The 134628-nt window shown below is 34.5% G+C and overlaps 14 protein-coding genes, 1 non-coding gene and 4 pseudogenes across 17 annotated transcripts; 9 read left to right on the forward strand and 10 right to left on the reverse strand.

Moving 5' to 3' along the window:
* Window positions 1-14629: 14629 nt before the first annotated feature.
* MLO3 (Seven transmembrane MLO family protein) lies at window positions 14630-19665 on the reverse strand. Its single transcript, XM_089601038.1, has 15 exons — window positions 19320-19665; window positions 19171-19228; window positions 18864-19075; window positions 18568-18684; window positions 17624-17684; window positions 16877-16968; window positions 16685-16759; window positions 16464-16552; window positions 16223-16272; window positions 16099-16139; window positions 15771-15944; window positions 15570-15605; window positions 15382-15449; window positions 15241-15301; window positions 14630-15128 (listed from the first exon to the last, which is right to left on the reverse strand). Exons 1-15 carry the CDS (start codon window positions 19443-19445, stop codon window positions 14733-14735), a joined length of 1656 nt encoding a protein of 551 aa, XP_089457164.1. The 5' UTR covers window positions 19446-19665; the 3' UTR covers window positions 14630-14732.
* Window positions 19666-22740: 3075 nt separating this feature from the next.
* TRNAP-AGG (transfer RNA proline (anticodon AGG)) lies at window positions 22741-22812 on the forward strand. Its single transcript has one exon. It is a non-coding gene; the product is annotated as a tRNA-Pro (tRNA).
* An 83-nt stretch (window positions 22813-22895) lies between these two features.
* LOC149382061 (uncharacterized) lies at window positions 22896-24392 on the reverse strand. Of its 2 annotated transcripts, none has more exons than XM_089601139.1 (4): window positions 24135-24392; window positions 23932-24025; window positions 23398-23854; window positions 22896-23298 (listed from the first exon to the last, which is right to left on the reverse strand). In XM_089601139.1, exons 1-4 carry the CDS (start codon window positions 24160-24162, stop codon window positions 23074-23076), a joined length of 804 nt encoding a protein of 267 aa, XP_089457265.1. In that variant the 5' UTR covers window positions 24163-24392; the 3' UTR covers window positions 22896-23073. The 2 variants fall into 2 exon arrangements, with proteins under 2 accessions (XP_089457265.1, XP_089457266.1); XM_089601140.1 differs by having other exon boundaries at window positions 23932-24016; window positions 24135-24391.
* Window positions 24393-32847: 8455 nt separating this feature from the next.
* On the forward strand, window positions 32848-41346 carry LOC149382062 (MLO-like protein 6). The gene is made up of 15 exons (XM_089601829.1): window positions 32848-33173; window positions 33260-33317; window positions 33428-33681; window positions 34071-34187; window positions 34309-34369; window positions 34728-34816; window positions 38402-38476; window positions 38709-38803; window positions 38915-38964; window positions 39466-39506; window positions 39596-39769; window positions 39880-39915; window positions 40019-40086; window positions 40196-40256; window positions 40670-41346. Exons 1-15 carry the CDS (start codon window positions 33051-33053, stop codon window positions 41129-41131), a joined length of 1764 nt encoding a protein of 587 aa, XP_089457955.1. The 5' UTR covers window positions 32848-33050; the 3' UTR covers window positions 41132-41346.
* Window positions 41347-44367: 3021 nt separating this feature from the next.
* On the forward strand, window positions 44368-48007 carry LOC149382063 (uncharacterized). Its single transcript, XM_089601453.1, has 3 exons — window positions 44368-44491; window positions 46727-47856; window positions 47927-48007. The coding sequence occupies exons 1-3, from the start codon at window positions 44368-44370 to the stop codon at window positions 48005-48007; spliced, it is 1335 nt and encodes a 444-aa protein (XP_089457579.1).
* On the forward strand, window positions 47631-49192 carry LOC149382064 (uncharacterized). The gene is made up of 2 exons (XM_089601022.1): window positions 47631-48309; window positions 48388-49192. Exons 1-2 carry the CDS (start codon window positions 48069-48071, stop codon window positions 48840-48842), a joined length of 696 nt encoding a protein of 231 aa, XP_089457148.1. The 5' UTR covers window positions 47631-48068; the 3' UTR covers window positions 48843-49192.
* Window positions 49193-49711: 519 nt separating this feature from the next.
* LOC149382065 (Preprotein translocase Sec, Sec61-beta subunit protein) lies at window positions 49712-50593 on the forward strand. The gene is made up of 2 exons (XM_089630794.1): window positions 49712-49967; window positions 50087-50593. Exon 2 carries the CDS (start codon window positions 50096-50098, stop codon window positions 50417-50419), a length of 324 nt encoding a protein of 107 aa, XP_089486920.1. The 5' UTR covers window positions 49712-49967; window positions 50087-50095; the 3' UTR covers window positions 50420-50593.
* Window positions 50594-50852: 259 nt separating this feature from the next.
* On the forward strand, window positions 50853-53046 carry LOC149382066 (syntaxin-72-like). 2 transcript variants are annotated; one of them, XM_089630792.1, is made up of 9 exons: window positions 50853-51166; window positions 51267-51392; window positions 51592-51751; window positions 51842-51927; window positions 52004-52072; window positions 52164-52208; window positions 52284-52346; window positions 52449-52525; window positions 52628-53046. In XM_089630792.1, the coding sequence occupies exons 1-9, from the start codon at window positions 51011-51013 to the stop codon at window positions 52638-52640; spliced, it is 795 nt and encodes a 264-aa protein (XP_089486918.1). In that variant the 5' UTR covers window positions 50853-51010; the 3' UTR covers window positions 52641-53046. The 2 variants fall into 2 exon arrangements, with proteins under 2 accessions (XP_089486918.1, XP_089486919.1); XM_089630793.1 differs by lacking the exon at window positions 52628-53046 and having other exon boundaries at window positions 52449-52529.
* Window positions 53047-65399: 12353 nt separating this feature from the next.
* Window positions 65400-68468, forward strand: LOC149382067 (uncharacterized). The gene is made up of 3 exons (XM_089630584.1): window positions 65400-66131; window positions 66233-66632; window positions 66844-68468. The coding sequence occupies exons 1-3, from the start codon at window positions 65942-65944 to the stop codon at window positions 67847-67849; spliced, it is 1596 nt and encodes a 531-aa protein (XP_089486710.1). The 5' UTR covers window positions 65400-65941; the 3' UTR covers window positions 67850-68468.
* Window positions 68469-77438: 8970 nt separating this feature from the next.
* FLA12 (FASCICLIN-like arabinogalactan-protein 12) lies at window positions 77439-78455 on the reverse strand. Its single transcript, XM_089630873.1, has one exon. It carries the CDS (start codon window positions 78396-78398, stop codon window positions 77619-77621), a length of 780 nt encoding a protein of 259 aa, XP_089486999.1. The 5' UTR covers window positions 78399-78455; the 3' UTR covers window positions 77439-77618.
* A 3475-nt stretch (window positions 78456-81930) lies between these two features.
* LOC149382069 (fasciclin-like arabinogalactan protein 12 pseudogene) lies at window positions 81931-82870 on the reverse strand (annotated as a pseudogene).
* A 2447-nt stretch (window positions 82871-85317) lies between these two features.
* Window positions 85318-86603, reverse strand: LOC149382070 (fasciclin-like arabinogalactan protein 12 pseudogene; annotated as a pseudogene).
* A 1451-nt stretch (window positions 86604-88054) lies between these two features.
* On the reverse strand, window positions 88055-89507 carry LOC149382071 (fasciclin-like arabinogalactan protein 11 pseudogene; annotated as a pseudogene).
* Window positions 89508-91499: 1992 nt separating this feature from the next.
* On the reverse strand, window positions 91500-92764 carry LOC149382072 (fasciclin-like arabinogalactan protein 12 pseudogene; annotated as a pseudogene).
* A 1517-nt stretch (window positions 92765-94281) lies between these two features.
* Window positions 94282-96016, reverse strand: NF-YC10 (nuclear factor Y, subunit C10). The gene is made up of 4 exons (XM_089630204.1): window positions 95664-96016; window positions 95490-95574; window positions 94839-94880; window positions 94282-94749 (listed from the first exon to the last, which is right to left on the reverse strand). Exons 1-4 carry the CDS (start codon window positions 95994-95996, stop codon window positions 94676-94678), a joined length of 534 nt encoding a protein of 177 aa, XP_089486330.1. The 5' UTR covers window positions 95997-96016; the 3' UTR covers window positions 94282-94675.
* Window positions 96017-101610: 5594 nt separating this feature from the next.
* BGAL8 (beta-galactosidase 8) lies at window positions 101611-106097 on the forward strand. Its single transcript, XM_089630201.1, has 18 exons — window positions 101611-101821; window positions 101972-102067; window positions 102184-102296; window positions 102393-102459; window positions 102553-102645; window positions 102728-102871; window positions 102960-103048; window positions 103147-103252; window positions 103338-103425; window positions 103495-103613; window positions 103720-103881; window positions 103966-104165; window positions 104272-104378; window positions 104483-104595; window positions 104687-104800; window positions 104888-104989; window positions 105072-105617; window positions 105710-106097. Exons 1-18 carry the CDS (start codon window positions 101669-101671, stop codon window positions 105815-105817), a joined length of 2520 nt encoding a protein of 839 aa, XP_089486327.1. The 5' UTR covers window positions 101611-101668; the 3' UTR covers window positions 105818-106097.
* A 184-nt stretch (window positions 106098-106281) lies between these two features.
* LOC149382075 (uncharacterized) lies at window positions 106282-107983 on the reverse strand. The gene is made up of 2 exons (XM_089630202.1): window positions 107506-107983; window positions 106282-107172 (listed from the first exon to the last, which is right to left on the reverse strand). The coding sequence occupies exons 1-2, from the start codon at window positions 107822-107824 to the stop codon at window positions 106430-106432; spliced, it is 1062 nt and encodes a 353-aa protein (XP_089486328.1). The 5' UTR covers window positions 107825-107983; the 3' UTR covers window positions 106282-106429.
* A 3483-nt stretch (window positions 107984-111466) lies between these two features.
* Window positions 111467-114344, reverse strand: PDX2 (pyridoxine biosynthesis 2). The gene is made up of 7 exons (XM_089630203.1): window positions 114182-114344; window positions 113928-114055; window positions 113556-113643; window positions 113351-113424; window positions 112797-112988; window positions 111948-112033; window positions 111467-111865 (listed from the first exon to the last, which is right to left on the reverse strand). Exons 1-7 carry the CDS (start codon window positions 114234-114236, stop codon window positions 111730-111732), a joined length of 759 nt encoding a protein of 252 aa, XP_089486329.1. The 5' UTR covers window positions 114237-114344; the 3' UTR covers window positions 111467-111729.
* Window positions 114345-118911: 4567 nt separating this feature from the next.
* Window positions 118912-120818, forward strand: LOC149382077 (uncharacterized). Its single transcript, XM_089601454.1, has 3 exons — window positions 118912-118956; window positions 119035-119508; window positions 120459-120818. Exons 1-3 carry the CDS (start codon window positions 118912-118914, stop codon window positions 120816-120818), a joined length of 879 nt encoding a protein of 292 aa, XP_089457580.1.
* The last annotated feature ends 13810 nt before the right edge of the window (window positions 120819-134628 follow it).

The raw sequence follows: 134628 nt of genomic DNA on the forward strand, positions 1-134628 counted from the left end.
TACATCGCTGCAAACTCTATTACTCAAGATCTAACTGATTGCAAACTCTATTATAACTGACTCAAGATCAACGATGCATAGAATAAACTAACACGCCAAGAAAACATGAAATGGTTGCTCTAATTAAAAAAGCACTCGAAGAAATAATTTGCGCCAAAATAAAATATTAGTTTTTTAAAAAATAAATAGTTGTTGGAGTCGAAGTTGGAATCCTCCCGTATCAGTTTGGTTCATTATTAATTCGTCTTGGTATTCGAATTTCTAAACACATCCTGAAATTTCTCATTAAAAATTGAAATGCGACACTTTTAATGATTGTTGCTGAAAAACAGCTGAAGACTTCTTGGATAAATTTTATAAATAAAGTATTAGTTTAATTATGCAGAAAAGTATCAATTATATGAAGAAAAAGTATAACTAAATTACAAAGTATGCAAGAAAAAGTATTACTTTAGCTAAATGATTACCTTAAATTAAATTTATACTTTACCTATTTAAATATTAAATATACAGCCCAACTCATGCATAGTAGAATGCATCTTATCTTATTTTGAACTATATTATTAATTTTTGGAATATTAAACTAGAATTTGAATGCAGGGGTAAATAGGCTTTATATCTTATTCCCCTTTCAACTCTTGGTAGTATGACTTAGTTTTTATTAAATTGCTGTTATTTATTACTTTAAAGAACTATGTCTAGTCTACTCGAATTATTATGTGGGTTCCACTTTAGGCAATAATATTCATCTTAACCCAACCCTATATTGTTTTTTTTTGTAAATTACATGGTTTCAACTTTCAACAGTGAATATTATGGATTTGCAGGCATGCATGTGAACCGTAATAGATATATAATTAATTTTAAAATGATTGTTTGACACTAAAGTCCAAAATGTATCAAATAATTGCTATTCTGAATGAATTTGTGGTTCAACCTCAATCAAAATTCCAAAGGGGGCCAGTTAGGTCGGCCTTCTGAGAACACACCAAACCAAAAACTTCAATTTGGTAGATGGCATTTAGATCATATGCATAATTATTTATAAATGTCACAGAAGTATTTGCTTTTGTTTCCCTCACTTTGATCACATGGGTTATGCACAAAAAGAAGAAAATATACATATATTGTTATTTCATATTGTTTATTCTCCTAGTAAGCTCAAAAGGAATTCTTTAATCAATTTGTTTTGGACTAATTCTAGACAGGTAGGAACCTCTGATCCCCTTTTTGCAGACCATATTTTTTTTGTTTTAACCTACATTTTAGTTATTGCTTCATTTGAAAGAAACGAAATTTCCCGTTTAAATCGCGTATGCAGTTTAATTATATATCATAATTACGTACATTGAATTTGAATCGAATTATTTGAAAACGACCAATTTAAATTATTTAAACGAAATTTTTATTTATAATTTAAAATTGAGATAATGAATATATTTAAATTCATTATTATATAAATATTTTACTATTTTAAAATCAACAATAATTCAAACTCTAGTCTGAATCCGAATTATATTAAATTATGATGTGAATAAGTATCACAAAATTTAGATTCTTTACCACTTCTTACACTGAAGTTATAAACCCTTGACAGTTGACTGAACATATGTTGACTTTCTATTCTTCTAGTCAAGAACGTTTGAAATCTTTCTTTTATTGTTTTCAAATTTTCATTAATTGCTTATGTGAAATTGTATGTTATGATGAATGTGATTGAGGGGAGGACACTTTAACTGTCTCGTGTGTTTACTTACGTACAAAAGATTCTAAAACTTTTGTCAGATGCTCATACAATTTCTAACATCAATTATTTGTAGAATTATAGGCTAAACTGTCATTATTTAATTTATCAATCGTTGTATATGATATATCTGCATGTACATGTTTATCATGTAGAAGGTAATATACATAATATATATATATAATAATAATAATAATAATATCGTCTAATTATTATAAAACATGAAGTTTACGTATCAGCTAAATGTAACGCCCTATAATGCATAAAAACTTTAAGCATATATACAGTATACACAACTGAATATCACATTTCAATATTTTCAATTTAAAAAAATTTCAACTCACAGTTAAATTTAGAAACAATATGAGGCCTAAAGAAATCATATATATGATTCCGGCTAGCCACATATAAAGAGAAGAGAACACAAAATATAATCTGCGTTTTACAGAAATAACACAAATATACCATTAATTTCTAATAACCACAAAATGATCTCTTACAGTTTCAGTTTGGTGGCATAAAGTCCACTATATTTTATCAAACGACACCAAATCAAATTTTAATTTTTTATATTTAGAATTCAATTTATAACTACATATATAACAACAAAATGAGTCGTATAAGACATCATTAAATCCAATTCAATTCTTTTTTTAAGGTAAATCCAAATATATATTTTATATATATATATATATATATATATATATATATATATATATATATACTCGTTGAATATACGCGCTTGCGTGCGTTGGAAAGAGAGAGAAGACAAAAGAGAGAGAGAGAAAGAAAAAAAAGAGTAAGAAAGAGAGTAGAGCGTGAAGAGAGGGAGAAAAAGGAAGGGAAAAAAAAACTAAAAGCCACCACGTGTCGTCGCCTAGCGAAGTCACGTGGCGGCCTCTAGATGAAAGTGGGAGAAAGGTTCTCTTTATTATCTATGTTATAGAAATTTGGATAAATTGCTCTAAAAAATGTGGATAAATTGTCAAATATAAATACTAATATGGGAAATAATGTTTATTCAGTTTCTTAGGGCTATGCGTGCATTTAACGTTGAAATCATTAAGAATTTGGTTTTATAACGTTAAAATTAATAATAATAAAATATTGAGATATCAACGGTTTTCTATAATGTTAATATGATATTTTGTTCTCCTACATATACCTTCTTAATATAATTGAATTTACAATATTCAAAATCCACAAAAAAAATTGGTCTCCTATTTATATCTTTATAATATAATTGATTTTACAATATTCGAAGTTATAAAAAAGTTATTAAAATTTCAAGAGAAAAAAAAGTACAGAGAGATATCGAATAAAATAAAGTTATATTTGAAGATATGCGTCTTAAGTGAACAATTTCACCGTTTATCTTTTTTTTTTTAATTATTATTTTTATTAATTTTTGTTTCCATTTGTTTAAAATTTTTACTTTATAACAATTGTTCATCCAAATTTATTTTCTTAATTTTTGTCAACATATTAATATTTAGTAAAAAATTATAATTAGTCGAAGAAAATACCCATCTGGAAATATGAAAAATAAAAAAAGATAAAAAAAACTAAAAAAAACTAAAAAATTATGTTAAAACACTAAAAAAGAGCAATTAAAGAACTTATTTACCTAATGATAATTTTTTTACTAATTTGATATTATTATGAAAAAAATATATATTCTGGGGAAAAAAAATTAAAGCCGCCACGTGTACTAATTTGATATTATTATGAAAAAAAATTAATTATTATGGAAAAAAAATATTCTGAAAAAAAAATATTAAAACCGCCACGTGTCGCCGCCTGACGAAGCCACGTGACTAAAGCTGTCAATTGGGCCGGGTCACCCGCGGGCCACCCGGCCCGGCCCTTATTTTAATTGGTTTTGGGTCGGCCCAGCCCGGATTAAAGAAGGGTCGGGCCGGTCCGGTTTTTAAATTCGTCCTGGTTTGGGCCTTCGTTTTAAGCCCAAAATCCGAGCCCGGCCCGAAGCCCTTGAAAAGCACAGAACCGGCATGACACAGGCACAGAACCGGCACGGACCAGGCACGGCCCAGGCACAAGCCCGTTTGAGGCCCAATTTTTTTTAATCTCTAAATATATGTATTATACATATAATATTATCTATAACACTTGTACTTGCTTAACATTAAGTACTTTTTTTAAATATTCTAGCTCCTAGTGTTTAATTCTCTAAATCGTTCATTTTCTATGTAATATTCTCTATATAAACTCAAGAGATTTATTTGATACTGTTGTACATCTTAATTTCTCAAGAACTACGAGTGGGATCCGGCTTATTACTTCCATGGATTTTTTGAAATATTTTGCAAATGCACATAAGTATTATCAGGTGTATACTATCCAACTGCTCATCTTGCATTACATGAATTATTTAATATTTCAAACGCTTTTGCTACTTATAGACAATACGATCTATTAAGCTAATTATTTTACCTATGAACAAAAATTTACAAATTATTGAGAAGGAGTACCGTTTTTATATGTCATTGCAACTTCATTAGTTCCTAGATGTCAATTATTAGTTGGTACTTATGGTTAAATAAAAGATATTGCCAAAAATTTGATTCATAATTCGAGACATCATTCGTCGTCGTCATCTTCTCAAACATCATTTTCTAAGCTTGTGAAATATTTGGAAATTGAATTTTACACAGAGAATCTAGACGAATTTGATATTCTAGAATGGTGGAATATCAAACAAGGGCGTTATCCAACACTGTCTTTAATTGTCCAAGACATTCTTGTCACTCCGGTATCAAGTGTTGCGTCAGAGCAAGCATTTAGTGCAAGTAACCGTGTTCTCGACGACAGAAGATCAACAATGAGTCTGGATATTCTAGAAGACCTAATGTGTTTTAAAGGATTGAGAGGATGCAAGAAGGCGATAACAAAACAGAGATGAAGACTCGATTGCGACGTACTTTACAATATTAGAGGATGAAGTTTCTGCTTCTTTAAGTAGTCACATATAATCAATCACAATCTCAAAATAGGCCTTTAAGCAGTCAAAACAATAAAAAAAAAAAAAAAAAAAAAGAGCCCAAAACAGGACCGTTAAAAAAGCCCAAAACAGCTCAAACATGCCAAAAATAAACCCCAAACAAGGTCCAAGACCATGCTCGAACCAAGCCCAGACCCGGCCCAAGACCAAGCCCGGCCCGTGACCCAGAGGGCCTTGTGCCTGGGCTGGTCCTGATGTTCTCTACTTTGGGTTGGGCCGACCCGGGCCCCTTTATCATTGGGCCGGGTTGGGACAAGGCCCGGGCCTACTAAGGGCCTCATTATTTTGGGCTGGGCCGGCAGAGTTAACTTTAATCTAAATAGAGTCAAACATATAATCCATTTAACCCCCTATAATTTTTTTTTTTAAGAAGATGGCACCAGGCCTGGAATTAAGGCATATCAGTCGAAATGCAAAGGGAGAGATCAGAATGAACAGACTCCTCCCAATACAAGTCCGAAGAGGCATCAACCCCTCGTTTAGCCAAATAATGAGCTATTAAGTTACATTTTCTCGAGTGAAAAATGACATTACAATCAAAGAAGAACGCTTTAAACAAAAGGATATCGGCAACGATCGCACCAGCCTCCAAGCAACTCCTTCGCTCGCCGACGATCATGGAAACCGCCGTGATACAATCGGAATGAACGCTTTAACCCCCTATAATTAAATTAGTACAAAATAAAGTAGTTCTTACAGAATGATAACCTTTTTTGGATATTTTATTTTTATTTTTATTTTTGAAATGTCGTCATAGTGATACTGACGTGTCTTTTGAAACTAAAAAAAAAAGAAAAAAAAAGAAGCTCTAGCATCATCCTCAAGCATTATAGACCCACCACATCTGACTTCTCAGCCCACTTTCTATGCCATACCTAGGTTTAATTCTTTATTTATTTCTTTATATACTTTCTTCGTAGAGACTGGTGTCACTATCTATTTGTTTTGTAACACCCAAGTATAATATATTACCATATTGTGTTCATTACTAAAGATATACGTATACGTATATACGTAAGTGAATAAATTATATCAGTGTTTTGTTGGGGAAAGAAGTGGTTGAATTTTTTGTAATTGCTTGGTCAAATTAGAGATAGAGAAGCGCGATAGAGAAAGATCGGGGATTTTTAAAAAAATTCTTTCTTTGATAAAGATGTATATCATGCATACAATAGATTGATCGATCAAATCCATGCAAAAATACTACTTGACCCACATAAAATTATAATAATGATAATAAGAGGTTAGTCTATTTCAGTAATTAATTTTTATCAATCTTTTTAATCATGCAACTTTAAAACTATTACAAATAATTTTTTTTAATTATTGCCTTTTTAAAGAAATATACGTTGATATTTGTCTTAGGTGTATATTTATTCATTCTACATTTACAAGAGATACGAGTCTATATTTAAACGTGTATTGTTTTTAATTTTTGTATGAATTCTTTTTATATATCAAAATGCTAGTATCATACGACTCAAGGGGTCCTACGTAATGACTAATGTCATTAGAGATTAGACAGATTCCTGATATGTGGGTCTCTACCTTTAAAGTTTAAACCATATTATGTATTTTGTTCCAAGTCATAAAAAATAAAAAATAAAATATATTTTTGTCGTAAACGCTTTCAATTGCATGACCATGGCCAGTTTCTTGGTGTTTTCGGCCTCTTCATTGGGCCTGACCTTTTAAAGGCTTGTGGGCCTTTTCTTTAATGTATAAATTACATAAATAACGTGATTTATTGTAACATTTTGAAAATAACGGATACATTAAAGCCTTTTAAATATTACCCTTTTTAAAACGGTATATAAACATTTTTCTTATTAATAAAACTGTAAACAGTAAATATATAAACTTAAATGGAGTCCAAAACAATAAACAAATTTCTACTAGAAGCAATTTTCATTTTTAAGGGTTTATTGTCGTGCTATTGCTTTAACGGAAATAAACACTTATGGTTTACACTCATACTTTGTTGCATATTCACTATACGTTTTTAAGGGTTTATTGTCGTGGTATTGCTTTAACGGAAACAAACACTTATATTCTTAATCAATGCCCAATTTCATGTGTTGAATGTGGGATATTTTTAAGAAAAAAAATATATAAAAGGGGCATAAAAACCTATCATTCTCAAAGTAGGGACACATAATATCATTTTTACTACAGTAATAAAAGTATATTATTTTGATTTTTTTTTAAATGATGCATTATTTACATAGCTAGAATTAAGAAAACAAATTAATATAGTAAAACAGTAATGAAATTGCTAAATAACATTTTAAAATTTTAATTTGTTAGAAGTGTTTATGGATAAAAGAAAAAGAAAAAAAAAGTATGACACCAACGTACGAAACAAGAAATGATAAAGGGTGGGATTTGAACATTTTACTTGACCATATGTTATTCACTTTCACAAGTGCTTTATCACTGTTATTTGATGAAGGGGTTTCAAGTACTGAGGGACCCCTTTGGCATAAACAATTAGTCGACAAGGATTCACAATGGTTTGCTTATATGGGTCCTATTTTGGGAAAGATTTGACATGTCAATATATATTATTAATGACTAGTTGAGCCAAGCCAGGTTTGGCTTCATCTCTTATTGGACTCTGAATGTGTATAACATGCATGGTATTTGTTTGGGGTTTCAGTATCGAAATCAAATCAAGGTTCCCAAAACTGAGTTGGAACAATTCTGTCTTTTGAGCTATTTGTTTTGATTTTTGGATGGATTATAGGTAAATGGTCCATAAATGTACTTGTTTGCCAAATCATTATTAAATTGTGTTGCATTATTGCTGCATTCAAAATAATGGGTCATACATTCACGAGCTAAGAAAGTAGACCCAACAATTATAATGTTAATTAAAGATGGAAGAGGGTAGCTGAGGTACTTTCTTTTTTTGATGATCGAATATGTGTGACTATTAGTTTAGTATTAGAAAACTACTGATACATATTCATTCGAACAATTTTTTTAGCCTTATTTCTCATTAATTATTTATAGCTAAATTTGTGTATACATATATGTTTTTCAATATTATTTTAGAGCTATTTATTATTAATCTTCTTTTAAAATATTAGAACCTGGTAATTTTGTTATCATGTTTGCAAAAAGGCATTACGAACCTAGTGGCAAAAATAAGAAGTAAATCAAGTCCACAAACCCATGTAAAAATGGTCCTTCGTTTTTATTTTTTTTATTTTTTTTTGGTATTATCTTACATTATTTTTTATTTTGCTTTAATTATAAGGTTTTATTTTGTATTAAGTTGCACATGTCTTTGCGAAAAGATTTCATTATGGGCGCTGTTTATATAAATATGAAATGATACATATATTCCTGAATTTATGTCAATTTACTAAAATCAATAAACTTAAAATTTGACAATGTTATGAATATGTCAATTTTAAAATGTGGAGAAATAATTATTTTCTTACAAAATTACTTTCGTAATTGCTTTATTATTTCGTGTCTGATCTGTCATGAAATTATGAAAGTTATTATAATGTTTGCACAACTCATTTAGTAATAAAACTATCAAATTTTACAACTTAGTTAATTTTGATAAAGCGACATGAATTTAGTAATATTATATCAAAATATCTACTATCAATAAAAAAAATAGAAAAAATTACCTGAAATAATAATAAATTTGATAGAAAAATTAGTCGATCTAAACCACATCAAACGTTGCAATTGTAATCTAGCCAACGTTTCGTTTAATTTTCGAATCTAGCCAAATTTGATGACGTGTCACATTTATGTAAGATGATATTTACTATATTAGCCTTGGTTTGGTTTAAAAAATACTAGCCCACGTTTTGAAACTTGGTTTTGTAGCCGAATTTGTTATATTCGGTTTATATTTCGAATTTAAAAAAAAATTATATACTTAGCAAAGTTGGTTATTGAGCGTTTTTTTCTTTAATGAACATTATAGCCGTGTAAGCAAATACAGTGTAAATGTTCGTAAATTTTTGTTAATCTCCGTTGCTTTGTTAATTTCTGTTAATTATGGTATATTTACATATGTGCAGGCAGAGCCGATTTCTTTCATTTCCTTTAATACGCATTTAATACGGTATTTTTGTTTTCCAAATTTATTTTCTAATTTTGAACGAGATTTTATCATAATTACGTGTATTCATTATCTTGTTTGACTTATTCAATCAAATAAATATTTTCTTTCCCTTTTAATTACATCACCGAATCTCATATTATGAATTCAAAAAGCTGAAATTAAATTGCTGAAATTATAGCCGTGTAAGCAAATACAGTGTAAATGTTTGTAAATTTTTGTTAATCTCCGTTGATTTGTTAATTTCTGTTAATTATGGTAAATTTTTTGTGCATTTATTGCATTAAATTTTCTCTTTTAATTACATCACCGAATCTCCTATTAAATTAGCTAAATATCCAATTAAATTGCGAAAAAATCTGAAATTAATTGGCTGTATACAATTCAAACCGGTCAAACGTGGGCTAGTGTTTTGATCAACTAAGTATAAGAAAAAAGGGTAAATTAGGTATTTTATATCCGTAAATTTCAGTAAATGGCTAGATTGTAAAATTTAACAAACGTTGGCTAGATTCCAAAAACCAATGTTTCAAAATGGCTGCGTTGCTAGTTTACCCAATTTGATATCCCTAATCTTATGCACAGCTATGTTCACAAACCAATCAGGCCAAACACATACAAGAAAAAAAATAATTCAAACAAATAATCAACTACAAGCAATACAACCGATTTCAATGTGGAAAGTGCTTAAGTCGATACTAACAAAACAAGAGACCCCAAACTGCTTAAAATCCTTATACTAATCTATATAATTGGTACTAAAAAATCGTTTCCATCACATAGAGGCTAAAGAACATCAACAACATCATCAATACAAAGATGCAAAGAAAGATGAGCAATCTTACCAATGATAGAATACTCCCAAATTAGATACCTAAAGATCGTATAAAAAAGATTTATACCTCTAAGAAATGACGAACATAATATAAGAAATCACCCCGCTAAATTTCAGCTAAAGCAGACTATGTTTAAATACTGAACATCTTACTGATTGCGCTCTAACTTTTTTTTTTTTTTTTTTCTCACTTGTCCGTACCTTTTCTTATATTTTTCTTATGTTGTTATCGATGACCTCCTTGCTAATGTTAACTGACTTTCGATATCAAAGCCAAAGACACCTTTGATTTATTTTATTTTATTTATTTATTTAAGGTTCTGGAAAATATGTGAGAAAATGAAAATATGAGTAAAAATAAAGAATTGAATGAAAAATACGAAAGGAAAATCAAAATTTTATGCTATGTTTGGATGTCATGGAAAATGAGAGAAAAATAAGATGAGAAAGTGAGAACATAGACACAAACATGTTCTCAAATGGATGAATTTGAATGAATTTTAGTTTTAACCTAATTTTCTTAAAATAAAAAAATAGAATCTAATTATTAGTTATATATTTTATCTCTTACCTTTTCTCTTATTTTCATTTTCCTTCTATTTTTCATGAAATTTTTTATTCTTTTTCCATCTTATTTTTTTGATGAATTTTTGGCTCAAATAGTCCCTAACCTTTTATGATAGTGACATTTTAGTCATTAAACTCTTTGTTGAAGCATTTTGGTCTCTAACCTATTGATTTTGTAGTATTTTGGTCCTTTTTTTAAAAAACAAATATATTTTATTTTATGAAATTATATACTTTATAAACTTAAAACATGTTTATATACTAAATTAAATCGTCAATTTTACAAAATAAATTTATTACATCATATTTTGATCCTAAAAGCACTAAAAGAATTATACAATATTAGATTTTTATAGCATTATATATGTTATACTTTTTAAATATTTTAAAATTATAAAATTATTCTAGTTTGTAAATATGTTTTAAGTTGATTTGGTGTTGAATTTTATAAAAAAAAGTGATAAGCATTAAAATACTACAAAATCAACATGTTTTTTGTGCTTGATCTATTTCACAGCCTTTTTCAAACCAGCATTTACATTAGATCCCCGAAAGTCAATTATATTAAATATCTCACTGCAAGCATTTATATACGATAGTTGAATGGAATTCAGATCACATGAAATATTGTCTCGTACTTATCATTTTTTTTTTCAGACATTCATCAAGATGAGTTTCACTAGAGGATTTTTTTTAATTTTTTTTTTTTTTTATATACGGACAGTACTAGAAAGGCAACGCGACTCACGGCTGTCAACGGCACAAATGTTATTGGAAAAAGAAAACGACATTCATAGCCCAACAAAGAAAAAAAGAAAAAGAAAAAAAAGGTAATCGACAACCAACTCCTAATATTTTTCGTTCCTAATTAATTTATAGGTGATTTAGCTAATTATTTTTAAAGTTGAGAGTCTTTGATCTACGCACAAAAAACTTTCATTTAATTTTATGAAGAAAAAAAAGTAGTTATAAAATTAAAAAATTTAAAGTATTAGGTAAACTACAAAAGAAAACGTTGGGCCTTAGAGTGGACTTTGCGAATTTGGATATTTTGTCATATACTATAGTTTTAATTTTTTTTTAAACAAAATATAACGAGTTAGGCCACGTGAAACGTTCTGATTGCAAACTAGCCAACGTTTGAACTTTGTTTTTTTCAACAAAATAGCCAATTTCGCTTATATAACAATATAAGCAAAATTTCAATCCCGACTATAACTTTGAACATGTGTTTAATTCAAAAAATATTCACGTAAGTATTTTAGGAATACATAAACACGTATGAGATCAAATATCACACATAACTGTGAGCAGATTTTTAGGAGTTATTATAGATCATTTTATTATTTATTTTCCTTAATTTCCAGCCTGTGCTTTATTTTTTATATTTGATTCCTTAAAATTCTTCCTTGGTATGTCATATTGCAACTTCAATAATATACTTCAGTTTTGAAATCGGAAATCGATTGTGTAGCACGTGGATCCTTGCCCTGGTGCTTTCGTTGTTGATTATGATCCCAAATCGGACCAAAGTTCCGGAGCAAACGCGACATCGATCGATGTTGCCACAACGATAGAGAACCATATCAAATCTGAACCAAGACAAATTCACCTAGGCTTTCGTCATTTCCGTTGCATCAAGTTTGTGGCTGCTAATCTTCATGTGCACGTCATTGTTGATGTGTATGGATGATATTTGTTCAGTGGGTCTACCCTTGTAGACTTGTACTACAAATTATACAACCCTAATTGTTTATACAAGGTGTTTGATGAATTGCCTTATAGAAACAAAGTCTTGAACAAAGTCAATATATTAGTGGTGTTTATTTGTGTTAATGTCTATGTAAATTGGTGTTATATGCGTTATCCTCTTCTATGAAGCTTACTATTATTTGTGTGTTTATTTGTGTTAATATTGATAAAAGTATGTAAATTTGTGTTTATTTATATTAATGTCGGTAAATATGTTACAAAAATGCAGCCTGAATGAAAAAAACAGAGCAGAGAGACAAACTCCTCGTTAATGGAGAGAAAATGAGAGAGAGCCAATTAATGAATGAATGGTTATATTAAACATGACTATGGTCAACTCATTTAATGACTCGTTTATTATTATTATTATTATGAAATACTTAACGAAGAGTATTTTAGATATTTGACCTTCGAACTCACCTCTTCAATTTAAGGGGAGAGAGGACGTTCTACCAACTAATTTAGTCCCTATTATATTGTTTGAGATTGTTTCTAAGGCTAAATGACCACTTTTCAATTAGGGATCTATGTAGGATTATTAATTTATATAGCTGCATCACATTTCGTCCCTTAAAAAGTACAAGTGTTGTACTGGACCTGAACATTGTCGTACAGCCCAGGGAGCTCTGCCTAACTCGAGGTAGTTATAACAAAGCATAAAATCAGTCTCGCATGAGATACTGACTAGATGACAAGATCAAGCTTCGAAATACCATTTTCAACGCCGTTTCGAGCCTCATGATTTACGAAAAATCGACACGCCGATAGAAAATCGAATGAAAATAATGTGAAAAAAGCAAGTGATATGCCGTTTTCAAATGTCGTTTTCCATGAAAAATCGAACAAAAATAATGTTATATATATATATGCTTTCTAATTTTTAACATTATAAAATATATGAAATTTAAAACGTTGTTTATTATGTAGTTTACATAATTTTATTATATTTATATCATTACTTTATACATACATTTTGATTATTTATTGTATATTAGTGCATATATGCATAGTATACATTATTACACCTTATGCATAGTATACATTATTACACCTTATGCATAGTATACAACAATAATTTTAAAAGTCTAATTAGTTCTTTTTTCGGGAAATGACCTCGACTAATAGCAACTTTAATATTTTGGACTAAAATAATAGCAACTATGTTTTTTTTGATATTTTTACTAGTAATTGTAGACTTATATATCTAGAGTTGTTAATTTTAGACTAGTAAGTCTACAACTTATGACAACTGTATACTTTCATGTCTACAGTTACTAGTAAAAGTGTCAAAAAAACATAATTGCTAATATTTGGTCCAAATTATCAAAATTACTACTAGTTGATCGTCATTTCCCTTTTTTTTTTTTTTTTATTCTCTCTAATCTGAAAAGCCCAGACCCACAAGCCCATTAGAGCATTATTGTTTCTGACTATTGCGTTTTTTCAGTGTCTCCATGGCTGCACTTTTAGTTATGTACTTCGTCTTCTTCGTTTGCAAAAATAAGAAAATATAATGATATATACATATACAATATATCAATGGTTACTAGTAACAACGAACAAAATCGCCACCATGATATTGGTGATTTTACGGTAAGAACAAGTTCAACGGTTATAAATTGCTGACTCTCGCCGGACGAGAAAAATCGCTCCACATTGCCCTTTTCTCCGATTTCCTTCGATATTCTTCGATTTAACGTATATTTTTTCTTGAAAAATAACGAAATTTGTCGGCCATTTTTTGGTAAAACGGTGTGCCGTTTCGGCCACAACCGAGCGACAACTGACAATAAAACGAAAAGTGTTGTCTTCGTCGGCTGCCAAGCCACCAGCAGCGACGGCGCCAGCGAATTTCGCCGATTTTTGGCGACATTTAAAACTTTGGTCAAGAATGATTCAATTAGGCACTAATGAACAAATCGAAGTGAATGCGTGTCACGAGCAGGAGAGAAGACGACCATTGAGCTGAGGACATGCCCCCGCAACTTTTGGAGCTTGTTAGTCATATGTTTTACAAATGGATAATTACAAAATTATGATCATTTAAAAACTATTTTTTTTTATCGTGATCCATTAATTGTTTTTAATTTTAAAACTATGACCAAGTTTGTAAAAAAATAACTGCTATTTATTGACAAGTTTGTTAATAAACACAATTATTTATTGACAAGTTTGTAAATAAATAGTCATACTTTTACTTTTAGAATGAGAGGTAACTAATGAATTTTGGTATAAGAATAAAAAAATATAAAAAATAAGTGGTAATAGTTATAGAATTATCCCTGGACATATATAATACCAAAAAATAGAATCCAAAAATATACCTATTACAGTCTTTTATATGCCAAGACTAGCTACAAGTTACAATAAATTAAAGCATTCCTCGAACGGGGTAGAGTAACAAATGATATTGAAACATCACATTAAAATATATAGCAAAAAATCCATGCATTATAATTAGTCAAACATAGCCAATAGGTTAAAAGGGATATCACATAAACCCTTTAATAATTAAGCATTCGAGGAACGTCAAGATCGACAATATTTATCTATATCCCAGACTAAGACTGAGACTTACTAATTTTACGGACAACTGGACAAGACCTATATCACTCGCCGATCCTAAAACTTGAAATATAATTAGCTTATATGTACTTCAAATCTTGCACCAGAAAGCACCAAAAAAAAAAACAAAAAAACAAAGTATATATATATATATATTCTACTTAGTTGAAAAAATTTGTTGCTCGTCGACATTTTCTATTTTTACACGTTGCACTGTGGTAGAACTAGAAGCAATACTGTTACTATGTTCTACGACGATCTCGGTGCTGGTCGAAACACCACAGGCAAGTTGATCTGCAAAAGTCGGCGATCGGCTGTGATGATTATGATGATGATGATGATGATCAGAAGAACTGAGATCGGTGGTGGTGGTTGTAGAGGAACGGTCGTGATCACGATGCGATGTTGATTGATCTTCTTGATCATGATCATGATCGTGTGAACCTCTAATTTGATTTTGGTGCTTCCTCTTTTTCTTCACACCGGCGTGCCATTTCCTTATGGCCTTCACGGTATGCTCTTCTAGAACCGATCTCTTGAAATTTGAACCCATCTATACGTGCATGTATAGTTATATAAATATATTGTATATTATAACCTGAGCTGCCTTTGATGACGTGTATATACGTGGTAGAATTGGTTATATATTATTATTAACTAATTACCTGTGTCACGAGAGCATATAGAGGAAGGGTAATATAACTGCAAATGACTTGAACCATCACCCTGATTGATACAAATATTAATTAATTAGGGTTTAACGTGTATAAGGATTAAAGAGTTTTAATATATCAGGGATTACTTACGCCAAAACCACCCTTGTGATTATAATCGCTGTATGTTCATGATAGCAAGACGTTATTCCAAATTGCCACTATATTTGTGTAAATTAATGAGAAGAGGAATTAGAAAACAACGGAAATGAAAAGAGATGAATAATATTAACATGGATATTACACAGTGAAGTAAGATATTGATATATTATTATACATACCGTGACCCAGACAAAGAAAGCAAGCTCAAAAGAATTCTGTAAAAAAAATGAAAAGAAAAAGAGGTAAAAATATATAGTAGTATTTTCGATTTAATTGTTTGAAGTTGAAAGCAAAATATCAACAAGGTAACAATATATTTCAGCAATTCTTTTGTATTTCTTCTGCTAAACTATGATGAGAAGTGTGTTGTAAGTAATTACCATAAACAAAGTCAAATGCAAAATGGTGAGAACGTATTTGGGGTGACCGAACCAGAACAGATCATCATTGGGTTGGACCAAAGGGCTTCCAATGATTACATTATTCTTTTCGCTCACTTTGAGAGCCATTTTTGCAACAATCACTTCCAACTTTGTTCCAAGAATAAGCACTATCTACAAGTCAACCAAACCACAGCAACAATAATTTTAATACTATTATAATGAAAAGAACATGTATTGAAAAGAAGAAGTGGAAAGAAACATGAATAATCACATAGCTTATATTAAGGTGTAAAAATGGCTTTTTATCCTTTAACTGAGTACTTACTATTAGTGGGACGAATGAAACCCATAGGTATACATGCCAACCTGATTTGTAACTATATTTTATTAGTACTTTTTCAGAACTTGCTCAATTTACTATAGGAAAATAAAGTTGTAGCAACACTTACCATGCACGTCCACGAGCATGAAGATGACCACTATTAGCCACATGAAAGGGCTTCAAAGACCAAAATACTTGTGTAAGTAAGTTATTTATACCCATATCTAATTATTTAATAAAGATTACATTAATTCCATTAAATAAACAATTAGTAAAATGATATGAAAAATATCATACAAGGAATTTTATAGGTATTGTTTTTAATTCAAGGTATAAATTAAATAGTGTTACATATGGTAATGATATACCTGATGCCAACTACGAGTTTGAAATCATCCTCAAGTGATCTTTCAATATACTTTTGAAAATTAAATGCAGTATTTGTTGACAAATGAGCCTGCAAAAGAATTGCCAAACTTCTTAAGAAAATAATTAATAACGGTCGACTTATTAATTTATAATCATAGTAGATGAATTAGTTTAAAGCCAATAGCATGTTAAGTAATGATCAAGAACAATAGGAACAAACCGAAATGAAACCGTGACGTAAAGTGAAATAATCAACTTTTGCCACTGAATGGAAGAATTGTCTGAAGAAGCATTCCTGCCCATATATTAAAAAAATTATATCATCGAGAATTAATTAGCTAGATTTCCTTTGAAATTCAAAATTTGCAAAAAGAAAATTATTAAATTAAGGCAAGGACTCAAAATATCTCACAATCCAAAGGAGAACAAAAGACGTTTTCGTGAAAGAATTCATATGTCTGCGCGCAAATGTTGTTTGTCTCGTGTACCTGAATCGATAAGGATCTAAAATACAATGAAATAAGTAAATAAAAAAAATATTATTTAGTTAGCTTAAGAAAAATCCCCAGTGTGATATTCTGAAAATTTACCATTTTGTTCCATGTATAATTACAAATTTATTTTCTCGTATGTATCCAAAAGCTTGATCACCGACACTCTAGGTGACTTTTATGGCTATTAGTTCCTTTTAGTATTTTGTACTTTTTCTTTATCTCACTCGTGATCACTCGACTTTATTTGGTTACTAGACAAATTTGACTTTGAGGTTTGATATTTCGTATTTTGACACGTCACTATTATTTTATAATTGCCCAATGTGGAGCTGAGATCATTAAAGAAAATTAATAGTAGGGCCTTCACTAATATTAAAGCACCATACCTATCCCAAATATGATTTATTATTTGGTATATATATATTAATCTGCTTTTATCAGCACTAGGATGAAGAGCATGGACTGTAGGCCAAACTTTGGGACCATGAAAACGCATGCATCTTGATCTTTTTTTTTTTTTTTTGATAAAGCATGCATCTTGATCTTGGTATTGAAAAAAAGCAATAATAGTTGATGAGATCTCATAAAATAATCTAAAGAATATTTCTTATTTTGTTACTTTATACTTCATAAAACAAGACATTATTTGTTTTGCTGTTAATTACCATTAGCAATTTGGTATTCGACCGTCTGAGTTTCCTTCTCCCAAGCATCCCATCGCCTCATCTATAATGTACATATAACAAATACAATTTTTATATTAAGAATCGAATATATCTTGTCTTGTCACAGTTCAAAATAATATGTTTGTAAAAAAATATGCATGCATACTGATCACCAAAGTCAAAATCACCAAAAATCACCATTATTTCTTACGACACACTTAATGCTCTTTTCAATTAACTTTTTGGACGAAAGTGGATGACCAAATCAACCGAGCACATTAATTGTGTTCTAAAGACTTTTATTGTACGTTCGACAAACTTACATTATTAAAGCAGTCCATAGTATAAATTAAGTTACTCTATAATTTTTTATACTATGCAATGCCTTTACATATAATACTAGTAAGTTACATAGATTTAATTAATTTATTTGTTACTTTATATACATACATTAGTTAAGTAAGTGAAGGTGAGTAGTTTCAGATTATGTTATCAGGATTCCTTAGCTTACAATCGCAACTACTTAGGCACACAAATGTTTTCTTTTTTTCTTTTTTCTTTTTCGGACCCACATGCAAACTGCAATTAATATCGGCCAATAGAAACCAACTCAAGGAACACGCCTATATTGACCAAGTATATATGAATACTACTTTTATGTATGATTATTTATGGTTCAAATTTTGTAGGCTTACTAAGAACACAAATCATCTAAACAATAGTGTAATAAGAAGTCAAACTCTTCTAGAAGTCAATCTCCAATTAATATGCGGTCATTAATTGGCTACATAGCTCTTGGAAAAAAAATGAGCAAAAGCTATAATCTGCTTGGATATATCATATATATGATCATTACAACTTTAGAGAAAAATAGTTCATAATATATATGTATATATATATATATATATATATATATATATATATATATATATATATATACGTACCTTGGCTCTTCCCAAAGCCATAGTGAGGGCACTGTAGAGGATTTGCATGATGGCAAGCACAAATATAAAGTAGTTGAGCTGGTTCATCCCTTCCTCTGATATTAATGACGTCTTTCCCTACAATATATACGCAATCAACTTTAAATAAGATACATATATATATATATATATATATATATATATATATATATATCATGTTTCGTTTTATGTCTTTATTTGTATATATGGAAATTGTATGCTAAACCTAACCATACCACACTTAGATTAAATAATATATATTATATATATACATATACCAGAGATTCACAGTAATCATGCGATTCAGAAGAATGTTGATGATCATCATCATCATCGGACAATCTTCTCGAAATAGATTCAGTGGTTTTGGTGGTCACACTTCTCCGGCATGGAAGCATGGTATATGAAACTTCCGTTGGTACGCAAATCTTGGAAACGGGTCTTTGCGTTGCAGCCAATAACAGTGACATCAATCCCAAAAGTATGAGCACTGCAAATACATAAACATAACGTATATATATACCCCAAATTCAATGCATCGTAAAATCATGGGCTCAAAAGTATAATCAATGGCTATAAGAAAACCTGATTTGAGCTTCTCCACGGCCTCAAACAACGCAGTTTTCCTGTTTCTTTTCAGCCACTGCGTGGTGAACATTGCATATATACATGTTTATACATAACATATGAATATGGGTAAAACTATATACAGATACACAAACGTAAACACTTACGTTACAGAGTAGATGAATCAAGTGATCGGCGAAGATTGAGAGAGAGATGAAAATAAAACAAACGGTTGCGACAGCCCAAGTGGGCGTCTCTTGCAGAGTCCGAGAAGTCCCTAATTGACCCGCCATTTATGTATTAATCTAATAACCAAGCTAATTTATATGGCTAATTATATTTGGTACTACTATGTATATGATCAAACCATGTATACATATAATCGATATCAAGTATATATAGATTAGAGAATTCTGGGGATTCGATGGGATAAGGAAAGAGAGGTGTTTTGTAAGAGGTGGGAGTGTTTGAATTCTTCAACCGTGACTCGTGAGTGACTTATTATTGTCGCTCATTTTATTTATTTATTATTATTTATTTAAAAGTCCAAGAGTATTGCAGTCGGTGAAGGTGATATCCCCCATGAGGTGGTTTCTGATACGGTTCAATCGATAAGACATAAGTTACGCTACATATAGTAGTCCTGAGATTTATTTATTTTTATTAATTTTTTGGACATGTGTCGTTATCAAGATATGATCACCATTAATGAATTGTTTGGTTTTCCTATCGCTTTGGGTCGCTCCTATAATTGCGTTTATTTATTATTGTTTATTACAACTAACTACCACGTAATGAGTTGGATATGTGGATATTGGGATCATAAAATTTATTGACCTGAAGGGAATCATATATTGGGTCACTGCTTGTACTCGAGTATTTTTTATTTATTTCATTTATCTAACCCTCTTGAATAATTTTCTTTATATTTCTGCGAATGACCATAACTCACTAATATGACCTCAAAATTCCAGGGATAGAGCTTCACATCAGTGCGATTTCAGTTCGATCGCTCTCTACTAGATTAATAAATATTTGACGTATTAAACCTTTTTTTAGTCTACTTACATGTACTCTCTAACTACGAAGTTTGGTCGTTAGTTATTTATACGTTACCTTTACTTTGGACTCTTTCCACGTTTCAAAGACTGAGATATATATTTCCAATATAATGACCTAGTCACAAGATGATTACGTATATATAGAAACCGCCTTCGTAGACAGAGACGACTTAGAAGAAATGTTAAAGCTACACGTCCCAGTTTGTCGTCATTATACATCCCCAAATAGAATTGAGTTTAGAAAAAAAAAATTAATATATTAGAGGCCAAAAAGCTTGTGATCATCATGATTGACTATAATTTAATTACTGATGCAGAAAAAAAAAACTATAATGAAAATTTTGTTTTGTCATTTATATACCAACAATAATTGGTTTTGCATGGAATGGAACATAAATATTTGAGCTTAGACTTTTTCAGTTCCAAATCCAATATAGTTCTTCAAAGAAAAAAAAAAAAAGCAAATATATATTAATTAAAATTCCCTTTCGTTGAATACGTGGACTTGGCCAATAAAGAATATGACATGTCACTTGCCCGTTTCTATGAAATTAATAATTTTGTATTTAGATGTAGACCCAAAACATTAATTTCTGTTTCTTTAATCCTAATTTCTCGTCATTCAGTGTGTCCAGGTGAAAGCATCATTCAGTCGTCAAAGTTGTGGTCAATAGTCAAACATTGCGCATATTCGATATTTATTATAATAATAACAAATATATTCGACTTTATCCGGAGTCAATAATCCGGATTCAAAATTTCTAAAATAAAAGACTCAGAAAAAAAACAGTCAGAGAGAAATGGTCCACATTCCACAAGGGCTTGGGAAGATTTAAAAATTGTAATGTAGTCACGAAGTATATTTTTATATTTTTATTATGAGAATGCTTATACTTCAGAACTAAAATGCTGACAAAAAATCATAATCACTCAATTTTTCTCCATGCATTGACTTTTCCGCTTTCCAAGTATTTACTCACGAATTCAGACTTACCATAAGAACAAAGAAGCAGTGATCAAATCAATTTCCTGGGAGATTCGTATGAAGTTATTAGTGTTTGAAGACATGAATCAATAATACCTTCAAGCTATAGCCAAAAGTAAGTATAATTTAGGGAAAATAACACATTTATACCATGTGTTTTAGTGAAATGTCGAGTTTAACCCTCGGTTTTCAAAAATGTCGAGTTTATACCCTCTGTTTAACTAAAATGACAAAATTATACCATCTGTTTAACTAAAATGACGAAATTATACCCTGAAATGAATAACTGCGTCACAAATATCCCTTTCATTGATATTTGTGTGTATGTACTTCGTCTTAATATATGAGCTTGCGGAGACTAAAACTTTCTCTCATGTATTAAGACGAAGTACATACACACATATTTACAGAGGAGAGTAGAAATATAATATGCTCCATAGACAGAGACCTTGATTATTAAGCTTAGCAGAATGAAAAAGTTAAAAAAAAAAAAAAAAAAGAAAAAAAAAAAGATAAAGAACATCAGTTATTTAAAGAAAATGAACAAATTATTTTGAAAAAAGTGTTGGGAAAAAGTCTGCGAAACATTGCAAAACCAGACCCTAAAGAACATTTGCAGAAAAAATTTCATCTTGATCAATGAAAAAGATATCTAGCGAGATTATATATCATGGTCAAAGAAGCTTAAGTCCTATGCCGCATTGTACTTGAAAAATCTCAGAATTACTTTGCACTTCACTATTGTTTGGGAAACAATTACAAAAAGGCGTTAAGACTAAAGAGAGACTGATGATAACCGACAGAACAACCAACAAAACTGACGCGAGAGGCGACTCTTTAAGTGCGAAGGCTCGTGCTTTTCAAAGAAAGAAAGGCTTCAAAAGCTTTGCAATTGAAAATCTTCCTAATAAGTAATAAGAGAGCACCACGGATTAATGAAGAAAAAAAAGAAAAAAAAAAATTATTCAGACATTAAAAAGGAAGCGAGAGAAAGAGCCTCCAAGGTTCAGTCCGGAGCCCATAATTTCCACCAACGATAACTCTCGGAGCCCTAGATTACCCATTTCTCTTTCAGCAAAAATAGAGCACATATAAATAGATGAAATCCCCAAACAACAAAGATGAAGCGAAAGAAAAAAAAAATGTCATACCTGCCATTAAAAATCTTTCATTCTTAGTCGCAAACACAGCCTGATCCTCCCTCTTCACCTTTGCGCCGGTCCGATCGCCGTCACCACCGCCGGGGTACAGAGACCTCCGGTACCATGCCGCAATGGGACAAACAAGCACATTTTGGGTTTCTCAAACCCTAGAACACGAATTACAAGGTTATACAGAAATGTAAAAGAAATATAAAATCGAGGATTGAGAAAGAGAGTGAGAGAGTGGCGCGGTGTTAATTTATATACCTGTAAAACTTGGCGTACAAGTTTCGAGGTTTTGGCGGGGTTTAAGGGGGCTGTGAAAGATCCAGTGGTTTTTACTGGAATAGGACCCACAGATACTGGATAATAAAAGTAACCTGGATTTAATTCACAAAAAGGGCATTTGGTCTAGTGGTATGATTCTCGCTTAGGGTGCGAGAGGTCCCGAGTTCAATTCTCGGAATGCCCCTATTCTTTTTTTAATTTGCTTCTATATCATTTTCAGCATTGATCACATAGAAAAGAACACATAAATCAATCCTCTGAAAGCTATGGATAAAACACCATTGAAAAAATATAGAACAAAAACTCCGAAATACAAACACTGTTGTACAAGCAACAATAAACATGTATGTTGAACAAATTTTACAAAGCAGTGAAGCACAATAGATTGATATATAACTATATGCATTATATTTATCCGTAAAAAAATTCTGAATTTCACTGCACGTTACATTTTTCCCTGGTCCTTGGTTTTAGCGGCTTCAATTTCTTGATCAAGCCCAGAGACCTGATTTGTGGTCTGAGGTGTCTCCGATTTCCCATCGATCGTCGTTGACTTCTCGTCCATCAGAATTCCATAGCTCACGCACACCTCTCTCCACTCTCTCTGTCCTCCTAAGTTCCCATTTCGCCCCAAATACCTCTTCAATTCCAATCGCAGCTTCGTAATTGGCTACACAATAAGAATTAATTAAAAAAAAAAAAACATTCAGAAACTACCATTAAAACGTCGATTCGTGATCAGAAAGAACGATTAAATTTGTGCGATAACCTCGGCTTTGGATTCGAGCGCGAGAGTGAAGAATGCGGCGGAGACGAAATGCTTTCCGACGGACTCGGAGAGCTTGATCTGAGCGAGCCAGTACGACGACGTTTCGAGCCTGTCGAACCTGCATTTGCTGCAGATCTTCGCGCTCTGGTACTTCGACGCCGCCGGATCGGACCGGCCCGGGGAAGGAGACGCCGACGCCGCCGGAGCCGGAACCGTCGCGATCGGAGTCTTCTCATCGATCACTTCTTCTTCTTCTTTTTCAGAAACAATTAATCTAGGTTTAGGGTTTTCTGAGGAATTATTCTTGTTCTTGCTCCTCTTCTTCTTCGTAGGCTCGGGGATCGGAACCCTAGTCGTCGGATTCCATTCCGGAAGCCTCCAAGAGATAGGCTTGATCGAGGCGGGCTTCTCGGCAGGGATGTTCGCGTTTCGAACGGTCCCAAAAACTCTGGTTTGCCTGGACAATCAGTGCGTGTTGTTTCAAAAAGCTTTCGAAGATGAAAGAAAATTGAGATTTTCATCAATTTTTAGTACCTGGAAATTGAAGTTTCTTTGGAGAAGGTTTTCGAATTGTGCGTGGGTTTCCGATTCGGCTTTGATTTCACGCCCTGCTTTTTGCCTGTTTGAACTTTGAATTTGAATCCAAACAAGAAACACGAGTTTTTTTTTTTTTTTTTTTTTTTCCGTGCGCAAATAATGAAAACAAAGTATAGAAGAAATTGAACCGGAAAGAGTACCTGGGAATGGAGTGGGATTGGGATCCATTGGAATTGAATTGAAATTTTTGGACAAGGAAAAATAATTGTGATTGGTGAGGAATTATAAAATGCTAGACGAACATGTGAAGAAAGGAGTGAAGTGAAGAAAGGAATTCGAAATTGAAAGTTTGAAATGGAATCAAGAAAACGCGGGAACAGGTTTGTGATACGCTCCAATAGGCCATACGGTACGGCCCATATCTCTACTTATTTTTTTATTTTTTATTTTAGAGTCATTGGACTATTTTTTTTTTCTTCAAATAAACGAGGCAACTGAAGAGTTAACGAAATAGACAAAAATATCAGTACCATTTTTTATAATATGATTTTTTCTAATATCCCGAACGATGCTAATAATATGGAAACTGAAATTTTCGTGATTACATATGATTAGTTTTACTTCGGGTAACTAAAGCGGATGCTATGAGGTTAATTGTTTGTTTTTTTATTTTTTTTTATATAAATCAAAAAAATGTTTTTTTTAATACAATTTGTTTTGTCATAGTTAAATTTTGGTTGAAATTAATCTTTATCCATCATGGCATGCATGTGAATTGTATTGAATCTTTGTTGAGAAGTTTGAGAAATTCATCAACTATATTATTATTATTATTATTGGTCTCGTTTGTCATAACTTTGTTTAAAAAAAATGTTTTTAGATTCAATTTTTGAAAAAAAACTGTTTTTTTTTCAAAAACTGACAAGTGTTTGGTAAACTGTTTATAAAACAGTTGTTCTTGGTGACAAAAACTGATTTAACGTTTGGTAAAATAAATATATTATAGTAAAAAGACTAAAATAGACATGTTCTTAAAAATTAAATAATTATTATTAATATGCTTATTTATATGCATATATAGAGAAGAAGAAAAAGATAACGTAACAAGACAAACTACTATCATTTCCGTTAATATGTAATACATATCTCCCATATGTAATACATATCTCCCCATATGTTATTAACAATACATAATATTAAGACTGGGCTTTATAAGGTATAGTATGCATATTTTGTATTATGTTAAACAGGATTGAATACATATACACAGACATATGTATATAAATATTATTTGCGGTTAATTGCGATGTATTCAAGAAATATAAACAAAGAGATGGATCACATTCGTGATATTATTATACAAATTTTACTTCAAAAAAAAAAATCTTTCGACTATACATGAGATATTAATTTATGCTTAAGAAAATCACATAGTTTAATTTATGATAGAATATATATAATAATGTGTATGTTATATTTTGAATTTCAGTAAGGTAAATAGTCTATAGAATCTAAAGGCAAGCTTGGAATTAAATTTGATATGATTTTGTATTTCATTACTAATAAGGCAATTAATTAGTAATTCTTGATGGTTTATTGGTATTATATGGCATTGTTTATCCCAATAATCACCGGAAACTGTACTTAACTTTCAAGAAACCACATAAGTTATGTATTCCATTTTCAAATACGAGTTTGTGCTTCTAATGAGCGACAAATCAGACGTGCTTTGATGAAATCCGATTCAATCCAAGTGATTTTGACGAGCCACGACAAAGTTCTTTTCGGTGTTCAACGTTCGTCGCGCTCTTCTTTCCGGTTTAAGCTTCTGACACTCAAAATGACCAAAAAAGTAAGATTTTCATCTTTATTTTGTGTTTTGATTACTGTAGGATGGATTTAATAATGAGTAGAGTTATTATTATTGATTATTTGGATTAATTTGGGGTTTTTCCAATGAATTAAGATGTTTCTTGATGAAATTCATGGATATTTCCGATGAATTCATATGAAATTGATAGGATATTTACGATTTTTATAGAATATTATGACTCATCGGAATATGAATTCATATGAATTCAGGTGAAATTGATAGGATATTCAGATGAAATTGGTACAAAAACCGATTTAAGATGATTAAATAAGTGAACTTACCCATTTTTCAGCGAATTCTACCAAATGGATAGAAGTTTTGAGGATAGAGATAGAGAGAGAATAGAGGAAATGAGGAAAATAGAGGAAGAATGAGAGAAATATGGTTAAATTGACTGAAACGAGTATTTTTGTCCGAATTTCGGTCAAAAGTCTAGTTTTTTTATATTTTTCAACTAATGAGTATAGTCTTGATATTTTTAAAATTTTGAGGTCTTCAAAATGAAATTTCTCTATCTAAATAGAGCATTAAATCTAATTAAATAAAAATAATTGAGTCTGTGTACCTTAATTTTGTAGAAGCGTAATATGTGTTTTGTTTAGTCATACATTTACTTTAGTATCATATACAACATAAGACCTCTCAATGCATAGTTGATAAGGACAATAAAATAATAATATCTCATTTCAGATATCATAAATTTTAAATGTTTATTAGCCTAATCTTATTTTTCTTTTTGGCCTTTGTCATTATATAGATATATACACACGTATGGGTGCTTGACTTTCTAATTGTTTCTTACAATGGGCTACGGTCAGAGTTTGCGAGCGTATTTTACTAGCCGGTACTCGGTAGTACACATACGAATAGGAATATTAATATGGAATTATTGTCTTTCCTATATCAAGCCATGTCAACAAATTAAAGCCACCAGAGCTAAAGACTTTTTTTTTTGAGGGGAAAGTAACTTCATTAAAACGCAGACTGAATGTCTGAAGTTACAAAATCAACCAGCCACGCAGGGCAAACATCAATCCACCAACAAGACTTAGAGTAGGCCGCACAGTGATGAGCCACACAGTTAGCCGCCATATTACACTTCCTTGGAATCCACTTGCAGCTCACAGGAGTGTTCGCGAGAGCCTCGCAGATGTCACGCACAACCGGACCTTGAATTCCTCTTAGGTGGCGCTTCTCAATCCACCGAACAGCTTGTTGGTTGTCGGACTCCACCTCAGATACCCTCCAGTCATTAGCCCTGGAAAAATTGAGCCCCTCCCTGATCGCGAGGCACTCCGCTGTCAATCCACCAGAGCTAAAGACTTTGTTATCATGTCAATGCAATGACTGCCGATGAAAGAAAAATGTCAATGCAATGACTTGCTTTTCTCCGGCAAGTTGCAAAACCATGGCCGTGGTTCATCTCGGCATGAAAAAGAAGTGAAAATATCACTTTTGGTAGTATGCCTTCCATTATTTAAAGAAGTTGATAATTTCGTTAGATAATTTGTTGCCTTCCGAAAGTTAACAGAAGTGATATTTCCGTTATGCAATTTTTTAGCTAAATGTTAATTAAAAAAACAAATAATATCAACCGTTAAATATTTAATTATCAACGGTTCATAATTTTTTTAATTAAATAATACAAATACAAATGACTAATGGAAATCAGCGAAATGAATCCAATGGAAATCACCGAAAGGAATCCAAAAGCTAAAAGTATACGGTTCAGAATTTCTAAAATTGTCATTTACTTTCGTGAAGTACAAAAAAACAAATAGTGGCATTCATTCCGCTAACTTCTGTACCGTTAACCCAGCATGAGGCGTGATATAGTTTTTAGGAATCCAAAAGCTGAAAATCTCAACTTTTAGGAACATTTTTTTTTTGTCTATTAAATTACTAAAATGATCTTATTCAACATTAAATATTATTAAAATTACCACAGTTTTTAATGAGTCACTGTTAGTATAACAAACAGCTATACGATGTTATATGGACCTATTCATATATATATAATATATAATCGAAAGAAGCATGTCAGGCTACAAAACAACTATCCATATTTTATGGGTCACGTATATTATATATACATAATACATATATATACAATATAAATTTATATAAAATATTTATATATTTTAACTATTAATTTTGAATTTGATTAATTAAATATAAATATATATTTATTACATTTAATATTAATAATTATTATTAACTTCAAAATATGTCTATTTATGTGAATCATTATATAAATCATTACTATTTATAACTAAAACAAATGTATATTTTGGTTTTTTTATCATATTTTTATCAAACGCTAAATTTGTCTATGCTACTAGTAAAAATTATTTTAAAACAGTTTGTCAAACGCTTATTTTCTTTTGAAAATATCAATCTTTTTACAATAATTTTAAAAGCATTTTTTTAAAAAACACAATAATATCAAAGGGAGTCAATATTCAGCCCGCGCGAGGCAAAGATATATGTGCAACAATTACCACACATACTACTGAATACTGATTAAACAAATTAAATCGCACATTACTATGCGTATAGAGTAATACGACAAATTTAACTGTTTAGTAATATTCATTGGTCAAAATTTTGCACATTAGTGAGACCCTTGAAATTCATGTGCAAAGATATTAGCACATGTATTTCCCTACCAAAAGATATAATATTAGACTAATCAGGATCGATGTAAGCAAATTTGCAGAATATGTGGTCCGGAATGATCATGACCATAAGATCATACATTTTATAGCACAATAACAAATTCCACTAGAAGCACGACTTACAATTCGTAAGTAGTTATTCAATTTGCGACCGCTATTGTTACTGACGATTTTTTTTTCTTGGTCCCTCTCATAATTTTTTTTGCAGCGGTCCTTCTCATAACTTTTTTTTTTTTTGAAGCGGTCCAAGCTGGTCTTTGATAAGCGAATAATCCAATTATATGACTCTTAGGCATTTTCATAAATTTAATATCTCCTTCATGGAATGGTCATATATATTATATAGTTAGTTGATTCTACGAAAGACAGTACATAATATAATATTTGTGGTTTCAGGATTCTATCTTTTGGATTTTTATAATCAGTTCTCCGCATTTTTCGGTGACAAGGTTTTTCTAAGAAGACTTTTCTATGAGCATACTGTTTTATTTGTCACGGATTATTTGCTCTTGTACTGTGCGTATCGTTTGAATATGTGTCTATTTCACATTGGTGGTGGTTTATCTTAACATACTGTAATAAATACTAAATAAGCTGTAAAATAAATAAATAAATATATATATATACCTTCTATAGTATGAATTTTACAATTAAAAAAAATTAATTTATTTTAGGAAAAATGGTATGAACTAACCAATTCAAACTATGACTTTTGCAAAATAGTCATAGTTTCATTAGGTATAGCAAAATAGCCAACTGAGAGTACTACGACTTTTAATCTTGCCTCGATTAATTTTAATCCAGCTTTCATAAAACTTACATTCTGTCTTTATAGTTCGTTGGGATTAAATTTAATCCAGCTTAGATTAATCTTACTTTGACTAGTTTGCATATAGTTGACAAACTATGATTATTTTGCAAAAGCTTAAGTTCTATTTGACTATATAGCCGCTTGACCCTTTATTTTATACGGATGCTGAATAGATTTCAAGTTTACATAAGCTTAATTATTTATTTTAATTTTTTTTAGAATTTTCTGATGTCTTGTTATTTTATGCCTATGAATCTCCTTGGAATGATTTATTTATTATTATTCATCGTTAACATACATTAAAATAATAAACCTTTAATTTCCCTTTATTAGATAGCATCATCATACTTCATGAATTCGAATATTATTTTTTACAAGGTAATTATTAAACCGATTTAAGGAGTATTATGAACAATCGTATGGAGGAGAGAAGAGATTAGATTTGGTGACGTTTTTTTTTTTTTTTTTTTTTTTTTGCCGAGGAGAAGAAATGGTGATAGTAAAGGGTGTGCAAGTTTTTGAGGGGCTTCATGAGCATGGGTCGTCCATCTATGGGTCGTATATACACACGAGTAACTAATTAGCATCGACGCACTTTATTTAATTCTTAGGTTTGGATGTATTAGAAACGATTCGGATTTGTGGCAAATTTTCTCATTATATTTTCCAACCTCCTTACATCTACATATGTATTTGTATTTGTATTTTGCTTTGCGTTGTTTGTTTGCATCTCCTTACAGAGTTCCTTCGTAAATTTATTGATAGATCTACATTATGCATGAGGTCATCCTATGATTGATCGGTTCCGTTCACCAACTGACGAGATTTTTGTAAAAAAAAACTAAAAAAAATGTTATGCTCGATATTTTGTGTGCCTGCATTATTATTAGTTTTTCAATATCGAGTGTGATAAACGCTTGAAGGTCATAAAATACATGCTTTCGTCTTTTTACTTGACTGATCAAGTTTATCGACTTTATAGTCCAATTTAGTGAAGACTGAATACACATTTATCTAATAAGGAAATTTCATTGAGTAATTCATAAACAAAACATGTAATTACTAGGCATTTTCTGATAATTGGAAGAAAGGTGAAATATTAAGAGACACTACTTGAGGAGCTTTGGTGGATAAGGAAGACTTGGACCAAGTTAGGTCTAAATATAAAGTCTATGCCAAAAATATTGGAAGACCCAATACATACATGCATACAATATGATGTGTGCAAGCAATAATCTATTTAAATGAAATATATGCGACATTTCGCTTTTTGAAATTGTTTGTTTTGATAAACGCTAGAAGGTCATAAAATACATGCTTTCGTCTTTTTACTTGACTGATCAAGTTTATCGACTTTATAGTCCAATTTAGTGAAGACTGAATACACATTTATCTAATAAGGAAATTTCATTGAGTAATTCATAAACAAAACATGTAATTACTAGGCATTTTCTGATAATTGGATGAAAAGTGAAATATTAAGAGACACTACTTGAGGAGCTTTGGTGGATAAGGAAGACTTGGACCAAGTTAGGTCTAAATATAAAGTCTGAGCCAAAAATATTGGAAGACCCAATACATACATGCATACAATATGATGTGTGCAAGCAATAATCTATTTAAATGAAATATATGCGACATTTCGCTTTTTGAAATTGTTTGTTTTGATATCAACATTAACCAAGGCTCCTCAAGTGCCTATAATAGTTTTTTTTTTAGTTGTACTATACTATTTTTTGGCTGGAACTTGATACATATATGTAGTGCTGTCAGTCAATTGAGTCGGATTGTTCGTGGGCTAACTGGTCCGATTTTTTTAGAGATTTTGGGTCGGTGTCCTTTATAAAAAGAGTCGGGCCGAACCGAGCTTCATGAAGAGCCTGAGTTGGGCCGAAAGTATACGCCTTCAAATTCGGCTTGGCCCCGGGCCCTCAAAAAAACCCAATTTGGATCTGATCCGGACCCTAATTATGTCTGATTCGGGGCCCAACCCTTTTTAAATAAAATAATATTATATATATGTTTTATCTATAAAAAAAGTACGTTTGACACATAAATTTAAATTAATGATATTAATATTTTTACTAACATTTTTCTGTTTTGATTGAAATTTTATTTTTTTGAATTAAAAAAATATTTTTATACTATTTTTTCATAATTAGAATTTGGGGCAAAAACTATTTTTTTTTAAATAACTCATGATCAAATGTAATATAAGTTTAAGAACAAAAAAAAATTAAAATAGGTTTTAGATTTTTTAAGAATTAGTTATAACTACATATATATACACTTATACATATATAAATTAAATTTTAGAAATACTAAAATTTCAAGTTTGTTGGAAAAATAAAATCATCAACTTTGTTACAAAAATCAATAACTAAAAAAATTGAAAGCGAAATTATTATTTATACTATATAGAAAAAATATGAGAAGGGACTAAAAGTAAAAATATTAAAAAAAAAAAAAAAAAAAGTTATAGGGGACCGAAGCTTCCTTTTTTTTTTTTTTTTTTTTTTTTTTTAATTGACTATAAAGCCTCCCCTTGAATACAGCATGTAACATATAAGTATCATACTTACATTACATCTTTCAAATACGTTAAAAGCTCTTGACTGATTGAATATTCCCAATAATCACAACAATTACTTCATGTTATGATCAGGATAAATATATGAGTAGGACCGCAACTATGAATTGCTTATTTTCATTATTTCTTGCTTGCTTATCTAATTGGCATACGTGTGTATACATATAAGAATTAGAATATATATATATATATATATATATATATATATATATATATATGTACATATAAAAAGCCGGAGCAACAATAGTTTCCTTGAACAAAGAAGAGACTCAACAAAATATTATCAAATGATTTATCAACTACTTTGTCCTATTTTTGTGAAAAAAAATAATTATATTTTATGTTGTAGTCAAATATCAACAGTTTGATTTTCAATTAAAAAAATAAAACATGCGTGTCAGTGTTTACCAAGACAATATGGTAAAGTACCCTGCGAAAGAGAAAATGAAATCAACAAAAATGTGCTACTGCCAGCAAACTTTGTTATATGAAATGGTGACACATGTCATTATGTTTAGATAATTATTAGTTAGTGAAAATTATACAACATACTTTAAATACGAACTATCAATTTCAATTACGTTGTAACAATGGATATCTATGGGCTGTAGCGTATGTCTTTCTACTTGGTGTGCTATACCACATAAAAAAAAATATAAAAAAGATTAAATAAATCTTAAACATATTATTGAGCGTTTTTGAGAACGGTTCCGATCGAGACAAAGCAAAAATCATTTAACGGTGAGATACGGCGTGTAATATATGGCAAAGAGCCTTTGGGGTCAAACAAAACAAAAACATAATTATTAGTTTGATACGAATTTCTTGATACATATAATAAGTCAAGCGAGCTCTATCTCAGCTTACGCGTTTTAACTTTTAGAAAGTCAAAGTCCTCCATTTTTGTAATTGTTCCTTCTTTGAGTATAAATACAATACATACCAGTCTATATCTAAATAATATAATACATCATCTTTCTCTCTCTCTCTCTCTCCAATAATTTATTAGTTTTCACTTACAGCCTAACACACAAACTGTGTCAAAAACTCTCCTTATATATAAATCATCATAACCAAATGCGTGCATACATATAGGGAGAGAGAAGTGAAATTAAATTGAAGAGAGCAACAAGTAAATAAAATAAAAATAAAAATAAAAAAACCATGGCCGTGGCTGGCGGAGGAAGATCTCTGGAGCAAACGCCGACATGGGCTGTCGCGGCGGTCTGTTTCGTTTTGGTTTTGGCTTCTATCACCATCGAACACATAATCCATCTCATAGGCCAGGTATATATATATACATACATATATATATATATATGATCATGTTCTTTTATAATTATTATTATTAATTCGTGTATTTAATTTTGCAGTGGTTGAAGAAGAAGCATAGACGGGCTCTCTTTGAGTCACTAGAAAAGGTCAAATCAGGTTTGTTTGTGAGACGATGTATTATTTGAGGAATTTGTGAGAGATTATTATTATGGTTATTCAATGATTTAGAATTGAATTTGGGTTGATGAGTTATTATATACTTTCAGAGCTGATGTTGTTGGGGTTCATATCGTTGCTTCTAACGGTGGGTCAAGCGCCGATATCCAACATTTGCATATCAAAGGCGATTGGGGACACGTGGCATCCGTGCAACAAGGCCCGAGAACAAGACATGGTCAAGGAGGAAGACACCGGAGCCAACCACCGGAGGTTGCTCTCCGCCGTTCTAGATTCCGGCGGCGGCGGCGCTGGATTCCGCCGTCTTCTGGCCGCCGTGAATAAGGACAAATGTGCTGAGAAGGTATGGCCACAATGACGTGTGTAATGTCACCATATATATTCTTCTTTTTTTTTTTCCTGCTTTATCCTTTTCTTGTCGCCTTTATAGGATTATAAATCTTTATTTTTCAAATTTTCTTATCCCTTTGGATTCCTTCACATCCAAATGAGCTCAAACAATTTAATTTCCCAAGTCTACCCTTTAGCTACTATTGCATGGCTAGAAGAAAGTTAAAAACTCACGTCCGTGATACACATGTGAAAAAAATATTGCGTTTTTATTTTTTGATGGAGTAAATATTGTCATTGAGTTCCCCTAAGAAAATTCACCAACTTAATTTTTGATATGCTGAATATAAAAGTATTATTAAAAAAAAAGAACGTATATAATATTTATTGTAATTTTTGTAGGGAAAAGTTCCATTTGTGTCGGCAGACGGTATTCATCAGCTGCATATATTCATCTTCGTGCTGGCTGTGTTCCACATCCTTTATTGCATTTTTACTATGGCTCTTGGTAGAGCCAAGGTACGTAAATAAATCATTGTCTATTATTAAATTCAGAACTTTTTTTTTTTTTTTTTGCTTTCATATTTCTATGTCTAATCAACACTCAATTGTCTATATTAATGGCTGTGTATTTACGTAGATGAGAAGTTGGAAGCACTGGGAAAGGGAAACAAAAACCGCTGAATATCAGTTCTCTCATGGTAACTGATCATATATATACGTCTAGCTCTCTATTTTAAATATATACTTTTTACAAGTATGTGTATATATATATCTTAAATCATGTAATTTTGACTAATAATGTCATCTGTAGTTGAACTGCTAATATGTCATGTTATTTTGATCAACGATATCACTTTTAAAATAAATAAATAAGTTAAATTTGTGTGAGCGATATTTAGGTACATATGTTGTTAATGTTACATATGCATATACATTAATAAGGGAATGAGATGATTAGAGTCTGAATTATAACTTTTTTTTATAAAAATAATATAACATAAAATAGATAAAGTAGATTATTAATACAAATAATTTGTACAATCATGTAAATCTCAGATCCAGAACGGTTCAGATTTGCAAGAGATACATCCTTTGGAAGAAGACATTTGAGTTTCTGGACCAACACACCTGTTCTCATGTGGATTGTAAGAATCTCTCTCTTTTTCCCCTCTTAATTTCTACATGCATATTAATTTCTTCACATGTTTAGAAAGTAAAATTTGCATATATATAACGCATATTGTATGAATCATGGAATCGTTTTGGAGGGTGATATTTGTTAAAAAAAAATTAAAAATTTCCCACACGTGCGTGTGGCTATTAAATATTAATTTTCAGATAATCCCACATGCATGTGAGTTGATATATGAAATAAATATATACATCTATATTTAATGTTGAAAAGATATACACAATAAATAAAAACTAACGTAATAATATATATTGTGTACGTTTTATTTGGTTCGAAACATACACCTTCTCTCCTTGTATATATTCTATTTCCCGTACATATAATTTACCATAATCTTTTATTGCAATTATATAAAGAATTGAATATTTAGGAAAAGAATATTTTGCACTAATGCAAATATTCTTCATTACAATACTTTCCCCTTAAATACTCTTAATGATCTTTCAATATACATTCATATTGATCCATTACCAGCAGCTCCCAACAAAAGATTTCAAGAGCTATTAAAACTTTGTTTTAGCTTTTCAAGATCCACATTTATAATTGTAAAAGAAGAAATATGGGAGATTTCTATGAAAAAGTTGCTATTCAATTTATATTTATATTAAATCCTTGGATATTTTTCAGTGAGAAAAATAATGGCCAAAAATATTTTATTTTTCAAAACGCATTCCAGTGCGTCTTCTAAACCTTGTATTTGCATACATGATACATTTAGGCGTTAAGTAATGAGTCATTTTACGTTCCTTATGACTATAATCAATTTGAGGTGGTCCTTTTGACCTAACAATATATGACTATACAGTGGAACGATCGTTCCAATTATCTAGTGCATGAATTTAGTAGCTTTCTGCAATTAATCTCATTGAAGCCTCCATTAAGTCCCTTAAATGATGTTGAAATTACGGCCCCTTTTTTAATTGGAAAGACGTCCCTGCATGCTAAAATATATTAATAAAATAAGTATAAGCTCTTATAAAATAGGTTGATGTAGTTAAATAGTCAATTTAAAGTTATAAAAATTTAAAGTTATAAATTTGTAAAATAGTCAAAGTTTATCTTAATTTAGTGAAATAGCCAAAATGTGCAGCAATCTGTTTTCAAAAAAATTTTGACCCCAAGATTAATTTTTTGAAAGTGATAAATTGCTTATAATAATCGTAAAAAAAATTAATCCTAACCTTCAAAAAAATTTTGAAAACATAAATTTGAATACTTTCCTGAAATGTTGAAATTTTGACTATTTTGCTAATCAATAAGTTTATGAAAACTATTTTGTATAATTTTTTTAATAAAATAAAAATAAAATTTGCTAATCAATAAGTTTATGAAAGCTATTTTGTACAATTTTTCCAATAAAATAAAAACACAAATACTTGGCTTGTAGAACGCTCTTTGTATCTGAATTAATTTACGCATGACAAGTGATAACATTGTGTTCCACTTCCACTTAAACTTGTCGTTTTGTTTAAATCTGTGCTTTTTCCATCAATGATATTGGCTATGTTTGGTTCAGCTTATTAAGCTTGATTTTAGTTTTTTCTAAAAGTTAAATCATATTTAAGTGTTTGGTAAAATTGTTTTTTCTAAAAGCTAAAAAGTGTTTTTGAATATTTTAACTAAAAAACCAAAAGCTACAATTTGTAGCTTTTATACGTAGCTTTAGTTTTTGGATTGTAATTTCTCTCTCTTAACTTTTTTTTCTCTTACACTAACTTTTAATTCTAATTATCATTATATGCTTTTATCAAATAATTTTTTTGACGTCACCAAAATTTATAATTTATTTTTTACTTTCTATAGACACCCACTTTGATATATTTTTTATATAACAAAATATATCTTATTATTATTATTAATTACATTTTATATAAATAATTATCACTTATAAATATTAATATATATTTTACCAAACACTAAATCAGCTTTTGTTAACAGCTACAGCTATTTTACAATAGTTTACCAAACACTCATCTGTTTTTTAAAACAACAGTTTTTTCGTACAACTATTTTAAAATCACTTTTTTAAAAAGCAAAGCTATGCCAAACACAGCCATTATCGCTCCCAATTATCTAACTTTTTATTTTATGAAATACATAGTTGCATGCTCTTCAAATCCCATATAAATAATAATTTCTTCAATATTTTTTCAAATGTGATTATTTTTTCAACATTTGAAATATTTTACGAAGAAGTTCGCCATTTTAGATGTATTTTAGTTAAAAAATAAAAAATCATTAAATTTAGTATAATCGATGTCTGTTTCCATCCTTACCCTAGTACACAATGTTTGAAAAGTGTTAATATGTATATTCAAATATTTCTTACGTGGATTATCCATTTGGGAACCAAAGCTAATCGCTCCACGTGAATTTTTTTATTTATTTATTATTTTCTATTTTACAACTATAAAGCATTCTTAGCTGATCAAGAATTAATCTTTCTAAAGTTCGTCTTTTAATTTTCAAAACATTAGAGGATTTAGATCGAGCTCTAAAGTATTATTTCCTTTCCAATTTCGCGACTCGTGTTTCCTTCAATAATTATAACATGCTTTGGTCTTTTAGTGTTTTTTATTTTTAAGTAGACTCAGTTAACGGTTCAAAAGGCTCATCTCGTCCATTTTGTTTTTGTTTTTGTTTTTTGGTTTCTTGTATTTGCGGTCAATTCCTAATAGTGCCGCTGACAGTGATGGGGTCAATAAATGGTTATACATTACAAAATAAAGAAATAAACATTACATGTTTACATCCCACTTAAATCGACAATTGTTTTTTAAAAAAAAAAAGTGTACCGCGCTAATTGAATTGGCTTAAAGTTGAAGATTGTTAAAATATTGTCGGTGCGAATTAGACGCGTAGTTTATAATAATATACGATGACATGCGTATGCGTATAAATAAGAGAGATACCGGTCTAAAATGGGAAGCTTAGACATTGACATGCATTTAGTTTATCTGGTTACACAATAATAATTCAGTTTGACTTTTGTAAATTAACTTCAACTAAAATTGATCGGCATTAAATGTGTTCGTTTTACAATTGCGGCCTTTTACATACACGTCATCCGGACAAATTAAGCCCCTGTTTGATTAACTTTTCTGTTTTTGTTTTCTGTTTTCTGATTCTAAATTCTAGAAAACAGTTTTAGAAAAACTGTTTGGTTATAAATTCAGAAAACAGATTTAGAATCATGTTTCTATTTTCTTTGAAATTTGTTTAGAAAACAGAAAACAATGAAAAGTTGTTTTCTGTTTTATCTCTATACAATTGAATGGAAAACATAACCAAACAACATTTAAAATATTCTGAAACATAATTCTAAATCTGTTTTTTAAATTTAAAAATTAGAATCAGAAAACAGAATTTAAAAACAGAAAACGAGTTTAGAAAACTAAACCAAACGGCCCCTAAGTTTTTTATTTATTTATCAAATATTATTTTTGAAATACAATATATAATACATATATATATATATATATATATATATATATATAATGTACACATAATTATTTAACTGTCATATCTTGCTGCGCAGGTTTGTTTTTTCAGACAATTCGTAAGGTCGGTGCCTAAAGTTGATTATTTAACTTTGAGGCATGGGTTCATAATGGTAAGTGTTCCTAGCTAATTTTTTTTTTTAAAGGCGTGTTCCTAGCTAATTAATACGATTGAATTTCCGTGGCAGAACACTAATTTTGCTATTAATTAAAATGGCGATTTTGTGGGTTTTTGTTACAAGACTATTTTGCTTCGACGAAAGTTCTTTTTTTTAATTTGTTTATTTTTATTTTTATCTTTACATGTTCTGGAAATTTTAATTAATTACATTCTTGCTTTTTCAGGCACATTTGGCTCCTCAAACCCATCAGAATTTTGACTTTCAGAAGTACATCAATAGATCCCTAGAAGAAGACTTTAAGGTGGTCGTGGGAATTAGGTCAGTTCTTAATTATCATAATTTTTCGTTTAACCATTTTGATTTCTTTAATCATTACCATTAAGTGGAAGTAGATTCATTGAAGTAATCAACGTTTTGTCATGATTTCAGTCCCCCGATTTGGTTCTTCGCAGTTGTGTTTCTACTCTTCAATACCCACGGTAACTTACTTTTCATGGACTATATAAAAAATAAAAAATAAAACATATAATATTAGGTGAATCTTAAATAATAAAAACCTCGTGAAAAACGTGCATATGCACGTATTTGCCCGCCAAGCTTTCCTCGAACCATCCATATAATTCTGTTCTCTAATATAGTAAGGGCAGGGAGTACTTTTTGTCATACTATTGAAAAATTACCGAATAATTGGACCACCACATACAATTCTATAATAAATTAATAAGTAGGATCGTCCGTTTGTAAAATTTATTGAAAGAATACAAATATTCAAATTATGATCGTTTGAGTAAAAATAAAAATAAAAATTACAAGATAAGATTCATTAAAAGGAAATTAATTTTTATCTACTGCCTTTAATAATATTAAAATATAAATAGCCAAATTTGATATATATATGTATATATATATATATCCAACACCAATTAAAACTATTTAATTCCAGAATATAGAGCTGATATTTTTGGTTTATTTTGTGACAGGCTGGTACTCTTATTTTTGGCTGCCGTTTGTTCCGTTGATTGTAAGCAAAACAAGACCCATCTATTCACATATATAAATATGCATGTGATGCAGCGGCTAATATAATGGACGGTTGTGATGTGGTTGCAGGTAATCCTTCTGGTGGGGACGAAGCTACAGGTGATCATAACCAAAATGGGGCTCCGAATCCAAGAGAGAGGAGAGGTGGTAAAAGGTTTACCCGTGGTCCAACCCGGTGATGACCTTTTCTGGTTCAATCGCCCTCGTCTTATTCTTTACCTTATCAATTTTGTTCTATTTCAGGTCTGTTGTGCAATTTCAATTTCTACTACTTTTTTTTTTTTTTTTTTTTTTCCAATATATAAATTAAACGATTATATTAATTATGTGTTTTAATTTCCAATGTTTTGCAGAATGCCTTTCAGCTGGCTTTCTTTGCATGGACTTGGGTAAGCTAGCTCTTATGTATATACATTACATATGTTTTTTTTTTCTTCTTTCGCTACAATAATATAGTAAGTCTCATATTCCATATTGATTAATATATTTCAGTATGAATTTGGACGTAAATCTTGTTTCCATGAGCACACTGAGGACTTGGTCATTAGAATCACAATGGGGTACATATACCATGCTCCCTTGTTATACTTTATTTTTTTATCCTAATTTAATTTATACTACAAATACAACACAATAAGAGCTAATCATAAGATAATGATTTATTTGCAGGATCTTGATACAGATTCTTTGCAGTTATGTCACACTCCCTCTCTACGCTCTGGTCACTCAGGTATAGTCGAAATTTTTTTAAACAAATATAGCCAAAAATAGACAAATTTTAATACTCTAAAAAAATATTGACTTATATATAAATAAGATATTTATCTCGTGTATATATTTATATCCAGGGCAAAAAATTTATTGACACTGCCGAATATTCCCATTTTTTTCTTTCAAATTTTAGTTATTTTTCTTAAATAATCTTAACTAATTTACAAATTTATTTATTTATTCAATCAACTATTCGGCTAGAAAATATACCTTATTGAAAAAATTATACAAAATATACCTTTTTTTTCCCTTTCCCTTATGACACTTTATTTTAATTTTTTGCTAGACATAACGTCTAAAATACCGATGGTAATTTCGTTGATAAAACAAACCACATGAAATGAGTACGAATAATAACCAACTCTGATACAGATGGGAACAAGCATGAAGCCAACAATATTCAACGACAGAGTTGCGGCGGCGCTGAGGAACTGGCACCACGCGGCCAGGAAGCACGTGAAGCTCCAGAGCCGCGCCGGCTCAACTCCGGCGACCCCGCTATCGAGCCGGCCGGCGACTCCGTCGCGCCACGCGTCGCCGGTGCACCTCCTCCGCGGCCACCGCGGGTCCGCCGAGAGCCTCCAGGCCTCCCCTCGCCGCTCCAACGCCGAGCAAGCCTGGGACGACCTCGACTCTCCCTCCCCTTCCAACCACCGCCGGCAGACCGAGATCGCCGCCGATAACCTCCGAATCGAGATGGGCTCGGCCTCCGCCGCCGCCGCCGGAGGAGACCACCTCAGAGATTTCTCCTTCGAACGCCCTCCTCTAGCTCTTAGTCTAACAACGTTTCACAGTAGTAATAATGATAATAGTACTAACAGTGACCGTGTATGAATATGGTGAAATCAAGCTATACACATAATTTATACATATATACACACACCACACGTCAAGTCAAGCCCATCTGAAGTTTTTATTTTTATTTTTTATAAATTTGTAAATACAAAGCTGTAGCTCGGTATCCGTATTATGTTCGTTGAGTTTCAGAAGATACTTCTTAATTGAAAGAGGAAAAAAAAAGGGGGAGAGTTGTATCATTTATGTTTCAACTTCAAGTTGTCATTATTTGATCGCATTACTTAATTACTTATGGAAATACTATACAAATTAGCCGTCTGAAATTAATTGAGTAGAAAAATAAGCGAACTAGCCAAAGTTACACCGTCAATTTTTTTTAACATCAAGATTAAATTTTTTGATAATTATTATACGCAATTTATTACTTTCAAAATTATTAATCCAATGATTAATATTATTTTTGTAACTTGATTATTGTACATTTTAGCTATATCTCTAATTTTAAGCAAATATTGACTATTTTACAAAATACTTAACTTTAAATAAACTATTTAGCCAAATCAATTAATGGATACCGATACCGATAAAAATACCAACGAAAATACAGAAAGTCCGATATTTCTAAGAACCCGTAGACTTATCATACAAAAAATAGGTTGCTGAAAAAATATCACATCAAAAGCAATTCATCTCCTATCCAACTCCATTTATAACTTTAAATTGAATTTTCTATAAAAAAATCTCTTTTGCTCAGACATCTATATTTATTTTTATTGCTAATTATATAATTCAGTAACATTGTTCATCAACCCTTAAAAACTATAAAAACGTTATTTTAGCGCGGATTTTAGAGTTCGAGTAAATTTCACTCTAAAATATGTTTTAGACTTCGATCGAAGATGCGAAAAAAAAACATTAGTAGCGGAACATCTAATAAAATCAATGATGTGTTGTGTCCCTACAAATTAGGAGCGGGTCCCACAACTTTAATATCCAATAAATATCACCCATGTCAGCTTTGATACCGCGCTAAACATACAAAAAAAGGATAATCTAGCAACGTAGCTAATTTCAAACATGGTTTTAAGGATGTAGCCAACATTTGGTAAATTTTGTAATCTAGCCATTTATAGAAATAAACGGTTAGAAAATATCGAAAATACCCTTATGTAACATAAATCATAAAAACCAAATACTAGTCAACGTTTCAGTCAGCCGAAGTTATCGTGCGTAAAATAAACGAAAATTAACTGAAATTAATAGAAAATTAGAAATAAATAAATGCTCAATAACCAACTTTGCCAAATATAGAATTTTTTTTAAAATTCTAAATATATACACATGTATTAACTTCGAAAATTCGTATTGAAAATTTGATCGGCTTGTGAATTACACTGTATTAAATGCGTATTAAAGGAAATGAAAGAAATATCAATTGATAACACCATTGACAACTTCAAACTAAAATAAACGGAAATTAACAGAAAATTAGAAAGAAATAAACGCTCAATAACCAACTTTGCCAAATATAGAATTTTTTTTTAAATACTAAATATATACACGTGTATTAACTTCGAAAATTCGTATTGAAAATTTGATCGACTTGTGAATAACACCGTATTAAATGCGTATTAAAGGAAAGGAAAAAAATATCAATTGATAACATCATCGACAACTTCAAACTAAAATAAACGGAAATTAACTGAAATTAAATGAAAATTAGAAAGAAATAAACGCTCAATAACCAACTTTGCCAAATATAGAATTTTTTTTTAAAAATACTAAATATATACACGTGTATTAACTTCGAAAATTCGTATTGAAAATTTGATCGGCTTGTGAATAACACCGTATTAAATGCGTATTAAAGGAAATGAAAGAAATATCAATTGATAACACCATCGACAACTTCAAACTAAAATAAACGGAAATTAACTGAAATTAAATGAAAATTAGAAAGAAATAAACGCTCAATAACCAACTTTGCCAAATATAGAATTTTTTTAAAAAATACTAAATATATACACGTGTATTAACTTCGAAAATTCGTATTGAAAATTTGATCGGCTTGTGATAACACCGTATTAAATGCGTATTAAAGGAAATGAAAGAAATATCAATTGATAACACCATCGTCAACTTCAAACCGGTGGGCATTGATCGGCTCTACCTGCACATAAGTAAATTTACCATAATTAACAAAACAGCGGAGATTAACAAAAAATTAGAAAGAAATAAACGCTCAATAACAAACTTTGCCAAATATATATATTTTTTTAAAAATTCTAAATATATACACGTGTATTAACTTCGAAAATTTTGGTTGATCAAACGTGAGCTACAAGTTTTGTAAGCAAATTCTAGTAGAGGATATTATAGTAATTAACATCTTACATAATTAAGACACGTCATCATTTTTTGCTAGAGTGAAAATTTGGACGAAACGTTGACTAGATTACAATTTAAACGTTTCAGGTGGCTTAGTTCTACTAATTTTTCAAAAAAAAAAAAAAAAAAAGTTGTGTAAATCATTTTTACCAAATGCTCAATGACTACAATATAACTAGTTTCACCCTCAATATATATATATATATATATATACTCAACTAATAGTTAGTTGAACATGTAATGGCTAACCAGCAATACCAAAAAAAAAAATATTAAAGAATTGGGCCTAATTAGAATAACACTCGGTAAAGGAGCAGTCAGGCCCACTCATGCCCCGAGGCCCGATCATGTCATATCCCTTGGAAATGAAAATACATATATATATATATATATATATATATATATATATATATATATATGTCAAAATATTAAATGTCAGGATAAGATTTAAGGCTGGCAAAAATAGCACGTAGTCATATGCAAAACAAACGATATCAATTATCATGATCAAGTATTTGCCTGATGTGTTTTGTTTTCACTTTTTTTAGTGTTCATTACACATATATTAGTATTTAGTAGTACCGGAAAGTGCATTGCGTGGTTCAGATCCTAATTCCCAAAGCAAGCAAGAAACAAATCATTACCAAAAGTTGAGTGTCGTTTATGTTAGAAAAGCAAATAAAAGCCACCCAGAAAACGACAACTCTCACCTCATCAATCCGCAGTTTGGCGCGTTTTTCAACTCCTCATATTTTCCGCCCCTTGTTTTCTCTCTGTCCCTCCCTCAGTATAAGTATTACCTCTCCATATATTTGCTACATAGATATATAGATATTGATTGGAGAGAGAGAGAGAGAGAGAGAGAGAGAGAGAGTGAGAGAGATATGGAGAGATTATTGGGGAAGATAGGAAGACAGTGCTATGCTGTTCTGTGCCTAGGAGTTTTGGTCATCTCTGTCGCCGTCGCGCGCTACGTCACCGCCGATGACTCCACCGGCTATCACCGCCGTACCACCACCGCCCACTAAATCCACATTTGTTCTTGTGCCTCGCGACTCAATTAACTTCTCAAGTTATTTATGTTGATCGAATTCCCTTTATTTGATGTATTATACGGCCAGGTTTACCATATGCTTTTTGGACGCTGTAACGAGTTCAATTACGTAGTTAATGAATAAATATTGGGCTATTTTTTTTACAAATAATTGGCTACATAGCTATCTACTAATTTGGTTTTAGCCAACCTTTCGTTAATGTCCCGTAAATAGTCATCTTGTTTACGTGACATCTTATTAATTGAATTAGTTGTACATTTTTGCCATTACGCTATTTTAATTAGGCAGTTTTTTTTTTTAAATTCCGAATCAAATATTGAAACCGAATAGGGAAGTTTTCAAATTTGAAATTTGAATTTTCCAGCAGATTTGGAAAGTTCTTAGCCCATTAATTGTTATGTATTTGGAAATTTTAGTGTTGACTTTAGATAATTAGTTTCTATTTTCGTTGCAATTCATTATTGATAAAATCTGTAAATATATTCTTCATTTATTGATATTATTTTGTCTTCCATATATTCATAATTTCCAGAATTTTCGTGCCCAAAATATTTCCAGAATTTTTTTTTCAGTTTATTTACACGAATATACTGTAAATATGCTTTGTATTTACAATGAATATACTGTAAATAAGCTTCGTATTTACAATGAATATACTGTAAATAAGCTTCGTATTTACACAAATATACTGTAAATATGATTTCTATTTACACGGCCATACTGTAACTGTAACCACTCGGCCAAAACTCAAAATCAAAGACACGGCCAAACACTTTCATGAAGCCACAACCCACATTCAATGTACAATTTCGAGCATCCAATCATATTAATCAGCCATAATCAAGCATCAAAGAACATCAAAACCACGGAATTCCTCTTGAGAACTCAAACCCCCAAATCAATCTTCAACACCCTAATTTTCAAAATCAATTTGGGTAAACAAAACCTCACATTGTTTCTGGTAGAATTGAACTCTCCAGCGCCCTTCCACCTATTCTCCGGTGTCTCTTCGTCGGCGGCTCGCGGCGGTCGCGCGCGGCGGCGCTCGGTCTCAGCGGGATGGCGCACGCGAGGAAGAGAAGCTCGGGCTTGGGCTGGTGCTGGTGGCCGCGCGCAGAAGAGAAGAAGGAGAAGAAGACGGCGGCGCTCGGTCTCAGCGGGATGGCGCGCGCGAGGAAGAGAAGCTCGGGTTGGTGATGGTGGCCGCGCGCAGAAGAGAAGAAGGAGAAGAAGACGGCGGCGCTCGGTCTCAGCGGGATGGCGCGCGCGAGGAAGAGAAGCTCGGGCTCGGGCAGTTGCTGGTGGCTGCGCGCAGAAGAGAAGAAGGAGAAGAAGACGATGTTTGGTCCGAGCGCCGATAAAGAAGGTTTTTCGCTGAAGAAACCAGAGCACGCGAATAATTTTTTTGGGTTTTCAAATTGGGGATTTCGTGTTTGACATTTATGTTTGTGTGAGAGAGAAGATAGCGTGTGAGAGAGAAGATTGCGTGAATCAATGGTATTAATTACGGAGCTTCGATGTTTTAAAAAGCGTTTTCAAGGCGCGCCTTGAGGCGAGGCGACCGGAAACTTCCTCCAGGCTCAAGCCTAAAAAAAAAAGCGACCAGCACCTTGGACCATTTACGCGTGCGCCTGGAGCGTACGCTTGGAAAATAAAGCCACAGGCGAGCCTGGAATGGCTGGTATAGAAAAAAAAAATTAGGCCAGTTGAAATTTTTGGGCCTTATTTTTTGGGCCTGGGTTATTGGTAATCTGAAACTAATAAAAGAAACGAAAATTAATAAACCTAGGTTAAATTTTAATCGTTGTTTTGGCTGCTCCACGCGACTTTACGTTCGAACTTCTCCTCCATCTCCACGCTGGTCTTCTCCTACATCTCCACGCTCTCTTCTGCTTCATCTCCACGCTGCGCTTCTGATTAGGTAAGCTTCTTTTTCTTTTTCCTTGTTTTTGGTCTAGGCAGATATATTTTGGTCGTTCAGCAGCTTTGTTTTTTTTTTTTTTTTTTTTTGGGTTTCGTTCTGTCCTATTTGCCTGAGTATGCTTTGATATATTTTGTAGGATAATGTCTGGTCGAAAAAAAACGATTTTGCTCATAAGTTTTGTACGGAGCATCCGGTTGAAGACGAGTCTGGGGAAAAAAAATTACACCTACTTCAAGTGTAATTTTTGCGAAAAAATTATTAAAGGGAGCATCAAACGGGTGAAAGATCATCTCGTCGGGACGCACAATAATGTCGCACCATGTGACAAGGTTACCGATGAAGTCAAGAAGCTATGTGCCGATAATCTTAACGGTGCTAGAGTCTCGAAAGAGATGGCTGCAAGAAACAAAGAGGAGCAGATAGCCAATGGTTCGTATTTTGGTTCTTCTCAAGAGGGTGGTTCTTCTACCGGGAATATGCATTTTTTTGCGCCCGATCGTGGTGTACGAGGACCGATGGACAGATTTGTGAGTGGCCCTCAAGATGAGAATCAAACTCAAGAAGTCCTTCACGCAACGGTGAAAGAGTATCGGAATAGAGTGGCCCTCGACATAGCGCGATTCATTTACGAAAATGGAATTGCGTTCAATGTGGTAAGGAGTCCATCATTCATCGGTATGATGCGCTCCGTTGGGAATTTCGGTCGAGGATTAACTTTGCCGTCCATGTACGAGATACGGACATGGTGTTTGGAAGAGGAAGTGAAGACAACGATGAAGATGGTTGATGAAGTGAAGCTTACGTGGCCCAAGATCGGCGTAACAATAATGTCGGATGGGTGGTCGGACATCAAACAAAGAGGCATCATCAACTTTCTCGTCAACAATCCATATGGTACGGTTTTTTTAAAGTCTATCGATGCATCGGCTTATGTCAAAGACGCGGATTTGTTGTTCAAGATGCTTGACGACGTGGTTGAAGAAGTCGGAGAGGAAATTGTTGTCCAAGTTGTGACCGATAATGCGAGTGCATATAAATCCGCGGGCAAAAAGTTGATGGAGAAAAGAAAGCGTCTTTATTGGACGCCATGTGCGGCTCATTGCATCGATTTGATGCTTGAGAAAATTGGAGAGTTACCGCAACATCGAAATGCTTTACACAAAGCAAAGACCGTGGCCAAGTTCATCTATAATCATTCATGGGTGTTGAGTTTGATGAGAAGGTTCACCGAGAAAGAAATTGTTCGGCCGGCCGTCACAAGATTCGCCACGGCCTTTTTGACTCTACAAAGGCTTAAGGAGTTGAGGCAACCTTTAGAAGCCATGTTTGCTTTCGAAGAATGGGCTTCTAGTACGTGGGCAAAGAAAGCCGAAGGGAAACAAATGAAGAAAATCGTAGTCAAAGATGATGTCTTTTGGCGAGGAGTAACATATGCTCTTAAAACCACCGGGCCTCTTGTTAAAGTGTTGGGGATGGTTGACGGCGAAAGGGCTCCGTCAATGGGATTCATCTATGATGGCATGGATAAAGCAAATGAAGAGATAGCTAAGGAATTCAAAGGAGAAGAGAGTGTCTACAAAGAGATTTGGGACATCATAGATGTGAAATGGAGCGTCAACTACATCACGAGCTCCATGCAGCCGCTTACTTCTTGAACCCGCAACTTCACTATAGCCCTAACTTCTACGTTGATAAAGAGGTTAAAATGGGTCTTTATGCGTGCATGGGTAGGCTTATTCCCGATGTGGATTATGTGAAAGCCATTGACCAACTAGAAGATTTTAAGTTGAGGAAAGGGTTGTTTGGCATGCGAGCGGCTCAATTATGCTATCAGACACGTTCTCCCGGTAAGTGTATACATGAATATTAATTTAAATACTTTTTAATGGATAATAGTTGAAATAATTATTTTAACCTTAATGTAGATCGTTGGTGGGCTGAACTCGGAGATGATGCGCCGGAGCTTCAAAAGTTCGCGACTAGAGTTCTTAGCCTCACTTGTTCCGCATCCGGGTGTGAGCGTAATTGGAGCATCTTCAATCAAATTCAGACAAAGAGGAGGAATCGACTAGCTGCCGTTAGGATGAACAAATTGGTATATGTCATGTTTAATAAGAGATTGAAAGATCGTCACTTGAAGCTAAAGAATAGACAAAGTAACGGTGATGAGGAATTTGATCATTTGATCGTTGACGACATGGCTTCCGATGATGAATGGCTATTTGAAAACGAGGATCAAAATGAAGATGGGAGTGGAGATGAGAGCGGAGAAGTCAACGAGACTAATGGAACGAATGCTTCTACTTCCAAAAGAAAGAACCAAAGCGATGGAAGAAGAACAACCAAGAAGGCGAGAGGTAATTCTACTTTGATCAACTAAGATTTGTTTTTTTATTTATTTTTTGTAATTTGCTTGATAACTTTAATAACATATTACCATGTATAGGCAACAGAACTTCAGTGTTTGACGAGGACACGGAAGATGATGATAGTTTCGCGGATCACGAAGAACATGATCGTGACTATGATGGAATGTTTAACTATTAGTTATTTATAGTCTTGTACTTATCTAAGCATTATAAGTCTACAACTTTTTTGGGATTATTTCAGATTTTATAAAATATTTTGAATTATGCCTAATTATCAAGGCTTACGCCTTGATACGCCTTGAGGCTTACGCCTCGCCTTGAAAACAGAAATCGCCTCGGTTACCGTTTACGCCTTTTAAAACCTTGCGGAGCTTTATGATGTTCCTCAATAACTGCGGCAGTTATTATCGTAATATATTGATTTATATGAATTTATTTTGAGGAGGTTAAGGGCGGGAACGGTTGAGAGGTTATTTTGGTATTTTGCTCTTTGAAAATAAATGAGGCTGACTATTAACATGAAATTAACCAAATGTTGGCCAAAACCAAAACAGTCTAAACTGGGAGACTATTTAGCTATATAACCCTTTTTTTATTATCGCTAAAAGTCACATCATTAATTCATAATTTTAAGAAAACACCCCAACCTCTGGATAAGTCTAATAAAGAAAATGGTATTTTTGAGAAATATTAATGGCATGAGAAAAAAAAAAATGATCTTTCGCATATTAAACGACAAAGTTTGACTTGTACAAGAAATATGAACGACAGGTAAGTTGCGCCTCCCCCACAAGCAAGAAGAAGCAAATATAATTTAACAAATTTAAAGGTGGGTTAATAAAATTAACCGATCGATTAATTTATATCTTTATCATTTATTTTGGTCAAAATTATAAATCTATCATTCAAATATTTAAAATATAACAAATTGTGTATATTTTATTTTTAAAATGAAAAGACACGGGATCTTTTTTTTTAGACATGAATCCAAAATCGCTGAAAATGCTTGGCTTCAACACCGTACACGGAGTTTCCGCTTCATACGGCTCCTCTAGAGTATAATCTGACCATCAAACAATAAGACATCATTAAAGAATTCCGAGCCGAGCCTCTGCTTTTGAACGTGTCAAGATACTGTATTAAGATATCCATGGTTTTTGTGATTTGTTAATTGATATATACTCTCTTTAGTTTTGTATTGGCTTTTTAGTCGCACAGCTTGAACTTTTTTTTTTCTACAATTCTCTCTCTCAAGCGAGCAACAATGGTGAGAGGTGCTTCCCAATCCCAGTCATCTTCTTCCTCGACCTCGCGCCCAGGCCTCACGGCTCCGCGCGGATCGGCGGCCGCGACGGCGGGGATTCGTCGCCGGAGGCTCGGCGGAAGCGGCGCGGCGAGCTCGTCCTCGATCGGCGGCGGATCCGGTCCCGGCGGGAATATGCTAAGGTTCTACACCGACGAAGCTCCGGGAATGAAGATCTCGCCGACCGTCGTGCTCGTTATGAGCCTCTGCTTCATCGGCTTCGTCACGGGTCTCCACGTCTTCGGAAAGCTCTACCGCTCCCGATCAGACGCCGGCGAGGCCTGATCATCGGCGCTTCCATCGGTACGTCTTCGGATCTCCGTGGGAAGGTCGATTGGCGGTGGTGATTTAGGATCTGCGATGAGATTGTATTTCTTCGTTTTGCTTATGCTTTTGTGTAAATAGCTGCTCTAGGGTTTTGGATCTTGTTAATTTGATTCCCTTTTCCCTTCGAAAGAAGTTGTTCGTATCGTTTTACCAATCTTGACTTGCTCTTGCTCTCTGCTTCAGTAACTCATAAGATGACTGTGTCGTAGTTTGTCCTGAAACGACAACTGATAGGACTTTTGATTGTCGTTCGGAACTACCTTGTATGAAATTTCTTACAGAAATATGCTTAATTCTAGAAAACGACACCAGATTAGTGCAACCAAAACGACGCGTATCTTTCAGTTAAACGACGCGCCAAAAAAGGCAAACAAAGTTATGTATGTGAGAAACCGCTTTTTCAGCTCCACGGCTCGTTGCTTCTCTCGCTGTCAGAAAGAGAAATTCCACAGCCCGATTTTCTTCCCGATCACCATTTTCAATCATCGTTTTCCTGAGAAAACTCTCTGGTGAACTCGGAGGATAAACAAAACAGAAAGGAAAAAAAAAATGAGCGTGATTGACATAATCTTCCGAGTGGACACGATATGTAAGAAGTACGACAAGTATGACATCGACAAGCAACGTGAAATCAACGCCAATGGAGGCGATGCCTTCGCTCAGCTCTACGATGCCATTGAAATCTCCATCGAAGCCACTCATCGTGTTCGTTTTTCAAATTTTTTTATTTAATTTATATCTGTGAATATTCATAAGAATGTCGATCATCAAACCATTGTGTGTCATGAAAAAAAAAATTGTGCAGAAATCGGCGGCTGCTTTGGCGGAGAAGAACCGGGCGGCTTCGGTTGCGATGAACGCGGAAGTTCGAAGAAGCAAGGCTCGGTTGGTTGAGGAAATTCTCATGCTTAAGAAGCTGGCTCAGAAGAAGGTGAAAGAAAATATATTCTTTTCCTAGATTCATTCAGATGAACTGATTTACGATCATGATTCTTAAAATTTGTTTTTTCAAATTGATGATATTCATGATTATTGAATTCCATCGTAGTTTCGCTGAAGATGTCCAATTGGCTCTCTCTCCATATTCGGAACTGATTGGAAAAGTATCCATAATCATTGTATGTAAACAGGTAAAAGGGATTTCGAGAGAAGACATGGAAACTCGATGCGACTTGGTTCTCGCGCTGGCTGAGAAGATCGAGGCAATACCAGCCGGGGCAACGAATTTACCGAATCAAACCGGGGGTTGGGAAACCTCTGGACCGAACAAAAATGTCAAGTTCGATTCAGGTCAACTCATTTTTCGGTACACTTTTCGCAACTAGTCGCTTTTTAGTTTATCTCAAGTTAATAAGATCCTGTTTTTATTGGTTCTGTTAGATGGACAATTCGATAGCGAGTTTTTCCAACAATCCGAAGAGTCGAGCCAGTTCAGGCAAGAGTACGAAATGCGCAAAATGAAGCAGGCATGTAACGATAATACTCATCGTTCGTCCATTGGAGAAAATAAAATTATAGATTAATTGAATTTATTCTTTACAGGACGAAGGTCTCGATTTCATATCGGAAGGATTGGACACTCTGAAGAATCTAGCCCACGACATGAACGAGGTTTATTATTTATTATATTCGACGAAAGCCCAGCCAGTTAATTATGTTCGTTAGAGACTATAATGAAAAGAATGATGCGAAATATGCGCAGGAATTGGACAGACAAGTGCCTCTAATTGACGAAATCGACACAAAGGTAAGAATTTGTTGTCAGGTTTGGTTTCTTTTTCCCTCTTTAAACAAAGCTTTTTATATTTTTTCGTTGATGCAGGTTGATAGAGTGACATCTGAGTTAACAAACACTAATGTACGCCTAAAACAAACTCTTAACCAGGTAAGCTAATGAAATAATGGTCACTTTATATTTTCTTTTTTCGTACTGGTTTTTATCGTATAATCATAGCCGATACGACCTTTTTTCCCCCTTCTGTTACAGTTACGGTCCAGTCGAAACTTCTGTATCGACATTATTCTTCTGTGTGTTATTCTGGGAATTGCTAGCTACTTGTACAAGTAAGTTCAACAACTCATAGTTACCTTTTTTCGGTCTTGTTCTTCAAAGAATATAGTATCATGATTCATGTTCTTGAATCTTATTTTTCAAATCTTTTGCAGTGCCCTGAATTGATATTATCTTTGGATTACTCGCCTCGAACATGGCTTGATGGCACATCGGTTATTTTAAAATGTAGTGTTTAGCTCCTCTCTACCTAAGGGTGGTAATAGACAATTAAGTATTGTAACCAAATAATATATGCACATTAGCTTGTTTTAGAAGCATAACTTTTCTGCAGTGTAGAATATGCTCTGTGCCTGGAAGTATGAATTGCACGCATGTCTGCATTATTTGAACCAACTGTAACATATTCCCTGATTATCAATATTATGATCCATCGATTAAGCTCTTAGAGTTCGATAATATAAGAGCACAATTCCATAGCTATAGATACGAGTCTCGGATATGATCTAGACTGTTTCCGTATCCCTTCAAACTCTAGACTAGGACCCCAATAATTTATCTTATTGAGTGTCTTAACCCATCTCTCAATGCTGTTCAGCTCTGAGTGTTTTTTTTTTTTTTTTTTTTTTTTAAAGTTTATTTAATTTAAAATCAATCGGTCAATGTTCAACAAGTAATCACAACAAATTAGTTGAACAACCATCTAACATCTAATAAGTAATTTCAAGTTGGAAATAAAAAATAATATCTATTGATGCAAAAAATTATTTAAGAGATGAAATATGAAAATGCATCGTAGATATTCTAATAGTCATGTCTGATTAAGGTAGCATAAATTTATATGATATTTTAAATTTGTCCGAATTTTTTTTCTTCAAATTTGGCCGCCCTATGACTAGAATTCTTAATGATTGATAACACGGTACGGGGCATGTCCGACGTGTTTTTTTTATTCCTAATTATTACCTGCTTTTTAAAAAAAATTATTCCTCCATAAGGGCATGTGTCCGATGTGTTTCTTTTCTTCATTCTTCGTCATACCCTAATAATACGTGCATGACTGTCCGATGTGTTTTTTTTTTTTTTTTTTTTTTTTTTTTTTTTTTTTTAAGTTATTTCCCGACGAAAATATACGTTATCGACGGATTGTTATATATAAAAAAAAAAATCACAGCGACGGATCTAGCTATAATAATTTTGACCACTGCTTTTCCAAAATATTGTCACTGACAACCATATAAGAATGACAAATTAGTTATGAAGGAATTGAGTCACAACTCGTAGTAAAGGATTGACCTTTCTTTACCTTTCAACTCTTCCCGTGTACCTATTTGTCTATATGTTTTTATATCTTTATTTTTCTGTTGCCTAGACTTAGTAATACTAATAATGCATGTGATATATAATACAAGTCGTTGACTGGTCTCGGCTTCAAAATTATTGCCCTTACTAATTACAATCATCTCCATGAGTTTCCCAAATCAAGCTCAATGCAGTTATTGTCCATATTTTCTACTAAACGTTAAAAGGCAGAGTAGACGTGTAAATATCCGGGTTTTTTTTTTCGTATATATCCGTTGTTCATTCCCATGAGCTTTGTAGATATATATAAAGTCTAAAATAAGAGAAGAAAAAAAAATCCCAGGGTGATGAATTGATGATGAATATTGTTGAAATCAATTATATCAATATAGTACAGCTTGCGATCTGTCATTTTGTTTGAGAAGGGCCAAGTGTAGAGAATCCTAGGTGTGTATTTGTCTTGCATATATGTGGACGAAATAACAAATAATTACAATATATTTTTATTTTCTTTCCTTATTGTCGAATGCACGTGCGGAAGCGGTTAAAATAAAGCATATTTCGGAGATCTAATACTCAAATTACAGAATATTTGATTGTTAATAAATAACAAGTTCATCTGCCTCTCCTAAGATTTAGGATTAGTACTTGAGGACTTTTTTTGTTTACATGGAATATTGGTACGTTTTGAATGTTTAGGATTACACATCTAACCTAATGACTTATTTTCTGCGCTGTAAATTTCTTCATAAGGCTGGTGACAACTTAACAGCCGTAATATACTCAAACTGTTTAAACATTCCAAAACTTCAATTACAACCTTAAAAATCTTTTACCCAAGTTTTTATTTTTTAAATATCCACGATTTGACTTTAGAATTTAAATTCAGATAATAAAATAGATTATTAATTAGTTAATTGGTTAATTTTTTTTTAGAAACCAGCTATTCTCTGTTTATTTATTTCTGTTGATTTTTTATTTCCTTAAAATTCATTTGAGCATTATATGTAGTGAGTCACACCCGAAAGTAAAAAAAATAAAAAAAATTCATACGATTTTTTCTGCTCTATCTTAACTAGTCTAGACAATTACAACGTTTCAATGTTCTTCTTCTTTTTTATTTTATTTTATTACTTTCAGCATGTTTGATCCAATTCAATTTTTTTCAATGTAAAATTATGGCAGATTCATGTCTTTTATAGATCAAACAAGGTGGAGTTTTTTTTTTCTCTTTCAAAATCATTCTAATTTTCTATCGAGAACTTTTTTTTAAAAGTTTTTACGTTTTTATGTGCTCGAAACCCTATAATCTATTTTTTTTTATACTATTATTGACTTATTTATCATATTTATTTGCCCAGTCAAGCTATTCAAAAGTCAATGTTTTTATGTACATTAACGTTATCAACTATTATTTACTATTATTAACTTGATTATAATATTTACTTCTAAAGCTAAGTTGTTTATATGTATATTACCCCGGTTGTGAATAAGTTGCGTGTTTAGACTTTAGAGGATTCATTCTTTGATTATTTCCGTTTTAATTTAATAGTATTAGATTATTTTTTAAAAAAAAAAAACCTTAGAAAGATGGCCAATAAATGTGTGGGAATGCTGCTATGGGAAAGATTGTCAAATAAATTGCTCGAAAAAAAGAGTGTCAAATAATTACGGTGAATAGAATCAATGGCTAATTAATTATAATTAACCAAACATTAGTTATAATGCAAACTTAAGATTTTAAATAGCTATAACTAAAGTATCCTTTTAAATTTGACGGTGTTGACGTGAAAAATCACTTCGAAGCAGTCCCAACTAATTCGCGATGAAAATTGGTCGATTTTAATTTGTAAATGGGCATCAAAATCCTGTAACGATATTAAATCCAATCCAAAATTATGAATAAAAAAAATATAATAAGTGATCGGAGTATGGCTCTGGTCCATTTTATTGAATTGAAAAAGTGAAACAAATGCTGAACATATTGAAATGACGAATGTACGCTCTAAGTTGTAAGAACATGTTGAGCTCGGTAGCAATATAAGCATAAAGTTGGTACTCAGATTCTAATTTGTGGAAATATGCTCCTAAAGCTTGTATTTATAGCTGTATAGGACGATGGGTGAGCTTCGACTTTTCGGGGCCACTTCGCCCGTCGGAAGCAATCTTGAATGCTCGTCTAATGGCCACGTTTCCACTTTGACCCGGTCTTGGGGGAACGGTTAAGGAGGTCGTGCATCGATTGATTTCTATTGAATGAGTTGTCAGGGAGACTGTTGAAGGAGCATGTCATTGAACTCGCTGCCCTATATGAAGGCGAGCTCGCGGGGCATCGATGCGAGCTGGCACAAGGGTGAGCTCAGTCACGTAATGTTTCGTGATAAATAGCTGGGGCTTGATCAATGTCTCAACTCGATACCATTCATGGGCTTTCATCCGGATTTTGAGATTACTCTATCGGGATGGGCCCAATTGTTGTGCATTAATAGAGGACGAAGTCCAACATCAAAAAGTTCAACATCAAGAATTAATATATTTGTTAATATAGACATTGTGTAGTATTGTTATTATAGAAAAAAAATATTGTTTTTAAACTTTCGGTTGTTGAAATATAATGAAAAAGTTACTTTTGCAATAAAAATTCAAACACGCTACTCTTGCAATAAAATACAAAAAATGACTTCAAGAAGCAATGACCACAAAGATATAATCATATGGCTATTCTGGATTAATCCTACACTAAATTTCTAACCTTATATTATCTAGTAATTAAAAATAGTCTAAAAAATTATGACATAGTACATACTTCATATTAATAGACTATTTCTGTAATATTTAAGTAGTTAGATCATAGAAAGTGCTTGAGTATTAAAAAAATTTAAAATAAACGGGGGAAGTTAATTTTTTTTTTTTACTATTTTGTATTGATACATTTCATACTTGATTACATGGAACATTTAGTACTCAGATTACAAAGAAATCTTGTAAAGATCAAATAATTGAAACAAATCGGTGTTTTGATAAATTGGACCCATGTCTTCACACAGGAGGAGACTTCACAATTATGAGATAGTGTCACCCAAACTAGATGCTTAAGGATAAACGGGAGATAAATTACGTTGGCGAATCTCATGAACAAATATGAAGTTATTATTCAAACAACGGACAAATTACCTATCACTTGGTTTCAACAAAAACCTCAAAATGGAAGGGCTAAAATTTGTATAATTTCTTGTAACGGTACATACATGCGTAGAGAAACAAAATGCTTTGAGAAAAAAAAGAAAAGAAAAGAAGTTCACATGAAGAACAGTATGATATTTTCAAATAATAATATAAGGATATATATAGGGATAATTAGGTTGAATAATCCACCATTTTTTTTTAAATAGTCAAATTTTTTATTTTATTAAGAAAATAGTCTATTAAGTCGAAATAAATCAAATTAACTAAACAATTAATTTAATTTATTTAAGTTTGGTGAGTAATTTTTTTTAATAAAATAAAATTTTGACTAAAATCATAAAAACCTAAAGATTGGTAAACTTGGTTAGCTGTCTGTAACAAATTATATATATACATACATATATATATATATATATACATACATATATATATATATATATATATATAATACTTTTTATTTACTGAACATAGACCCCTCACTGTCCAAGAAGAAATTTTGGACTCTGTACATCATCTATTGACTTTCATAACATTCAGAAAAGGTTACTTGACTCGTTAATTTGTTATAGTACTTTTGAAACTAGAATAACGCGGAACTTGTTGTATTGTAGTTTGTAGGTATACTTTCGTGGGATATTCAGTTTTTATTATATTTTGAAGATATATTTGACTGTAAATATAATAGAAGGTCATGACTCATGAGTCATGACCAAGTAGCTTATTGCTAGGAGCCTAGGAATTCATATACATTTGTATAATGATGAGAAGTTAGTTGTAAGGACATGCCTGCCCTAAATATAGGTTGATCAACTCTAATTCTGATATGTGACCTTTATTATTGCCGTGGACATATTTGTTCAATAATTATGAAAGGGAATCTTTGTTTCTTGATAGATACGTATCTGTGCTGAAAAAAAACAAAACAAAAACATAGCTAAAGCCTAAAACTACGAGATTACGAATCAATAGACGCTTCAGAAGAGTACACTTGCCGGGACAAAGTTCCTAGTTTTCCTATTTAATATTGAAGTCAATTATACCAAATTGTATAAGTATACTTCGAGCCAAAAAAAAAAAAAAAAAAAAAAACTGTATAAGTAATTAAGTATACCTAAATATAAATGTATTGTCTAATTATACCTGCTTCTAGAATATTTAATGATGTCCTTTTCTTGTGACCTTGCACAAGACGGGAATATATATTTGTTTTCCTTGGGTGACATTGTGGACTCTTTATTACGTATATTATTCGTTGAATTGTTGTACAACTTTGAATAGAAAAAAAAAACAAGTGGTTCATTATGAAAATTTCATTAAGAAATGATTTTAAATTTTATTTTATTTTTAAAATTGGTTTCTCTTAATTTTAACATAATTTTATTTGTAAAATTAATTTTAATTAATTTTAACATTTCTCAACCTTAGGTTATTAAAAATAAATTTAAAATTACTCTCTCTCTCTCTCTCACACACACACTGTGTAAGTATCATGAGGTTCCATCTCAAAATCAATTGGTAATGAGAGGAGTAGTCCATGACCTTTATAAGCTCTTGTTAGTTCTCATTCACTTTCAATGTGAGATTCCTAACACGCCCCCTCAAGATGGCGGCTCTTTGCGTTCGCTCATCTTGGGCCGAATCCCAACGATTGGATCGGATACCCGTTTGGGCTTAATGGGCTCTGATACCATGTGAAAGTATCATGGGGTTCCATCTCAAAACCAATTGGTAATGAGAGGAGTGACTCATGACCTTTATAAGCTCTTGTTAGTTCCCATTCACTTTCAATGTGGGATTCCTAACACACACACACACTCTCTCTCTCTCTCTCTCTTTCTCTCTCTCTCTCTCTCTCTCTCTCACAAACACAAACTACTAAGTTACTTAATTAAAATGGTTAAACAGATAACATAGATTAATCTTGATCAAAATTAACGTAATTTGCATTCATATAGTAAATAATCTCACATCAAGCGTAGCTCATACTCGTCCAAAGAGACCTTTGAATGACTATGATTATACGGATTGAGAAACTTATGTTCTTTGAAAAAAGTGGTACGGTGAGGACATGATTAATGAACGAAATAAATTGAAAAAAATGAAATTCCGAAAATTTCAAGTATGGTCATGAGTCATGACTGCCACACGACATGAGTATACAGAGTTGTGCGTTTCACACTAACAAAAAGCTGTAGATGATAACTTTCAAGCAAGTAGAGAATCAATAAGCTTTCTTGTTATAGAAGAAATATGATTGGAAGATAATTTGGCAGGCTAGGAAGAACTATTGTACGCGCTTTTATAAAATTTCATTTCAATTATAATGAATCGTGACAAAGTAGACGTAGGACAATTAAGTTGGAAAAAAAAATATCTGGCGTGCTCATTTATCAATCAATGGAGGGATTTATTGAGGGGTAAAATAATCAATTTAACTTTAATTAAAATAAAAACCTACACAATTCGAGATTAAGAAAAGATTTTAATGGATAAACATATTTTAAAGTATATAATTGATATTAATAGTGATATTAATAGCAAGTCCGAATATATCTTAAAATCTAGAGAATATACACGGCATTTTGATTAAACTCATCTCAAGACATATAGTATTTTCTCAAATTTAAATAATCAACACACAAAGAAATGAATTAGGTGATGAAAGAATCAAGAGAAAATAACTTTTTAAGTGCTGAAGATCTCACTCCCTTACTCAGTTAATTCTATATTTTTAAATTCCATTCTATTATGTGTCTAAGAACTCCAAACCGATTCTCAATCCCTTTATCTAGTGAAGCACTTTTTGGGAAAAATATCATGAACTTCTATCTAGCATTGTATCAAATCGTCAAATACTTCTCTACATTTAAGTTGATCATATTATTGTTTTATTTATCAAGAACCGTAATTTAGAGTTTAGGGTTCTCAGTATCATATTTGTAGTTTTTTTTTTCTCTTCCAAAAAATCATACCAAGATAAAAGCTCATCTCGTAACCCAAAATCACACACATGGTGGACTTCAAGACCTGAAAATAATCAACCATCTAAAACAACCCACTAAAAATACTAAACAACTTCATCTAAAGAAGTCACCACTAAACTCTAAAACACTAACTCAACAAAGGAATAAACTAGGCTGAAAATGAAATAGAAAAAATAAAAAAATTGGACAACAATCTAACTCCCATCACGCCTTGAGCTCGTCGACCAAGCCACTTCCGTCCTCCTTCCGAAGCCGAATCCCGGCTGCACCAAAACACCCTGGCCGGAGAAGAAAACTAACTCCCCCTAGGGTTTGTATTCGAGAGGCAATTCCGAGTAGACTTCTTCGAAACGAGTCCCCATTATGGAATGCACTATTGAATCTATTTGGTCCGCAATAAACATTAGGATTTTGTGTGATCCAGGTTGTGAACTTGAGGCAATACAGAATCTGCAAACAGATCACACACACTATACGGTGTTGACATGTCCTAAATTGAAAGATGTATTCATGAAAACAACATCTCTTAAGGTAAAAAGAAAATTATTGTTTGTGGAAAGAAAGACACACCTATATTCTATTGATTCAAACTTAGTCATTCTATTTTTCAGTGCAAATGCAAAAGTAAAGCACCCAAAAGCTCTGAGATTAGAGTAATCAACCCCCTTTTGATGTAGACATTCATAAGGACTATTGTTATCAAGAATTGATGCAAGTGAGCACATATTAATTGAATAGGAATATGTGACTGAAAATATAAAACTCTAGCTGCATTTAAAAAGTGTTAATGTTTCATTTTCATTACACAGTTTTTAACGACAAACATTTAATGTGACTCATCCGTATTCTCTAATTAATAACCGATTAATTTGTAAATCGAATTCCTCACTTTTTCTCTCAAGGCGTATCGTCTTTTTCACATTAACACTCATGATATCTATCTACCTATGGTATAGATATGTATATTTGAGAATTGTGAATGTAATTGAGTCAATATTCAATCGCCATTTAATCATTTCAATTGCATGTGTTTCAACACATAATACGTTTACCTATATTTTCAACAAAACGCGCACACAAATATCTACTTATATGGAAACAAAAATATCACAAGTCACAACATCTACCCCACATATAGATCAATTAGGCGGCTATTTTAAAATAAAATTAAGATCTACAAATTTGGGTTTTGAACTAAAATGTTGATTTTGACCTTTCTTACAAATTAATTAGCAAGTGGAGAAAGAAAATTACTGAAGAGAAACTCTTTCCAGGATAGGAAGAAAAATAAAATATACAAAATTACTTCTTGATATTTTACTTATAAGGTCTTTTGTGCGGTTTCTATTCCACTGGAGAAGTACTAGCCTTAATCAGAGTAACAATTCGAAGGGGAGAGTAAGAGTATCGTATTTTACACATATATATTTTGTTTTTAAGTAAAATGTCAACTTTAATTTTTAAAAATGTCGAGTTTATACCATCTGTTTAATTTTCATAAATGTTGACTATAAAATTTATATGTAATCTATTTTACCATTATTCATTCACGCCTTATAGTCCTATATGTAATTTATTGTAAAAAATAAATTAAAAAACAACGATTTCTGAAATCTGAAATATTGTGAAAAACACAGTCCGATGAAAAGATAAAATCGATATTCGAAAATTTCGTGGGGAATGTTTTTTATTTATCTTTTTTAGATAAATTATATATAGGGCTGTAAAGCGCGCGATATAATAAGGGTAAAATGGAGTTTCATATAAATATCGGAGTCAACATTAATGAAAATTCAATAAAAGAAATATTTGTGGCACAGTTATGTAATTTAAGGTATAATTTGATCATTTTAATTAAACGGAAGGTAAAACTCAACATTTGAAAACCAAATGTTTAACTCAATAATTAATTTAAACACATGCTATGTATACGTCATTTTCCATATTTTTAAACATTCGGTGAAAATTTTTAAGATACGAAGACCATAGTATTTTAGTAATTTCACATTTTAAATTTCAGCTTATAATGTAAGAAAAAAAAAATAGATGAGAAAAATAGCACAGAAACAAAGGCAATTAAAGATCTTCTATGCCTACAAGTGGTATCTATCATAATCTAATTAATAATTCAACACCATCTAAAATGGAGGTCGGTTCAACCCCCACAAATTATGCCTTAACAAAAAAAATCATCCCTACAAATTTGGCCTTCTTTCAAGTGGGTCCTGCATAATATAAATAAACCATCGAATTAGAGCACTTTTATTGAAATGCATAAGAGAGCTTATTTTCACAACTTGATAAAAAAAAATATTATTTAATTTTTTTTTTTTTTCACTACTCGTCTGCATGTAAGGAATTTCACATGAATACTTTTTTTTTTCATCTACAAAGCCTTATTGTAAAAAAAATCTCCATGAAAAAAAGGTAGCAAAAAACTGTAAATGTGAGAACTCAACAAGTCACGAGACTGATCAAGACTGGAAAAATTCCTACGATCAATGGACCAATGCTATCTAACTAGGCACTGTGTTGTAATATTTACTGTTGAAATGGTAACTGACACATGTGGGAAGTCTATTTTATTGGTTTTATTTAATATATATATTTCTCAAATTTAAACCTTATTAGGTAGAGACTTGGTCTATTATGCATTAGAGAGTCTTGTGAATATCAATTCAGTAGTACTGCTCTAGTCAACATCTCTCTGCATTATTGTTGGTGCCACGCGAAAAGCATCGCAACGTCACATGATTATTTTTCAATGACATGAATTCGTTTCAATTTGACCCATTTTATATCTCAATTGAGTGATAAATAATGTATATGATATTTATACATTCGAAATACATAAATTGTATATAGGGACTGTAATAAATATTGGAAAACGTAGCTATAAATGTAATTTAGATGGGACTAATATGCAAAAACAAAGAGAGCTAATTTGTAAATTTTTAATATAAACAGAAAAGAAAATTGAGGGAGGCTATATGTATACTCAGTATTCAACTGGGTCCGGATACCAAATAAAGAGTAAGGCCTCACATGATTTATGTCCTAAAGTTTTTAAAAAATGAGTTTCAAAACCAAGAAAACCGAACAAATTATTCATAGGAAAAAAACAAAACAAAGCAAATGTTTTTTTGCATCGTAGAGAGTGGGGATTCTATAATTATATGCTTTGGATAGATATGTGAAAGAATGCCGTGTCTTTCGGATCGTTTTCATTTGAAAAGTTGGACGAAAAAAAAATTCCTTCATGTTCCCAAGAGAATTAGGGTTTGAGAAATTAAAATCATTATTTTATATGGGCCTTCAAGATCGATTTGAGAGAGATGAAAAGAATCCATGTTTTTTTAGGGTATGGTCCGAATGGATAATGCCAAAAGTGGTTGGATCAAAATATTAATCTATGAAAAAAATAAAATAGAACGTCTATGTCTCTATTATTATATGTCATCCTATACTAATTATTTATTGTACGTATTTATTTTTTAATAAGACTACTTTTAAGTTTTAACAAACCAGCAGATTAGGTGACTTATATATGTAGGGTTGCCTTTTTGAGCTACGAGACCTAATTGGTTATTCACGTATACATGTTAAGTTATTACCTAGGTAGGTTTGATTCTGAGTCATGCCTATGAATTTTACATCTCTGTCTTAATTACTATATAAAATTCATACGTATAGTTTCATTTCATTAGGGAATTAACTAGTTTTATGTCAATATGAGCAGTGAAGTTAGTATCCACAGAAATCTCTCTCTCTCTCTCTCTCTCTCTCTCTCTCTCTCTCTCTCTCTCTCTCTCTCTCTCCATGTGTAGGAGGGGACAACAAACTAGGAGAATTTCACAAAAGACAAATAGAAAGAGTCTAAAACACGAATATGCACTATTATAAAAGAACTCTCTCTCTCTCTCTCTCACATAACATGAATTAAAAAGTATAAATGTAACATGAATATTTGCATTCCTGCTTAGCTCCAAAACTCATTCCATTTCAAATTTATTTCAAAAAATATTGAAACGTATCTAAATCTTTAGCTAATTTGTGAGCTTCAAAAATAAGTATAAAAAAAAAAAAACTTAAAATGGCCATACTAATTAACACGTGCATCCATAGACTATGGTATTTACCAACTATTTGACAGAAGGACTGATATTATATATTGTCTCTAAGTTAAGGCATACGTTTTAAGTCAATAATTCATTACAACCCAAAAATTCAACACAAGTCATAACCGTGCAACATGCATTCAGATTCGTCATAATTTCTAATTGACTTATTTTCATCATCACTTTTTATTACTCGTTTACTTTACAACTAGCTAAGAACAAACTTACCAATAATATGCACATGCACACGCCTGTGCAATATATGTCTAACATGATTCAGTTCAGATTTTTTGTTTTTTTAGATTCCATGCGTTGATAATGCAATATATTACTGCATTACCACATCTAGTTATAATCACACAATCTCCCAAAAATATTTTGATGATGTAAGATAAACCCAAAAAATAGATATATACATATATATATGATCCGTACTTAAGTAAAAGATTCTCCGAACTCATCATATCATCATCACCGCCTGTGTTCGAGTGATTATTAGTTACGTTTTAATTATTAGGGACTGAGAGAGAGAGAGAGAGAGAGAGAGAGAGAGTTTTCACGTATGAGTAAATATGTGTGTTTATGTATTTGCCTTAAATCATGTGATGGGCTTTGGCATGTCGACACATCAAGCGGTATTGGTCATCTCATGTCTAATAATTTGTTATTAAATCAAATTTATAATTATATATATTCTCATCACTGTCACTACTGCACTCTATGCTGTCCTTTCGTGGGGCCCACTCACACTCCTCCCTTATCCAGTCAGCTCAGCTCAGCTCAGCTCAGCTCTCACGGACGGCACACACTAACAGCACTTTCTCTCTCTTCTCTCTCTCTTTCTCGTGGTCCTCTCAGACAATTATGGCATAATGATTTTTACCCCTATCGTCGAGCTGAGTTGGCTCTCTCTGTAAAAGTCGTTTCACTTTTTGGTTTCTTTTTTCAAACCTCTTTCGCTAGATCGATCGATCGCTGCTAGCTTCTCTCGATTTGATGATCTTTTCTTGTTCACCTTTTCACATTTAAATTTGCCTTAATTCTTTTTCCTATTTCCTCGATAGACTTTTTATAATCATGTATGTACTACTCTCATTATTATATACCACTTCTCTGTAACTAATATGTAATCATTAATAATAAACAAACTGCTATGTTACACTTGCATATTATTCTATCACCACCAACTTATTATTAGACCCTTTTTGTTACATTTTATTTATCTTAATTATCAAAATATCATAGAGAGAGTGCGAGAAGGATGATATATCATAGAGACATATATGATGTATATACTATATATAGTGTGGTCCAGCGGAGTCTATGGCTGACCGACTTGGAAGCAGCCGTATCAGATAAGAAGAGAGAGAGAGAGAGAGAGAGAGAGAGAGAGAGAGAGAGAGAGAGAGAGAGAGAGAGAGAGAGAGAGAGCTTAATTTATATATGTATTTATTTTTTTTCCTTTCCAATTAACCAAGGAAAGTGAACCAAGGGCAAGGATTTCATTCCAACAATTTTACAGGAAAGAAGAGGAAGAAAAAAAAAGAGTCAATCAATATATAAGTAGAAATTGGACTAACTTATTCAACGCTTTTCTCCGCTATAGCTCTCTCTGGCCTTTCTTTGTATTCATCAAATAATCCAACAAAAAAGAAAAAAAATATCATCTCTCTCTCTCTCTCTCTCTCTCATTTCTTGAACCACTGTGTCTTCTTCTACCATACGAACAAGCTTTTCCCTTGTTTTCTTCCTTTAGTTTGCTAGATTATTGCCAAATCTAGCAGCTAGTTTCTGCGAGTTCGTTAAATCACCAACACGCACACATATATATACACACACATAATCATATAGGGACGACAAAAACCCACAGAAAATCAAGATGTTATCCGAAGAAGCTTTCTCGTCGCTAAACAACAACAGCAACAATCCCTCCGCCGCCATCATCAGAGCAGCTTTCGCCTCTCAGGAGCTCCCTCCAAATCCAAACCCTAACCCTAACCCTAGCTCAACCAATCAGGCCAGTAACAACAACAACTCCAAGAAGCGAAGAAACTTACCAGGAACGCCAGGCAAGTGATATATATATATATATAATATAATATAATATACTATTAGATAACACAACAGCATAATAATTAATTAGCAAGTTAATTTATGTGGATTGATTCAGATCCAGATGCGGAGGTGATAGCGATGTCGCCGAAGTCTCTGATGGCGACGAACAGGTTCGTGTGCGAGATATGCAACAAGGGGTTCCAGAGGGACCAGAATCTGCAGCTTCACCGGCGAGGGCACAACTTGCCGTGGAAGCTCCGGCAGAGGAACAAGCTTGAGGTTGTGAGGAAGAAGGTGTACGTGTGCCCCGAGAAGAGCTGCGTCCACAACGACCCATCTCGCGCGCTCGGAGACCTCACCGGAATCAAGAAGCACTTCAGCCGAAAGCACGGCGAGAAGAAATGGAAGTGCGACAAGTGCTCCAAGAAATACGCCGTCCAGTCCGATTGGAAGGCTCACTCCAAGATCTGCGGGACGAGAGAGTATAAATGCGACTGTGGAACTCTCTTCTCCAGGTATATTTATAAGCATGCCTTGATTTGATTTGAATTGAATTTGATTGGGGTTTGGTGAATTTAATGAGCTCTTTCTCATGGGACGAATTTAATGCTCTCTCTCTCTCTATGCCTAGCTAGTGTTTATTAGGGCCTGTGCTTCTGTTTCTATTTGTCATGAATTGATGTACTAATTTGGGTTTTTTTTTTATTTAATGCTGACGAAAAATAGGAAAGACAGCTTCATTACACATAGAGCATTCTGCGACGCTTTGGCCGAAGAGAACGCGCGGTTCGGCGCGATTCCAGCCCCGGCGAGCTTTGTCGGGAACCCCAACTCCGCCAGGGGAATGATGGGACACGTGTCCTCCATCTTCTCGCCGGAGTTCGGCCACGAGACGACTCCGAGGCTTCCTCTCTGGCTCGACGGCGGCGGAGGGTTTGACCAGAACATGCTTGCCCAGACCCAGACCCAGTGGCATGGGAACAATAACAACAACAACAACAACATGTTCTCGGCGGTGGTGTCGTCGCCTCACTCGCTGATGCCACGTGGGCTGGCTCTCCTCAAGGAGGAGGAAGACGGCCAGGCCAAAGGGAGCCACGTGTCCACCGAGCCGTCGTCGTCGGGTATGGCTAACAACAACAGCTTGTTATTCCAGCACCAGATGATGAGCTCCGGCGGCGGTCACATGTCCGCCACCGCGCTTCTTCAGAAAGCGGCTCAGATGGGGTCCACCAGAAGCTCCAACAACAACAACACAAACACAAACAACAACAACAACAACAACAACAGTCAAATGGCCTCGGGTTTCAACGGAAGCGCTTTCGGAAGCCTCGCGATGATGAGTAACAATAACAACAACATGAATCATCATCATCAGTTGATGATGAGCTCTTCTTCGTGCTCGACGACCTCGACGGCGAACCCGGTCTTGACGACGAGCTCGGCCTCGTTACTCGCGTCAAGTAGCAATAATACCAGCACTACTACTACTACGACTTCGGGTGGTAATAATAATAATAATAATAGTAATAGTATCAATGGCATTGCTAGTAACAACGAGAACGAGAATGGTTTGACGAGGGATTTCCTTGGAGTCGGAGCTCAAGTTCACGACCATCATCATCATTCCATCAGAGGGGCTAATAATTTCTTTCAGCAAGAGCTAGCCAAGTTTGCTTCGATGAGTTCGGCCATGAACTTGACTAGTACTCAGTTCAGCGGACATCACTGAGGTATACAAAAAAAAAAAAAAAACAGAAGGTATTTGGAAACACAATTAGGGTTCTTTTTATTATAAAATAGTAGTAGTAGTAGCAGCAACATTGTATCGATACTGTTATATCAGTACTTAGTTGTACAAACACAAACCCATGATGATGAGATCGAGATACAGAAAACTCGCAGCGAAACTCCTCAGAGAGAGAGCTACAGAGAGATAAGAGATTGATTGATCATTCATCACAATTATTATTATCAGAGAGAGAGAAAAAAAAAAAAAAAAAAGCAGCGATCGACAAAAGAAGAAAGTAGTGATGAGTCGGACCATGAGAAAAAGGCAGACGAGTCGACTCAGTGAGTCGGGAAATCTCGTGAGTGTGGCGGTCAGAGTGCATGTTGTGTTGGGAGAAGACTTAACAAAAAGAGAGTTGGCAATCACTCGTGGGGCTTCGGGGCCCTCCCCATGCAACTTTGTACATTTTTTTTTTCTTTTTGTTTAATTTCAAATTATTTATTTTTTGTAATTTTTGTTTTTTTTGTTTTGGGTTTTGTGACATTTTTTTTTCCTTTTTCTTTTTCATATTGACGTTGATAAAACCTAGTGTGTCATACTTGCCTATGACACTTTGTCACGGCTCTTTTCCCACTGTCTTCAACCATGTTTTCCCACCTTACATCGACTTAGAATAATTTAATTTATATTAAAAAAAAAAATCGGACGGGTATGTGGGGGGCCACTCTCAATTGGCAATTACGATCAATTCAATTTTGAATTATATGTATTTTGTTAATTTGTATAAACAAATCAGAAGCTCTTTGTTTTGTTATATTTATACATATATATATATATGATATGATTTATCACCAACAAAATATTTGCTTTGATATTTCAGCTACTAGTATCACTTTGTATCGATTTGATGAAATATCACCCAAACAATTAACATAAATTAACCTTTTTTTTAGCACTATACTGTAAACCATTTACTTATGAAAGAGTTATATATGTCAATTTAAACTAATTAATTAGAAATATCGCTAAGATTTCTAACTCAAAATTGAATGCGGTCAATATAAGAACAATTACATCAATTTATTACCATCAGTGCCTTTGAAAAAATATTGATATCAATATTTTTATACCATTCAAATTTGAAATTGCTCTGTCTCCAAAAATTTATAATAGAAAGAATTTTAAGAAAATATTATATTCAGGGTGAAAAGCGATTTTATTTATTTATATTTGGTTTTTATATCTACAAATTATATTACAATAGATGAAATCCAAGTGAGATTCATATGTACAATCCTTAGCAACATAATATCGATATTAATCAATACCAAAACTTCCATATTCTTTGTGTTTCGTGTGCTCATCAGTCTTATTCAGAGATTTCTAGAGTATAATTAGAGCGTAATTAGCATGGTTAATAATTTATTATATATTAACCTTATAAGTGAATATAATTTTGAATTTTCATCAGCCTTCCTTACTGATAGTTATGCATAAGGTAGACATCTTCTTTTTGTTTCTCATGTCATTTCTGAAATGAACAAAAATACAAATTACTGATTTAAGTGCGTGAACTCACACTATTAATTTATACGTGAACTCATTAGAGCTTAATTAGGATGGTTAATAATTTATTATATATTAACCCTATAAGTGTATATAATTTTGAATCTTCATCAGCCTTCCTTACTGATAGTTATGCATAAGGTATACATCTTATTTTTGTTTCTCATGTCATTTCTGAAAATCAATAAAAATACAAATTACTGATTTCAGTACGTGAACTCGTTATTAATTGATACTTGTCTATACATAAAAATATATCTAACTCATATTGGTTTCTTAGTACATAAACACGGTCCAAAGTCCAGAAAGACGTCTCTTCGAATGTTAGTAAGTATATACTAATCTAAATTTATGTTGTGACAATTGTGTGGAAAAACTTATTAATTAATTTCTATTATTGGATTTTATCATACTTTGGCTGATCAAGCAAGCTGTTATACATTGTTTCAATCAAGATATATCAACTTAATTCCTAAGTATACTAACTAGTATATGTTTATTTGAAAAGTATGCACATGTACTGTCATGGATCGGACAAAATAAGATATTGCTTTATATATATTATTTTTCCGTGATCCGACATCTGTCCATCTTCAGATCTCTACAGTGTATGAATTGAAAGAAATTTTTATTGATATTTGAGGACCACTTTTGATTTTCTCTTGTTTTAGATAATACTTAGGGAGAGCCACTTATAATCGATTCTACGGAGAAAAGCTGTATAAATTGTCTATCTTTTAAAGAAAGCTGGAAGACAATCTGAAATATATTGAGAAATTTACAAAAATAAAATATTGAAATCTTTCAGTCCATGTATTTAAACTAAAAACCACATTTTGCAAGATGCAACCAAAAGATCATGCTTTTTAATTACCAAAGTAATTAATTAATTTATTTATTTTGAGTTTACAGTTCATACTTGCTACTTCGAGAAAGTTAATATGAAATGGTTAGCTTTTTCTTTATTTATATTTCCCCTAGTTTCAGCTGAAAGTAACAGCCGGCCGATAATTTGGAATACATAATATCCAGACACAAAATAGTTTTATCTTGGCTTGCGGTTTCTATAAGCTATCGTGAATAACGAGAGATGTCACCAAATACACCATCATTATTAATTACCATTCAAGATTCTTCTCTATATGTTTGGATATATTAACTAGTAAACGACCGGCTTGTCTATATTTATATATAGATAGAAGGTAAGACCTATGACATATATATAATATGTACGTCTCCTGTGGTTTTTGAGACATGCATTTAAGCCAATTTTGTAATTTGTATTATAAAATAATATATATATGTATATATAGCCATTTAGGTGAGAATTTATCAGAGCCTCATATAAGAAAAGTAATTATGAGTTTCATAATCAGGATCGGAAATTAATGTTGAACTAGAATTCCCCTATATATTTCTGTTAAGGCCTATGATGAAAATCATGATTGTCATGTTTCACATTTCGTAGTTTTGTACTGTGGCACCAAACGATCTGCTTATTGTTTATTTACATTTTTCTTGTCGGAAACGAGGCCTAATGAACTACAAAACTTATTTATAGTTTTAAATGTTACTAATTAAGCAGATGAAATCCATGTTTAAATACCATTGACTGATAGTTTTGCTAATAGTTTCAGTTAACAAAATGTTAGCGCCCGGCTGATGTAAATGACGATGAAAATTTTAGAATTCTAATTTAAAACTTTTGTTGCTATTTATGAGGCTTTCTCCGATTACCAACAAAAAATTTGGTATCCTAAAAAAAAGTACTAGAAATGTTACAAACAATCAACCAGAAAACAGAAAAAGACATGAGAGAATTGGTAACCCTGTTCGGCAATAAACCACCTATTTAGGGGACTAATACGTCCGAGTGAAAACAATTCATTATATCAAACCGTCAAAGGAATATGAATAGAGACTCTCTCTCTAGTGGATGTAAATCCGAACTCCCCTCAGATTAAAGACTCTCTCTCTCTCTCTATGTTTCCCCCAATATTCTCTCGAGATTATCAAGCACGTCAATGCAAACACACGCACTCACAAGCTCTGATCAAGACAGTGATCCAAAAATTGCAAGCAACAAGCGCTAGTTGTCGATGAAGATCTCCAAGGCAGAGAGACTAGCTCAAAGTTTAAGGCGTCATGAATTTTCTAACAAGAGTGAATAACATAATTCGACTCAAAATGAGCTTGAACAACTTCTTGCAGCTTCGCTCGAACAACTTTAACAAAATTATTTTGCCAAACTAACCATGCCATAGAGGATCCAACAGGGAGCCAGGAGAGGTAGAAAGTTGTGATTTTGGTCACATTGCTTGAATGGTTTTGGAACAAAAGAGTGTAGTTTTGGTCGTTGCACTTTCGTTTTCATCTTTGTTTTTGGGTTTAGTTTTCATCTTTGAAATATCGTTACTGATACGTACCGAGACTCAGGTTTTACTGGTATACCAGAAGATACCAATGATTTACCAAGGTATCCAGTGAGGGTAAGGATAAACTGTACCGATAAAATTATTGTTACTGGTGTGATAAATCGATAAAAAAACGAATTTACCGAGGGGTATCCATGGAACAAATAAATACAATCATGTTAAGATAAACTAAATAATAACACATGTTATGATTTTTTTTATATGTTTGATGAGTAATTATCATATTTTTTATTAATTAGATGATAAATTTAAGAGTTTACAATAATTAAATTTATTAGCGTTGAGAGGATGATATAATACTATGCAAAATAAATAAAGAATAAAATAAATAAAGAATAAAAAATTAAGAAAAAAAAACTAGGCACTTTCAAAGTTGATATCAAGGATCGATATAACGTTACCGTTTCGAGACTCTGATTTTGCTGGTATCCGGTGGTAAGCCAGTGGTATATCGTGAAATATAGAAAAAGTAAGGCTAAACTGTACCGTTGAAGTTATCGTTACCGTCGAGAAATACCGTCAAATACGTATTTACTGAGAGGAACCCAGTAAGCAAATATTTATAAAAAAAATCATACATAACATAGGATAAAATGGAAATAGTATACAATATCTTCATTACATTACAAATCATAATTCAAATAGTTCAACATAATGATAAACCAAATACCAACACTAGAATAAAAGATTAACAACACAACATATATTTAAAATTATATTAAATTCGAAGTTAACAAACAAAATAAACAAATTTGGATGCAAAATCAAAATAATGATACATTGATGTTAATGGCTAACTAATTATATATAAACATTCATATTCCACAACTAATTTAACAAAAATCCCAAAAACAGTGACAAATCGCTTCCAGCCGAGCGGAAAAAAACCCTAAAACTTTCTAACATTTTTTTTTTATTTTGGTCACGGTTTCCTCATAAATACCATGGTTTTTTAGGAAAAAAAACATTGAACTAAGCCGGTTCTCACAAATTGATTTCTGTCCTGTTTACCGCGGAATCCAAGAAAAGTTCCGATTTTGTAAGAACCGGTGTCGGGACTCTCCAAAACACTGGTTTCCATCCGATTTCCCCGGAATTTCAATCCTTGGTTAATATACACGCAATATACATCAAGGGAATTTCAAAGTCCACAGGCAATCTCAAAGTTCACGTGCAAATGCAAGGGCAATTTTCATGTGCAAGTATAATACTAAAATCAAACATCAGTTTGAAAAGTCCCACATGAAAAAAGTAGGAGAAACTTAGATGAAAAAAAGGTTATAAATAGGAAGTTAATGTTTGGGATCATCCCCATATGAAAAATGTAGGAGAAACTTAAATAAAGAATAAAAGTCCCACGACGAGGATGAGAACTTAAAATGTGATGCGCGATCGCTGTACAGATCATCCCCAACAGCTACCGGGTTGATTATAGGATTGTCCTGTTCTACATGGACGATAACGTCTCTACCGGAGAAGCAACCGCACGCACCTTCGTTTAGATCCGGGTGTCGTTAAGTTTACGTTACAAACTTGTCACTAATTCAAGTGGATTTAATAACATCTCGTTTTCGCTAAATCACTGGGTTTAGTGACATGTTTGTCACTAATCACTGAAATTAGTAACAAACTCGTAACTAATTCCTTGAAATTACTAACAAGTTTGTCACTAAAGTACTAGAATTAGTGACAATCTTGTAACTAATTCCAATTATTTAGTGATAATAACGACACTAAATATAGTGATATAATGACAAAATTGACACAAAATTCAGCCATTTAGTGACAAATTTATCATTAAATCCATTCGTTAAGATTCTCTAATTTACGGAGGTTGTGGTCGTGTCGTTAAGTTTACACTACAAACTTGTCACTAAATTTAATGACATCTTGTTAAAAATTAATCTCTAAAATTAGTGTCAAATTGTCAATAAATTACTAGAACTAGTTACATGTTTGTCGCTAAATAATTAAAATTAATGACAAACTCGTAACTAATTCTAAAAATTAGTAACAAGTTTGTAACTAAATCTATTCAACTAAACACTAATTCTCTTGAAGAAGTTACTAATAGTAATTTTGTCACTCTGATTTAGTGACAATCTTATCATTAAACCTATAGTCATCTTGAGAATTAGTGATCAAGTTGTCACTAAAACCAATGAATATTCCAAAAAAACAAAAAAAAATGTAGCAAGGGTTAACACCCACATATTTCTACTGCAATCTTACTAATTATAGCTTTTACTTGCCGACCTTGTCCAAAACCACACAAACAACAAATGTCTTTGGGACAATTCATCAAACAGATGGCGAATAATTTTCTTATTGTTTACTTATCATACATGCTAGTCCTACTGAATCTAATGGTAAAGGGATAGGAAATCGAATCACAAAAACTCCCATGAATTTAATCAAAGATTTACAACAAGGCATCACGTAACAATCCAAACTTATATTTTCTTCTATTCTCTTCTTTCACACAAACAGGAAATCGACTCTCATCTTCACGTGAAAACCGGTTCTGAACTCTCCCTCGCAGAGGATCTTCTCCTTTATCGCCTCTCTCCATTTCAGCTTCCTCAGCAGCTCCAAGCAGCGAGAGAACTCTCCGACCTCCATCGCGAGAAGCCTCGGCTCTCCGACGATCTCTTTCCTGATCGAACTTGCGCTAAAGCCCAGAGCTTTGAACTCGTTCAGCAATGGCTTCAAACGGTTCTCGACCCGAAAGCCCAGAACCTCGGGGACAGAAGTAGAGTCCGATCGGAAGCCCTGGACAGTCGAGAACCAAGTAAGCGAGGTTTTCCAAGGGATTTTGAAATCGAGACGAAAGGATGGTAAGGGAGTTTTCGATGTAGACCAAGAGACAATTGGGACCACCTCTCTGCCGGATTATTTCTTGCGGCGAATTCGTTCCACTACAACACCACTATCACTCGCATGGAATTTGAGGACTATGAGCGCCAAAAACCCCGTATACCAAATAATTACTAACCCGCAGCTTAAATCTAAAGCTGCGATTTTTTTAATTTCGTTTTTTTTTTTTGGAGAAGTAAGTTTCCTAAATTAAAGAAACGGAACTAATATCTACAATGATTAGAAAAAAAATAAAAAAAAATTAAAACAGTGCTGCTAGAGTAGAAAAAGAAACATATTAGAAAACGACATCAAAATGGAAACCCAGCACACCTTTTTTTTTTTTTTTTTTTTTTTTTTTTTCTTTGGTAAGGGAACCCCGCCAATCTTTAAATAAACCCGCTAAACTGAAAGAGCGGTAAACGAAGGAAAAAAAAAAAAAAAACAGAAAATTAAACTAAATAGTACTACGACAATTTATTTGCAAAGAATGTCGTATGCCAAGATGCCTTTTTCAAAACAACAAATTATGGATACACATATGTTATTATTGAACATATAATGAATATTTCGTAACAAAAAATGTATATTGGTGGCATCTCACTGTACTTGAAAAAGAAGTTTATATTGCTTGTCTAACCGCATTTCTACTACCATGCGTTATAGTAAAATATCATTTTTTTTGTTATAGAAAATGTATTTAAACTAAACGATATAATTTTTCACTTTTAAACTATAGAAGCGTAACCCAAATATTATCTATATTAATTAGATGGGGACACTAAAAGGAGACACAAATTGGATTCCGTTTTTACCTATGAATTTCGGCTTAAAACCTAGCATGATAGTCCATAATTCGTCACATTTAAAAATAGTTCATATGATATGATCCTAATAAGTAAAATTAATTTCAGGTGACATATTTATCAGATATAATTTTGTGCTAATTAAGAAAAAAATTACCTTTTCTTTCAAAGTAATATATATATATATATATATATATATATATATATATATATATATATATATATGCTTTTCGACACTCATAGTTCTCAAACCTTTTAACTAATATTATATTACTAAGGTCATTTAAATTCCGACCTTCCTCTTAAATTTAACATATTAGTCCCTAATACACGAGTTACTTTGTGAAAATAAGTATGTGCTAAAAAGTAATTAACATTAATGTTTTGTGGTTTGTGTCGGATTTAATCAGTTCTAGAGGAATTCGTGAGAGAACACGTGCGGTGCAAGGAATCCAATGTGATGCTTAAGAGATCGGATGAGAGATCTTGGGAGGTGAAGTATGTAGACGAGAGCTTAAAGACGAATTAAGACTCCAATATTCCCAAACTCTTCAAGGGTTGAATAACTTTTTCCCGCAACAAAGACTTGGACTTGCGCGATATATATTTATATATATGTGTGTGTGTGCGCGCGCGCGTGTGTTCTCAAAGATGAACGTCCCATTGGAATTTGGTTTGACCTCTTCATATTTTGATCAATTTGGTAGAGATATATAGAGAAAGTGATGAGCATATCATATACATTTTGCATGCCAGTGACGTGACTTGGTTGCATCACGACTTGGAAATGAGGATTGTCGGACTCAAAGTTGCGGGTCATATTTAGACAATTTTAAGCTCAAATTACAAAGAAATTTTAAACTTCAAATAATGAAAATAAATTGCTATTTTGGAGAATGAACTCATGTACTCGTACAAGAGCATACCTCATAAACAAGAGATACTATCACGCAAACTAGATGCTTGGGGATATTTTGAGCGGTAGGGCTTAGATGTTCAATTTCATGCTCGTTGTCAAATCAATACTTATAAATGTCAAATTATATGTGAATGTGATTATTGTGAGGAGAAAAAAAACAGTGAAGACACATTAAAACCTATGATTCTAAAAGGGTCAATTTATGTGCATAACAGAAAGAAGAGATTCTTTAATCAACTATTTTTAAATTATTATATAGAATATAATATTTATGAACTAATTCTCAACTATTTTTATTATTGAGCGAACATTAATGTAAGAAATTCGTGTCTGTATAGTTATTATTTCATTTTTCCTCATGAATTTTTGTCTATAATTTTGATCGCAATCTAAATTAAAATAACATTCACGTAAAAACATGCATTTAAACTTCCCCTAAAAACTTCTGCGAAATTAACAGCATTTCAAACACGGGCTTAATATTTTGTTTTTTCCTTCGGCCACGGATCATGTAAAGCCCACGAGAAAAGCATTTAGACACTATATATATCACAACAAAAGATGGGGCTATTGATCAAGCATTATATGTGAATGTGATTATTGCGAGGAGAAAAAAAAAACAGTGAAGACACATTAAAACCTATGATTCTAAAAGGGTCAATTTATGTGCATAACAGAAAGAAGAGATTCTTTAATCAACTATTTTTAAATTATTATATAGAATATAATATTTATGAACTAATTCTCAACTATTTTTATTATTGAGCGAACATTAATGTAAGAAATTCGTGTCTGTATAGTTATTATTTCATTTTTCCTCATGAATTTTTGTCTATAATTTTGATCGCAATCTAAATTAAAATAACATTCACGTAAAAACATCCATTTAAACTTCCCCTAAAAAATTCTGCGAAATTAACAGCATTTCAAACGCGGGCTTGATATTTTTTTTTTCCTTCGGCCACGGATTATGTAAAGCCCAAGAGAAAGCATTTAGACACTTCATGTATCACAACAAAAGATGGGGCTACTGATCAACAAAAATCTCCAAAACCAAACTCAAACTTAAAAAAGCAAAGCAGAAAATCCACCAAAAATTAAACAAAATCCAAGAATATCCATCCATCCCAAAAAAAAAAAAAAAAAAATCACAAAACCAAATCAAACAAAAAACCCAGTTACGTACGTCACAAGAAAACCCCCGCAACCACAACAGAAACTCCCGCCAGAACAAACGCCGAGATCCCATCGGCCGCCGCGGCAGACTCCGTGGAGCCACCATCACCATCGGAGCCACCATCATCATCGGAGCTCTTCTTCTTCTTGGCAGACGATGGCTGGGCCGGGGCGGGAGCGGGAGGGTCGGGCCTGGGCGCGAAGATCCCGAGCGGAAGCAGAACCGAGTCCACCTGGTATATCGCCAGCTGTCCGTCGGAGTAGACGGTGCCGGAGACGGTGGTGTTGACGATTCCGGTGGTGATGTTGACCTGAGACGCGCCGGAGGTGGTGACGTTGAGCGGGAACTGGTAGGTGTCGCTGGCCTGGGTCTGGACGGGGTTGCTAACGGTCTGGAAATTCGACATCGAGATGAACGACGGGACGATGTGGAATTGGAGGAGCTGGACTTTTTCCTGGTCCGACAGCCCGTTGAGGGTCCCGCTTTTCAGGCCCGCGAACGCGTTGTCGCTGGGCCCGAACAAAGTCAGCTCGCTGTTCGGGCTCCCCGCCAGCTGGCTGTTGATCTGTTCCCCGACTTTCGTGCTCTTCAGAAGCCGGATCAGCACCGTGTACTGCCCCGCTTTGTTCAGGATTTTGTATATGTCCGGCGGCGGAGACGGGCCCGGGGATTCCGCCGGAGCCGCGGCGGAGGATGAATTCTGCGCCGCCACGTGGCGGAGAGTGGTGATCGTCAAGAAGAGGAGTAGGGTTGTGATGGTGGTGATATTCATGGTTGGCTTCGGAGGCATTGTTGATTTAGTTTGTGTGTGTGTGTGTGTGCGTGTGTGGATTATATAGGGGAGAGGGAAATTTATTGATTAGTTTAAGTGGTTGATTATATTTTTTTTGATTAGGTGAGGTGTTGTGATTTGTTTTAGTTGGATTGTCTGACTAATTTGTTGGGAAGGGAAAGATGTGAAGGAGTACTAGTTTTGCTTGGAAAGGCAGGGAAATGGATTGTGTTGTGTGCTTGTGGGTATGGATGGGCAAAAGATGATGAATGAATATAAAATTAGAAGGGGGTTATAAGTGGATATGATTGCTTTGTTTTCACATATTTATTATTGAGATTTGAGATAGAGAAAGGCAAAAAAAGAGATTCTTGTTTTCTATTGATCGCACTCTCGTCTCATCACAAAACACAGCACAGTTGCCTTGAGGAGGAAGGCAAAGTTTGATTCATTTGATGATGTTATTTGTGCAAGTTGTATTGTGACTTGTTTTTACGTTTACGGAATTTTGTTTATATTTCGAAAGAGAGGGAATAGTTTTAGTAAACATTTTTTTAATAAGTATAAAAAATATTTATTATAATCATAATTATCCCTGGAATTACAAAATTTAGTTGGTATTTATGAAAGTCCGATCTTCAAAATACATATTCATGTCATTTTCTCTATTGATTGGGATAAATAATTTAACTTGAATCAAATCAAGCTTTAATTTGACAGAGTGTAAAGCTTAGACTATCATGTTCTATTATTGGTAAACGAAGATAATATGTTCATCAAATCATGTTGCCCTGGCATCCAATAATATGTTCTTTTTTACCCCCACAGGAATAGTAATCATAATCAATTTACAAATTTGTGATCCGATTTTATTGGATAATTTGTTTTTATTCTGTGAACATTGAACATAATTTTGACATATAGACGAATAAAATAAATTAAAAAACATGCTATGTAATGTGACAAGAAATTTACCGTAAAGTTTAGAATTAATTATCATTTCTTTTACGTTTAGATGTAAATAAGCTAACTAAGTTTGTAACGGTTCTGGATGGTCGCTTGTACCATTTTACGGAAATTTGTTGTTTTTATGCTTAAAATCCTACTTTTTATAAAGGTGTGTGATAAATCAAGCAAATTAATGGATTGGTTTTTACTAGTTGAACAATCGCCTTCAGCGACTCGCATCACTATTATATATTTGTTAAGCTGAATATGAAAGTAATAAAGAGTGCTTCTATCTAATAATAATTACGAAACGGGATTCCTAATTATTAAACCATTGATGACTTGGGCTATAACTACAAAATCGATTAAAATCTTTTACAAATAAGTTATGATTTACAAATTTGGTCTACAATATTTGATTCAGTTTCTTTTTTTTTTTTCAAAACGAAATATTGTATTAATTATTGATGATATTGATGACAAGTGAATACAAAGTTCACAACGGAGATAAACTCCTACATGTTTACTAATACTGTTCAAAGAAAGAGCACAAAGTAATCAATAAAGAAAGCTAGACTCCTGAGAGACAAACAGTAACAGAGATGCCGAGATGTATCTGACGAGATTTCTCTCTCACCTTCCATTGAAGAAAACTAGTTTTTTGGCAGAGCCTCAAAAAATCCAATTCTTTTGGAGGCATGTTTAGCTTTAAGGTCGTCGTGCGCGCTTACCTTTCGTGTCCTAGTAATCCACATCGGAAGCATAAACTAGGTAATTTATCATACTTGAAAGAATTCCATATCTTTTTTTTCGGCGACTGGGATATAGCACCCTGGGCTGATTGGTTTTGAGAGGTCAATTTTTAATTTTAACCTAGAGAAATCTTGTAGCACGGAGCAAAAAGAGCTATGCCATTTGAAGTCGACGATGTCGCTACCTGAGCTGGAAATTTTAGTGAGATTCTTCTCGGTGCGGGCTTGGAGCGGGATGATGTAGACACAAGTCTAGAGGTTGACGGCGGAGAAAGCGCAATCTTTCCAATACTTTGAGTCAGGCCAAGGATCAAGGAGAAGAGCGTCGTCGTTGAAATACCACGAGCTTTTTTCGATGAGCTTAACACGACGAATTGAGTCTGAGAACTCGAATTTGATGAACAACACACCATTGGATTTGTCAAGGACCTTCGATTTCCCGTTAGTTTTGCCCACCAGAGTCGAGAGAAGATGGAGAGTATGAGCTTGAGAGTGTCGCTACGTGGGGCGAAGACTTTCCTACTGCGGCCGAGGAACGAGAAGGAGGTGCACGGCTGAGTCCGCCGCCGTCACGGAGATAGTCATCCAAGTCATTCTCGTCCATGCTGAGAATGGCAGTTTTGTCGACCAGTAGGTGGACGTCGGGATGTGGCTGGTGGCTGGGCTTCGAGTTCATACTAATAATAATTTTTTTTGTATTATAAAACAATATAGTTATTGTTTAATTAGTTTTAAGAAAAAAGATTAATAACTTTTTATTATAAAATGAAATAATTAATGTTTAATTAGTTTTTAAAAAAATTATTAAATGAGACAATTAATATTGAACTAGTTAGGTGAAATAATGTTTGAACTCAATTTCACGAAGTCTGCCTATTGTTTCTATGAACTTCTCTTAGAGTTTGAACCATTACTAATAAAAGACGAAATCTGGAAGCAAAATAGTTCAACCGTCATATCAAAGATTAAATTATATAAAAAGATAGTTAGGTGAAATAATTCCTTCGTTGCATGAGACGCCGTTTACTTTGTTAGGGCCCAATTTATGTAGTAGGCTTTAGGTCCATCACCAAACAAAACAGGCTTACGCATCATTTCAGGTCCAATTCTGAAACGTATTGAGCTCGTCCCAAACTAGTTAGCCAATAATTGCTGTTTGAGTTATTTATTTAATTGAGCTCATGTCCCAAACTGGTTAGCCAAACACAAAGTAGAATAAGAGAATTACGAGACTAACATTTGTTTTTGAAGGTTTTATTTTTAATAATTTTAATTTCAAAATATATGAAAATATTGTTTTTTTAAATATTAAAGACAATAATATCGTCAGTATACAATTCCAGTATACAATATATATAATTTTAATATACAATTTTTAGTATACAAGTATTTAATACACATATATAAAACATTGATAAAACATTAGTATACACATTTTTAATATGTGTATATAATTATGAAATCAATATGTATCAGTATATAATTATGAAATATATATTTATAGTATTGTATAAAAAAATGAAACTGATAATAATAATAATAATAATAATAATAATAATAATAATAATAGAGTGTGCAAAATGATTAACTAAGAATAAACTGATATTTTGTCAGACACAAACTATTTTTATACAACATAATTACGTGCTATTTTCGGGATAACTTTTGAAAACTTACAAGTACGTATAATTACCGGTCTCAACTCTCAACTTTGAACAAATGAAAATAATATTTATTTCAGCTTCAATTTTTTGCAACATACAAAAAACATAAATAGATTGATTAAAAAAATAACTCAAACAGATATATGATCAGAAGCGATGAATCCATCCAAACGCATCAAAATAAGTTTAAACCTTCCCAAACACCACCGCAACGATCAAAGCAACTCCAAATCCGTAAACAACGACGCCATTATTTCCAACACCACTCCCAATGACTCCAGACGCGTCCAATACCGCCACTCCTTCCGACGCCGATGCTGACGCCGGCGAGGTCTTACCCGCCGGAGACAATGCCTCCGATGGCGACGACGATGGTTCGTCGGTCGCCTTCGCATCGGTCTCCTTCTTCTTCGTCTTCTTAGCCGGAGCGATCGGCGCCGGCGCCGGAGCCGGAGATGCGACTGCCTTCTCCGGAGCGAAGATCTTGATCGGGAGAAGGACGTTATCGACTCGGTAGACAGCGAGGCGATCGTCGGCGTAGACGGTGCCGGAGAGAGAGGCGTTGACTACGCCGGTGGAGACGTTGACTCCGGAGCCGCCGCCGTCGGCGGCGGTGACGTTGAGAGGGAAGTCGCGGGGGTTCCCGGCCTGGGTCCGGACAGGGTTGGTGAGGCTCTGGAAGTTTCTGATTGAGATAAAAGTCGGCAAGATGTGGAAGTCAACGAGCTGGGCTTTTTGCCGAGGAGTGAGCTCGTTTAGGGTTCCGGCGCGGAGGCCGGAGAATCCTCCGTCGGTGGGGGCGAGGATCGTGACGCTGTTCGATGCGTTGAGGTCGTTCTCGATCTGCGTGATCACGTCCGTGTTTCGGAGCAGCCGCGCGAAGACGGTGAACCCGCCCGCTTTTTCGAGGATCTCCGTCACGTTTGGTGGGCCCGGACGGCGGTGGGACGACGGCGGCGAACGGACTAGAGGCGCCGTGGAAGACGGAGCTTCGGATGGGGACTGAGCTGAGAGTGTTGAGAAGTGGTTGATTAGGATTAGTGAAAAGAAGAAGATTATTGGGGAGTGTTTATGAAATGCCATTTTTTGTCTTTGTTTTTTTGTGGATTGATCAATATTTGTTTGTTTGGGGGATTTATGGTGTTTGGAAGGAGTGAGGTTATATAGTGTGAGAGAGGGTTTGTGATTCATGCATGCATGGGATAAATGATATATGATTAGGTTATGAGTTAATGATGATTATGATCATGACGTTGTAGTTTTAATTATTATATAAGTTGGGTGTGGGATATATGTAGTTTGAGGTTGCAGTAATATATGATTTCTTTTTACGATGTGGATGCATTGCAATTATATGTAAGGTGTGTATATGGTGTGGGTTTAGTGACGTGTGAGATTTGTTTGTTTTTGCATGCATGATATTAATGGAAGAGCTTATTATGATTGGGATGGGAATATGTGATCAGTTGTATAGACTGTGCCTTATTTCGAGTTTTCTTTTCATTATATTCCTTATTAGTAATTGTTTCTTAAATCAGTGTACAACTGATTACATTTTATTGAATATATGCACAAATTAGAAAGAAAAAAAAAATCCCTTCAGCTTCAATCTAAAATCAGTGCACTAACTGATCACTTTACATTGAATATGGTTTCACTCTTCGTTGGGGTTTTCCCTGCTTGGGGGTTGATCTTAGGAGGATCGTGGACGTGACTCTGATCTCCCGTCCGAGTCTGGTCTGAAAAATTTACATCCCTAACATCATATAAACTGTGAAATTATATTTTTTTTAATTTATATTGATTAACAAAACTATTACTAGATAAAAGTGATTATAAATCTAGATTCTAGATTTTGGCTATAGTGCTAATTTAGTTAATTTGTATTTTTATTTTTTATAAATGTTTACAATTACTACACGTATGTTCGTTGGAACAAATCGAGCATTAATTTAGAAGTGATTTTTTTTTTTTGCTTCTAAAGGTCCGAAACTTGCTACAAAAATTCATTTGAAAATAACATTAGAAGCAATAAAAGTTACTTCTAAATGCCCGCTTTCTAAATAACTTAAAAGGGTCATATTGTTTCTAATATTTTGTTACAATTCATTGTTCAAATCTCTACTTAGAAGTGATATGTTGCTTCTAAATGTCTTCCTATCATTTAGGGAGAGTCTTTTTAGAAGCGATACTTCGCTTCTAATCAATCGTTTTGAAAGTAGGGGCTGTGAGCAGTGACGGATCCAGGATTTCAATCGAGGGGGGGCAAATTTGAGAAATATTTTTTAGGAGGGGCATTATTGAAAAAAAACTTACAAATTTGGGTCAAAAACATAATTATTAGTAAAATTTAGGGGTAAAATTATAAAAAAAATATATAAAAATTTGGGGTTAAAAATATAATTTTCAAAAATTGAGGGGGGGCATTGGCCCACCCTGGTCCCTACCTAGATCCGTCACTGGCTGTGAGAGTGGTGGGGTCGCCCGGTAGTGCTCGTGGCGATATGGTCGTGGGCTCGTGGCAAGGGGCTGGTGGTGCGGTCGGGAGAGGATAGAGGGCAACATAGAGAGGGACATACCGCGAGAGATGAGTGAGCTGTGGTGCAGTGGAGCTTTACTTGGGGTGTGGTCGCCACAGAGAGAGAGAGATATTTTTTATATCCCATTTTTTTGGCCAAGTGAATCAAAAAGGGAAAGAAAAAGGTTAAAATGAATATGATCTAATTTTAAAAGCGACATGTCACTTTTTAAAGTTAAATCAAAATATTTGATCCGCTCTAGATTTTGCAAATATTAGATGCAACGTGTCGCTTCTAAAAATGCGACAGAATAACAACATGTCGTCTCTAAGAGATTCAACTTAAAAACTTCGCTATTTTAAGTCTTGGTGATGTTTTTAGAAGCGATAAGCAATTTATCCCTTATAATTAGAGCCGAATTGTTTATTTTAAAGCCATTTTGCTTCCAAAAGTCTATTTTGTGGTAGTGATCGGGATAGTTTGTTCGGTTGATCTTCAGAACAGTTAAGTAGTTGAACAACTAAACAAGCAAATAAAAGAAGTAGTGAAGCAATAAAAGACCAGAGAAACGGTAGCGAGGATAAAGCACATAATCTAGGACAGCGATATACGTCCGGTGGTAGAAAATAATTCAGTATCACGAATAGAGGTCCAATAATAACTCAAACTTGTAGACTCTCTCTCTCTCTCTCTCTCAAGCTACCGTCTCGTTTTTCCCGGGTTGAATTTGCAATCCAAACTCTCCTTAATTCAGAGATCTCTTTCTTCTGCTCGACTCTCTCCCGAAAAACGATCAGCGATCATACGCATACACACAATGGTCAACTATCTGCATTAATACATACACATAGATTAAACAAAACGGTCACTCACTTGTCTAACGGTGTGAACCATATTAATTTGAAGCCTTGAACAAATAGTTGCAGAATGTGTTCAACAAAATATTTTTATCCAAACTAGATGATGCTACAAGAAACCAAAGTGACAATCATTAAACATTAAAGAAAAACATATACCAAATATAAATTACTCTAAAGTTCTATGCGACAAACATATGGAAGAAATTAATCTCGAGTTATATAGACTCAAATACAACTATATAGAATCTTCTCACATTAAAATAATAAAGAATATGAAATATAAACTCAATCCACTCAGTACAAGACCTGATCACAAACAATCAGATATTAATATAAATATGACATAGCAAGTAAGCCCTAAAATAACCCAAATACATATTATTCAAGACCACCCATTGTGATCATAACAGAAAAGTGTAACCTTTAAAAATCCAAGTCGGATAGCATAATAAATCAAATGACAAGCTGTCCCAACACCGCAGCCATCACCACAAAGCCAACCTGCGCCAAGCGGCCAACCCCGGACTCGTCCACCGCCACCGCCGGAGAAACCGCCGTCGCCGGAGTGGACGAGTTTGTTTTCGCCGCCGGCAATTTAGCCGAGCTAGCCGGAGTAGCCGCCGAATCAGCCGCCCCCGACTTAGCTGCCACCGCCGAGGCCTCCTTCTTCGGCTTTTTCTTTAGTGCCGGCACGGCCTCCGGCGCCGGAGCCAGAGCCGGAGAAGGCGACGGAGACGGCGAGTCGGCACCGGGGCCGAAGATAGCAAGCGGAAGGAGAACACTGTCGACGCGGTACACGGCGAGCTTGGAATCAGAGTAGACGGTCCCGGAGAGAGTGGCGTTGACCACGCCGGTTGAGACGTTGACCGAGTTTCCGGCGCCGGTGGAGATGTTGAGCGGGTAATCCTCGGTGTTGCTGGCCTGTGTACGGACGGGGTTCGTTAGGGTTTCGAAGTTTTGGAGGGACACGAAATTCGGGAGGATGTGGAATTGGAGGAGCTGGACTTTCTGCTCCGCAGTTAGGGAGTTTAGGGTTCCGGATTTCAGGTCGGAGAATCCGCTGTCCGGTGGGGCTAGGATGGTCAACGCGTTGGATGAGTTGAGCTGGTTCTCGATCTGGTTGACCACGTTGGTGTCGCGGAGGAGGCGGGTGAAGATACTGAACCCGCCGGCCTTTTCGAGGATCTCCGTCACGTTTGGCGGCGCCGCTTTTTTTGTGATCGGAGATTCCGGGGCTTGCGATGGGGTCGGGATGGACGGTGGCGATTTGACGGGGATCGGAGGGTGATTTGACGGGGATTGGGCCGGAGATTCGGCGGAGATGGTGGTGGAGTGAAGGAGGAAGAGGAGAACTAGGGTTGAGGAAATGAGAACTTGGTGAGTCATTTTTTGTATATTGAAAAAAATGATAGTTTAAAATAAGAGGTTTTTAGTGATGATATTGTAATATGTTTAATTGTTTGATGAATTGTGTTATGCGTTAGAGAGAAAGGTTTTATAGGGAAGTGATTAGAGAGAAAGAGAGAGTGGGTTTTATTTTGATAGTACACTTGCATGCATATTTTTAGTTGGGAGAAGAAATAATGTGTTGAGACGTCATAGTTATTTTTCGTGTGATTGATGCTATTTAGTGATGAATTGTTATGGTTGGGAAATGTAAGATATGAATGATTTATTTTCTTGATGGTGTTAATGCGAAAGCATAACATAATGATTTGAGATTACTGATAATGAGAGATATGGCCACATTGATATATGGGCTATGGCCACATTAATAATATGAGAGAAACTCAATTTAGTGCTCATAGCAGATGAAATGTAGATTCCGAGTTCTTATGTTGCTTTCAAATCATTTTTCTAATTAACTAGTTCCTAACAGTTGGGTTTGGATTTTCAGTCCTCTGTTACATTAACCTTCCATCCAACCGTATGTTGATACATTATCTTATTGCCAAGCTCTTGTAATTCTTTCCATCGTCTCACAAAATCCCTATTATATTTTCCGAAATCATTAGAAATAAGTAATATGGTTCAAAAAATAAAATAATTTTATATTTATCAGATAAGTTCCTTATAGGTATCATTATTTTTATTTCCTGTATTCACTTTATATAAAATTCGGGAGTATAGAACGTTTTAGTTGATTACCAAATTAATTACGAGATATTATAATTGTTTAAAGTCTATTTGATGATATCATCTTCATGACATATTTTCAAAATAAATCAAACGTTTATGTTTCTTTAACGACACACAATATATCTCACTATACACTAAATAAACTGGCTAACTCTGGATATCAATGATTTATCAGATTATAAATTGATGGTTTGTCCAAAAAAAATTGAAATAGTACATCGATTTGTATTATTAGCTATAATTATTTAGTAATATACGGTGTCACAATGAGAAGCAAATTATTTCCGATGTCAAAATAGTTATATCATCATGAATTGAATTTCCCTGGATATATAGCTTCTCAAGAATATAGTCTCCGTCCTGAATTTTGATATCCTTTTAATTCATTGAAATTGAAAAGAATAATAAAAAATAAAAAATAAAAAAAGATGAGAGAATGTAAATTTATAAAATGGACAATTAAGTCAATAGTCCAATAATTCACATTTTTTCAAAAATAGTTCAAATTTTATTTTATCAAGAAAATAACTCATCAATTTGAATTTATCTTCTTAAAAAGCGACCTGAATTTTCACGTTTCCATATAACTGAAGATGTAGATCGCTAAGCGAAAGCATATTTATCACTTCGTCGATGTTAGTCAAGTGATGTCTAAAGTCTAAACATATTCGACGGGCATTTTTATTAGATTTCTTATCATTTAAATGGAAATACTTCTTTGACGTCGTTTATGTTAAAAAAATGAATAAAGCGACTTTCGTTATCGATACTTATCATCCAAAATTAAGGGATTAACTTAACAAACCGAGATCTCTCATGATATATCCCAATCACTCAAGTAAAGAATAAAAAAATGCAAATACAAATACAAACAACAATGACTCAATTTCAAATTCAGAGAGTACAATGAAGAACAAAAAATAAATAAACCAAAAAACGTCATGACATGAAAGTATGAAATAGAAAACCCACAAGTCCTAGTAACACAAACTTCCGTACGTTATTCCAAATCCACAATCCTCACATCATCCATCACCACGCACGCACATCGATCATCGTCATAAAAAATGAAAAAAATAAAATCAATAAAACTGACCCAACACAGAAACAACCACGACCACGAAAAATCCGACCAAATCCACGGCGGCGTAGTTGCCCTCAGCCCCCGAAACATGATGACCATCGTCGCTCTCTGACGAGACCGGGCTTTCGGACTCCAGCGACGATGCCGACGCCGACGCCGAGCCATTACCACCCTTCGCCGGCTTCAGCGGCGGCGCCGGCGCCGGAGCAATCTGCTTGCGGTTCGGCGCGAAAACTCCGAGCGGAAGCAAGACCTTGTCGACGCGGTACACGGCGAGCTGGCCGTCGTCGTAGATGGTACCGGCGATGGAAGCGTTGACTATTCCGGTGGAGATGTTGACCCACGTCCCCTCGACGGTGACGTTCATGGGGTAGTCGGCGGCGCTGCTGGCCTGAGTTCTGACGGGGTTGCTTAGGGTTTGGAAGTTCTGGAAGGACACGTAAGCTGGGAGAATGTGGTACTGGACGAGCTGGACTTTCTGCTCCGCCGAGAGGGCGTTTAGGGTTCCGGGCTTCAGGGCCGAGAAAGCGCCGTTGGTCGGCGAGAAGATCGTGAGGCTGTTCGAGGCGTTGAGCTGGTTCTCGATCTGGATTGAGACCGACGTGCTCTTCAGGAGCCGCGTGAACACGCTGTAGCTCCCGGCTTTCTCGAGGACCTTCGACACGTTGGTCGGGGCGGCTCGGGCTCTGTGCGGCGGAGCCTGGACGAGAGGGACGTCCGACGGGGATTCCGGATCAGTCGCCGGAGTTGACGCCGGAGATTTCGCCGGGGTGGCGGCGGCGGGGAGGGTCTTGACTGGGTCGGGTTTTTTGGCCGGTGGCTCGGGTTTTGCCGGCGCTTCGGCGGGAGTGGCGGCTAGGGTTGCGGCGGTGGATATTTGGATGGAGAGGAGTAATAGGAAGGAGAGGAAGATAATTGATAGGACTTGTTTTGCCATGTTATAATTAGGGTTTTTTTTTTTTTTTTGGGTTGGGTTAGTAGTGACTTAACAATTATTATTGGTTTTGAATTTGATGAATGGTGTTGGGACGAGAAAGGGGTTTTATAGGGTTTTGGGGTTATATGAAACTAAATGGAGTATTACTGAAACCGTACGTCGTGGTTTATTATAAAATGTAAAACGTCTGTGTTTGATAGGTGAAGTGAGTTCGGGAGTGAAAAATCTTGCTAGCTGTTAATTTAAAAGCCCTACCTTACTAGTTTGCTTGGGACTCAAGTAGGAAATCTGGTGTTTGATTCGTGGAAAGGACGTACAATATATTATTTGCATATGTCCACTCCACAACAAGGTAGTTTTCACTTATTAATTAGTTACATCTTACGAAGGTATGAATTATTATTAGCTTGTTTCCTCAAAAGTTGATTCAGACAGGTTCTCTTTACGAGAGCTTAACTAATGCATGATTATGGCTTTTCTTTTCTTTTTTATGTTCTCGGTTTCCTTTCTCTCTGTTCCTCAACTTAATTACGATTAGGAGTGACGTAACGTTTATGGTAGTAGTACTACTATCATTCTTGTTCCGTGGAAAAGTAATTATCAACATAATTAAAAAAAAATTGTTTAGGGAGTATGATTATGGGTATGGCACAGTGACCGATCCTGAAAAGTTCACCAGGATGGGCAAATTTGAAAAATAAAATTCAGGGACTAATTTGAAAGAAAAAAACTAGAGCTAATTTGTAAATTTTTAGGATAACTTGTAAAAAAAATTAAAAATGTGCAAAATATATATAATAATAATAATAATAATAATAATAAATTTAAGAGGGTCACGTGACCCCCTGGACCTCATGTAAATTCTTCATTGGGTATGAATTGACTATGATTTTCAAAAAAATTCAAGGGTATGGGATGAGTTTGTCTAAATGGCATCAAATTAGTTGTTTTCTTATCATAGATCATACACGTCATGCTTGATAGCCAAAACTTCATAAACTATTGCACTTTCCCTTGGGTGTATATAATTCTACAAATTAAATTTTATATATATATATATTTCTTCAAAAGAAATATTGGTATAAATATTTAAAGTTTTTTGCTGATACACTTGACTACTATATATTTTTTCCTGGCCGGTAAAAGATTTAATATTTACTTTTAGTATCATATCACTATTATACCTTAAGTGTATCATCGGCCGCCGTCGAATTCTTCCATCTTCGTCTAACAATGAATATGAATTTAGGTATTTAGGTTTTTGAATTAAGTCTTTCGAATTTGAATTTGGGGGTTTATGTTTTTCGAATTTGAAATTGGAATACTATTTAGCTTTAGATTTAGGTTTTTAATTTTGAGTGTATCCAACTAAATTTTTTTAAGTATATATGTACAGCCATTTTTTTTATAAATTCACGCACACTGTATTATTAGAGTTTAATACAACGTCGTTAAATAGTATGTACTTTATATACAAAACGACAAGCGTAAAATGGAGAGACCCCATTAATTTTTATTGAAATGTAAAATTTATACTAATAATTATACACCAATGATGATTCTCCACCGTTTATATTTATATACTCGCAATATATAAGCCACACTTTGCTGCAGAATTTTACGAAGGAATAAAAAATATGTTTATTAGAACTATTACACTTTTCTTTTTTCTTCCAATCAAAACTAAATATACTTTATACATTATGATATTGGCGTTTCTCTCAGAGAGAGAGAGAGAGAGGTGTGTATACAATTTCGTGTATTATTTAAAGTTTAAACCCAAACAAACAACATAGTGGCCTAAGCGGTGATGATATTACTCAGTTTCACATGATTTACATATAATTAGCCACTCAAACAAAAAGATACAATCTTATTGTATGTTTTTATGAACAATAAAATTTCATTCATATTTATAATATATAGGTAGATACCTTGAATAGTATAAAAAATTTGACATTGATTTCATTTATATTTAAAAAAATTATCTAATATAAACCAATCAAAGATAACCTTTTCCTTATATATATATAGTAATTATGATTACTAATTTCATCTATTTTCGTTTTATATTAAAAAATATAATTACTCAAGTTTTTTTTTTTTTTCTAATTTAATATAACAATGAATACTTATTATCTAATATTTGTTTATCCTATCGTTTCTGTTTCCCATTAAAAGAGTTATATATATATATATATATGAAATATAGAGGAACAATAGTACTACAATGAGTTACCCAATACAATCTTATAAAAAAAAATGAATTACCCAATACAACCAAACTATATAGTTCAAGAGTGAGTTACAATTTGATGCCAAACAAAAAAAAGAAGAAGAAAAAAAAAGCGAGATACCATCAACGCCATCGAGCAAACAATATTATTCAAAATAGAAAATACTCAAAACAAAATAATCATAAAATAACCCACAAGCCAATCACGTCCAAAACCTGAATGAGAAAATCTTACATATCACCCCCACAAAAACACCACAACTCCGACGGTAGCCACAAGACCAATACAATCTCTCACCATTCTAACTCCACCGGAAGCCCCCAACGCCGCCGCATGGGAGCCTCCTCCTCCGCCGCCGCCGCCGCCACCGTCACCGCCAGCAGACTCCTCCGACTCCGAAGATCCCGAGTCGTCCCTGTCATCCCTCTTGGGCTTCGCCGTCGCCGCCGCCGCCGGAGCCGGGGCCGGAGCCAGCTTCCGTCTTCCCGGCGCGAAGATCTCGAGCGGAAGCAAGACCTTGTCGAGCTTATACACGGCGAGGTGATCGTCGGCGTAGACGGTGCCGGAGATGGAGGCGTTGACCATTCCGGTGGAGAAGTTGACCGAGTTTCCGCCGGCGGTGGTGACGTTGAGCGAGTAGTCCCCGGCCTGAGTCCTCACGGGGTTGGTTAGGGTTTGGAAGTTGGGCAGCGAGACCAGCGATGGAAGCACGTGGTACTGAGCGAGCATCACCTTCTGCTCCGCCGTGAGGGAGTTGAGAGTCCCCGGCTTCAGCCCCGAGAACGCCGAGTCCGTCGGAGCCAGCACCGTCAGCGTGTTCGCCGTCGTGTTGAGCTGGACCTCCATTTGGCTCGCCACCTGTGTGCTTCTGAGGATCCGAGCGAAGAGTCCGAACCCGCCGGCCTTTTCGAGGATCTTTGCCACGTCCGGCGGGGCGGGCTTGGCCTTCCGCGGCGGGGCTTCCACCACCGGGATATTCTCCGACGGGGCTTCCGCGGACTTGGATGGGGTTTCGGCCGGGGTTTGAGCCGGGGGTTTTTCGGCGGCCGGGGATTGGGCCGGGGAGTGAGTTCGGGCTCCCATGGTAGTGGTGGTGGTTAGGGTTAGAGTGAGGATTAATAGGAGGGTCATTGGAGTTTGTTTCATTTTTTTTATTATTATTGAAGAGAATTATGAAGATATGGGAGTGTAGTTGTGGGAGAGTGTTTGATGATGCATGGGATTGTGAGGGATTAGAGGGGGTTTTTATATAAGCTTTATTAATTGTGAGATAGAAATTATATGTAATGTCGTAACTAATTAGATGTGGGGTGTCTTGCATGGAAGGTATTAGTGAGATATCAGAATAGAGCTTTTTTGCGAGCTGTAATAGTATAAGATAGTTTGCTTTGGAACCAAGCAGGAAAATATAGAATGATCATAATAACTTTTTGATGTAGTTGTCACAACGCAAGAAATGACAATGATGCTTTAGTTTCGCTGTTACAAGTTCAAGTGAAGTGACTCTAGTGTAGTAGCGTTCCTTTTCTTTTTTTTTTCTTTTTTTTTTTGCTGTTTTCATATATTATGAAATTAATTATTAGTGTGTGACCGTGAATGGGTGGATCTCTCACACATCAGTTTCATTGAGGGGAAGAGAATGGTTTCACTTTCACACACAAAAAAAAGTCTTGGATCGTTTTCCTGACTGGAAAATATCACCTCTCTTAACTACCGGTGGGAAATAGCTAGAAGCTGAATATAAATAATATGTCATAAGTATATGCTAATTTGATTGAGGAAAAAATATGAAAATTTAGGTGACACAAACCTCCCTTGTGTTAAGACTTAAAAATAACTTCTGATCAAGAACCTAGCCCATGACTGTACACTTGCAATACGGCCTATATTTTCTTGTTTGATCTTATTCACTACAATAAACTATGGAAATTTGGAGTAGAGTATCAGTCTTTTGAGGACAATTTTTTTTTTCTTTCCCCTTTTTAAAGCATGAACCTTTCACTGAAACCATACTTGTATATGTACATGTTGTGGAGCTAGGAAATAGATCACACATCAGAGTGATTGAATTCTTCAAAAAGAATGGGACCATTTTGCAAACAAACTCGCCAACCCTAATCCTTCGGGAGAAAAACAACAGCGGTGAATGGCGTTTGGCCAATCCTTTAGCTAAATCTAAAAAAAAATAACATCACTAAAACTCTTGATTGATTCGAGATCATTTGCCGCTCCTTGTCGACTCAACACCCAGAGCGCCATAGCGTGTCCGATCCATTATCAGAACCAACTACACCAAATTAACTCTGATCCACTGTCGTGGCTCTGAATGGCTTCAGAAACGCCGAATTGCCATGATCAATGTCACGTGGTCATGAAACAGTCCAAAGAGAGCCCTATTCTACTTCTCTGCAACGGTCCATCCAATTCCCAAACTAGAAAGAACTACTCTTTGGTCGCATTTGTAACCTTGGTCCGAACATATTATTACCGACCTCCTGGACTTTGAGTCCAAACTCCGACCTGTCTAACCGCTCTCAGTTCAAGATGGGTACTAATCTCTCTGATTATACTAATTTAATGCTAAAGAAAATAAAGTAGCAACTTGATAAGTCTAGCCCCTAATAACATATTCATACCGGCATATAACTAAAGAAATAAATCACTAAATCACCCTTGTAGGTCTATCATAATCCTGTATCAAACTAACTTGAAATTTTAAGTCAATTGCAAGACGAAAAAAATTGAAAAAAAGCGTAAATCGTCACAGGGGCATAAAACTTCTGCTTTTCTATGATTTCATTCGGTTTCTTAATGTAAAATCTACAATTTTCATTCTAATACTAGATTCCAAAAGGTTATGAAAAACCTACATCGCTGATTAACAAGAAAACGAATATAGCCACTGTGAGAACAATTCAGGCTATACATATCTGCACCAAGAACGCAACCTCATCAGCTCCCCGGTAAATGGGACCAACTTTCTAACAAAGCTCCTCTGTCTCACATTTCCCAAACGTCACTTTTCACAAAAACTGGGCGTGAATTTATGTGCACGAACTGGTTCTTTGGGTGTGACAAAACAGAGCGACGAGCTAAAAAAATATATCAAAAATAACGTGCTTCCTCATAGTCTCTCTACCATATTCACTACAATGCTAGGCTTCTTCTGGCTCTATTGACATCATCTCTGCTAACGCATCTTGGGCTTTTACTTTCACAGGCACAAAATCTGCACATTTCATATTGAGATACAGTTCAGAGGGCAAATATTGTGGTAGGCTAATATATGAGATATCACGAGTATCACAGCAAACATACCTGAAAGGAAGTCGTATCTGTTATATTTGCTAACAACTGATGCTGAAACAAATAAAAAACGAAAATGTTTTCAATAACAAGGCCTTTGTCATAATCTGATGAACCCAAACATGTTTACATTGCATTTTTAGGAAAAATGAATCACCAACAAGGAGATATATTGAAATACATCTTTCAAATGCTCTTAATTTGCAACTATAACGAAACCTATCGCACTCAAATCTACTGTACATAATCAGTAGTTCACTACCCATGAAACAGAGAGAAAAGTAAAAGCAAAGTTTGTAAACTATCACATGTAACCCTAAGAATAATGTCCATGGTCAAATCCCATGAAACCAATCTTATCCTACTTCATACTTAACTGCTTTAGCTAACTCATTTCTGGCCTTCCCTAACACCATGGTCAAATTAACTTTATAATCGTTCCAAACAAACCAATGCTTCAAATCACGAACAAGTTCATGGAAGGTCATTGTTTTCGTGGTCATTAACAACTTTTCACAACACTCGCTTCGATTCCTAAAGATTAATCGACCAGAGTCCATCTCAAGCGAGTGACGATTATTAAGGTGTACATTTGTTTTAGATCAATTAGATTTTTTTTAAGACTATAAATCTTAATATGTAAGGGCAAGAGAAAAACATTACAGAGATGATTGTAACTGAGCGATTTCTTGCGATCTTCAACACAACACGCGTGCGATTCTTCGCTGAATTTCTCAAGAAACATCTCCTGTGTTCAAAAACACATTTGTTTTAGCAGAGAGCTTAAAGAACCTAAATCTTCATCAGAGATAAAATCGAAAAACCTAAAAACAGTACCGCAGCTTTGTTGACGAGGAAAACGGCTTCGTTGGTGACGCGAATCTCGGAGTCATCGCCTCTGATGATCCGCCGAACTCGCTCCATCGGAAACTTGTTCACGGAATTCTCGTCGTCTATGTCGTTCGCGCTTCGCTCTCGCTTCGGCTTCCGCTCGGGCTTCTTTGTCGCTGCTTTGCGTTCGGAGTCGGTGGTCGAAGCTCGAACCTCACTTGAAGCGCCATTGGACGTCTTGCTCAGCTTTGCCTTCGGCTTCGTTGTATCTTTAGCTAGGGTTTTTACTGGTTTTTTCTTGCTCTTTTCTGCTACCGATTTTGCTGTTGGCGACGCCATTAGAGCTGCCTGTTCTCGTCTAGCGTTTTTATATTTATTTTTAATTGGTTTTTATTATTTTGTGGGATATGATAATCCGACGGTCGTTTCAATCTTCAATGACACATGCAAACGACGTGTCGTCAGACCCCCTAACGCATTAAAAAAATGGGCAAAAACAACACTAACGACCCTTATTTTGATAAAGATAGGTTTATAAACTTTATATGCATACCACTAAAACAAAATGAGAAAATGGAATTTATTACTCTTATTTTGAGATTGATAGATTTTTATGTCTCTTCCATCTTTTCTTCTTAAAAATGTTTTACATTTACATAAAATTTTACACTAAAAAATAACAATGATTTGGAAACAAATGTGAAATAGGACATAGAAGCCTACCACTAAAAAAAATAGAGCAATTCTAAACATTTCTCCTAAAAAATAACGGTCTAGTTTTGAGATTGGACCTAAATATGAGTAAAATTGAGGATTTTTTTTTTCAAGATTAATATATATATGTATATAATCAAGACAAATGTACTAACTAGTGAGCTTCAATAAGTGTATTAATTTACCTGTGAATCACCAAAATGGCATAAATTAAACTCATAAGTTATGTCTTTTTGTTAATTTCACGGGTAAAAGTCAACCCAATTTTATAATAAGAGATATATTTTAGTGATTTGTAAAATTTAGGGGTTAAATTAATAATAAACTAGAAACTGTGATTGTGATCAACATGAAAACTCATGGTATAGAAGCGTTATTTGACTAAAACTTAGGGTAAACAATTGATATTTTCCCCTTTTTAGAATTTATACATTTTATTTTATCTAACATTTCATATTTTATATTATTATTTATTTGGAAGGAGATGTGAATTATACTTAATTTTCCATATAGGCATAGTGTTCATTTTAAGATATAGTATTCGAAATTGGCATACTCAAGAATAATCCATCCTCAAGAACATGTATATACATGGACTTTTCGAAGAAATCAAATAGATCAGTGTCAATCTTTTTATCCTAACTCGTCCCGCTGGTAGATCAATTATTTCGAGGAAAATCTAAAATTGTAGCTCGCGAATTTCAGCCGTTGCAGAGAAGAAGGCCACCCAAAATCGCCAAGCTTGTTGCAACCCTATTCTATAAAATATGAGATATATATCTGCTTGGTTTAGTTTATAATTTGGACAAAATATATTTTGTATATTGATGTTTTCTTTTATTTTGCCCGTGGGTTCCTTTCCTTTTCATAGGAGACTATTTTAGTATTTTTGAGATTTTCTTTTAATGTGAGATTTATATATTAACTTTTATGATATTGTTATAAATTTGACTTTTCATGATAATAATTAATATTGATTGAAAATCGATCACGAAATCATGAAATTCCTTACCGTTTTATCACAAAATCTTGGTATCCGTGAAAATATGTCACTAAATTATAGTATTCGAATCTGTTATGAAATCCTGGTATTTATGAAAAAAAAAAACAAAATTCCGACGATAATCAGATGAAAATCGAAGACATTTCAAAGCAAAATCAAAGCATTGTAGTATCATTAAGTTATTAGGACCACTTTCTACAATTGTCGCACCGTCCATTAAATATTCTTGTTGGGCTACACTTGTTTGGTAGTTAATGCCCATTCATACCCACACACTAGTCCTCACATCTAAGGCCTGTATGTGTGTATGTAGACCGTAATCTCTAAACCTTAGACAACGACCAAGGATTATGTTTTAATTGCCCATTTTTATGATAAGTCAATAATCACACATGTCTCAATTTATTCTCTCATAATAGCACTCTCTAATGTTTTGTCACATTGTTTGTAACTGGCATGCAAAAGGAAACACAGGTTTTATGATATCTTTGAGGTAAATTAATAAGCACGAAAAAAAAAAAAAAAGATTCCTGTTTCACTCTTAATCAATTAGTTCATTTTATGATATATTTTCCAAAAGAAAAAATTACGTATAGCATACGTTTTCTTTGTTGGAGTTGGACTTGAATAAACGCAATAGATGATGAAAATCCAACGTATGAACAACAAAAAGGAATAACCATATCTCAATTTTAATGAAAGCCAGATTCTACACGACGCGTTTGAGTACGACATTTGTCGTGGTATTCTTTATATCCCGAACTAGGCTTTCATTATTAATTATTTCTAAATATTTATGGAAAAATGAGTTTAATATTTCCCCCCCCTGATATTCCATTGTTCACACGATCCAGTTAGTGCACTAGTTGAGAATTTTGGACCATGCACGTGTATTATTATACACCAAAATAGAAGCAGTGGATATGTATATTTTTATATATGGGTCTCAAATTAATTGTAATGCAATCGCTACGTAATGACACGTAAGTATGAATATACACACACAGCAGACATCATTATCTTAAAATATCACAAAAGGTTATCCAATCTATGCAACAATTTAGATATATTCTTTTCAGTTCCTAATCTGTGTACACATTATCCGGAACTAATAACCGACACTCTTCTTCTTCTGGACGAAAAAAAGTGATTTCCTAGTGATAAATACAAAATATAGGGTTATTAAAAAATATAAAGGCGATTAAATATTATGATGAATACAATAGAGAAAAACTATAAAAAAGGGGGATTGAAAATAAACTTTCCCTGCACAAAAAAGTGGAATTCTTGTTCCGGGTGGTTTCATATTTCTGTGCTGAATTTTCAGATTTCCTTCCCTATTATTTCTGATGTGGTAGTTCAATTTCGCAGTCTATATCAATTAATTCTCTATCATTTGGAAATCTGAGGACCAAACTTTTTTAAAAATATATATAAGATAAAAAAAAGTCAAATGTCTACGTCAGTACATTTTCAAGTGTACAACACAAGCGAGCCTCCCTGTGCCAGTGATCCGGTCAGAACAATGCATAATTTACCACACAAGTTAATAACATTGGAGTATTAATTCTAATAGTGATCATAACAATTACTATAAATCTTAAAACAAATTAAAAACTGTTAAAAAGATATTATATTAAAAACTGTCTAAAAAAACAGAATAATCCAAGTATAAACTAATTAATGTTACTTAATAATGAGTAAAAGCGCAAATGTAACGCTACACTTTGCAAATTACTAATGTGATACTTGAAGAGTATTTAGTATTAACTAAATAAGCAAGCTTATAATATTAATTAACGGAATCTTTTATTAATACTAGGGTATCTCTCTTTCTAAATTAATAATGAATACTATATGTATTTCAGTTAATGTTTACCCATTTACATTTTCTGGTGCATATAACAAAAAATACTACAAATGTGTATCTTGTAGTCTTCAAACAAAAAATATACGACGTTTTAAAAGAAAAAAAATTAACAAAAATATCGTTTTATGATAAATATGTTAACAAATTCCCGACTAGACCTCGTTCAATGGTAAAAAAAAAAAAAAATCTTCCACCTCAACCGCGCGAACTGACCCACAATTAATTAACCACAATCCTATTTAATCTCTCGCTTTCCTCTTATAAATACACGCACACGCACATTTAAAACAGTCATTCAGTTTTCCACTGAGCTAACGAAGAGGAGAAGAAAAGTAAGTGACGTGTCGTAATTTTTAATTCGAATACAATGTATTAACAAAAATTAAAAGGGATCTATGTATTAAAAAAAAAAATACTAACGTCCCTAGAATTTGGGGTTGTAAAATTTTAATTTGAATGGGAAATTAACTTAAGGGGAAAAATTGTATTATTATTATTATTATTTTTTCAAATTAAAAAACTTTGACTTTCTTAAGCATACAAAATTACATTTTCACAAATTATTATCTTATCAAATTAAGTGTTTTCTTTTATTTTGTACATAATTAAAAAAAAAACGTATATCTTTATTACCCACTCAGTATTTTCTAATAGTCTTATTGGTTGGTCTCATATATAAATAATATTATATGATTTATTTATATATATATATATATATATTATTGTAATTATTTCGACTAAATATTTATCATTGCAAGTCTTTAGTCTACATATTTTAACAAAACTATTTGTTATTTTTAATGATAAAAAATTAATAAATTAAATTTTTAACTTATTATCATAAAAATGCAACAAGCATCTTTGCTCCGCTGCAACGCGCGGGTACCCCGCTTGTTTCTAAATATTTATGGAAAAATGAGTTTAATATTTCCCCCCTAATATTCAATTGTTCACACGATCCAGTTAGTGCACTAGTTGGGAATTTTGGACCATGCACGTGTATTATTATACACCAAAATAGAAGTAGTGGATATGTATATTTTTATATATGGGTCTCAAATTAATTGTAATGCAATCGCTACGTACCATGACATGTAAGTATGAATATACACACACAGCAGACATCATTATCTTAAAATATCACAAAAGGTTATCCAATCTATGCAACAATTTAGATATATTATTTTCAGTTCCTAATCCGTGTACACATTATCCGGAACTAATAACCGACACTCTTCTTCTTCTGGACGAAAAAAAGTGATTTCCTAGTGATAAATACAAAATATAGGGTTATTAAAAAATATAAAGGCGATTAAATATTATGATGAATACAATAGAGAAAAACTATAAAAAAGGGGGATTGAAAATAAACTTTCCCTGCACAAAAAAGTGGAATTCTTGTTCCGGGTGGTTTCATATTTCTGTGCTGAATTTTCAGATTTCCATCCCTATTATTTTTGATGTGGTAGTTCCATTTCGAAGTCTATATCAATTAATTCTCTATCATTTGGAAATCTGAAGACCAAACTTTTTTAAAATTATATATAAGATAAAAAAAAAAGTCAAATGTCTACGTCAGTACATTTTCAAGTGTACAACACAAGCGAGCCTCCCTGTGCCACTGATCTGGTCAAAACAATGCATAATTTACCACACAAGTTAATAACATTGGAGTATTAATTCTAATAGTGATCATAACAATTACTATAAATCTTAAAACAAATTAAAAACTGTTAAAAAAGATATTATATTAAAAACTGTCTAAAAAAACAGAATAATCCAAGTATAAACTAATTAATGTTACTTAATAATGAGTAAAAGCGTAAATGTAACGCTACACTTTGCAAATTACTAATGTGATACTTGAAGAGTATTTAGTATTAACTAAATAAGCAAGCTTATAATAATAATTAACGGAATCTTTTATTAATACTAGGGTATCTCTCTTTCTAAATTAATAATGAATACTATATGTATTTCAGTTCATGTTTACCCATTTACATTTTCTGGTGCATATAACAAAAAATACTACAAATGTGTATCTTGTAGTCTTCAACAAAAAAATATACGTCGTTTTAAAAAAAAATTAACAAAAATATCGTTTTATGATAAATATGTTAACAAATTCCCGACTAGACTCGTTCAATGGTAAAAAAAAAAAAAAAAAAAAAAAAAATCTTCCACCTCAACCGCGCGAACTGACCCACAATTAATTAACCACAATCCTATTTAATCTCTCGCTTTCCTCTTATAAATACTCGCACACGCACATTTAAAACAGTCATTCAGTTTTCCACTGAGCTAACGAAGAGGAGAAGAAAAGTAAGTGACGTGTCATTTACTAACAACCACGAGCTTCAGAGAAATCATTTGGACGAATATTTACTCCTTCTTTTTGTTTCTCTTTCGTAGAGGTTAGCGAAAATGAGAGGCGTGTTTTTTCTCTCGGCTTTGGCTTTGCTTGCGACCACGGCTTTCGCCGTGAACGTGACGTACGATCACAGAGCGGTGGTGATCGATGGGAAGAGAAGGCTTTTGGTCTCTGGCTCTATTCATTATCCTCGAAGCACTCCTCAGGTTTCTCTCTCTCTCTCTCTCTCTCTATATATATATATATATATATACACGTGTGTGTGTGTGTGTGTGTGTGAATGTTATGTATACACACAATATAGTCGATGTATAGTTGTAATTTTTTTCTTTTTCTTTTTCTTTTTTGGAATGTAGATGTGGCCAGACTTGATTAAGAAATCAAAGGAAGGTGGTCTTGATGTGATCGAGACTTACGTTTTCTGGAACATTCACGAGCCAAGTCGAGGCCAGGTTTCAAATTCTAGCTCTCTGTTTTTTTTTTTCCTGAAATAGAAATGCCTTTTTTTTCTTTTCTTTTTTTATCTTCCATATACTGAAATTGTGGTTGTGTTGTGTTCTTCTCTCAGTATGATTTCGAAGGAAACAAAGATCTGGTCCGGTTCGTCAAGGCCGTGGGTGAGGCCGGTATGTATGTGCATTTACGGATCGGTCCTTATGTTTGCGCTGAGTGGAACTATGGGTAAGTACAGTGTGAAATTCTCACTGTTTCTGAATTTGGGTTTTTATTAGATATCAGAAGATACATCTATGGTTTTTCTGATTCAAATTCTGTCAGTGGTTTCCCTGTGTGGCTGCATTTCGTCCCCGGAGTCGAGCTTCGAACCGATAACGGCCCTTACAAGGTCGGTTTCTCATTTTCCTTTCTAGTGTCTCTCACTTGTTTGAGACTTTGCTATGACTAAAACAAAGCTATACGTTCTCGTTGTTTTTTTCAGGCCGAAATGAAGCGATTCACCGGAAAGATAATCAGCCTGATGAAGCAAGAGAATCTCTACGCTTCCCAGGGTGGACCCATTATCTTATCTCAGGTTTGATTCATTTTTTTTAATTAGGATTTTTTTTCTTTCGATTTCTCGGCTTGAAAATATGGGAATGTTGTGTTGGTTTCAGATTGAGAACGAGTATGGAAACATTGCGGAGCCATACGGGGCTTCAGGGAAGTCGTACATCAGATGGTCGGCGGGTATGGCTTTGGCTATGGACACTGGAGTTCCGTGGGTCATGTGTCAGCAAGAAGACGCTCCCGATCCTATCGTGAGACCTTTTTCTCCGATGAATCTCATTGATCTATACACTCTTTTTTTTTCTTTTTTTAATTATTCTAACGAGTGGCTTGTTGCAGATCAACACTTGCAATGGATTTTACTGCGATCAATTCACCCCGAACTCGTACAACAAACCCAAAATGTGGACCGAGAATTGGACTGGATGGTATATTTTTGTTCTTTTTAATGAAACATAAGTCTATGTTCTGTACCTATAAGTCATTTGATGGTTTTTTTTTTTTTTTTTTTGTTCTCTTCTTCCAGGTTTCTTGCTTTCGGGGGCTCATTGCCTTCCAGGCCAACGGAAGATGTTGCGTTCGCTGTTGCTCGTTTCTACCAGCGCGGTGGAACTTTCCAGAACTATTACATGGTACTTCGTAGCTATGAATTTTCATTGCATATATGTTATGTCAATTATATAATTTAAATCTGATTTGATTACTTTTTTTTCACAGTACCATGGAGGTACAAACTTCGGTCGCACTACCGGTGGACCCTTCATTTCCACGAGCTACGATTATGATGCTCCGCTCGATGAGTACGGTATGTATTTGTTATATTTCACCGTGTGTATTTCTCATCCTCATCGAATATTGAATTGATTTTTGCCAGGTATTCCAAGCCAGCCTAAGTGGGGACATCTGAGAGACCTTCACATGATCTTGAAGCAAGTCGAAGCAACTCTCGTGGCCACCGATCCAGCTTATGCTGCTCCCGGCAAAAACTTGGAGGTATATATATCTATATATCTATATTTTTTTTTTGTCCAAAATTTATAAGAGTCCTCCTCGGAACAATGGATATATTTTTGTAACAATTTTTTTTTTTAAATTTCAGACGGCTGTTTATAAAACGGAATCCGGGTGCGTTGCTTTTCTCGCGAACACGGACACGAGATCCAGTGCCACCATGACTTTCAATGGAAATTCCTATGACGTTCCGGCTTGGTCTGTGAGCATTCTACCGGATTGTAAGACTGTCGCGTACAACACTGCCAAGGTACGTCATTTCTCACTGTTTGTTCATCAGGACAACAATTGAAAGAAAAAAAAAAACTTAATGTGGGTTTTCTTTTTTGGACAGATTAATGCTTTGACAACAAAACCAAGCTTTACTCGCCAGTCTTTTAGGAGCGAGGTCGACACGGAATCCTTGCCCTCATCGTGGAGCTGGATAAACGAACCCATTGGAATTTCGAAGGACGATGCATTTTCCAGAACCGGATTGTTGGAGCAAATCAATACAACAGCTGATAAAAGCGACTATTTATGGTACTCATTGAGGTAATGGTTTTAAATAATTACATTTAAGTATTAATTTTTTTTAGCTAATTGATATTATATTCTCTACATGGACTAAGAAAGAAACTCTCTATGTTAAACTTGACAGCCTTAATATCCAAGGCGACGAACCGTTCTTTGATGGTTCTCAAACCGTTCTTCATGTGCAATCTCTCGGCCACGCTGTGCATGCTTTTGTCAATAAGAAACTCGCAGGTGATCATAGAATTCACAATAAGATACTAATATAAGTTGATATTCTTGAATCCTTTTCGACTTCTGTATAACTTCTGCGTGTTTATTCAAATCGATTCATGTAGGAAGTGGAAGAGGAAACAACAGTGACGATTACAAGGTTTCATTAGACATCCCTGTCACACTGAATCAGGGAAAAAACACCATTGATCTTCTGAGTTTGACTGTTGGTCTTCAGGTTCGCATTGTTGACTGACAGACTAATTCAATTTCTACTACATAAATTGTTTTTTTTTCTTAGGCTAATTCTACGTTACAATTATCCTCAGAACTATGGATCATTTTTCGACAAAAAGGGAGCGGGAATCACAGGTCCTGTGAAGCTAAAGAGCTCTATGGGCGGTGCTGCTCTTGACCTCTCTTCTCACAAATGGACATACCAGGTTAGTCCCAAACAGAAAAAAAATAAAATAAAATAAAAACAGAACAATCAATATCATCTCCAAAAATACTAACTTTTCCATGTCCAGATCGGACTTAAAGGTGAAGACTTGGATCTCGGCACCGGAAATTCTTCTCTCTGGAACACGGACTCCGATGTTCCCAAGAAGCAACCTTTAACCTGGTACAAGGTAAAAAATAAAAAAATAAAAAAAAATTTCCAGGCGGATGTAATTGCTAAATACTTACTATTAATTTTTTTTTTTTACGCAGACGAGCTTTGACGCCCCATCTGGAAATAGCCCCGTCGCAATCGACTTCACGGGAATGGGAAAAGGCGAGGCGTGGGTGAACGGAAACAGCATCGGTCGCTATTGGCCGACGGCGATTGCTTCAACCCAGGGCTGCGAAGCTTGCGACTATCGAGGACATTACAGCGCCACCAAATGCCGCAAAAACTGTGGCAAGCCATCTCAGTCTCTGTACCACGTCCCGAGAGAGTGGCTGAAATCGAGCGGAAACACTCTGGTGCTGTTCGAGGAAGTCGGCGGCGATCCGACCCGGCTTGCTTTGGCCGCAAGAAACGTCGCTAGCCTCTGCGCCCACGTGTCCGAGTCGAACCTTCCGCCGGTCGAAACCTGGAGTTCGGACTCGAAATCGAGGAAGCGATCCAAGCCTGTTCTCTCTCTGGAATGCCCTTCATCGAACCAGACCATCACAGACATCAAGTTCGCGAGTTTCGGGACGCCACACGGGATCTGCGGAAAGTACTACCACAGTAACTGTAGCAGTGAAACTGCTCTCTCAGTTTTACAGAAGGTAAAATATATACCAAACTATTATAATATGTTTGAGTGAAGTAGTGGTGGTTTTTTTTTTTTAATTCTGTGTTTGGGTTCTGTGTTGTACAGGCTTGCGTTGGCTCAAGGAGTTGCAAGGTTGCGGTTTCAACAAAGCTGTTCGGCGACCCTTGTGAGAGAGTGACCAAGAGCTTAGCAGTAGAGGCTTCTTGTACATGAGAAGTTCTTAGGACCAGCCTTTAGAAGTTGAGTTCTACAATTTGTAGAACTATATCACCAAGAGTATTTGCATTGTTATTTGAATTATGAGTTTTTCTTTCCCTTGTTTTCTTCCACTTGGCTAGTACCTAAATCTAAAGTGTCAAGCCACAGTGTAGTATTAGTAATAATAGCAGGACAGTGAACATGATAGTTCTCTTGTCGATTTAAGGCAAATTTAAGGACCTTGTGATTTGTTCATCATAAGAAAATCAAAGCATTTGTTTTCTTATTTACTGTATCTCTGCCTTTCACTTCCGACTTTTGTTCATCTATTGAATTACAATCTCAATATCGAGCAAAAAAAAAAAAAATTCAAAATATCAATGGTTGAAAGAAAAAAAAGCAATTTTGTTGATCCACACAAAAATTAGTAATGAATAGAAGAGCAATCTTAATAGCCCTTTATTTGTGTATTAACTCCCTTTAGACACAACAAATACAATTTTTACTTAAACCATCAAGTTTTTCAAACTTTCACATAACAATAAAATAAGCACATTTAAGATTTTCATCAAACACAAAAAAACAAATTACATCGTCTTTACTTTTTTTTCTTCATCCAATTCATATTCAGTACTGGGCAACAACAAGATCATCATCACCACCACCACCACCGGAGCTCGAAGGGCGTTTAAACCTGCAAGCATTGCAGATCGGAGAATAGAGAGAAGGAGTCTGGTACTTATCCTCGCCGCCCATCATCGGCATCGGAACCCCGATCTTAACCGGGCTCACGTACCCGGGCCTGTAAGTCTTCCCTAGAACCCCTTCAACGAGCTCCGAAAGGTTCGAGAATCTGAACTGAGTCTCGAGATGAGCGAAAGAATCCCCGGCCGGGATCTGATAGTTATGAACCCGATTCTCCTCCTTCCCTATAGGCCTCACTTTCACGTCCATCTCCAAAAGCCCGCCAACCGTGACTCTCACGCTGTTCACCTCATCGGTCCTCTCCACGCTCACAAACCGCTTTTCGGTCTCGACGCTCCACTCGTCGAGCCCCACGTGGACGTCCCGGCCGTCCCAGCGGATCGCGAGAGAGTCGACATCGTCGTGCCACGTGGCGACTCTGTTGGCGGAGACGACGAGGGTGTGGGAGTCGAACATGACGGCGAGGGCTTGGACCCAGGTGTAGTCGCGGGTCCGGCCCTCGGGGCGGGTCCCGATGAAGTGGGCGTTGATGTGGAGAGACTCGTCGGAGACGATGGCGAAGTCGCCGCCTTTGGCGCCGTGGAAGTAGAACATCACTCCGTCGCCGCCCACGAATCTCGGGTCGTAGCACAGCGACCCGTACCCGTTGCAGTTCGCCTTCCTGACTGTTTGAAGTAGAACGTACGTAAATGCATGCATGCAATGTAAGACATGCACGACGTCACTTTATTGATTTTGAATTTTTATTGTTTTCGTTTCTTTTCAAAGAAGGTTTGAGCTGATATCCTTATTCAAAACCTAATATCCTTGGTATGGACTTATCAAAGAAATATTGCCCTCTTAAAACTGAGGGACTCTTTAGTTTATGAAAAATATAACCCATAAAATCTCTTAGTTTTTAATCTATATATGACCTTATCTGAAATATAAAAAAAAATTATAATAATTTTATTAGCCCCTAAAAAAACTCATATGTATATGAAATAATAGGGTCTTACACTTGCAAGTGACTTCGCATTTGCTGCTACAGTCAAGGAAACAGCCTTTAAGCTTCTTGTTCTTCTTGGGCTTCCTCTCTGGGCACTCTTTGGGGCAAGTCAACGTCTTTTCAGTGCACGACCCTCTGGCCTTGCATAACCCTCTTTCCCGACCCGAACTTGACGGCTCCAAAACGACGTAGTTCGTTGACGCTGGGTCCAAATATCCCTTCTTCCCCTTCTTGTCGTCATCTTTCGCCGTCACCGCCGTTATTTGGACGGAGATCATGAACACCGCCAACAACGCCACCGCTACAACCCACGACTTTCTTTGACCCATCTCTCTCTCTCTCTCTCTCTCTCTCTCTCTCTCTCTCTCTCTCTCTCTGTATATGATATATATGTCGCGCTTTTGTTAAAATTAATATCTCTCTTTTTTTTCTTCTTCTTCTTCTCTGATCTGTGTGATACTCGATGTCTATTCAATTCAGAGATCTCTTATTGTTTTGAGGGATAGTACATGAGTGTGTGTATATATATGTCCGGTTGTTTGCTAGCAAGGCCTTGAATATCGGGTTAAGCACGTGAGTTCATTAATTAATTGGTTATTGCTTTGCTTTAACTTTTATTTTTTATGTTTTGGGTTAGTAAAGACGCGGTTATCTTTAAGCTAATGGTCATGCGTTGACATCACACTAAATAGAAGAGACCTGGCTTTTAAAAACAAAATTGCTTTTTGTATGTGTGAATGGTAATAATAATAATAATAATAGAAATGCGTGCTTCGGGGTCAAAAATGGTTTTGTGAGTAGAATATTTTTTCCTTAATGCAATGACCGACCCATTAGCACAAGTTGCAGAGGAATTTCACATGAAGCATTGTTTTAGAATGTTGAATAAATATTACTACAAGTTGGCTAGAGGAATTTCTAGTGTTGACAAATAAAATGCTCGCTTAAACATGATGGATTATTGGCATGCAGCTTAAGCAATACTAGTTATGAAGAGCTATTCCTATTCCTTGCAAAATAATTATGCGGACGATCGATGATATTAAAATTTGAAAGGCCAGAGCAGACATAAACCTTAATGGCTGGACCAACTCGCTTACGTTCATATTACTCTAGATATAACTCATGTCCTTTTTATTTATTAAAAAGACCCATTTATTTTATAAAAATTACATGGCTTTTTTGGAACTTTATGCATTTTTTTTTTTGGAAATTGAGCTAATGGCCTTGGATCCCAACAATGTACACTTCTATGTATTTAATTTAATTTAATTCTCAGCTGTACATCTTATATTTGCTTATTTCTAGGTTTAGCCAGCCATTAGTTGCTCATTGCTTGAACCCTAACCCAAAGGTTTCTATAAAACACACGCACGCGTATATATATACACAATACACACATACATAAATACCATAGGAAGTATCATCTACGAAGTTTAGATGATACCCGTTGCCAAATATATATGTTGTCCAAAAGGGAAAAAGAATTAATGTGGTTAGACCAAAGAAAAGTCAAAACGTGAAATGAATCACATCACATGGTAACTCGCGGATCTCACTCCGATGAAACCACCTATCTCACATGGCGTCTCTCACGACACGGAAACGCGACTTCATGTTGCATCTATGGTATTGGAGTATATTTATTGGTGACGTATAGGAGTTTATAAAATTAGTTTTTGTAGTGCTTTATTTTTCATTTACTTTGATTTGTTATCGTCGGCAAGAATGGAAGACTAGCTAGAAGTAGCCACATTTAGCTTATATGATTTAGACAACTTGATATCGAATTTTTCCAATTTTTTTGAAGTCAATGTGATTTCAATAACAAAAATACGAATTAAAGTAAACGACAAATGTAGTCAGAAAATTCTTTAGATAAACGACACTTGAAGTTCTTATATATAGTTGACTTTTATAGTAAATTATTGATGGGAATATAATTAATGAAATGGATATAATCAGAGTATAAGCGTGATAGAGTTCCAATTTCGGTGGCTGATCATGTTTTGCTATTTTCTTGATCGAATCCAATAACATAAATAATGATTTGCATGACACTGAATGCTAATTAGTGATCATACTAAAGACACAAGTGGCACTTAAAAAACAAGACATAAGTAGCCATTTAGCATAATTGTTCCATATTACAGTAGTGAAAAGAAATTGTTTACACTGACGGACTATTGGTTGGCCAACTGAACAATTTTTTAATTTTTTTTATAACCTAATTGTATGGGTCTTGTTTTATATGTCTTTCATCGCCGGCCTCTCTAAAGTTTTTTCTTCCAATAGGATTTAATAACTAAAAACATATGGTAGTTTTTTTTTTTTTTTTTTTTTTTTTTGGTCGAGTGGCTATCTATCCATATGAAGTGTTATAAATTTGGAAATAGTCAACGTTTCGTTAATTTTTTGTAAATAGTCACGTAAATCTATTTACTCTATAAATAACTTAAAACGCAGAATAAATTTCTAATAAATATGACTATTTACAAAATATTTACAAATTTTTTTTGCTATTTACGAAAAATTTACAAAATGTTAGCAAAAACGCAAATCCTTATATTTATGTGGCTTATATCGCTAGTTTTTGTTTTTTTCCTAATAACTAAATGTACTGCATTAATAAACAGAAAAAGAGACCGATAAACTTCGATGCAAGGTTCGATTGGTACGACGCATCTCCTTATTTATAATTAAATTCAGGGAAACTTTATATAAATCATCGTTGTTACAACATTGGAAAATCAAGATTGCTTTTGTGCATATTTGAAAAACAAAAAATTTAGGTTTAAGAAAAGACAAAAAAAAAAATTAAGTTTAAGAAAAGTAAAAAATATTCTTAAATGTCATACGACACATAACCAATTCAATCTCTAACACAACCAGCACTATTTTTTTTTCTTAATAATGTAACTTTAAATATTGTTCACTAAAACGTGAAAAAAACTATAAAAAAAAAAAAAAAAAAAAAAAATAAAAAACTGATAAAGAAACTTACTGATAATGAAGAAAACTTGGACATTTTAAATAAAAATGAAAAAAATGAGCTTGTGCTGTGTATGGGATTGAAGAGGTTATGTGTTGTACGGCATTTTTAACCTTTCTCATACACAGCCTATTAAATATATAAACCAAAAGTTTTAATTAATAACGGTCATATCATAAACGATAAATAATTACAACTTAAATACTCAATACAACTATTAAAAACACGCTCTCATCCTACATCAAATTTCATAATTAATTTAAAACATGCGTCATTTTTCATATTTCACTCATATTTTCAAAACATTTCACTAATAACCGTTTCTCTTTTTTTCAGACAAAAATACTTTCATGTTTCAAAAATTTAGTCAACAATTATTGAAATCTGATCATCCATTATTGAAATCTGGTCAACAACTATTGAAATCTGATTAACTGTTATTGAAATTTGGTTAAAAGTTATTGAAATCTGGTAAATGGTTATTGAAATCTGGTCAACTATTGAAATCTGATTAACCATTATTGAAATCTGATTAAAAATTATTGAAATCTAATCAATGGTTATTCAAATATATCCAGCTATTCAAATCTGATTAACTGTTATTGAAATATGATTAACTGTTATTGAAATCTGGTTAACAACTATTGAAATCAAATTATCTGTTACTAAAAACGGTTATTTACGAAAATTAAAAAGTTCAGCGGCTAATATTGAAAAAAGTTAGAAAAAAGGTTACTTTGGAATATTTTATAAGATAAATATGTTTATGTTTCTTGATAGTTTCTCTAATGGAAATTTGCTCGCTTTTTTTTTCCTTTTTTTTTTTAACCTTTTTGCAGGTCATACTCTGATTATAAGTGCTTGCCATTTTTAAGATGACTGAAAGAATCTTCACCCTTTTCCAATCTACCAGTCAAGACAACAAGTTTGTGGAGTTAAATCACCAAACCTCAAAAGATTAAATCGTTGCATGAATATATAGACAATAACTAGAAGTTATAACTTATAACACAATACATGTTTCACTTCCTCTGAAACTATTTAGTACACTCACAAGACCAATCACCTTTAGTTCAGGTCAAATAGCTTTGTAAGAATTATTAAGCTGAAAAAAACAAACAAACAAACCAACAAACAAACTATAATGCATAAGGAGCAATCATGCACTAGAAGTAAGGCCTATGCCTAGGAAAAGAATGTAGTAATAATAATAATAAAAAATATATAAGACGAAAAGTCACTTCATTCCTTAATGTTACTATAATATACGGGAAGGTCGATTCTGGGCTGGCCTGAATCTGAATCGGCCTCCACAGGAGCGAGACCACTGGATGATCCTTCTCCGGTCTCACTCATCATCTTCAAGAAGTAACTATGCCTGTATAACCACTTGTCAGAAAATACCCGAACCCGGTAAATCTTTTATGACCATATTTAGTGGTGGAAGAAAAGAGCCGTACCATCGAGTATCGGCGGTGAGTTCGGGATGGAAAGCTGTCCCCAGCAAGTTCCCTTGTCTTACAGCCACAATTACTCTATATTTACCCTATATTTTTAAATCATTTATCAAGTTCAAAGACAGCGATCAATTCCGTGGCGTTACAATGTACTTCTACTCAACACGATCATAATCACTCGAACAATCGCACTTTACCCCTTTCTCAACTTGACAAGAGAATCATAACAATGTATTTTATGAAATCGTACTTTTACAGACATGTTTTTGATAAATCAAGAAAAGAGAGAGCGGAATTAAGCTTCATGAAAACTGGCTTTGGTCATTTTCTTCATGACCATAATACCTTCTTCAGTAAGGGTAAGTTTGGCACCCGGAAAATGCAAGGAACAGTGGAAATCTAAGGAAATAAAAATGGAAGAGAAAATAGGAGGGACTATAGGAAAATGCAAGGAACAGTGGAAATCTAAGGAAACAAAAATGGAAGAGAAAATAGGAGGGACCATATAAAATTCGTATTTTGTGTTAGGAAGTCATGAAAACTATGTGAGAAAATAAAGATGGATGATGAGAAGAGAGACATAAAATTGGGATTCATATGTACAAATTTATATAACATTTTATTTTCCACCAAATCGGCCAAGGAAAATGAAATCCGGTCTTAAGTTATACATTTTATTTTCCCCTCTTATTTTCCATCGATCGAAACAACACAAGAAAAATAAGAGGAATTCCATTTTCCCTTCCCTCCTATTTTCCAGGTTCCAAACCGACCCTAACTAATCTTATGATTTCAAGATAAAGAGAAATAAACAGATTCATAGAGCTAGAGGCAAAAGAGCAAATGTCACACCTCTTCGCTTGCAGAGGCAGAGTTTTGATCGGAGTCCGCGGTGGACTGAGAAGCAAGCTCAGCCAGGACCTGAACTGCGGGCCCCACTTCAAGTATGGCCGGAGCGCGGATGAAAACTCCCCGGAATGTTTCCGGACCGCCTTCCTTTGCTGATAGCTCCGGCGCCGGAATCTCCGCCTCGAAGCTCTGGATCTGATAATTCAGTTCTCGGTTCAGATTCATGCAAAAACGCATACAAGCCAATCGATATAAAATATATACAAGCAAACATAAACTTAAACAGAGAACAAAACTCAATCATCCAAATTAGTTTTCTTTATTAGTCAATCAGCTCATTTTCCCTTCTTGTACATAAACGAAGATACAAGCAAACCATCGAAAACTTTGTGTCGATTTATGTGTTTACGATGGGAAACTTAACCCAAGAACACGATTTTTGCATTTCTAAAATACTATCGTAACAAACATTAAGCTTTGATATTTCACTGCTAATTAACGCACACATAGACATGCAAATACGAATTCTACAGCACACTAAGTTGGGTTTTTATAACCTGACTGCCAAAGAAATTTCTGTTCACGGTGCAATCAAGGCCTCCAATCAGCTCTTGTCCTCCTAACTTCTGCCCTGAAAAGTTTCCACCACCATAGTTTCAAACTTACAAGTAATTCAATTTCCAATAACACTTTAAAAAAAAAAGAATATGGAATCACTGACAACTGATTGGGTAAAGAACAAGAAACACGAAGACGACGAACCCGTGGCTTTGTCGGCCAAGAAGATAAGGCCGGCACAAGTCCCCCAAACAGGCTTCCCCGTCTTAACAAAATCCCTCAACGCCGGAAACTAATCGGAATCAATAAAAACAAACAATTCTAATTCTATTCAGCCAAAAAAAAAAAAAAAACAAAAAAACAAAAATAATAATAACAATTCTATATTGAAAAAGTCCAGAATTGCTCTAATCTAATACCACAGCATCCATAACCAAACAACAACAAGCAAATTCAAACTTATGGGTAGTTTTTTTAACACACAAAAGAACAAAGCTTGAAAGCATATATATATATATATATATATATATGTGTGTGTGTGTGTGTGTATGTAGAGTGAGAGAGAGAGAGAGAGACGAGGTTGTGGTAATGGGCGAGCTTAGCCATGGTGGTACTCTCTCCACCAGGAATGATAAGAGAAGAGACATTCTGAAGCTGCTCTGCCTTTCTAATCTCAACGCCTTTAACACCAACCCTTCTCAGCGCTGCCAATTCAACCCATTCAATACGCCAACAAACACATAATATGTGTATATATATATATATGACAGACATGTATAAGCATTTGTTCGATTGAGAGAGGAGATGATAAAATAAAATAAAAAACAGACCCGCAATGTGTTCGTTGAAAGACCCCTGTAGAGCTAGAACGCCGACCACAGCCATTGTTGTGTTGTGTTGTGTGCGCGAAAGTGGCGGCGTTCTTGGGTCCTCGTGTTTTTCTATGGCGCCACTCAAATTCGTTTTTTCTTCTTGATTTTTTATTTGTACTTTTATTTTGGGTTTGGTTTGGCCCAAAATGATTCTGCTGTTTTTTTTTTTTTTTTTTTTCTTATTTTATTTTGACATAATATGGTTATATATTACGCCCGTCACTTTTCCTAAAATATATATGTATATACAGTTAGTTATATTAAATTCATTAAAAATAAAAACAGATATGCTTATGTCACACATAAATTTTATCTTAAGTTTTGCTTAAATTGAATATATTATACAATTATGTTTAAATGAATTTTTTTGGTAGTCTATTTGTATTGATTTAAAGGTTGTATTGAATTTTACCTTTATAAAGTTTGTTGTCGAAATATTCAAGATAAATATATGAGGGGTAACATCGGCATAAATTCTTAATGTTTTTGTATTTTTTATATTTACTCAATCATTTTTCGACGATATGAATACATAACATCATCATTTAGTTGCACCATGACTACAAATATCATTAATATGTAACATACACCTTAAAAAGGTGACATAATACTACATAATATTTATGTGCTTTCATTTTTTTGGCAGCATAAGCTCTATCTAGTTTTGCCACAACTGTTGCCATTGGAGTCTTGGCAAAATGATAACTTGTTGCCGTTGAGAACGTCACCTTAACCAATTTCATCATTGTATCTATTATTGTAGATCAAACCCTCGCCTGATTGATCGCGATTATACACGAGTCAAAGTATTCATACAAAATAGAGGTAATGAGGGTACATATAACTATTTTTTGTGTGTATATACTTATATATCCATTATTTTATTCGATAGCATAAAACGCTAATATTATCTTTTAGTTGCACTTTTATTATCACGTTGTTAACTTTAGACAACAGTAAACGATAATAACTCATATGTAATAAATAATAAAAAAAAATGGTGGCATATCTATATTTAATGATCTCGTGTTTTCAAACATTAACTCGCTTATTCTTTTTTTCGTCGACGATTAAGATTTTTGCCCGAATTTTCGTGGCACTGTTTGGACTTCTTGAACTCCTTAAGAGAGTTCTTCCACTTATCCTTACACATAGTCAGAGACTCGTCGAATACCCAATCGAGCATCTTTCCTAACACCTAGACCCATATATATGCTTGTTTGGCTTTGATCCGTTGAACAAAAAGTTGATGTTATGGCAAAGCGAGACCATAGTTTGGGTCTCATATGACCTCACGTCTCCAAATGTTTATTTGTCATCACCTACATCATCGAAGAAGGGTCTCTGACGACGATCATGATGTCATAATCATTCGGTCTAGGTTTCTGTGAGGTTAGATACAGTGACGAATCGATCGAGACGACATTCTCAACATTGACGAGTCATCCTCCGGTAGAGCCTCCCACATGAACGTCGTAGATGAAGTGGAACGTCGTAGATGAAGTGGAAAGAGACTGAGCTCTTGTGTGAAATTTGAACTCAATCTAAATCTAACATTCAGTATTTCTGCCACCACTTTAAAATTTATTGTTACATTTTTAATAATCTTGGTAGTAACGGTGCAACTAAAAGATAATATTATGTATTTATGCCACCGAATAAAGAGAGTATATAAGTACGAAACTATGAAAACACTAGCTATGTTGTTGTTACCTATTACTCTTTCGGTGATTAGACACTTTGTTCACCCATGTCTTGCATTCAAATTTTGCGTCCAATGATTGAGCTTACTTGTGAGAAAAGACTCGATAGCTCTGGCTGATAAAAGGTTGGACAAGGGGCACCCTCGAATGTTGAGGGAGATGGCATGTCTCAGTCCGATGATGGGTCGGGGACGATTGCCCGACATAGGGAATGTATGCTTCGGCGTAGGCCTACCTTGGCAAAGGCCGAGACCTAGCTATCACAGGGCTTGCCAATGATCGAACGGCGAGGGCTCAATTTGGTGAAGGCCCGACTTAGAAAAGACACTTCTTGGCGAAAGCCCAACTCGAAAACAGGTCATCTTGGGAAGGCCCGACTTGGCAAAGGCCCAAGTCGGCCGGGAGATTTGGTTTGTGTGAGAACGCTTGGATGAGGCACTTAGAACCGGGCCGGGCTTGGTATCAGCCAATTTCCTCTTATTTAGACTTTGGACAAATGAGCCCCTTGACATAAGAGGTGGACTTGGGCCTGTTGCTTTGCACTTTAATGTTAAGATGGGACATAATTAAATTATTGTTACTACAAATAAAAAAATGGTGTAGAGTAAATTAATGATGACTTCTACCACCGATCACAATCGGCTTGCTGTAAACGCGACCAGCAAACTTAATTTTTTTTCTTCTTAAAAGAGATTGATAAGATAAAGAAAGAATTTAGAGAAGAGAGAATTTGGGATTTCAGAGAGAAAACCTCTTCTGAATGATTTTCATTGAATGATTGAATCTTCCGTACAATACAGTTAAATACATTACACTTTACTGACTGACGTATAACTAACTCCTCTAACTGAATTCTGTTTTGGTTCATTACTTGATGATCACGCTAATGCTGACTCAGCTGACTCTAACACCCCCTCTCAAGTGAAACGGGGATTCTTGCACGTGAAGCTTGTCCTTCAGCATTTGGAACCTCTTGACAGAAACACCCTTTGTCAGTACGTCAGCAATTTGATCAAAGGTTGGAACATATCGAATCTCTAACTGTTTCTTCATAACCATATCTCGAATGAAGTGTAAGTCGATTTCCACGTGCTTAGTCCTAGCATGAAATACTGGATTTGCTGCCATTGCTGCTGCTCCAATATTATCACACCATACTATTGGTGATTGCACTGTGATCACTTTGAGCTCACTTAGTAGGGACTTTATCCATAGCAGCTCTGCAGCCACGTGAGCTAAAGCTCTATATTCTGCCTCTGCACTTGAACGCGCTACAACTCCTTGTTTCCATTGATGAATCCTTGAAGGTTGTGGCCATTTATGGCTGGAAGAACTTGCGAGCGCCAAATCGAGTAGTTATCCCTGTCGAGCTTGACGGAGATGGCAGTGTTCAGCGTAGGCGTGAAGTGAGAAGCAATCGTCGTCCTCTGAGACAGATCATTGATTTGTGATGGCGAAGAAGATGAATCTTCGAACGCCATTTCAGTTGCTCTGATACCAAGAAAGAATTTAGAGAAGAGAGAATTTGGGATTTCAGAGAGAAAACCTCTTCTGAATGATTTTCATTGAATGATTGAATCTTCCGTACAATACAGTTAAATACATTACACTTTACTGACTGAAGTATAACTAACTCCTCTAACTGAATTCTGTTTTGGTTCATTACTTGATGATCACGCTAATGTTGACTCAGCTGACTCTAACAGATAATAAAAAAATAAATAAAGAGATTAAAGTTATTTACTCTAAACTCGTTCACTTGAGGCACCCATATATATATATGTGACTACTCGCTTTGTCTTTGATTAGGCAATAATTTATAACTTCAACGTATCAAGGCCAAAGAGCAAATAAAGCGATAGCTATTTAATCTACTTCTAAATGTAGAAGCCAATAATGGCTTTGAAACCTAAAGAATATTGCACAACTTTCAGAGATAATAATGATCTTCGTTATTAAAAAAAAAAATTATAATATTAACAAAGCTAGCGAGCATAGCAGAGACGATTTCCATACAAATTTATTTTCAAACACGTCGCTTTTTCAAAACAGTGAGCATGTGGGGTTGCATGGAGATTTTAGCAAAAGTTGCCGGAAATAAGATGCACTGCCAGCTTATCTATCTCGGGAAAATTTCCTATAAAAATAACTCTTTCTCAAATTTCAACCAGACTCAATAAACCTTCATTCTCTCTCTTATTTTTTTCATTCCAGACCTTAAAAAAAAAACAGCTCTTCGCTGTTTCTCTGAGCTCCGAAGTCCAAACCAGGCTGCCTTGTGGTACAGACTCCAAATCCTTCTGCTTTCATTTTTCTTCTTTGCCGATGATTTTTTTTTTTTTTTGCGTTAACTTTTCATTTTCTGGGCCATAATAAATACAGGTCCATCTTCTACAACGAATCCCACTTGTAGTCTGTTCTGTGCTTCACTTTTTCTTCCTCTCCCACATATGACCATTTGGTCTTGTGAAAGTTGTCATTTTTTTGGAAGAATTGGAGTTAGAGTACTTCAGCTCTTGGGACAAGTTTGTTCTTTTTAGTAGACCTGCCTTTTTGTTCTGGTTTTAGAGGTGGGTTTTCTTTTTGTCACCAGTCTCTCAAGAGCTGTTTTTCTTATGGTTTTTGCCTCTGACTGTGGCTCTCCACACTCCGAACTACAAACTAGGCCGTGTAAACAACACTAACAGAAAACTGGTTAATTTCTTGAGAACACTAACAGAAAACTTATTTTATTACAATATAGTATATTGTCGTGAAAATTAGCATTTTGATTGCTCTGTCTTTGGCTAGATTATTAGCATATAGTATTTTTTTTTTTTTGGAATATGATATATTTTATTTATCCATATTACTCCAAAATGAGATATTAAAATTAGTCCATTTTTCTCTCTTTGCTTCCCAGCTCTATAAATGACTCTTATGAAATTTATTAATTTTATTTCTTTTCAGGCACTAGTGGAAAAAGATATAGTGAGGTACACAACCATGGCTATTAGATTCCTCAAAGTCATTTTGCGCAAGGACAAACTTGTAAGTATATTCATATAATTGATTTGTATATAACTTACATACAAGTTATAACTAACATTATTCATGTATGTATTGAAGATGCTTGCCCCGAAATTCGCGGCACGACACGGAAAATCCCTATCGGATTCGGTGACCCTACAGCCTCCATCGGGCTCCAAGTGGGAAATTCGGGTCAAAAGACGAGACGAGAAAACGATATGGTTGCGCGAGGGCTGGCCCGAATTCGTGGCCCATCACTCGATCAAAGTGGGCTACACATTGCTGTTCGAGTACGAGGGAGGCTCGGTGTTCAAGGTCGACGTGTTCGACATGACTGCTTGCAATGTCGACGATTACCCGCCCGAGAGAGGACAACGAATATCGAAGAAAAAAAATGAGGAGAACAAAAAAGCCGTTCCCGTTAGGTGCTCGAAAGCCGATATTATTCACTCCAAGAAATCGTTGGACAAAAGCCAGAAGAAAAAATGTCTGAGGGTGGCCCGCCGTTTTGTGTCCGACAAGCCTCATTTCCGAGTCGTGATGCAACCCAGTTACGTCACCGAAAGCCGAATGGTAAATAATTGACTGTGTTTGGCTTAATTTATTAAGTCTGATTTTAGCTTCTTTTTCTTAAAGTCCAACCGTTTTTAAGCGTTTGGTAAAAATAAGTTTTAGTGAAAGTTAATTTTTCATAGCTTTTGAGAAAAATAAATTTTTTTAAAAGTTGAATTTAGGAAACATTTTTTTTAAAAAACAAAGTTATGCCAAACAATTCTAATATATCTCACCACCAATTTATTCAAAATTTAGGTTTTTTAGTTTGGCTAATTGTATAATAGTTTATTTATCTTTGGAGTACGTCATCAATTTAATTAAAATAAATGTATGTATTCTATTTCTACCAAAATACTTAATACTCAAAGTCCTAAAACATGCTAGCCCCTAGTGTAAAGAATAATGTTAGGCATATATAACTTATGAATTAGATATAATAAAACTACTTTATCTTCCTAATAAAATTTAAATACCGGCTTTTGATCACTAATTTCACAATACTAACAGGCCCGGCTTAACCAATTTGAGGGCCTAAAGCAAAATTTTGAAAATAGGCATAATATATATATATATATATATATATATATTATATATATATATTAAAAAAGAATCCTAATATGATGGTGCGGTACTGCGGTTGTACTTGTGATGTGATGATATACTATTAGAACAAAAAATTAAATAAAAATTAATAAATGTGAGAGCAATTAAATACTATATTTTTCCTAATAATTAAAACTCAAAGCAGGCCTAAGGCCTAAGGTTGTCACATCCCACCCACTTAATTTGACAAGATTTTTTTTTTATTAGATGTATATATTTCAAAGGTCGATTAATCTACTCGGATATTTGATATTTGGGCCTTTTTTGCTAATGGGCCTAAAGCCTTGGCTTTAGTACCCTCATGGTTTAGCCGGGCCTGAATACTAATAATGAATCTCATTTTATTTAACAATACATAAAATAAGGTACTGAGCGAGCATCACCTTCTGCTCCGCCGTGAGGGAGTTGAGAGTCCCCGGCTTCAGCCCCGAGAACGCCGAGTCCGTCGGAGCCAGCACCGTCAGCGTGTTCGCTGTCGTCTTGAGCTGGACCTCCATTTGGCTCGCCACCTGTGTGCTTCAGAGGATCCGAGCGAAGAGTCCGAACCCGCCGGCCTTTTCGAGGATCTTTGCCACGTCCGGCGGGGCGGGCTTGGCCTTCCGCAGCGGGGCTTCCACCACCGGGATATTCTCCGATGGGGCTTCAGCGGACTTGGATGGGGTTTCGGCGGCCGGGGATTGGGCCGGGGAGTGAGTTCGTGCTCCCATGGTAGTGGTGGTGGTTAGGCTTTTACTTTCACAGGCACAAAAGTAATGGGGAAATTCAAATTGAAAAAGTAATGGGGGAAATTCTATCTCCCTAAATACTTCAAATTTTCAATGATTTCATCAACATATCATCTTTTAGATAACATATAGTTTTTCGTAAAATTAAAATGAAAAGGAACTAAGAAAAAATTAAATGAAAATATAAACATAAAAGACATAGTCAACTATTATCATCTTAAGTATCAATACCAAAAACAGACGGAATAAAAACAAACGGAATAAGCTATTTTACCCATTTATCGATCACAAAATCGATAAGGGATTTGGTTACGTCTTTCTCGAATTTGGCGATCAGCGGCGGGAGGGTCACGTCTTCACTGCCGATCTCTTCAGCGTCGACCGCGATCTTAGGATGATGAAAAATCCTTTATACTTCACCGGCGTTGCCTTGGCCGTCGTGTCGACCTTTCCTCCAATGACCTTTTGGCAGGAAGAGCATTGGACGGGTTGAATTCGGTCGCCGCTTTTCAGAGGAAGAATTTGGCCTCCGTGAGGAACCACTTGGCCGGCGCAGCTAGCCGAGAAGTAGTAGACCTTAGCTGGCTCCAGTGGCGGACCCACGTTGAAGGCCATAAGAGGCCTGCCCCCCCCCCCCCCCCCCCCCCCCCCCCCCCCCGAGTCTGGATCCGCCACTGGCTGGCTCCGAGATGTACGAAGGTAAGTGCTCGATTCCGACTCCGATGAGCGCCGATTCGACGAATAGTGGGGCCTGGCATCCCTGGCAAAGGTATTTCAACTGCAAAAAAAAAAACGTTAAATCGGAGAAAAAATACAACGACAAAAAAAATAATTAGGGAGAATATTTTACAGTCATGGTTGGGCTGTGGGTGTTTGGTTTAATGTGAGTGTTTGATATCTATTTATATTTATAGTAAAAAGTATACCTCGTCTTGCGCGTGTTGAGGTTTTTAAATCGCAGTGGTGGTTTGCGTGCAGAGAACAAAAAGTTTCTTTTTTACTTTTCTTTCTTCTGCAATTCTTTCTCGTCCCCTCTTTCTCTCTCTTATATATATAATAATAATAATTATTATTATTATTATTACTATTATCTTTTCCGATTCTATCGCCGTTATACCAGTGATTAAAATCTCGTGCGAGATGGGGATATCTCGCGCGAGATCTCATCTCGGGTAAAGGTGCGGTAGCGAAATGTTATTTAACTCGCATTTTGGTATAAATTCCGCAAATACCGCGCAGAATTAGTCATATACCGCAAATACCCAAAATTGAGGCAAAATTCATATTTTTAAACTTAGCTTGCCCATTAATAAAAAAAAAAGCCCGTACAAGTTAATTCAGGCTAGAATAATAGATCTCTTTATATAGTTTTTTTGTATTACAAAACTCTTGTTCATTACTAATGTGGGACTTTTTTGTTAAGTTACGTGTAATACTATATATATATATATATATATATATATATATATATATATGTATGTATGCATTCCCATACATGCATATATATTAACATTTAAATAAAAATATACTTATTGACATATTTAAGTTTTATTAAAAAATGAAACCTATTATTAATTTTATTATTGCCACATAAACCATTTGGCTATATCTCTAAAAATTGTCAAACATAGGCTAGATCCAAAATCACATGTTTAAAGTGGCCTAATTAGTTACAAATCTCTTAATTATTTTGCATTAAACTTATAATCTTAGTTATTGTGCTAATCAAATAATTTTAAGGACAGTGTAGTAACAGCCATAATGAAACATGGGAATTGTATATTAGACATGATTTCGTTAATAGTTGTTAAATAGCCAACAACGATTATTAACATCTATTAATTGACTTATTTACCCATGTTACATTTAAATTGATAAAATTAGCAGAAGTATTAATATTATGTATAATAGAAAATCAAAATTTTATATAAAAAAATAATAGTATTTTTGTTGAAATCAAGCTCGGCAGTTCGGCTGTTGAAATCAAGCTCGGCAGTTCGGCTGTTGAAATCAAGCTCGGCAGTTCGGCTGTTGAAATCAAGCTCGGCAGTTCAGCTGTTGAAATCCAGCTCGGCAGTTCGGCTGTTGAAATCAAGCTCGGCAGTTCAGATGTTGAAATCAAGCTCGGCAGTTCAGCTGTTGAAATCCAGCTCGGCAGTTCGGCTGTTGAAATCGAGCTCGTCAGCTCGCCCTTCCGCGTCGAGCTCGTCAGCTTGCCCTTCCGCGTCGAGCTCGTCAGCTCGCCCTTCCGCGTCGAGCTCGCCAGCTCGCCCTTCCGCTGACAAGCTTGCCTCAGAAGTCCTCACTCCTTGGAACTCATTCCACATGGGAAATTGTCGCATTTATTTCTCATGCTATTTCCTATGTCTTGTTCTCTGTATATATTTATTATTTTCTATTTCCTAGAAGTAGTTATTACGCTCATTTATTACACTGATCATGTATCTAGTCTAGTCTAATGTATCCATCATATCTATAAATAGGTGATACAATTTCATATCAATAACAAGATGAATATATTTCTCAGATTCGAATCTCTCTCTCTCTAAATTTCAACATGGTATCAGAGCAGTAGAGCAGTTCGACCTCAAAGCTTCCGCCAACTCTGCCCGACGGCGATCGTCGTCAGGCGGAACACACAAAAAAAAATTATATTCAAAGTCTCGAAACACTCTCTCTCTTCTCCGATTCTCTATCTTTCTTTATCAACTCAACATGGTATAGTTTATTATATAATCTGAAAAAAAAAATGAGCTTATTTCCTGGTCCAATACCAAAAGCTCTAACCATTTCATTACTCAAAAAAAAAAAAAAAAAAAAAAAAAAAAAAAAACTCTGAGCTTATTTCACGGCCTCACGCCAAAAGCTCTTTCACTCTTCCATATCTTCCAAATTCAGAAACATCAAAGGCTAATTTTTGCAGACAGCCTCCTATCCGCAAGAGTCTCATCATCAAGTCTTCTCATCACCGATTCTTCTCGTCGCCAAATCAGCTCTTAACCGAGCCTTACTCCGATGACCTCTTCCCGTCGGTGAAATCTCCACTTGGTGACATCTCCACTCTTGCAGCCTAGTTCTCCGACGAGTCCACAACCTCTGGCGCCATCCACAGCGGACACCCCGCAACGTCGCCAGAGATCCAAGAGCGAGCGCCGCCTCTGCGACCGAGTCCCACTTCCGATAGTCAGGGGGAGAACCAAAACAATGCCTATCCGAAGTGGTGCACCTTTGATAACAAAGTATCCAGTGTCAAGCCTATTTGCCAAGTGAAGAATTCCGAGTCTCATCATCACCACGTCTCAGCTTTGCACCGAGTCATCTCCTCTCTGAGTCACATCCTCACCGAACATATCAATTGGTGACCTCTCACTCAGCGAGCCCTCACTCGGCGAGCTATCACTAGGTGACCTCTCACTCGAAGAAATTCACAAAGCTTAAATTGATGTACTTTGGATAGTCAGGGGGAGAAATGAATCAATGACTATCCAAAGTGGGAAATGGCACACACTGAGCACACCGCGAGCGAGCTTCTCACAACGAGCTCGCCACGTCGACCTCTCCACAACGAGCTCGCCACGTCGACCTCTCCACAACGAGCTCTCATCACCCCGAGCTCCCATCATCAAGCCGAGCTCTCCGGAACGAGCACTCGCCACCAAGTCTTCTCATCACCAAACCTTCTCGTCACCAAATCAGCTCTTAACCGAGTCTTATTCTGGTAACCTCTTCATTTCGGTGACATATCTCACTTGGTGTCATTTCGGCTCAGGAAGTTATTCCCCACTACATCAAGCTCGTCACTAAGAAGTCTTCACTCTCAAGACTGCATCTTTCCTCTCCACTTCTGATAGTCAGGGGGAGAACAGAATGACTATCAGAAGTGAACGACGCATTCGGGGTCTCACCAAAAGAGTTTTTTCACTTTATCACAACAAGCTCATGATTCAAGGCTACCAGCTATGTCAAGGCTGGAAGGATCTCTACGCTGCTCGGTCAAGTCAAGCTCCAACATCACTCCACATGACAACATGAACCAGCTCCAAGACTCAACTTCTGTTCCGGACGCCTGTTAACATAGACCAGGTATACTTGGAAGTAAATAAGCTCCAAGATGCAACTCTAGGAACGAAGACCTGCAAAAGAGACAGGCATGCTTGGAGGAAATCAGTTGTAGTCATGTGGAAGAAAATCGGAAGCTTGAATCACCGAGCAAGAATAATCCAACTCGGACTCATCGGAGCTCTTCTCACAACAAGCTCTCAACACAAGTTGTAGCCCAACTCGCCGAAGTCAGTTCGTCATCACGTCAGCTCGTCTCACCATCAGCTCGCCGACATTCTCACCAAAAGCCCTTCCTCGAGCAACCTTCTCCGAGCTATATAGCAAGCTTGACCTCCTCAACATACAGTCAAGCTTGAGGGGGAGTGTTGAAATCAAGCTCGGCAGTTCGGCTGTTGAAATCAAGCTCGGCAGTTCAGATGTTGAAATCAAGCTCGGCAGTTCAGCTGTTGAAATCCAGCTCGGCAGTTCGGCTGTTGAAATCAAGCTCGGCAGTTCAGATGTTGAAATCAAGCTCGGCAGTTCAGCTGTTGAAATCCAGCTCGGCAGTTCGGTTGTTGAAATCGAGCTCGTCAGCTCGCCCTTCCGCGTCGAGCTCGTCAGCTCGCCCTTCCGCGTCGAGCTCACCAGATCGCCCTTCCGCGTCGAGCTCGTCAGCTCGCCCTTCTGCGTCGAGCTCGCCCTTCCGCGTCGAGCTCGCCAGCTCGCCCTTCCGCTGACAAGCTTGCCTCAGAAGTCCTCACTCCTTGGAACTCATTCCACATGGGAAATTGTCGCATTTATTTCTCATGCTATTTCCTATGTCTTGTTCTCTGTGTATATTTATTATTTTCTATTTCCTAGAAGTAGTTATTACGCTCATTTATTACACTGATCATGTATATAGTCTAGTCTAATGTATCCACCATATCTATAAATAGGTGATACAATTTCATATCAATAACAAGATGAATATATTTCTCAGATTCGAATCTCTCTCTCTCTCTAAATTTCAACAATTTTGTATTAAAAAATTACAAACATTTTGTCGAAAATTTCAAGATAAATGTATGAGGGGTAACATCGGCATAAATTCTTAATGTTTTTGTATTTTTTATATTTACTCAATCATTTTTCGACGATATAAATACATAACATCATCATTTAGTTGCATCATGACTACAAATATCATTAATATGTAACATACACTTTAAAAAGGTGACATAATACTACATAATATTTATTAATATTATGTTTTCATACTTATTTACTATTTTTTCGGCAGCATAAGAACATCTCCAATCATGATGCAAAATTTTGATCTAAAATGCATCTTTGCATCAGTGAACAGTGTTTTTCACTCCAATCCATCTCTATTTTACATCTCTTTAAAGAATATTATGGGTATATTCTTTCCCACTTGAATTTTCTTAAAATTACAGTTTTAAACCTATAATATTTTTATATTTAACAAATTTGCCCAAAATAATTATTTCTTTTCATATCACCAAATTTGTATATGCGATTTAATTGAATATTAAACAAAATACATAAACCAAAACATTACATTTAAGAAGTTGAATATTGTTCACACAAATGATCTATCGGTGCCTTACGTAATAAAAAAAATGTGTGGTTTAAATTGTCTATGTAGTTTTTTTTTTTTTTTTTTTTTAAATTGTCTATGTAGTGTATTTGTGGTTTGATTGTATTAGTTTTTTTTTTTTAATGCCTTTGTTATATTTATTTTAATTGTCTATGTAGTATTGTGGGTTAATTGTAGTATTTTTTTGTTAATGTATGAGTTGTATTTAAATTGAAGTATTTTAGAATATATATTTATAATTTAAACAGTTTTATTAAAATATATATATATATTAGGGATAAAATTGTAACTACAAATTCAAATAGGGTCAATAATATAACTATTAAAAGTTTTGGTATTAAAAAAAGGTTATACATCTATGAATAGTGGTGATCTATATTTGGATCACCACTATTGAAATAAGATGTAAATATAGAGAATGCATCAAATTATACATCATGATTGGAGTGAAATCTCTAAATGTTGATGCAAAATGCATCACCATTGGAGATGGTCTAAGCTCTATCTAGTTTTGCCACAACGTTGGCATTGTGCAAAATGATAACTAGTTGCCGTTGAGAACGTCACCTTAACCAATTTCATCATTGTATCTATTATTGTAGATCGAACCCTCGCCTGATTGATCGCGATTATACACGAGTCAAAGTATTCATACAAAATAGAGGTAATGAGGTACATATAACTATTTTTTTGTGTGTATATACTTATATACCCATTATTTTATTCGATAGCATAAAATGCTAATATTATCTTTTAGTTGCATTGTTATTATCACGTTGTAAACTTTAGACAACAGTAAACGTTAATAACTCATATGTAACAAACAATAAAAAATGGTGGCATATCTATACTTAATGATCTTGTGTTTTCATATACATTGACTCTCTTATTCTTTTTTTCGACGACGATTGAGATTTTTGCCCGAATTTTCGTGGCACTATTTGGACTTCTTTAACTCCTTAAGAGAATTCTTCCACTTATCCTTACACATAGTCAGAGACTCGTCAAATACCCAATCGAACATCTTTCTTAATATCTAGACCCATATATATGCTTGTTTGGCTTTGACGTGTTGAATAAAAAGTTGGTGTTATGGCAAAGCGAGACCATAGTTTGGGTCTCATATGACCTCACGTCTCCAAATGGTTATTTGTCATCACCGACATCATCGAAGAAGGGTCTCTGACTGATAGGTGCGTGTCGTATGTAGAAAACTCCTATTATCCCAACTAAATCCGAGCTTGTTCTTGGGTAGTTTTGAGGTTTTTCGTGTGTTTTGAAGGTTTTTAGGTCAAAAATGGGAATTCTATGATATCTGGGGCAAAGCCGCACGAATCGAGGTATTCGGGATCGAAAACGAGGCTAGAACGAAGAAGGAATCACCAAGGCGTCAGACCTCGCGCCGCGACCCACCTAGCGCGCGCCGCGAGGTTTGAAAAACGCATCTCGAGTCGTCTCCGAGCGTCTAGCGCGGTCCGCGAAGGTGTGGGATTGTTCACCTCGCGCCGCGACCTCCAGACCGCGCGCCGCGAGGTTGAAGAACGTCAGAGTAGAAAATCCCCGAGCGTCAAGCGCGGAACGCGACCTCCTGAGAAATGCGACCTCGCGCCGCGACCCCAGTACCGCGCGCCGCGAGGTGCGCGAATCCAAAAAAAGGAAACGCGTTTTCTGGAGCGATCTGGGCCGTCGGATCAAGTTTTGTTACCCAGTCTACTCCGAAAATTAGAGGAAACACCCTAATTTCGACCTAAGCCTATAAATACACTTCTCAAACTTTTGTTTAGGACTTTTTGCCACTTTTTAATTGTTTTCTTAGTGCTTGGGAGAGATAGAGGAGAAGAGGAGATCCGTTCTTCATCGATTTGGCGCCAATTACAGTTTCATTCTTTTCTTTTCTCTTGAACTCCCTTATTTTAATTTTCAATTTAGTTTTTCAAGTATGTTTTCTCGTTCTTCCTTTTATTTTATTTTATTCTTGTTTCCTCGCTACGCCATGAACTAATTCCATTAAGGACTATGGCGTAGCGGGTTTAGGATTCGGTTATGGATATTATTTAATATATTGAAATTCAATTCCCATTCTCTACTACTTTGTTTAATTCAAATCCATTTTTAATGCTTGTTCAAGCTTAGCTACCTTGTTCATGATTTTATACTTCAACTTGATGCTTGAGGAAGATTAGGTTGTTAGCGATTTGGTTTGAATTACTATGTTGCATGCCTAGGCTAGAGATAGTTAGGAGGTCATAGAATCGTGTGAATGCTCTTGATATGAATGCATGTTTTTGTTAGGGATTGAGATCGAGAGAAGATTTTCCTAGCTTTGACATAGGTTGTTAGATGCTCGAGAGAGATTTAGCAATATCATTCTGTGAGCATGATTAGCAAATAGTAGTGAGTGATTATTGTTTGTGCGTGACAGTCATGTATCCAAACCGTTGAATAAACCCGTGAAGCCTTGGTCCTTAGCCTCTCCTTCTGCTTACAACTTCTGCTTAAGTATTTTGTTATTTAGTTGCTTTAAAACTTGTCATTAATTTGTGACATCTTTCCATCTTTCCTTTACGTTCAATTCGTGCTAGTGATTTGTTTGTTAATTAAGCTTGTTCCTCGTGGGATCGACACTCGTACTTAAATTCACTATATTACTTGGGTGACACGTGCACTTGCGCGCGTAAAAATCGCAACACTGACGACGATCATGATGTCATAATCATTCGGTCTAGGTTTCTGTGAGGTTAGATACGGTGGCGAATCGATCGAGATGAAAGTCTCAACATTGACGAGTCATCCTCCGGTCGAGCCTCCCACGTCAACGTCGTAGATGAAGTGGACTGAGCTCTTGTGCGAAATTTGAACTCAATATAAATCTAACATTCAGTATTTATTCATGCCACCACTTTAAAATTGGTTATTACATTTTTAATAATCTTGGTAGTGACGGTGCAACTAAAAGATAATATTATGTATTTATGCCGCCGAATAAAGAGAGTATATAAGTACGAAACTATGAAAACACTAGCTATGTTGTTGTTACCTATTACTCGTTCAGTGATTAGACACTTTGTTCACTCATGTCTTGCATTCAAATTTTGCGTCCAATGATTGAGCTTACTTGTCAGAAAAGACTCGATAGCTTTGGCTGATAAAAAGTTGGACAAGGGGCACCCTCGAATGTTGAGGGAGATGGCATGTCTCGGTCCGGCGATGGGTTGGGGACGATTGCCCGACATAGGGAATGTATGCTTCGGCGTAGGCCTGCCTTGGCAAAGGCCGAGACCTAGCTATCATAGGGCTTGCCAATGATCGAACGACAAGGGCGCAATTTGGTGAAGGCCCGACTTAGAAAAGGCCCTTCTTGATGAAAGCCCGGCTCGGAAACAAGCCATCTTGGGAAGGCCTGACTTGGCAAAGGCCCGGGTCGGCCGGGAGATTTGGTTTGTGTGAGGACGCTTGGATGAGGCACTTAGGATCGGGCCGGGTTTGGTATCAGCCCATTTCCTCTTATTTAGGCTTTGGAAAAATGAGCCCCTTGACATAAGAAGTGGACTTTGGCCCGTTGCTTTGCACTTAATTGTTAGATGGGGACATAATTAAATTATAATTCCTACAAATAAAAAAAAAAAATGGTGCAGAGTAAATTAATGATGACTTTTACCACCGATCACAATCGGCTTGCTGTAAACGCGACCAGCAAACTTAATTTTTTTTATTCTTAAAAGAGATTGATAAGATAATAATAAAAAAAAAGAGATTAAAAAGTCGTTCACTATTGTATGAGGCACTCATATATTTATGTGACTTCTCGCTTTGTCTTTGATTAGGCAATAATTTATTACTTCAACGTATCAAGGCCAAAGAGCAAATAAAGCGATAGCTATTTAATCTACTTCTAAATGTAGAAGCCAATAATGGCTTTGAAACCTAAAGAATATTGTACAACTTTCAGAGATAATAATGATCTTCGAAATATAATATATATATATATATATATATATATATATTATTAACAAAGCTAGCGAGCATAGCAGAGACGATTTCCATACAAATTTATTTTCAAACACGTCGCTTTTTCAAAACAGTGAGCATGTGGGGTTGCATGGAGATTTTAGCAAAAGTTGCCGGAAATAAGATGCACTGCCAGCTTATCTATCTCGGGAAAATTTCCTATAAAAATAACTCTTTCTCAAATTTCAACCAGACTCAATAAACCTTCATTCTCTCTCTTATTTTTTTCATTCCAGACCTGAAAAGAAAAACAGCTCTTCGCTGTTTCTCTGATCTCCAAAGTCCAAACCAGGCGCCTTGTGGTACAGACTCCAAATCCTTCTGCTTTCATTTTTCTTCTTTGCCGATGATTTTTTTTTTTTTTGGCGTTAACTTTTCATTTTCTGGGCCATAATAAATACAGGTCCATCTTCTACAACGAATCCCACTTGTAATCTGTTCTGTGTTTCACTTTTTCTTCCTCTCCCACGTACGACCATTTGGTCTTGTGAAAGTTTGTAATTTTTTGGAAGAATTGGAGTCAGAGTACTTTAGCTTGGGACAAGTTTGTTCTTTTTAGTAGACCTGCCTTTTTGTTCTGGTTTTAGACGTGGGTTTTCTTTTTGTCACCAGTCTCTCAATTCTCAAGAGCTGTTTTTTTCTTATGGTTTTTGCCTCTGACTGTTGCTTTCCACACTCCGAACTACAAACTAGGCCCTGTAAATAACACTAACAGAAAACTGTTTAATTTCTTGAGAACACTAACAGAAAACTTATTTTATTACAATATACTATATTGTCGTGAAAATTAGCATTTTGAATATTGCTCTGTCTTTGACTAGATTATTAGCATATAGTAATTTTTTTTTTCGGAATATGATATATTTTATTTATCAATATTACTCCAAAATGAGATATTAAAATTAGTACATTTTTTTCTCTCTTTGCTTCCCAGCTATATAAATGACTTATGAAATTTATTGATTTTATTTCTTTTCAGGCACTAGTGGAAAAAGAGATAGTGAGGTACACAACCATGGCTATTAGATTCCTCAAAGTCATTTTGCGCAAGGACAAACTTGTGAGTATATTCATAAATTTGATTTGTATATAACTTATATATAAGTTATAACTAACATTATTCATGTATGTGTTGAAGATGCTTGCCCCGAAATTCGCGGCACGACACGGAAAATCCCTATCGGATTCGGTGACCCTACAGCCTCCATCGGGCTCCAAGTGGGAAATTCGGGTCAAAAGACGAGACGAGAAAACGATATGGTTGCGCGAGGGCTGGCCCGAATTCGTGGCCCATCACTCGATCAAAGTGGGCTACACATTGCTGTTCGAGTACGAGGGAGGCTCGGTGTTCAAGGTCGACGTGTTCGACATGACTGCTTGCAATGTCGACGATTACCCGCCCGAGAGAGGACAACGAATATCGAAGAAAAAAAATGAGGAGAACAAAAAAGCCGTTCCCGTTAGGTGCTCGAAAGCCGATACTATTCACTCCAAGAAACCGTTGGACAAAAGCCAGAAGAAAAAATGTCTGAGGGTGGCCCGCCGTTTTGTGTCCGACAAGCCTCATTTCAGAGTCGTGATGCAACCGAGTTATGTGACCGAAAGCCGAATGGTAAATAATTGACTGTGTTTGGCTTAATTTATTAAGTCTGATTTTAGCTTCTTTTTTTTAAAGTCCAACCGTTTTTAAGTGTTTGGTAAAAATAAGTTTTAGTGGAAGTTAATTTTTCATAGCTTTTGAGAAAAATAATTTTTTTTAAAAGTTGAATTTAGGAAACATTTTTTTTTAAAACAAAGTTATGCCAAACAATTCTAATATATCTCACCACCAATTTATTCAAAATTTAGGTTTTTTAGTTTGGCTAATTGTATAATAGTTTATTTATCTTTGGAGTCCGTCATCAATTTAATTAAAATAAATGTATGTATTCTATTTCTACCAAAATACTTAATACTCAAAGTCCTAAAACATGCTAGCCCCTAGTGTAAAGAATAATGTTAGGCATATATAACTTATGAATTAGATATAATAAAACTACTTTTTCTTCCTAATAAAATTTAAATACCGGCTTTTGATCACTAAAATATCAAGAGTATCTCTTGTGTTTAATCGAAATGCGAGATTTATCCCATATATTTCTAGAAATATCAGACATATCCCTCCAGTTTAATATAAATGACATATACATCTCCTAAATAAATGTTATATTACAAATATCACCATTTTTCGTTTATTTTTTACAAAAAAATAATTTGAAATCCCCTAAATACCCTTAATGAAATAATTTTTTATCTTCTATTCTATATAAAAAAAAAATTAAATTAAAAAATTTCTTAATAAAAAGTTAAGGTTTTTTTTTATAAAGAGAGATTTTTTTTTTTTTAATAAAATAGTAAATAAATATTTATTCTATTAAGGGTATTTTGAGGAGTTCAAATTATTTTTTTGTAAAAAATAAACGAAAATGGTAATATTTGTAATATAACATTTTTTTAGGAGAGTTATATGTCATTTATATTAAACTGAAGGGATATGTCTGATATTTCTAGAAATAGAGGGGATAAATCTCGCATTTCGATTAAACATGAGAGGTACTCTAGATATTTTCCCTACTAATAATGAATCTCATTTTATTTAACAATACATAAAATAAGGTACTGAGCGAGCATCACCTTCGCTCCGCCGTGAGGGAGTTGAGAGTCCCCGGCTTCAGCCCCGAGAACGCCGAGTCCGTCGGAGCCAGCACCGTCAGCGTGTTCGCCGTCGTGTTGAGCTGGACCTCCATTTGGCTCGCCACCTGTGTGCTTCAGAGGATCCGAGCGAAGAGTCCGAACCCGCCGGCCTTTTCGAGGATCTTTGCCACGTCCGGCGGGGCGGGCTTGGCCTTCCGCAGCGGGGCTTCCACCACCGGGATATTCTCCGATGGGGCTTCCGCGGACTTGGATGGGGTTTCGGCGGCCGGGGATTGGGCCGGGGAGTGAGTTCGTGCTCCCATGGTAGTGGTGGTGGTTAGGCTTTTACTTTCACAGGCACAAAAGTAATGGGGAAATTCAAATTGAAAAAGTAATGGGGGAAATTCTATCTCCCTAAATACTTCAAATTTTCAATGATTTCATCAACATATCATCTTTTAGATAACATATAGTTTTTCGTAAAATTAAAATGAAAAGGAACTAAGAAAAACCCGCCTTCACTGCCGATCTCTTCAGTGTCGACCGCGATCTTAGGGATGATGAAAAATCCTTTATACTTCACTGGCGTTGCCTTGGCCGTCGTGTCGACCTTTCCTCCGATTTGGCCTCCGTGAGGAACCACCTGGCCGGCGCAGCTAGCCGAGAAGTAGTAGACCTTAGCTGGCTCCGAGATGTACGAAGGTAAGTGCTCGATTCCGACTCCGATGAGCGCCGATTCGACGAACAGTGGGGCCTGGCATCCTTGTCAAAGGTATTTCAACTGCAAAAAAAACGTTAAATCGGAGAAAAAATACAATGACAAAAAAAAATAATTAGGGAGAATATTTTACAGTCATGGTTGGGCTGTGGGTGTTTGGTTTAATGTGAGTGTTTGATATCTATTTATATTTATAGTAAAAAGTATACCTCGTCTTGCGCGTATTGAGGTTTTTAAATCGCAGTGGTGGTTTGCGTGCAGAGAACAAAAAGTTTCTTTTTTACTTTTCTTTCTTCTGCAATTCTTTCTCGCCCCCCTCTTTCTCTCTCTTATATATATAATAATAATAATAATAATAATAATAATATTACTATTATCTTTTCCGATTCTATCGCCGTTATACCAGTGATTAAAATCTCGTGCGAGATGGGGATATCTCGGGCGAGATCTCATCTCGGGTAAAGGTGCGGTAGCGAGATGTTATTTAACTCGCATTCTGGTATACATTCCGCAAATACCGCGCAGAATTAATCATATACCGCAAATACCCAAAATTGAGGCAAAATTCATATTTTTAAACTTAGCTTGCCCATTAATAAAAAAAAGCCCATACAAGTTAATTTAGGCTAGAATAATAGATCTCTTTATATAGTTTTTTTGTATTACAAAACTCTTGTTCATTACTAATGTGGGACTTTTTTGTTAAGTTACGTGTAATACTATATATATATATATATATATATATATATATATATATATATATATTT

The sequence above is a fragment of the Urtica dioica genome, chromosome 11 (genome assembly GCF_054948205.1).
Source record: "Urtica dioica subsp. dioica isolate 48M chromosome 11, U.dioica_male_clone48M_v1_H2, whole genome shotgun sequence".
NCBI lineage: Eukaryota > Viridiplantae > Streptophyta > Magnoliopsida > Rosales > Urticaceae > Urtica > Urtica dioica.

Excerpts from the sequence above, each read along its gene's own strand:
- MLO3 (XM_089601038.1), bottom strand. The coding sequence starts at position 19,445 with ATGGCGGGTCAATTAGGGACTTCTCGGACTCTGCAAGAGACGCCCACT. Across the intron at positions 18,685-18,863 it reads ATGATTACTGTGAATCTCTG|GGAAAGACGTCATTAATATC; the intron begins GTATATGTATAT and ends TATATATTGTAG. Across the intron at positions 16,553-16,684 it reads TACGTCACGGTTTCATTTCG|GCTCATTTGTCAACAAATAC; the intron begins GTTTGTTCCTAT and ends ATTCTTTTGCAG.
- LOC149382061 (XM_089601139.1), bottom strand. The coding sequence starts at position 24,162 with ATGGATCCCAATCCCACTCCATTCCCAG. Across the intron at positions 24,026-24,134 it reads CAATCCCACTCCATTCCCAG|TTCAAACAGGCAAAAAGCAG; the intron begins GTACTCTTTCCG and ends TCAAATTCAAAG. Across the intron at positions 23,299-23,397 it reads CGCTCGAATCCAAAGCCGAG|CCAATTACGAAGCTGCGATT; the intron begins GTTATCGCACAA and ends CTTATTGTGTAG.
- LOC149382062 (XM_089601829.1), top strand. The coding sequence starts at position 33,051 with ATGGCCGTGGCTGGCGGAGGAAGATCTCTGGAGCAAACGCCGACATGG. Across the intron at positions 33,318-33,427 it reads ACTAGAAAAGGTCAAATCAG|AGCTGATGTTGTTGGGGTTC; the intron begins GTTTGTTTGTGA and ends ATATACTTTCAG. Across the intron at positions 38,965-39,465 it reads TCTACTCTTCAATACCCACG|GCTGGTACTCTTATTTTTGG; the intron begins GTAACTTACTTT and ends ATTTTGTGACAG.
- LOC149382063 (XM_089601453.1), top strand. The coding sequence starts at position 44,368 with ATGGAGAGATTATTGGGGAAGATAGGAAGACAGTGCTATGCTGTTCTG. Across the intron at positions 44,492-46,726 it reads CTCCACCGGCTATCACCGCC|GGAGCATCAAACGGGTGAAA; the intron begins GTACCACCACCG and ends AAATTATTAAAG. Across the intron at positions 47,857-47,926 it reads GGAAACAAATGAAGAAAATC|TGTTGGGGATGGTTGACGGC; the intron begins GTAGTCAAAGAT and ends CTCTTGTTAAAG.
- LOC149382064 (XM_089601022.1), top strand. The coding sequence starts at position 48,069 with ATGGAGCGTCAACTACATCACGAGCTCCATGCAGCCGCTTACTTCTTG. Across the intron at positions 48,310-48,387 it reads CTATCAGACACGTTCTCCCG|ATCGTTGGTGGGCTGAACTC; the intron begins GTAAGTGTATAC and ends ACCTTAATGTAG.
- LOC149382065 (XM_089630794.1), top strand. The coding sequence starts at position 50,096 with ATGGTGAGAGGTGCTTCCCAATCCCAGTCATCTTCTTCCTCGACCTCG.
- LOC149382066 (XM_089630792.1), top strand. The coding sequence starts at position 51,011 with ATGAGCGTGATTGACATAATCTTCCGAGTGGACACGATATGTAAGAAG. Across the intron at positions 51,167-51,266 it reads CCATCGAAGCCACTCATCGT|AAATCGGCGGCTGCTTTGGC; the intron begins GTTCGTTTTTCA and ends AAAATTGTGCAG. Across the intron at positions 52,347-52,448 it reads TAAAACAAACTCTTAACCAG|TTACGGTCCAGTCGAAACTT; the intron begins GTAAGCTAATGA and ends CTTCTGTTACAG.
- LOC149382067 (XM_089630584.1), top strand. The coding sequence starts at position 65,942 with ATGTTATCCGAAGAAGCTTTCTCGTCGCTAAACAACAACAGCAACAAT. Across the intron at positions 66,132-66,232 it reads AAACTTACCAGGAACGCCAG|ATCCAGATGCGGAGGTGATA; the intron begins GCAAGTGATATA and ends GGATTGATTCAG. Across the intron at positions 66,633-66,843 it reads TGTGGAACTCTCTTCTCCAG|GAAAGACAGCTTCATTACAC; the intron begins GTATATTTATAA and ends GACGAAAAATAG.
- FLA12 (XM_089630873.1), bottom strand. The coding sequence starts at position 78,398 with ATGCCTCCGAAGCCAACCATGAATATCACCACCATCACAACCCTACTC.
- NF-YC10 (XM_089630204.1), bottom strand. The coding sequence starts at position 95,996 with ATGGCGTCGCCAACAGCAAAATCGGTAGCAGAAAAGAGCAAGAAAAAA. Across the intron at positions 95,575-95,663 it reads TCCTCGTCAACAAAGCTGCG|GAGATGTTTCTTGAGAAATT; the intron begins GTACTGTTTTTA and ends TTTTGAACACAG. Across the intron at positions 94,881-95,489 it reads GCTCAGTTACAATCATCTCT|CATCAGTTGTTAGCAAATAT; the intron begins GTAATGTTTTTC and ends TATTTGTTTCAG.
- BGAL8 (XM_089630201.1), top strand. The coding sequence starts at position 101,669 with ATGAGAGGCGTGTTTTTTCTCTCGGCTTTGGCTTTGCTTGCGACCACG. Across the intron at positions 103,253-103,337 it reads CTTTCCAGAACTATTACATG|TACCATGGAGGTACAAACTT; the intron begins GTACTTCGTAGC and ends TTTTTTTCACAG. Across the intron at positions 103,614-103,719 it reads CTCCCGGCAAAAACTTGGAG|ACGGCTGTTTATAAAACGGA; the intron begins GTATATATATCT and ends TTTAAATTTCAG.
- LOC149382075 (XM_089630202.1), bottom strand. The coding sequence starts at position 107,824 with ATGGGTCAAAGAAAGTCGTGGGTTGTAGCGGTGGCGTTGTTGGCGGTG. Across the intron at positions 107,173-107,505 it reads ATGCGAAGTCACTTGCAAGT|TCAGGAAGGCGAACTGCAAC; the intron begins GTAAGACCCTAT and ends TACTTCAAACAG.
- PDX2 (XM_089630203.1), bottom strand. The coding sequence starts at position 114,236 with ATGGCTGTGGTCGGCGTTCTAGCTCTACAGGGGTCTTTCAACGAACAC. Across the intron at positions 112,034-112,796 it reads CTGCCTCTGCAAGCGAAGAG|GGTAAATATAGAGTAATTGT; the intron begins GTGTGACATTTG and ends TTAAAAATATAG. Across the intron at positions 111,866-111,947 it reads CTCACCGCCGATACTCGATG|GCATAGTTACTTCTTGAAGA; the intron begins GTACGGCTCTTT and ends GTGGTTATACAG.
- LOC149382077 (XM_089601454.1), top strand. The coding sequence starts at position 118,912 with ATGGCTATTAGATTCCTCAAAGTCATTTTGCGCAAGGACAAACTT. Across the intron at positions 118,957-119,034 it reads TTTTGCGCAAGGACAAACTT|ATGCTTGCCCCGAAATTCGC; the intron begins GTAAGTATATTC and ends TATGTATTGAAG. Across the intron at positions 119,509-120,458 it reads ACGTCACCGAAAGCCGAATG|GTACTGAGCGAGCATCACCT; the intron begins GTAAATAATTGA and ends ACATAAAATAAG.